This window comes from Rhopalosiphum padi, chromosome 4 (genome assembly GCF_020882245.1).
Source record: "Rhopalosiphum padi isolate XX-2018 chromosome 4, ASM2088224v1, whole genome shotgun sequence".
Lineage (NCBI taxonomy): Eukaryota > Metazoa > Arthropoda > Insecta > Hemiptera > Aphididae > Rhopalosiphum > Rhopalosiphum padi.
Window position 1 is genome coordinate 22144442 of NC_083600.1, and position 144179 is coordinate 22288620.

General features: G+C 27.8%; 16 protein-coding genes, 2 long non-coding RNA genes and 1 pseudogene across 24 annotated transcripts; 13 read left to right on the plus strand and 6 right to left on the minus strand.

Moving 5' to 3' along the window:
• The first annotated feature begins 669 nt into the window (after positions 1 to 669).
• LOC132930079 (retinol dehydrogenase 12-like) lies at positions 670 to 6166 on the plus strand. 2 transcript variants are annotated; one of them, XM_060995743.1, is made up of 7 exons: positions 670 to 929; positions 1000 to 1135; positions 4667 to 4867; positions 4930 to 5088; positions 5317 to 5436; positions 5522 to 5729; positions 5811 to 6166. In XM_060995743.1, exons 2-7 carry the CDS (start codon positions 1024 to 1026, stop codon positions 5959 to 5961), a joined length of 951 nt encoding a protein of 316 aa, XP_060851726.1. In that variant the 5' UTR covers positions 670 to 929; positions 1000 to 1023; the 3' UTR covers positions 5962 to 6166. The 2 variants fall into 2 exon arrangements, with proteins under 2 accessions (XP_060851726.1, XP_060851727.1); XM_060995744.1 differs by lacking the exons at positions 670 to 929; positions 1000 to 1135 and adding an exon at positions 2582 to 3149.
• Positions 6167 to 8702: 2536 nt separating this feature from the next.
• On the plus strand, positions 8703 to 13759 carry LOC132930191 (retinol dehydrogenase 12-like). Its single transcript, XM_060995915.1, has 7 exons — positions 8703 to 9187; positions 9520 to 9652; positions 11957 to 12157; positions 12253 to 12411; positions 12948 to 13067; positions 13148 to 13355; positions 13480 to 13759. Exons 2-7 carry the CDS (start codon positions 9541 to 9543, stop codon positions 13631 to 13633), a joined length of 954 nt encoding a protein of 317 aa, XP_060851898.1. The 5' UTR covers positions 8703 to 9187; positions 9520 to 9540; the 3' UTR covers positions 13634 to 13759.
• Positions 13760 to 20269: 6510 nt separating this feature from the next.
• On the plus strand, positions 20270 to 24489 carry LOC132928665 (retinol dehydrogenase 12-like). 4 transcript variants are annotated; one of them, XM_060993482.1, is made up of 6 exons: positions 20270 to 20384; positions 20444 to 20589; positions 22793 to 22993; positions 23347 to 23505; positions 23567 to 23686; positions 23998 to 24489. In XM_060993482.1, the coding sequence occupies exons 2-6, from the start codon at positions 20478 to 20480 to the stop codon at positions 24423 to 24425; spliced, it is 1020 nt and encodes a 339-aa protein (XP_060849465.1). In that variant the 5' UTR covers positions 20270 to 20384; positions 20444 to 20477; the 3' UTR covers positions 24426 to 24489. The 4 variants fall into 4 exon arrangements, with proteins under 4 accessions (XP_060849465.1, XP_060849466.1, XP_060849464.1 ...); XM_060993483.1 differs by having other exon boundaries at positions 20285 to 20369; XM_060993485.1 differs by having other exon boundaries at positions 20327 to 20589; positions 23998 to 24205; positions 24272 to 24489.
• A 132-nt stretch (positions 24490 to 24621) lies between these two features.
• Positions 24622 to 25752, plus strand: LOC132928666 (V-type proton ATPase subunit E-like). The gene is made up of 3 exons (XM_060993486.1): positions 24622 to 25144; positions 25209 to 25377; positions 25444 to 25752. The coding sequence occupies exons 1-3, from the start codon at positions 24978 to 24980 to the stop codon at positions 25750 to 25752; spliced, it is 645 nt and encodes a 214-aa protein (XP_060849469.1). The 5' UTR covers positions 24622 to 24977.
• LOC132928663 (palmitoyltransferase ZDHHC20-A-like) lies at positions 25753 to 32134 on the minus strand. Of its 3 annotated transcripts, none has more exons than XM_060993477.1 (9): positions 31565 to 32134; positions 31327 to 31448; positions 31119 to 31242; positions 30789 to 31042; positions 28969 to 29098; positions 28019 to 28145; positions 26126 to 26220; positions 25995 to 26040; positions 25753 to 25925 (listed from the first exon to the last, which is right to left on the minus strand). In XM_060993477.1, exons 1-9 carry the CDS (start codon positions 31692 to 31694, stop codon positions 25862 to 25864), a joined length of 1092 nt encoding a protein of 363 aa, XP_060849460.1. In that variant the 5' UTR covers positions 31695 to 32134; the 3' UTR covers positions 25753 to 25861. The 3 variants fall into 3 exon arrangements, with proteins under 3 accessions (XP_060849460.1, XP_060849462.1, XP_060849463.1); XM_060993479.1 differs by having other exon boundaries at positions 30789 to 31027; positions 31565 to 32132; XM_060993480.1 differs by lacking the exons at positions 25753 to 25925; positions 25995 to 26040; positions 26126 to 26220 and adding an exon at positions 26439 to 26858 and having other exon boundaries at positions 31565 to 32130.
• A 1600-nt stretch (positions 32135 to 33734) lies between these two features.
• LOC132930420 (uncharacterized) lies at positions 33735 to 37338 on the plus strand. Its single transcript, XR_009662227.1, has 7 exons — positions 33735 to 34147; positions 34292 to 34447; positions 34545 to 34818; positions 34884 to 34988; positions 35064 to 35199; positions 35760 to 36281; positions 37088 to 37338. It is a non-coding gene; the product is annotated as an uncharacterized LOC132930420 (long non-coding RNA).
• Positions 37339 to 37869: 531 nt separating this feature from the next.
• On the plus strand, positions 37870 to 40766 carry LOC132930837 (uncharacterized). The gene is made up of 4 exons (XM_060996909.1): positions 37870 to 38102; positions 38166 to 38544; positions 39604 to 39842; positions 40248 to 40766. The coding sequence occupies exons 2-4, from the start codon at positions 38418 to 38420 to the stop codon at positions 40710 to 40712; spliced, it is 831 nt and encodes a 276-aa protein (XP_060852892.1). The 5' UTR covers positions 37870 to 38102; positions 38166 to 38417; the 3' UTR covers positions 40713 to 40766.
• Positions 40767 to 50419: 9653 nt separating this feature from the next.
• LOC132928820 (luciferin 4-monooxygenase-like) lies at positions 50420 to 52603 on the plus strand (annotated as a pseudogene).
• Positions 52604 to 55032: 2429 nt separating this feature from the next.
• On the minus strand, positions 55033 to 57196 carry LOC132930543 (cleavage stimulation factor subunit 1). The gene is made up of 9 exons (XM_060996474.1): positions 56914 to 57196; positions 56646 to 56845; positions 56421 to 56575; positions 56136 to 56366; positions 55913 to 56073; positions 55684 to 55834; positions 55517 to 55610; positions 55329 to 55460; positions 55033 to 55261 (listed from the first exon to the last, which is right to left on the minus strand). Exons 1-9 carry the CDS (start codon positions 56988 to 56990, stop codon positions 55146 to 55148), a joined length of 1317 nt encoding a protein of 438 aa, XP_060852457.1. The 5' UTR covers positions 56991 to 57196; the 3' UTR covers positions 55033 to 55145.
• Positions 57197 to 60101: 2905 nt separating this feature from the next.
• On the minus strand, positions 60102 to 63023 carry LOC132929007 (uncharacterized). Its single transcript, XR_009662078.1, has 3 exons — positions 62591 to 63023; positions 60851 to 60928; positions 60102 to 60595 (listed from the first exon to the last, which is right to left on the minus strand). It is a non-coding gene; the product is annotated as an uncharacterized LOC132929007 (long non-coding RNA).
• On the minus strand, positions 61277 to 62591 carry LOC132929004 (inhibitor of growth protein 1-like). The gene has a single exon (XM_060994019.1). It carries the CDS (start codon positions 62485 to 62487, stop codon positions 61501 to 61503), a length of 987 nt encoding a protein of 328 aa, XP_060850002.1. The 5' UTR covers positions 62488 to 62591; the 3' UTR covers positions 61277 to 61500.
• Positions 63024 to 63218: 195 nt separating the features above from the next.
• LOC132929005 (protein YIPF3-like) lies at positions 63219 to 64314 on the plus strand. The gene has a single exon (XM_060994020.1). It carries the CDS (start codon positions 63616 to 63618, stop codon positions 64237 to 64239), a length of 624 nt encoding a protein of 207 aa, XP_060850003.1. The 5' UTR covers positions 63219 to 63615; the 3' UTR covers positions 64240 to 64314.
• On the minus strand, positions 64189 to 71596 carry LOC132928822 (uncharacterized). Its single transcript, XM_060993726.1, has 14 exons — positions 71331 to 71596; positions 70914 to 70983; positions 70465 to 70753; positions 70289 to 70340; positions 69992 to 70171; positions 69672 to 69839; positions 68614 to 68784; positions 67894 to 68153; positions 67464 to 67667; positions 67231 to 67359; positions 66840 to 67148; positions 65260 to 65389; positions 65021 to 65168; positions 64189 to 64570 (listed from the first exon to the last, which is right to left on the minus strand). The coding sequence occupies exons 1-14, from the start codon at positions 71380 to 71382 to the stop codon at positions 64312 to 64314; spliced, it is 2421 nt and encodes an 806-aa protein (XP_060849709.1). The 5' UTR covers positions 71383 to 71596; the 3' UTR covers positions 64189 to 64311.
• Positions 71597 to 72420: 824 nt separating this feature from the next.
• LOC132928593 (tRNA pseudouridine(38/39) synthase) lies at positions 72421 to 75515 on the plus strand. The gene is made up of 8 exons (XM_060993380.1): positions 72421 to 72685; positions 72771 to 72868; positions 73496 to 73697; positions 73818 to 74012; positions 74094 to 74398; positions 74461 to 74604; positions 74757 to 74890; positions 75393 to 75515. The coding sequence occupies exons 1-8, from the start codon at positions 72623 to 72625 to the stop codon at positions 75461 to 75463; spliced, it is 1212 nt and encodes a 403-aa protein (XP_060849363.1). The 5' UTR covers positions 72421 to 72622; the 3' UTR covers positions 75464 to 75515.
• LOC132928591 (lethal(2)neighbour of Tid protein) lies at positions 74702 to 76990 on the minus strand. Its single transcript, XM_060993379.1, has one exon. It carries the CDS (start codon positions 76784 to 76786, stop codon positions 75509 to 75511), a length of 1278 nt encoding a protein of 425 aa, XP_060849362.1. The 5' UTR covers positions 76787 to 76990; the 3' UTR covers positions 74702 to 75508.
• Positions 76991 to 78758: 1768 nt separating this feature from the next.
• LOC132928590 (fatty acyl-CoA reductase wat-like) lies at positions 78759 to 90472 on the plus strand. The gene is made up of 8 exons (XM_060993378.1): positions 78759 to 79303; positions 80732 to 80980; positions 83943 to 84070; positions 84551 to 84660; positions 85702 to 85891; positions 86017 to 86277; positions 89865 to 90122; positions 90197 to 90472. The coding sequence occupies exons 1-8, from the start codon at positions 79115 to 79117 to the stop codon at positions 90282 to 90284; spliced, it is 1473 nt and encodes a 490-aa protein (XP_060849361.1). The 5' UTR covers positions 78759 to 79114; the 3' UTR covers positions 90285 to 90472.
• Positions 90473 to 104136: 13664 nt separating this feature from the next.
• Positions 104137 to 108373, plus strand: LOC132928588 (fatty acyl-CoA reductase wat-like). The gene is made up of 8 exons (XM_060993376.1): positions 104137 to 104504; positions 105107 to 105355; positions 106068 to 106195; positions 106277 to 106386; positions 106716 to 106905; positions 106979 to 107242; positions 107599 to 107856; positions 107950 to 108373. Exons 1-8 carry the CDS (start codon positions 104316 to 104318, stop codon positions 108035 to 108037), a joined length of 1476 nt encoding a protein of 491 aa, XP_060849359.1. The 5' UTR covers positions 104137 to 104315; the 3' UTR covers positions 108038 to 108373.
• An 11289-nt stretch (positions 108374 to 119662) lies between these two features.
• Positions 119663 to 124259, plus strand: LOC132928589 (fatty acyl-CoA reductase wat-like). Its single transcript, XM_060993377.1, has 8 exons — positions 119663 to 119987; positions 121264 to 121512; positions 121708 to 121835; positions 121917 to 122026; positions 122120 to 122309; positions 122383 to 122646; positions 123638 to 123895; positions 123969 to 124259. Exons 1-8 carry the CDS (start codon positions 119799 to 119801, stop codon positions 124054 to 124056), a joined length of 1476 nt encoding a protein of 491 aa, XP_060849360.1. The 5' UTR covers positions 119663 to 119798; the 3' UTR covers positions 124057 to 124259.
• Positions 124260 to 132961: 8702 nt separating this feature from the next.
• Positions 132962 to 143015, plus strand: LOC132929450 (fatty acyl-CoA reductase wat-like). The gene is made up of 9 exons (XM_060994808.1): positions 132962 to 133385; positions 134768 to 135027; positions 139057 to 139305; positions 139673 to 139800; positions 139874 to 139983; positions 141784 to 141973; positions 142035 to 142295; positions 142487 to 142744; positions 142805 to 143015. The coding sequence occupies exons 2-9, from the start codon at positions 134812 to 134814 to the stop codon at positions 142884 to 142886; spliced, it is 1494 nt and encodes a 497-aa protein (XP_060850791.1). The 5' UTR covers positions 132962 to 133385; positions 134768 to 134811; the 3' UTR covers positions 142887 to 143015.
• Positions 143016 to 144179: the final 1164 nt, after the last annotated feature.

Below are 144179 nucleotides of genomic sequence, written 5' to 3' on the forward strand. Positions count from 1 at the left end.
GTGTATAGGAAATTGGTTCCCAAAATAGGACTCCATCGCAGTCGACGCCGACGTGGCACATCCGCGGCGCCGTGTTGTACAGGTGGGGTGCTTTTTCTTCGCACGATTCGCACCGGAAAATCGTCTGTCGAGCGTGTACAACGGCGGTACAATAATATCCTACGACTATGCAGAGGGAGGTACGTCGTAGTGGACTTAACTGCACCTGTAGACGTTATTCCGCTACCGTCTTATGAGCGCGCGGATCAGTGATCACAGTGCGTATCGACATTATTGTACAGCGAAGGAAATGGTCGGTCGGTACACACCATATAATATTATGATATGCAGTTGCTTCGTTGACCGTAAAAAACTTGGGTACTTATATTTGACCTGTAATTATTATTATGATACCTCTCGCCGGTGGTGCTGCTGCAGTGATATAGTTATGTCATAGTCATTATTATTTCATTATTACTACAATAATAATATGATAAATGTATATATTTTTTGAGAAATCAAAACAATCGCAGATGCACCATGCACGCGGTATAATGATGGCGCAGTAACATGATAAAAAGACGACACACCTATCCGCCGGGTCTGGGGGGGCACCGGATAACCTTGGCGGAGGCGTCGTCGTCGTCGTGGACGATACACTTTGATGCACCTGGCCGAACTCGCGCACGCACTCGCCGCGATTGACGGGGCCCGGCCGACGTGAACGCGCGTAGAACGATCGCCGCGGTTATCCGCGGTAAGAGTAGTCGCCGGCAGTGTTGCTATAGTCAGGTACCCGATAGGAATAGATCGACGAACTCGGCGTCGTCACATATTATATCGTGTGGGTTCAACCTCCGGTGTTCGATCATAAGATTATAAATAATATATAAAACATATTATTGCCGTCTTTCGCCAGCTGCACTGCATTCGAACGCGCGTCGCACACAGTAAATATCATTATAATTTTTTATATTCTATCATATCATAACAATTTTATTATAATATATACATCGTCAGTCATCACACTTGCGCTCAGTCGAAATGTTCAGCGGTAAATGCACGAGTGCGGCCAGATTGGACGGCAAGACCGCCATCGTCACCGGTTCGAACACGGGAATCGGCAAAGTCACGGCCAAAGAATTCTACAGAATCGGTATGAATAATTGTTATTATATGTTGTGCCGATAATAGTCGTCAGACGCTATCGCATTATCATTTTATAGGTACAGTAAACTGCGATGCCTTCTCCGCCACCAGTTGCCCCTCCAGTACTCTTTACCGCAATCGTTCTCAGATATCGACATATTTCGCCAATCGCAATTCGAATTACGTCGAGTCTGATGTGTTATTTTACTGTACATAGTATCATTTACAGCGACACCCCACGTGATTACTGGTGATTGCTGCAAATTCGTTACGCGATTTTTTTTTCCTTCTACCGTTCGTCTACCGTTTTGTCAAATCGACCGCACGCCGAAATGATATGACCGTGTGGTGTGCGCTCGATTTATCATGATACAATATTGATTTTTCGAGGGTGGTTTTATAGGGAATATAAAATAATATTCGTTATATGATATAGACACGTCACTAACAACACAAATATAATATTCGCTACCGAAATAAAATCGCATACGAGCCCTCGGGGACCACCGGACGTTTGCGTCTCGCTGTACTGTATTCTCCCCCATATAATATACACGCGCGAGCGACGTCACCACAAGCACACGATTCTCGGACGAGATAACATTATGTTATACGATCGAATATTCTATTTGACGACTTATTCATGCGCGTTGTGTGTAATTAATTTCAAATCTAATGTTACACCATAACGAAACGAATAAACGATAAAAGTCTTCCGACGATTTATTGCTCGTTTAAAACGCACCGTCAAAATGTAATAATACGTTAACAATACTCATTTAAATAATGTATAATAATAAAGGTAGATAATATCGGGGATTTTCACCTGTATTTAAATTTAATAATGCAGGTACATAATATTAATACATTTTAGGTAATATTTACACTGGAATTTGGAAATTATACGTAATAGTCGTAAGGTATTACAGTATAAATATATAATAGTGTAATACATCGTTTAAAAGCGCATATATAGATGGACGGAAGAGGTTCCTCAATCCTCCTCTATTTCTCTGAAATATTATGAATGTACTATTGTAAATCATTACAATTCTTTTAAATTTAAATTTAATTCAAATACAGCAACAACAGTTATAGGTATCTACAAAACGTAATTATTTTATTATAATATTATTACATTATATAATGTCGGACAGTAATAAAAACGATATGGTATTTCTGATAAATTCGGTAAATTGTTTATCGCAATGACTGAAATAAGAGAAATAATTATAAAAACTACAATATTCGAGACAAAAATTACATAAATATTCGTTACTTTTTTCTAATATTAATATGGTAGACATGGTTATAAATAATAATTGATTTTTAAAGTTTTAATTTAATTTTTATTTATATTGATGAATGTTTATATTAGGTAACTTATAATCGGAATTTCTTATTTCTTATTATTATTTTTTACATGTATGAAATATATTTACTTAAATGAAGTGTCCCCTAGCTGCACTGTACCGACTTTTTTAAATGGTTGCGGTTGAAACTTTTTCTCTTTACGTTGTAAAGAAATAAGAAATATGTACTATAGATATTAAAATTAGATATGAATACTATAATTCGTATTTGATATATTACATATCATGTTCATAATTTATTAAATATTTCCCCCCTAATAAAATACTTTGGATCAGTTGGATCTGCGTTTGACATAGTTGCACGTTCAAGACTTTTACAACTCAATTCGTACTAAACACAATAACGCATTTTCTAGTCTATTGTTGTATTCGTAAAGATATATCCCACTATAAGTCATATCGCCATTGTCAAAACAGTATTATAAATTATTATAGGACTCTTATAGCACAGTTATATCTATACATTTTAATATGCATATCGTGGTATAAGTAAACCACATTAAATATTTATAACGTACAATATCGATTTTTGTCTATAAAATATGTACTGACCATATTATCAACCCTGGAAGTTATATAACATATAATAATATGTTGTTAGGTCCAAATCCGACGAAGACGATTAAAATAACACAATGCCCTTACATCGTACGTATTACACTTACACCTATAATAAGTTTTATAATATAAGTTTTAATAGGTATTTCATGTCATAAACGAATTAAATTCGTATTACACAATTTATTGGCATGGCTTAAGCCGTAAACTAATGTGCAACTTGTAAAAAGGATCAAAATTATATTTTACATATCTATGCTATACAATTATTTTGTTTAAAAGTTACAACTGAAACATACGAGTTACGAGTACACATACATTTTACAATCATCCATTGTATAATTTTTTATTCTTTATTATGCTTTAATAAATTAAGTGTTTAATTAGATAAGTTAATAATTAAAAGTTGAATTTATGAGGGTTTTCAAATGGTATGACTTTTTCAATTTCTGTCATTAAGAAATAGCAATAAGACAAGTAGATGTGAGTACTGAGTTAAACTTTTGAATATTTCTTAGTTTTCATAAATAATCAACATCAATACATAATAATAATAATGTAGGTAAGTAAGTATTGAAAATGAATATATTATATATATATTACAAAAGCTACACAATGGGTTATTGTTTTATGCAAGGTTTATAATTAAATAATTATTTATGTACAATAATATTATATTATAATACCTATAATATTAATATTCCTATAATTTTAGAAATTCAGATATTTTTTTTTTAGTTTTATCTAGATTCTAGACCAAGGCTTTGTAGAACACATATTATTATATAACATATTTTTTATTATATAATATATATTATTCATAAATACATAATAATTGTACTATAATAACGGATATCCTGGTTTCCGCAATAATCGGGGTGTACGCGGTGTGTAATGCACATTCAATAGTTCACCGCATCATATTCGATAAGAGAAGCTGTTTGTTATAGCGAAGACGAGCCTAATTTACAATTATATAGATACACTTATCTGTTAAATATATAACTATACATCACATATGTATGTTTATGTATATATTTAATAATTAATTGATAACGACTAGTTCAGTAAAATGTAGTAAGTATTATAATATAAATTATAATACAACACAAATCAAAATACCGTTTAACTTGCGATAAACTATATAATAACAGTTTATTTTTAATGTTCATGAATTTAATGATTTTAGATTTTAATTGTTACATGTTCTTAACTGCAAAATTTTCCCATGATAAAAGGTACTAGGTTAGGTTGGATCAAAATTAAGACAAAGATTTACATAAAATATATCAAATAATCAATTATAATTTATAAACTACAATGTACATAACAGCATTTATGTTATACTTTATTATTAGGATATAATATTAAACAGTAATACTTTACATAGGTATTATAAATTAAACAAGTTCAGCCATACCAATATATAACAATTAAAACATATAATATCATAATATTATAAATTTACAATCAACCTATATCATATATGAAAATATACTATGAGTACTGTATCCGAATAGAAGTCTATCAAAAGAACAATTTACTTTATTCTTTAATATATATATTTTTTTTAATTATTAAATTGATAAATGCAAAATTTATTTCAGGTGCTAAGGTTATTGTGGCGTGCCGGGATGTTAAAAAAGCGGAACAAGCTGTTACGGAGATTGTGGCCGATGTAAAAGGTGATAATCTAGGACAGCTGGTCGTAGAGGAATTGGATTTGGCATCTTTCGCTTCGATTAAACGCTGTGCAAAAAATATTTTGCAAAAAGAAAAAAATATTCATCTCTTAGTGAACAATGCTGGTCAGTGTGTATGTGTGTGAGATTAGATTTATAAGGGCCCAATGTAACATACGATATTGTAGGGGTAATGGCGTGCCCTAAGGGTAAAACCCAAGATGGTTTTGAAACACAATTTGGCGTGAATCACTTGGGACACTTTCTATTCACATCACTACTATTACCAAGAATCCGAAATTCAACGCCAGCTCGCATCGTTAACGTTTCATCAATGGCTCACACAAGTTAGTTTCAACAACAAATAAAAATATTGATATTGATATAGATACTAGGTGATTATTTTAGTATTGAATGCTTATTATATCGAAAAAAAATTGTTTAAAACATACTTTTCGAGATGATGAGTGTTCATTGTTAAATGAAATACTTTGTACGTATATATATAATATAACTTATATAAGTAATATAATGCATAAATTATCTAAATTATTAATATGTTTTTCTTTATATAGGAGGTGTGATTAATTTTGAGGACATAAATTACGATGCAAATTACTCATCCTTGGTGTCTTACAGTCAAAGTAAACTTGCCAATGTGCTATTTTCAAAAGAACTGTCTAAACGGCTCGAAGGTAAAATACGTACAAATTTATTTGGTTAATTTTGTGGGCAAACAGTAGACGTAATAATAATAATACTGACACTTATTACATATAGGTACCGGAGTACATGTGTATAGTCTACATCCTGGCATCGTACAAACCGAATTAGGTAGGACGATCGACCAAGTGTATTTTCCTGGAATGCGATTCCTGGCCCGTTTGTTTCTCTATCCGTGGTTAAAGAGCCCAGAACAAGGAGCTCAGACTACTTTACATTGTTCGATAGACGAAAAAGCTGGAGAAGAAAATGGTCTCTACTACAGGTTTGATATTTTTATGATGCCCGGATTTGTATAATACTTATCATTGAATTTAAAAATAATACATATACTGTTACATTTTAGCGATTGTAAGGTAAAAGAACCATCAGCTTTAGCCAAAGACCCAGAATTGGCCAAAAAACTTTGGGATAAAAGTATTGAGATGGTGGGCTTAAAGGATTACGACATGTTCAACTGCGAAGACACGTTGCCTGAACCCTTAAAAGACATCTGAACAAATATTTCTAATTTTTAATAATTTATATTTTATTTTTTTATCTATACTTATAAGTTTATATATATATATACGAGCATACATTTGCATTTTTATAATATATTAATTTTTTAACTACAAAGTTTAGTTTAACTGTTTTTATCACACATCTCAATTTTTAAATTCAAAATTGATTGATTAGTATAATATATTGGTTTTACAATGATGTGTATGTTTATTTTTATTTCATTGTGTCAGTCATTAGGCATACATTATTAGATCTGCAGTATAAATACTTCAATCTTTAACTTTTAAGTAATTTAAAAATTAATTATTAGCTTTTTATTGTATGAACCTATTCACACATTGTAATTTATAAGTTTGTAGCAATTAACAGCTAGTGATATTTTATAAAATAATATTGTAATGTATAATGTGATTTATTTTGCAAAAATTAGTTCAACCTACTGTGTCACTATAATAGAAAAATTAATTATTAATCTATATAAATATAGAATAGAATAAACAGTTTAAAAATATAAACAATATAATAGCAATATAAAAAGCATGTTTATGAGCTTGTCAATAATAAGAATATAATATAGGTAATAGAAACTTTATATACTGAGTAATCTACTGATCTTGTTCGTTTAATTTCTTTAAACTTATTTATTGGAACATATTAACATTTTTTTGTAATTTTTCTTAAGTATTCAAAAAATTGCCTATACTTAACCCCTTTAAATAAATATTAAACTAAGAAATCTATCAGCCCATACGTTAAGGAAGAGCATACCTGTAGATTAGGTTTTATGTATTATACGGAAGTGTATTTCACTATAACTCAGTGGTTTTCAACCTTTTTGGGTCCACGGCTCCTTTTGATTTTGGAATCAAATATACGGCTCCCATACGAATAATAATAATAATAAAAACATATTGTTTACAATTTTATTATTAGTTTATACTACGGACGCGGCTCCTTTAATAATAACCAACGACGCCCCTAGGAGCCGCGACGCACAGGTTGAAAACTACTGAGTTATAGTATAACTCATTTTTACAATTTTTGACAGTACGCATCTAATCATTCAAACATCTTTATGTTTTTTGAAAAAAAATATTATACAATAAGGTACCTGTACAAGACTTATTAAGATTAAGAAGTACTCTTTCAAATAATCATTGTCTATACTCTATTATAATAATAAGACTATTATAGAAAAAGAAATATTCATTAGAAATACAATAGTTTAATTAAAAGAATCCTAAATTAACAAATTCGAATTTATAAAAAAATTCAAAAAAGTTTTTACCTGTACCATAATATGACACGACATTAAAAAATAAAACACAATTTTTAAATTTCCTATATTAATGATGCTACAAAGTACAAATCGTAAAAAAAGTGTGTAAAATTAAGTCACTTATAACTCATACAGTCATGCTTATGTAAAGACGGGACGACAAATTTTGTTTAGAATGATATCGAACTATAATACTATATATTATAAAATTTTATATTTTTATTTACTACCTATGCACTTGAAAAAAAACCTGAGCCGCAATATTGGTATGTACGATAAAAAAATCTTGGTTGTATTTAGCATGAAAGTATGAACTAAACCCAAAAATGGGACACACAGATATTGTGGAATTCTGATCTCTGAGCACAACCGAGCCATATATTTTAACATAAAACGATCTAAGAGACAAAAATACGTCACGTAAGCTTCAATGTATTTTAAGAAATATAGGTAAGCAATTCAATAATTATTAAACAATGAATATATTATGCAACGGAAGTATTTAAATGTATCAACTATAAATATTATAATATAATGTAAAATAAGTCCTATATTATGTTGTTATTACGTTTTTCTCATCATGGTATTTTTAAACAACAATAACCAGTATCCGATGTTTATGTATTATATAATAATATTATATTATATTATGTAAACATTGTAAACGATAAAATGTACGTACTGACGTATCTATTTTATACATACAATTTATTAATTAAAATCCATTTATAGATGTAGATACACGTCTTTAAATATTATAGTCATTAATTTCGCAAGAAATCAAAATCCATACTTGTCTTAATCTACACTAAAAAACCTTCCTTTATTATTTGTTTGTCGAATGAAAACCACTACCATTATGAATTATTGTTATCTCACACGACAGATAGTACTCGGTAGATATAAATAGATTAGGTCAGGTCATTATCGGTGAACTCGTGAGGTAGGAATTCATAGACATTAGCATTATACGCTCATTATACGTAAATCATTTCAGCTTTTTTTGTGTTCAGAGTGAAGACATACACAGAACCCGAATGGACAGTACAAACTACCAATGGTATAGCGTAGATATTGCGTATTATTGTATCGTTATGGAATTCGATCGACGCGGAAACGCTGCAGCGACAACTGTCCAGCAGTGTCCGCGTATGCCGCCTATCGTAAAAATAAATATTAAATAATAAGGATACCGTGTTCGCGAGGTCGTACACGTGTGACGAAATATTAATAAAAAAAAAAAATAATAATATTCTGGCAGTGACGCGACAATACAACAGACTGTATAATAAAAACTCGGGGCGAGGTATGAGAACGAATTCGTAAAAAGAAAATACCGGTCCGTGCGGAGAACCGAACCGACGAAACTATGCGGCTTCCTGCACGGACGGAGCGGCGCGCACGCACTCGAACGCGCGACGCCGACGCGGCGATCTGCGAGAGTAATACATTATAATTTATAATATATTATTATCACATATAATAATATTAATTCATATTCATATTGGTGTATCGCGTATAATAAATACATCGTTGTTACTATTTTACTGTGTGTCAATAGTGATTCGGAACGATAATAACCGACGTGTATCCGCAGCGGCACGGTGCCCGCCGGTCAAGTCGTGTTGGTATACCTCACAGTGTTATACCTGTAACCTGCTTTCTGCATCGTAGTAGTGTCGTACTCGGTAGTAGTAGTTCTAATAAACTGTAACTGAGGCCGCTGACTATATATCAGTTTATTAGCCGAGTAGACGGCGTACCTGCTACACGGCCGCGACTACGAACTACTGCTGCTGCTGCTGTTGCCGTCGAGTGTCGAGACCGTTATCCGGGGACACCTATTATATTATAATAGCTAGCAGAGCTATACGTCCTGCATCGACGGTCGTCGTCAACAGTCGTGCGCTCACACACCGCAACGTTATTACTACTATTAGGTAGGTAATAATAATAATAATAATATAATATATATATTATTAAATCGTACATGCTTTGTGCTTATATTTAAATAATCGCGTAGAAAACCGCATACTACTGTATACACACATATATATACGTATTAAATATCTTGTACAGACTACAGAGTATAACATATCGAAATAATGTGATGATTTTATTCTAAAATCGCATTTAAACGAGTCATATTTATGATACACTCTGTACACACATACACACATACATATACATAATTTAGAACGTATATGACTTATAACAATCATAGTCATACAGTATGTTTTGATGTTTATTAAAATATAATATCTACGTATAGATACACCGTGACTTGGACATAATGTTCAGCAGTAAATGCAAGAGCAAGGCCAGACTGGACGGCAAGACGGCCATTGTCACCGGTTCGAACACGGGCATCGGCAAAGTAACTGCAGGAGAATTTTATAGACTAGGTGAGCACACTTATAACGTTATAACACTATGGATACACTTACGTGATAAATATATATAGCTACATGCAGGTGGCCGGTACTCATTATGGTCACAAAATAGCGTTTCAAATTTTAGGGGGAGGGTAGAACGCTTTCGGTCGGAAACATCCGCATTATCCATATAATATGCGCATTAGCTATCGATGGATGATGTAATAACTATCGAAAGAATAACACATAAAATATGTCCATTGATTTTTTTACAATCATGCGTATAATAGTATGGTTTTTTTTATAATACTTGGGGGCTATGTTCATTTTCTGTTGTTAACTTGAATAAATAATAAAAATATATCCTTTTGAGATGTGGTCAGGGTCATAAAAATGTTATTTTACTAGAAATAAATTTAAATGTATACAAGCTCTAGGTACCAGTTGTATTATGTTACTCGAAATATTCTATTCAAATCTATAAACAAAAAAGCGGGAAAATACGTAAATGCTCTGTTTTAGAGTAGGTGTTGGATGTACCTCAACATTGAGTAAATCACTGTAATGGATGAGTTAAATTTCAATTAAAATGATAAATAATTGTAGGTATTTGACGAAAACGATTCTGAGCAGTTAGTCGCCTTATAATACGTATGTCAACAAAATTAATCATGATTTCTACGAATTCCATTAGAATTTTAAACTAAAACCCTTACACAATATTAATGTGATATTATTATTTTTCATTTAATTAATGTAATGAAAACTTATGTGGAATCTTATACTAAATTTTCAAATGTATTTACTTACAAACTAGAATGTTATTATATATAAGCTTAATAAAAACTAAAAAAAAAATAAAATGTCTATAAATAGCTGAAAAAGAATTAAAATATTTATAAAATTGCATTAAACATTGAAAATGTATTCATAAATATTTTTTGGAAATTTTAAATCCCTATTATTCATTTTTAAGCTATAACAACAAATCAAAATCAATTTTGTAAAAATGCTTTTGAATTATAATCCCTTAAAGTACAAAATAAATCAAATCAATTACCACCTCTCTTTAATTTTATGATTAGAACAATTTTTTCTAGAAAAAGTATCTTCGCGCAAAAAGAAACATATTAGACTTTCATCATTAAAATTCAATACATTTATCGTTTCTATCAGAATCGAATTATTATACTGTGAAGTAATTAATATAATAATATAGTTTATTATTTAAATTAACCATAAAAGTAGCTAAAATAACTTTAACAGTAATAAACTGTGTAATATAAACATTTACCACTTCATAGAAGTTTTTTTCCACGACTCATGTCCATAGTTGTCAAATATTGGAATGTGAACATTATCCGGATAATGTTTGGTTTTTTTTTATTGTCGATAAAGCATTTTCCTTCGACCAAAAAGCTTAACGATTCCGTACAAGAACATTTTTTGAAATCAAAAAATGTAAAAAAAAGTTAAAAGTACAATTTTTTTATACAAATTTTAAGTTTAAATTTGGATTAAATTATTCATTTAAACATTTTAAACGATTAAACGAAAAATAACAGTTTTAATTATTTTGTTATAGTTCATAAATATTATTCGTGGAGACTTGAAACTTTTATGTTAATACACTATTATTATGTTATATACACAATACACATAATAACATGTTTAAATGTTTTCCACCTTCTAGGTACATTATTAATAGTTAAATAAACTACTTTTAATAGCAAATATAAATATATATATATATCATAAAATTACTTAGTATAGTATAAGCTAACAGAACGTCTTCACTCAGAATTGTAAATAAATAAATTAAATTAATTCAAATTTAATGTACAAATGACAGACTGCTGTGACTTACTAAATTACAAAGTACACCAATACATACTATAAAATACAGCGTTAATTTGCCGATTTTTAATATTCAATAATGTATACTTAAAGCCGTTAAAGGTAAACCAAAAAATATGCTGTACATATTAAACGATTTAATTTTTTTCTATGTAATAAAAAAATGACTTATGATAGAAAAATCATATAATTTATTAATATACATTAATACATTATACATATACACAAAGGACAAAAATCAACTAAGAATCACATTAATGGGTAAAATTGTAGATACTTACAACCATAATATTAAAATTAAAAGTTGTATATAATATGACAATAATTCAAGATAAAATAAAAATAGATGTTTATACCCTCCCTACATTATTTGCAAACACAATAAACAAAATTGAAAATATTAAAAAATTATGATTATATAAAGTTTAATTTATAAGTAAATATTATATTATAAAATATTTAAAATGATGGTTTTAGGTGCAAAGGTCATATTGGCGTGCCGGGACGTTAAAAAAGCGGAACAGGCCGTGACGGAAATTGTAGCTGAAGTACAGGGCGACGGTCTCGGGCAACTGATCATAGAGGAATTGGATTTGGCATCATTCGCTTCAATTAAACGCTGTACGAAAAGTATTTTACAAAAAGAAAAACAAATTCACCTGCTAGTGAACAATGCCGGTCAGTTCGATGCACGATACGTGTTTGAGAGTTTTATACTTTTATATATAAGTTGTAGGACTTACGATGAAATGTAACTTAAACAAATATTATAGGCGTCATGACGTGCCCTAAGGGTAAAACCGAAGATGGTTTCGAACTTCAGTTTGGCATTAATCATTTGGGACACTTACTATTCACATTGCTTCTGTTACCAAGAATCCGAAGTTCAGCACCAGCTCGCATTGTAATCGTGTCGTCTCTGGCACATGTATGTAAGTACAATTGAAGTAGATAAAATATCGCATAATAATCTTAACAAATTCATAGGATATGACTTACGAGAATTTTAAGGGCAGGGGTGTCAAATGTCAATGTGTCTATCTTTATATTGTTTTAATTGAGTTAACATTTTAAAAAATCAAAAAAATTCACATAACCACATTCTTATCAATGTTTTAAACATTTATTTTTCTTTTTAACATACTTATATATTGGTTATTGCTGTGCAATGAAAAATAATACTTATATAAAACATGCAAACGATAGCAATAATCAAACTTATAAATAGTTCAACGAAAAATCAAAAATTGTGTTCAGCTTAAATGAATGCCGCTTTAAAAAATAACATATTTTTGTTTCCCAGATGCGACGGGTTAGCATCCATTATCTTCAAGAATATTTTCCAAAGTAGAATTCAAATTTAAATTCATAACAAAATAATTGCAATATCTCATGTTATAAAATATAATAATATATTCGTAAAAACGTGCAAAAAAATTCTCTAAAAAAACTAATTTTTTTTTCTCAGTCGGTTCAATTAACTTCAAGGACATCAACCACGACTCAAATTATTCACCCGCTACTGCTTACAGCCAAAGTAAACTGGCTAACGTGTTGTTTTCGAAAGAACTGTCGCGAAAACTTGAAGGTAATTATATATAAAACTTATTATATAGCATGTACGAATACAATGTACGTGATGTGACGATAATAAATAAATTTATTCAGGGACCGGAGTTCATGTGTACAGCTTGCATCCCGGTATTGTACGCACCGAATTGACCAGAACACTCGACCAAGTATACTTTCCGGGTATGTGGTTCTTGGGTCGTATCTTCCTCTATCCGTGGGTCAAGAATCCGAAGCAAGGAGCTCAGACCACTTTATACTGTTCGATAGACGAAAAATCTGGAGCAGAGACCGGACTATATTACAGGTATTTAATAGAATTTATTAGTTATTACTTATTACTAAGTACTGAATTATAGTGGCGTTTAAATCTCTGTATTTATATAATCGACATTTATAAATATAAACTACCTAATATGTGTGTTTTGTAGCGATTGTAAGGTAAAAGAACCGTCAGCGTCAGCCAGAGACCCGGAGTTAGCTAAGAAACTTTGGGAAACTAGTATAGAATTGGTCGGCTTAAAGGATTATGACATGTTCAACTGCAGTGGAGACACGCTCCCCGAACCTTTAAAAGACGTTTGAACGGAAAATTCTGCTCGTTTTTTATTAATAATATAAATGGTTTTGTTTTATTATTTTTTTTTTTTTTAAACATAATTTTTAATCTTTTTTTATTTTTATAATAAAGGAACTTTTTTCTATATCGAACATATTATAATTATATTTTATATTACTTCAATAACAGATGGAGTTATATTTGTAAACAAGTTTATAATATATAGCTTACAACAGGGGTCATCAAGTAATTTCTATTGAAATCCGGAAAATTAAAATAATAATTAAATAAGGTACGGACAATAAAATATTTTTGTCAAAACTTTATAATAAATAAATTACACAATCAAATTGATATATTTTGACGGTCCTGGTGCTTTCCACTAGTTTTCGACCGTTGGTTTACAATACAGTTATCCTTATTTGTTTTGACAGATACTTCAACTATCAAGGGACTTGCTTTCCCTGTCACCGCAATCGTTTATTTTGAAAACAAAACAATTTTAACATGTATGCCTCGAAGCAGTCGAAGCACATATCTGGCCTTCGGTCCATAGATAATATAATTATTTTACAATAAACAAACAATTAGTCATCGTCGTTGTATTCTTCGTTCATTCTTCTAAGTAGTTATTTATTTAGTTATTGGTATCTGTATGAATATTAAACATAAATACGTTCATCACGCGAACCAGCCTGGCGGCCTAATAGAATTAATTTACCACTTGCATATATTTCTTACAAACATATGGTTTACCGAAATTAATAATTATTGTAAAAGTATTAAAATAACCTATTCGATGCGTTGACCCCCGCTTGTCCAGTTTGTTTTTTTTGTTTTCTCAGTGATGTTACTCAAAACCACAGTGCTGCAACTACTAAAATTTATAATAATTATACTAACTGACAACTTAACATTTTTTTAGTAGGTGGGTCTAACACCAGCATTTTTCCTCATAACATGAAATATAGATCGGCGCCACTGCTAGTTGTATCACTCAGGCTACTCAGCCAGTCAGACCTCGGAGATAACTAAAACCGAAATGGAAAATCCTCCTACGGCGGATAGTACTAAGTAACTTATCTATAACCTAGTTCTTTTCAAATAGAAATAAACGAAAATAGTATGTGGTTATGATTTTAATATTATCAATATCGGATAAACCATTCTAATCTAACTGTTGCTGTTTCAATTTACTATCCAAACCTTCCTTGAATCGTTAATTTTGATTGAGTATTGTTTTAGTAAATAAACACTTTATCTCTTCGATAATATAATTTAGCTTTTATTCAATTTAACATTGATAAAGAATAGCTTTATTAGCCTGAATAACAAAACATAATACAATACAGAAAATTATAATTATCATTTTAACTCACGAAATTTCTATATAAGTACGCCCAAAATTAATTGTAAATACCTAATAATTTTGTGCTAGAGTTTAGACTCTCCTAGTACGATGAGGACATGTGAAACATGTGAGTTCACATTAATGAATATTGATACATACATATCAAATCCTCGGAGAGACGCGTTTTATTGAACCAAAAGAGAGACTATCAAATATTATACGTAACTATAAAAATACTTGTTTGGTCGAGATGTAGTTGTATTACACAACATTATACGAACGATTTGATTAGACCTATCTATTGGGAGTTGGGATCATGGCTTTTTCAATTTTAAAAACAATTTAAGCTGCTCCTATGCGAATAATGATAATAATAAAATTAACAAATTTAAATTATCTACTGCCGACGCGGCTATCTTGAATAATAACCAGCGAGACTGGATTGAGCGATGAAATAAAAAAATGTTGGATTGTCGTTAATATTTGGCTTACCTCCTGAACTATAGTGACCGTTGATCATCAATCGCCTTCAAGTTTCTTTTATACTGACAGTGACCTCTTCTAAAGAACAAATTTGAAAAATAGAAGTTTGTATCTCCACCTTCTGCGGAATAATTCTTGAATAGAAAGAGAAATCTCAATAATTTCAAAATATGATAATTTAAAATTTAAAATAGATAGATTTTGAATAACTGCATTTTTGTAAAAATAAAAGGGGGGATAAGCATACTTGGAAAATCATTCTGTATATTGGATTCGATATTTAAATAAAATATATAGGTACCTACCTATAATTTTTCAATTAGATTTTTTTTGTTCAGTTGTTATAATTGTTTTAAATAAGTCTTTAAAGAAGTCGACAGGCTATACTCTGGCTACCCTGTATACGCATGGTTATATGTTGGCATGAATGAACGAATTATTTTTATTGAAATTATTCTATTTATATATAATCTATAATTATGGAGTGGTTCAGTGGTAGCAATACGTGTGGTCTCAAACATCTCGGTCACTTTTCGAAATCCGGAATAACACAGCAATAGTATAGTATATTCACAGAATAAATCATATTTATTCTATGTAATAATAGTATCGTTTCTAATTCGCTATCCAAGGGTTATCAGTTATTACTTATTACAAACAAAATTATATGTTTCCATTCGGGTTTAAAACCTACAGGTAATGGACAGCGGTAACATATTATGAAAATATGCGAAGTTCCTAGTAGAATATTATACATTTATAAATAAACACTCGTTAAAGTATATTATTTAATATTATATTTTATGTTCATCTACATAATAGAAAATATATTTTATTCAAACTAGTTAGTTTTATTTAAAGGCATTTCTATTATACCAAATGTCCAAATGACATAATAATTATTACCATTTTCAAAAAATGTATTAGGTTAGGATTTAGTCACCTGTGCAGCGTTCCCGCAACCCTGTAAATACTTACCTAATACATTTTTTGAAAATGGTAATAATAATAATAGGAGACATGCACCTGATCTTGAACTTCGAGCCACTAATCGGCCCGGATGCAGCACATGCGTCCTAAAGCCCGTCGTACCGCTTTCCACGCCGCCGAAAATCTTCGACGACGTGGAGGGGTGACGAGTGGTTGCATGGTTGCATCCTGGCCGATTAGTGGCTCACTGGCCAGCCACCCGACTAATTCTCCATGACTATTTTTTACTTCCTTAGCCATCACAACATTCTTTATTATCGGCTCCACCTCAACGCCGCCAGCAAGTGTACCTTTGAGTTTGAGCGACTCATCATCATCCATTTTCTCCGGTATTACAGTGTGCTTCTCTATCGCTTCCACTTCGCTTCCACCAACCAATTCATTTTCACGTAACTCCTTGTCTATTTTGACTGGTATAAAATGTTGTAATTCTATCTCCACGACCTCTGTATCGATTGCCGCTGCCACTTTAACATCGCCAGTGTTAACCGCTAGTGATTTATCATCGGTCGACAAAGATTTTACTATTTCTGGTTCTAGCACGGACGGTGTTATTTCCTGCTCTTTGCTTGTATCGGCCAAGTAATCTTCGGGCGAAGATTTTTTCAATTCGATCTCCACGACGTCTGCATCGATTGCCGTTGCCGCTTTAGCATCGTCATCTAGTGGTTTATCATCGGTCGACAAAGATTTTACTATTTCTGGTACTAGCGCGGACGGTGTTATTTCCTGCTCTTTGCTTGTATCGGCCAAGTAATCTTCGGGCGAAGATTTTTTCAATTCGATCTCCGCGACGTCTGCATCGACTGCCGCTGCCGTTTTAGCATCGTCACATAGTGATTTATCATCGGTTGACAAAGATTCCACTATCTCTGGTATACCATCAGACATTTCTATATCCTCCTCTTTACTTGTACCAATCAAGTCATCTTCGGGTGATTCCATCTGCTCAATTTCCGTAGATATTGCATTGTAGTCGTCAATAACTTGGGAACGATCTCCACTAGACACTAACGGTCGCAAGAGTAGATCGTTATGTATCGCTCGTACGTTTTCATTATTGAATGACCTTAGTTCTTCAATAAACTGTTCTATATTTCTTGACATGGTTACACTAATAAATATTTTGTCGTATGTAGAGACGAAATGTGTATTATGTCCGGAGAATTTACTGTTAATGAGCCTTTAAAATATTTTACGATAGGTAACAAAAAAATTGAAAATCTCCCAGACGACAGATTGTTTATTACTAGCCAGCAACCATATGTCCGTTATTTTTCCAAAGACCATTATTATATTGTAAAAATGTTTATTATTTAATATTACCCACTTAAGTATAGGTACTATAATATTTTAACGAGAATTTTGATTTCTGTACTATACCCATTTTATACTTATAGGTGAATCTTATTTTAAATATAATATATTTTTTTCGATTTAACTCTAATATGTGACATATTTTTCCGACAAACAAAGTTTTTTTCCAATTATTTTATATTTAATACAATAGCGATTAACGATCAAGTAAAGATATTATTATTTATTTTCAATATTATATTATTTTTTAATTTAATATAATTTAAATAATGTATTTCTAATACATATATTATATTACGACTCTTCTGGTTTAAAGTATTGGCATTGAATTAATTAATTTTGTTTTAGCCGTCAACTTTTCTAAAAATTAAAATTATTGAAATAATAATGTTTAGTTTAGCATTAATTTAATTTTAGTTATAAATTATTTTTTTTCTCAAATTATGTAGGTAGGTATAACTTGTTATTAAAAAAGTTTTAACTTTTTAAAATAATTATTAGACTTTTAATTGCTTCAACTTGTATACTTTTAAATGTCTTGTTTACATTTATGTATTTATCAGAATAAAATTACACGCCAAGAACTGAACCGCATGCAAAGAACCGAAAAACCTTTAAAATTAAAATTGGTATTTTTAGATATAAAAGTCTTATGACTCTTAACAGGTTCTTATTGATTTTAATAGATTAAATAAAACAGATTAATTTTATTAATTACTTTTAGTAATCTCAAGCTGAGTTTACACTTAGGCCCACCAAGCCTAGGTTTAGTTCCATGGCTGCATACGAACTTAGTCCCAGTATAACCTTTTATGACGAATTGAGTCCCGGGTTGTTTAAGGGTATATACCAATTGAGTCCAGTGAAATTTTAGGTATAATACTAATTGAGTCCATGTTTTAATACTAACTGAGTCCCATCAAACTAAAAAAAAAAAACATTTTCCTTCCCATTTTTATAGACTTAGGACTATCTGTAGCAAAAAATTCTACAGGTATGGTTAAAAATGTTTTTTTTTTTTTTTTTTTTTAATATTTTTTAATATAAATATATAATAATGTAGGGGTATAATACAGTATGAATAATTAATTGTGTGTAATTTAATAAATATAGATAATGATAAAATAATCCTCGGACTCAATTCGTATACTATTAGTTTCCTAACCCCGGATTCAATTAGTATATATCTCGTTAGTACCCAGGACTCAATTAGTATATAATTTTTTTTCCCTTCAGGTATAGGGACTCAATTGGTATACAGCGGTAAAAACACACATCTGAGTGCTATTAAACTTTATTAATCTACCAACCTATAGCTAATTTTTGATTTAAAAGTATATATAAAATGTTATTTTTTGATATTAAGTCAGTTCACTCTGATATTAAGAGGATATACCTAAAAATTGTTTAAACCATTTAACGTGAAAAAGGACTTGGAAAAAAATCAAATAAATAAAAAGTTCGCCATAGACTATATTTTCTTTTATTACTTAATAGCTATTTCGAGTGATTCTCATTCACTCACGATTTTTCAACATTATAATCTCGTGATAATTACGCATAATAACCCATTGAACGTACATATACCCGGTTTTTCAGGGGTATGATATAGGCAATTTTAATGATATAGATAAATATAAAATCTTACGGGTTGCGCGGACAATCACTAAACATTTAATGAATAAATAGTGAGCTAATGGATCCTCAAACATGATTCAGTAGCCGATGATTGGATCATTAAATTCTATTGGGCTATTAAATTAATCAATTCTTCGTGCAACCCGGCATAAATTTATTGAAATACTAGTTCAAAGTAACTTACAATTTATTATACATTAGTCTCATGTCAGTACCATTGTTAGTTGTTGCGTGATTATTAAATGATAATTAAATTATTTATGGGTGTGTAATTGCCGTTCTTTTAAAGCTAACCACACAAAATTGGTACTTCCGGACGCAAATTCACATTATTGTTCGTTCTTAAGACGGATCACGGACACATCCACGGGTGTGACATCGTGTTGTATGCATAGAGAATAGACCTTATTTTAGAAATTTAGAAGGTCTATGCCATCTATGGTCGTATGTAATCAAACGTCGTTCATGATGCGGCCCACAGAGTTTTTATTAAACAATTAATTCATCCAAATGGCATTTTTTATATCCGTAAGGCCGTAACTATTATACTCTCTTGTTGGCGTATCGTCAGGCGTGGTGGCTTAAAGTTCATGTATTTTTTCATTTTGGACAAAAAAAAACAAAATTTTTGTTTAAAAATGTGTTGTGACTAAATATATTTATAAAACTATAAGTCTATAAAAACTGTTTTACATAATATAATATTTTAATTTAGTTGTAAAATATTTGATATTTACTCTTTTTAGTATTGGTTGTACCTACAGAGTATAGGTAGGTCCTGGGTATACTATAATAATGTATTATATTTGATTAAATATAAGCGATGACAGATGTGACTTATATCGCTATTATCTTTAAATTTGTCGGCTTTATTACTATCACTACTATTGAGTCAGCTGTTGACTAATTCGACGAAGGGCACGCGTAGACGCGTAGTTTAATATAGTTATGCAGTGTTCTTACAGATGTTTACGCACCTACACGTGCGTGTAAAATAAGTATAATATATTTACGATTTAACTGTTTATAATATTGTTATTATCTAATTCTATACTAGATAGTTTATTGTCAATCGCGGTCACGACGTAAAAATGTTTAGCGGCAAATGTACCAGCTCAGTCAGGCTGGACGGCAAGACCACCATCATTACAGGTGCAAACACAGGCATCGGCAAAGTCACAGCCAAGCAGTTTTACACACTCGGTGAGTTTTTTTATAATTTATTCTTACCTATAACTTATAAGATAATAATATTATACTAGTACCCATATATTATGAAAAGGTAGCGCAGCTTAGATACATGTTGTAGGTTAGTTTTAAACTAGTAAAGCAAAAGCTGACAAAAATTTTCATAAAGCCATGCAAATTGTAGTGGAACGCGAATACATCAATTATACCATTACTATTAGATATTAGGTAATACTTTCAGAATACCTTTTTAAATGTTTAACAGTTACTGAATCGTCGTGTAATATAATTTAATGCTCATTGGGTTAGATAAGGTAAAAACTAAAAAGTACATAGGAGCGTGTAGCGAATAGGTGCGATTAACAAAATCAGTTGAGTTTCACTAGCGAGTTAAAAACAAACAACAGCAATTTTACAATTTTAAATTTTAAAATCGTATTTTCATTGATGATTTACTTTAACTAGTTCAACCTTTAACCTATAACAATATCAAATTATTCATTCTACTTGTAAATGCATGTACTCTGCTACACCTTTAAGCTGTGCTCTTAAAACACTACCCTTAACTCTTAGTTATTAGTTTTGAACTAAAACATTTAGACGCATTTCATAAGTTTCTAAAATATAACTTGGAATATTGTATTTACATTAGTTCAACCGGTCAACGACCCGATTCGTGTAGTAGGTATAGGAATTTCCCTAAATTATTAATTAACTACTCAGATTCTACTCCAGCTTAATGACTGAGTAGAATTCTACTCTAAAATACCTATAACAAGACAGATCCAAAACGATAATATTGGGGGAGATGGCTTCACTTGAATATACACGTGACACATACATTATACCTTATATATTATATATATACTTTTTGGAACCCGTAAAAATGTTTCAATTTTAACTTATAACATGATCCCTGGAAACAAATTGGATCTAATCGATATTTCGTGAGGTCAAAAGAAAAAAATAACCCATACTATTTAAAATAACCAGGAAGACAAAAAAAGTAGGAGAAAACCAAAATATTTATGATTTTATTTTTTAATTAAAAATTAATAATTTTAGACTTGAAATTTTTACCATATATTTAATATTTATATTATAATTTTCTTGACAAATAATATTATTTTCAACATACTTTATGCAGTTACCTATATACTCTATAGACATTTCAAATTTTTTATCGTTTTTCAATTTATTTATTTCATTTTTGTTATAGACTATAAACTATTAATACAACTCGTAAAATATAAATCAGAAATATTTTCTTGTACAATGGTTTATTATTGAATTCAAATTGAAGTTTTAATAAACCGAGTAGCATATTGTATATTAGTAATAATCTAAAATTGTTTAAAGTTAAATAGAAGCATTTAGGTACGGTATGAAATAGAAGAAACAAAATATTTTATATTAAATGATATCCGAATTAATTCCCATACCTATTCAGCATCGTCATTTTAATTCATTTTTACTGTAATTGTTTTATGAAATTAATTTCTGAGTTTATTTTTGTTTATATTATATTAAAATTAAATTAAAATGCACAAAAAAAAAAACAAGTCCTAGATAAATGTGACTAATAGTTATAATAAATGATAAACAACATTTACATTGATATTAAATATTCTAAATAGATTAATTACAAATACGTCTATAGGTAATATAATATTTTGAGTATAAGTATTAACATTTTTACAAAACTTATACCTAATTTGTATTTGTGTGTTGATTACAATAGTTTAAAATTGTATGTTCTAACCAATTTTTTATAAGGCCAAATTATAAATTATAATATTTAAGTAATAATTTATTGTAATTGAGAAACAATACAGTCATACCCTGCGAAACAATCCGAGACTTAATTTGGAATTACGCCGTACAGAACAAATAGAACAATGATATAAACATAATAAACAGCTATAACGCGAATAAATCGAACAATAGTATAATAAATTATAATATACATTATAAATAATTAAAATACATATTTTTTCATAAAAGCATATAAGTACCTAGACACTGTAAGATCAACAAATCTTAATAACAAATAATACAATATAATCAGATATAGTTTATAATCGCGAAGGTAGGTTAGTTTTATTAAAATCCGATAACACATTTTTTTTCCATCGCGAATGTCGAATGATTTGAATGTAATTAATACAAGTTTCGAATGAATTACTTATTATATCTATCACTATATACAAAATTGCAGGTGCAAAGGTCATATTGGCATGCCGGAACGTCGGAAAAGCAGAACAGGCCATATCGGATATCATGGCTGAAGTAAAAGACGGCGGCCTCGGACAACTGGTTGTGGAGGAATTGGATTTAGCGTCTTTCGTGTCGATCAAACGTTGCGCAAAAAGAATTTTACAAAATGAAAAACAAATTCACGTGCTGGTGAACAACGCCGGTCAGTACCTAGTACACGCCTATTCAAATCTGCTTATTGTGCAATTACGGGATTAGCAATGTCGTTCATATACACTCCTATCAGTATAAACATTGTTAATAAATTTCATAATTTCATTATTATTTATTTTTATTAATTTTATTTACATATGCCAATAATGAAACCTAAATTATCCTAAATATGGCGATTTTTATTTAAAATAACCTTTTTAAGGAGGAATACGTAGTGGAATTAGCCAATTGTACAGCTTGTCTCTATATGGCGTACAAGAGTAGTTAGAGTACCTACTTAGCCTAATAACAAGTAATAAGTGATACTTAGTTACCTATACAGATATTATTTTCCTATTGCAGGCGTAATGACTTGTCCTAAAGGAAAAACTCAAGACGGTTTCGAAACTCAATTTGGCGTAAATCACTTGGGACACTTTCTATTCACGTCTCTCCTTTTGCCAAGAATCCGAAACTCGACACCCGCCCGCATCATTAACGTGTCGTCAATGGCGCATGCGAGTCAGTTTAAAAATCGAGTTCGTTTGTACAAAAAAGACGCTCAACATTTTTTTATTTTAAGGAGGTTCAATCAATTTTGAAGACATCAACTCCGATAAAAATTACTCGGCTATTGCGGCTTACAGTCAAAGTAAACTAGCTAATGTGCTTTTCTCGAAAGAACTGGCGCGTAAACTTGAAGGTACGTACAACACTACAACGCATACATAATACATATAAACATTCGTAGAATCTAACACTGACAAAGTGAGAACAATATTTAAGATTACAAGATACACATATAAAATGTCGATTCTTTTAAAATCATTTCTCGGTAATTATATGCGTTCGTAAAATATATTTTTTATATAGAGCGTGAAAAAATTTTTTTTTCAAATTTATATATTTTATATATGAAAATTATGATTATAAATAATTTTAAGAACACATTAATTTACCGTTAAAAAGACTGTATACAATTATTATCATGTGCCTATAACATATGTTATTAAGGGACCAGAGTTCACGTATATAGTCTACATCCAGGAATCGTGAACACCGAATTGGCCAGAACAGTAGATCAAGTGTACTTCCCAGGTACGTGGCTGTTGGGTCGAGTTATTCTCTTTCCATGGGTAAAGACTCCAGAACAAGGAGCTCAGACCACTCTGCACTGTTCAATAGACGAAAAAGCCGGGGAGGAAACTGGACTTTATTACAGGCATGCTGTTTTTAGAACTATGTATTTTTTTTTAAATATTTATTTCTACAAAACTGTGTGTTTTAGCGATTGCAAGGTAAAAGAACCATCGGCATCAGCGAAAGACCCGGAGCTAGCGAAAAAACTTTGGGTAAAAAGCATGGAAATGGTCGGCTTAAATGATTACGACATGTTCAACTGCAGCGAAAACACGCTCCCCGAACCATTGAAAAATGTTTGAATTGTGAACGCTAACGTGTATTTTTTAAATTGTTATTTTTTTAATATAATATTTTTCATTCCTATTGCCGTGGTTTTACATTAGTATAATTATTGTATAACAACTGAGTGTTGACTGACGAAAGTATTTATCGCAGTTTTTGTAGTCAAAAATACTTTAATATCGATAAACCGAATTTTTGTTAATAATTATTACTGTTTTATAATATTAAAATATGAACGAGTTACAGAAAAACCAACAAGTGAGCCCGATTATTTCTAAAACTGTTTTTATTTGGTGACGACTTTTGTGTTCATGCTATAGTAACAGTCGTTTTTGAAATGTCTAAAAATAATTTTTTTAATGAGGTTATTTATTTTTTACTTGTATGTCTAACATATTTGTGTGGCGAAAAAATAATGCATAGGTATACCCACAGTTATATGTTTTGATTTATCTAGTGACTCGTGAGACATAATTGCCTGAGATGAACTAGTTACAAATGCCTACTGCTGTGATTGTGGATCATGCGCGTATGGCATAATTTATTTAGTATTATTTTAGTTGGATAAGATGGTCAAGTTTATGGAACATGAAGCAAATGAAATTGAACAAAATATTGACACTCAATCAGAGGATGAATATAATAATAAAAAAAACGAAATTATACTCAAAGGAAAAATGGAGATTAATCAATTGTACAACAAAAAGACAAAACTTATGAAAAGAACAACAGCGACGTAAGTATTAAAAAGTGTAAAGGTATTTTTGCGAATAAAAAATTCTTTTTGGTTTGCATCATAGAATGATAACCACCCTAATGACCAATGCCAAGTTAGAAATATTGAATATTAGAGATAAATTCATTAAATGTGTATTAGCCGACGTAAACAAAGAACTGTTAAAATTGCGTGATCGTAAATCTTATTACACGGAAATTCTCAAAAAGTTAATACTTCAAGCAATGTATCAAGTAGTACTGTTATAATGGTAGATCATTTAACAACAAATGAACAGTTTTACTTCTGTATATTTCAAGGTTTTAGAGCAAAAAATAAGCTTAATTCTGATATCAGAAGATGTAGAATGCGTGAACTCAATGATTCCTGAATTGAAACAAATATATTTGGCCAACACAGGAACAAACGTTGAAATAAACATTGATAATAGTATCAAGTTACCAACTAAAGAAATAGGAGGCGTAATGGTCACTGCCAAAGGTCGAAGGCTACTTGTTGAAAACACGCTGGTAGTGAGATTGCTCTATCTCACCCAACAAGCTATACCAATAATATGCACTGGACTGTTTGGACCAAATCCCACTAGAACTTACTTAAGAGATAAATAATTACAAAATAAGAACTTAATTTATTATTCAATATTTATGATTAAAAGTAGGACATGATATCACAGAAATAAGATTTTTTAAGTTCTAACTTATGTTAGTGTAAGTCATACTAAATTTGAATAAGATCTTGATATTTAGGGGCGTTTGTATCTGTTGAGTTCATGTTATCATCACTGAAACATTTATAAAATTTAGTAAAAGTAAAATTATAATAACTCCAATTAATTTTGAATCTAATTCACCTTATTAAGATTGATGTAAACAACGACGTATCATAATGTTCAAAATCTAGAAAAAAAAATATTGTGTTCGATAGTCAATGAGACTCTTATAAATCTAATGAAATTCAATCAACTATAATATATTAATATACCAATTGATGTTTTCTGGTCGTTCACATCTGAGAATAACAGACTTTGAGCTTCAGGTACAGTTTTATTGATTGGAAATGACACACCCTCACCAAGGCTGTAGGAGAATCATTAGTATTAATACATGCAGTTAGATGACATACAAAGATTGAATTACCATGTTAATAAGCTGTGGACAATTTTAATACTATCAAAAATATTAAATATCAATAATACTAATATTTATGGTTTAAACAAAAGATTTTACCTAATTATTATAATAAAATAAAAACAACGCTCTTTTAATATATTTTGTTAGATAAAAAAAACTCATGATATTATTTTATACTGTATTATTTGTACAGGTTCAAAATTATTTAGAGTAAACAAACATTACCAAAAATATACAAAATGTCAAAAATATAAAATTGCTCACCTTATTAAACAAATTAAAATATAATATATCTTAATAGATTAACATCAATATAATTAAAAGTAATAATATATCTATATGAATATTGCATTTTTTAGTTAAGATTAAATAAACAATAAGAGAGAACACAACACAATACTGATTTGAGCCTTATGTGCACATGTTTTTTTTTATATTGTGCATAGAATAAGTACTAATCGTGTCTTGGTATAAAAAAAATTATCTAAACGGTAAATGGTGTCCTGGATTTGTTTGATGATTGCCTAACACTATCATTAGACTTCAGGTCGCTCGCCAATGGATAAATTACACCATCCCCCAAACTAAAACAGAAAAATTAAAATCAGGCAATGCATTACGAATATCAAGATGTATTCCCGGGAATATATTTATACTACTCATATGGAAAATTGGTAAGATAACGTTAAGAATGGCTGTTAAAATAAAATTTTACTACAACCAAAATGATTGATCCATAATATAGCAAATAATTTAAAATACACATTTAAAAATAAATAAATATATAGACTGATCAAAATATAGCCTTTCTATACGTTTTCAAAACCATATCATAATAATTAAATGCACTTTACCAACTCATAAAAACATAGTTTAATACTATAAATAATATTTTGCTTTAGAACAATTAAATAAGTAGTAATTACCAAAAAAACCATTGTTACAGTAAATTTATAGCAAAAAATCAAAATGGAATTCAGAGAAATAATTAAACAACTAAGGGGCCTTCTAAGGAATATTTTATAATCAACTTCTTATGCATTCTGCCAATTTAGCAATATCATGTTAGTTGTAAGTATACGGATTTAATAAATGTACTAAGACTATTTAATCTATTTAACATATATGGATGCACATATTATTAACAATTATTATAACCATAAAAAAAAAAACAAATGTTTCGTTTTTCACTTGAATGGACGATTCAAATTTTAATAGTACCCAATATATATTAAATAATTAATTAATATTGTGTGACTTAAAATTTCTTAGCTTTTACATAAAAATTCAATTTTCGAAATCTCCAAATTTTTTACAATTATAATTTCCTAATATTATTCTGTTATTTATATATATATTATCATGTACCTATAACAATAACTATCAATATTTTGAAATAAACTTATTAATCATAAATCATTTTTCTTAAACTTGTGAACAATTCTATTAAACTATAGTAAAAATCAACAATAATTTCAAGTTGGAATCACTAAATAATTACCTCTACAAGCATGATAAATAAAATATATTAAAAAATAAATAATATAATGTTTGTTAGCTCAACTTTTTAAATTTTAAGTATACCGCAGTTATAAGTAAAAATGTATCATTAAGAAATTTTAGAATGTGATGAATATGTTTTATACGAAATAAATGAGAATAATATTTATTTGTTTATCAATGACTAACACGTTTCCATAATTGGTAAGTGCATTTAAAATTTGAATACCCTTTTTTTACTTACCGAGTGTCTATAGGAAAAGGCCACAAAAGAATTTCTTTACCAAACACTTCTTGTATATTTCTGCAGCATCCCAAGTTGAATCCATTTTTATCACTACCTTCCAAAAATTTAGGAGGACGGAAAGACTCTAAGAAAATGAAAATAAAAATGAATACTTGACATATTTAATACATATAGAATTAATAAAACATATTTAATGTAACAGTTAAATTGGAGAAGCTGGAACTATGAACAGGGTCAATTGTATATTTAAAATATGAATTAAATAAAATCTTGAAACATATTCAGTATATAACCAAATATTTATTATGTTAAAAATAAATCAAATTTATAAATAATTATTTACTAATAATAATAATGTTAAGCCTAATACAGCTATTCCATTTTTTTTGTCTTATAACAATTATGTATCTTGTATACAATAAATTTCTGTAAAATAATTTCCAAGTTTTAAAAATGATCACTTAACATTTAATAAAACAATAGTGAGCTAAAGGTCCCTTAAATATGATTTAAAGGCTTGTAATAGGTTTATTAAATTTTTATGAACCACTTTTCACTAAATTAATATATTTTTAATGTAACTTCTTAGCATAAGAACACTTGAGCAGTTTACATAATGGTAAAAAATTACTATTAACAAAAGTAAAAAAAAAAAAAAATACAAATTATTCTACTTTGACCATAGCAATAAACAGAATATTCATAAGTGATTATTATTTATTTTATTTTATATTTATTACTTATGGAATATGGTAGGTTAGGTTTTTGGAACACATTTCCATATTTGGGACATGGCTTTGTTGCTAAGAACCCAGGTGGTCACCCATCCAAGAGCTAGCAATGTCAGTTAGTATTTGACTGCAGTACTATTTATACACTTTGGTTAAACACCAAATCCCAAAAAATGATTAATATTTATTATAAGACTGTAATATTATTTTAATTACCTAATGTTGTTCTGTTTTTTGAAACCAGGTAGATATGATATGCAAGCAATGAGAATAAGCTTAATGAAAACATTGAAGCAATAAAAAACAAGAATATTATATGAATTTTATATGATCCTTCTTGAATTCTCTGTAAGCAAAGACAATAATTATTGTTATTAATTTACAATCACAAAGATTAAAAATACATTCTTAAATTTTTTCATATAACTGCATGCATTATACGAGGTGATTCTTTTATAATGAATCACTCATTATTTCAAAAAGTATTCATGTTTTTGAAAACATTTTTTTACATAGTTTCAAGTTGTTAAAAAATCAACGTTTTTATTAAAAAATTATATTTTAAATATTTTTTATCCATATATTTTTTTAAAGTTTTTACTTTTTTGAATAACAACAGTTTTAATTTCATATTCCAAAGCAGAATAATTTTTTGAGTATTTTGATACAAAAAACCGAATTTAGGGCGAGTAGTTTATGAGTTTACATATTTAAAGTTTAGACAAGCAAAGTAGTGGACAAACATTTTACGGGCTAACCCCGTACCACTCCACTTCGCACATCTAAACTTTTAATACTTATAACTAGGGCTGGGATTTCGATGCACTTTGCATTGTTATTCAAAGCTTACTGTGCAATGCTCGTCTTGTCACAAATTTGATTTATGTACATTAGAATGAGAATAAGAAAGTTTATTTTGCATTTTTTAGTTTTTAGGTCATTTTCTTAATTTTTTAGGGCATTTTAGAGTTTTTGGAGCATTTTTTGAGTTTTGGAAACCAAGTGTATGAATATGAAATTTTATTTTAAGATTTTAATATTTTTACACTAACATGGTTTTTAAATAAATATAACAGATTATAAGTAGGTACTCGTAATTTGTATTATATTATCGGACAAGTGTTGAGTAACCACTACCCGCATTTCCAGTTAAATAATCTTAAATCGGTAAAATCTAATTCCGATGATTGCATTTTTTTTAGGGCATTTATAGGACATTATTTAGAGTTTTTAGGTCATAAAAGCATTTTTTTAGGACATTTTTCGGAAGTTTTTAGGGCATTAAAATCCCAGCCCTACTTATAACTCATAAACTACTCGCCCTAAATTCGATTTGTATAAATCAAAAAACCGTTGACTTTTTAACAACTTGAAACAATGTAAAAAAATATTTTCAAAAACATGAATACTTTTTGAAATAATGAGTGGTTCATGATAAAAGAATCACCCTGTATTTAATATAAATAATAATAAACACATAAATATATGTAGAAAAAAAAAATCTATAACACTATCAAAAGTTATTTATTGTTACTTAAGCAACTTTAACATTTAAAACAGCCTACTGTACACTCATCAGTTCTATGATGTTATAAGGCTATTCATCAAATTAATATTTTGATGAATACTCATTTTTTTAACTTAAACGTTTATACTACATCAATTAACAATTAAAATTAAAATTTAAGTATTGAATAATATCGCTATTTAAAGTTAAATAATAAATAATTTTTATGAAAAAATGTAATTTCTTGATTGGTAAAATAAAAAAATATATTAAAGAAACAAAGGTCAATATTTATTTAATGATTAATAACATTTTACTGAACACTAAACAGTTTTTTATTATTGTTAATAATTTAAATATATTATTTATGATTTTTGTAACCAAGTGTAAATTTTACCCTCAATAAATTACAATTATAAATTTTTAAAATAATTTAAGTATTTTATTTTCTAATAAAGCTGAATGGTGTTAGTTCATAAATAATAATCAACAATTTTAAGACTAATATAATAAGGTATTAAAATATTACCATATCTGTAGTAATATCCCAGAATTTGATAACATATTCAACTGTTGTAGCTGCCACATAAATGCACATTAAAAGACCATAGGCCAAAAATAATATAAAATACTTGTAGTTAGAATATGAGACGCAATTATTCACCCACGGACAATGGTGATCCATCTTTAACACACATTTACGACACACACTGCAATGGTGTGATCTGTCTGGCTTGACTATTTTACATTTATCACAGAACCGAATATCTGAAAAAAAATGTTCTACAATCCTTAAGTTATACATAGTCTACAATAAAATTAATGGGCAAATTGACAAGATAAAAATCAATTGTATTACCATTGGTATTTGTGAAAGTCATGATAGGCAAGTTCTCCGCAAAATCACGTAAAATAGCGCTTTGCCTACTCAAGTCTATAGGATTTTTATTGAACTCTTCAAATACTTCTTCTGGTAGTCTGAACTATTATAAAATAAATACCGTGCGTTAGTAAACAATGAAACGATCACTATTAAATATTAATAATAATAAATCATCTGTCAATACATTTGGTGGTGCGCCGCTCGGCTCTGTGAAAATCGTTTTGAAGTACGACCATAGGAACAACACTAGTATGATGTGGTACACCAGAAGATATGGTACCGATAGTTCGACAGACGTGACCCGACCTGAAGATCAAGAGGGACAGAGAATACACATTAAAATAGATTATTTGTAGCACTAAATGGTGTGTATGCATTATTATTATTATTAATGTAATTTCTGTCCAAACGACAAGACTTACTGAGGCACAGATGATAGACGTACGCATAATACGACCATGCGAGTATACACAAAATGAATATCACCGGGATGCTCTTGACTGTGTGGACGCAAACGGAGCAGCAAAATCTTTTCGATGACGGTGCCTCCATTGTTGATTACGGTGGGTCGTAAGCACCATTTATTTACGATTTCCGCGGCGAGAGCACGGGGCGGTTGCTAAACTATTCTATACTATCAGCTATCGACCAGCATTGTTCGACAACGACGGTACGTGACTACAAATTGTTATATACTATATCAAACGACTATAACAATCGCATTGCCTCAAATCAACGCAATAATAATCAGTCAATAGGCGCAAGGCGCACGCCGTAAACCGAGTGTGAATGGTGTGACTAAATTATAAAAAAATTAATAAAACGAAAAAACGTAAGTAAAAAGAGGGTGTCAAGTTCTCCGAGTTCTCAGTACTCGAGCGAGGACAGCGAGCGTTTAGTGCAATATAGACTATAGTGCGTTTATTGTTTATTATCTTTATGTGGGTGAACGAATGTGTGAGGCAGTCTGGGCAGACGGGCAGCGACCAGTAAGCTGTAACTTTGCGAGCTGCAAGACATGTAGCGATTGTGTTATCTTAAATGCGTAAAACCAGTGTTACCAAAACTCGTTGTTCTATGATGTGATAGTCCACAAATTGCTACGCGATCGCCAATTTCTGTTGGACCGATTTAAATTCACCACCAAATGACCAAATTAATTTCATATTGAATTAAGCCGCCGTATGAGTATTGTCTTATTCTGTGGTATGAGATTATGCCGATTATGGCCGTTATAATATAAATGTATAATTCCAATACGGAGTACAGACTCGTTTTGATCGGTTATTAACAAATTACAAATTTGTTTTAGTTTAGTTGTGAAAATGTAAGCCTAAAGCCTTACTTATTAGCAATTTAATCCCCACATAAAATTTGACTGAATTATTAATTAATTGTATTTTTGCGCCTAAATCCAGGCACTGCTTACTAATAATTACCCTAAATTATTGACGTCTTATATTATTTATTACCTAGTTATTCGGAAAGTAGGTTGAACCCCGGTATACCTACTTAATAATATTGTCACGCATTCGCGCTTAAACTATAAAAAAATAGATACCTACACAGAATAAATTAAATGAATATTAAATGTGAATAGATACTACCTGTACGGCACAGATAATACGACTATATAATATGTAATATATTTTGGTACATAGCTATTTAATGTATGTTACAATAGGTATACAGTGAATTCCGCTTAATGTGGGCACGTTGGGACCAGTCCTGTTTGCTCACATTAAGCGGTTGCCCATAAAAACCGAAATTGATTAAAAAAAAAAAAAATATGATATCCAAAAAAAGTTAACTTAATCTCTTTCTGCATGAATTTTTATTTTTTTCCGATCAAAATGTACTTATTGTAAAAAAAACACCAGGTCGATGGGAAAAATATTTAAAAAAATATTCAAGTGAAACTACCCCTAAAAGTTGATCAAGGGTTAATTTAGGCACAAAATTAGTTTATAATACATTTCAATAAATATTATGCTTAAAAATCTTTACTTATTTTTAAAATATTCCGGACAAAAAATACTACAAGATAGTATTTTTTTTACCTAAGATCGGTAATATCATTAGTATCAAATTAATATTGTTGTAGGTGGGTAGTTTTTTTACTTTGCACAACAATAATATTTTCAGTCGTTTATTTTTCACCTGAAGTTCACAATTTTACCGCGACATTAAAATTGTTCGCCTTTTTTTGTCGAATCTGGCCGCGTATATGCAGTAACGTTATAACTTTATTTTCAAGAATAGAAACTATGAAAAACTAATTTGTGCCGTTTTTGTACAATATGAAGAAAAGGGTTTAAGGTTTAAATGGTTATGCTCTTTATTACTTTCGATAAACACAATCTCATAGATATGAAGAAACACGATTGAATTAGTCGCGCGTTTTTAAATACATAAATATATATTCTGACACTATGATAAAATAAAAATTTCCCTCATAAACCGAATCGAGTACCCATATTACGTGGTTTTTTTTAATCTTGTTAATATACATTTATATTGGGACCAGACCATTTTTCCCATATTAAGCGGATGCCCATCATATTAACTGTTGCCCACATTAGACGGAATCCACTGTATTTTTATAGCATACTGAATACACATATAATGATTTGCTGATATACAAATAAAGCGAGACTGCAGGCGAGACTGCGAGAGCCTAGTGGTATACGTCCTGGAGTGACTGTATAATATGCATAATTTATTGCTTTATAAAATGTCTTAATTAATAACAACTATTGTATTTACTTAGAATAGTTTCATATATTTTTATTGAAAAGTATAAAAATCATAATGAATACATATTCAGTTGTGGAATTTATTGATGACTGTACAATTGAAGCTGTACCAACCAATTGGATAAAAAATGGTATGTGTGCATGGCCTACTACAAAAAAAAATTCTACTCTTAGAAAGCTGATAGAAAGAAAGTCTTCCAAATGACATAGAGTATAATCAATACAAAATTAAAGTATTAAAAACAACTAGTAAGTGATGAAAGTGGTATTTCTCAATTTATTCATTTAAAATAAAGTTAATATTTTGACTTTTATATTAAATTTATTTGCTACTCAATGTATTGACATACCTAAAAATATTACACATTTATTGACATACTTTTATATGAATAGATTCAATAATAAAAGCAAGAGAAATGACTAAAGAAGGACTTACAAAAACTGATATATCATCTGCTGAAGATTATGATTTAAAACATAAACGTAAATGCAAATAAAAGACAATACTTCCAATTACTATGGAATCATTATTATGTCCTACTTATTCAGGTATTGCATAGCTGTATAGTAAATACTAAATATATATTTATATATAAGTTAAATAATAGGTGGGTAGTAAATGTTTAATGTGATTTGTAATGCTTAGTGTCTGAAGATGAATCCAATGACAATTGTAATGATGATATTGTTACTACATTTCAAGTCACTGAGCCACGATTAAATGGTTGGTCACCTTCTCCGAAAAAATTAAAAATTAAGTTTAATAAAAACAAATTTAATGTATTTAAACTAAACATGAAACATAACAATAACAATTACTTTTCAGGTTTTCAAACTACAGACTAGTAAAAATAAATATTTTTATTCAAAACCCTCAGTTTCCAGACAACTTTCATATGCTAGCACTGACAAGAAAAAAAGTATGAATTACTTATTATTGTAAAATACTTGGTTAATTTAAAATGAATATTATTTTATACTTTAGAAATTATGTCAAAACCTTTAACAAATGATAAAACAGATATTGATGATAATATATCATTTGGAAGTGACGATTCCATAACAGCTCTACCATCTGAATCATAGTCAGGTAAATCTAGTCAATTTGTTTTTCTATAATTTTTACTTAAAGTGTCTATAAAAATTAATTGTTTTTATATACTAGAAGAAATTCAGAAAAATGTAACCAACCAGATGAATATAATATCATCAAATATCAATATAAAAACAAAAACTGCCGCAAGCATCCTGCATCACACGTGATGGATACACCATAACAACAACCACATTATCTACTTAAGGTTAAACAAATTGTCTTAATAATAGGCATATATCAAATAAATTACTAACTAAAATAAGAATAACTTGTGGATAAATAATTAAAATTAGTTTATATTAAGTTGTATTCATTTTTTCTATTGGTGTCATTCAATCAAATAGTCTTATTATAAAATAAAGTCCCTATATTTACTGCTTTAATATCATATCAATGATAACAAGCTGGGTTGTTCCGTAGCTCCTTGAATTTGTGTGTTTTATTATGGTGGTTTTAGATTATTTTAAGAAAGACATGTGTTTTGTGAGATGGCAATAATTAAATATACAAAATTTGACTTTGAAGAAAAATACCATATATTTGCACATTTCTTAGCATTTTTGTTGCATTTTAGTATGTTTATAACTGTAATATTATTGGTCTATGTCCTGTTTAAATAACTTTTTGGGTATTTATTGATATTCCCATAATATTATGATAAACAAAATAAAACTACAAAACTAATCTATTAACTATTGAATGCTAATTGCTTCATAAACATATTTTAAATATCTTTATAATAAAGTCTGGTTTCTTACTATACAGATCGTGATTTTCAAAAAGAGGTGCTGTATAGATTGGCTTATTTAAAACATGAACTTAAAAGACTTGTCAATAATCAAATGGACATTGCACAAAGAATTGAATCAATTGAAACACGTCTTGAAGTTAATAGCATTTCAAATACAAGTAGCAACTGTAATAATACATCATCATTAAATGAAATAAGTAATTGCATTTTACCATTGGATAACACAACAGAACGATTATTATAGTTTTTTACTATATTTACAATAGTCAATAACCGTGCGTTGTCTGTATATCTATTATATTATTAATATTTACGCGTTCTCGTCTTGCGAACTATCGGGACACCATTGGATGTAATCTAGTATATTATTATATCATCGACCCTCGTGCGACATGCGTACCTAAGCAATAATAGTATAGTTAATGTATAATATAGTATAGGTACTTATCGTTTTTTAATTACACTGCAAATATACAAATATAATATGGAAGATTCTCCGCAATCAAGGAATAATATAAACACCAACTAAAAATAAGGTATGTGTATAATATTTATTTTATTAGCTATAATATAATGTCTTAGGACATAACTGGTTTTAGTTTTTTAATATGTCCAGATATAATAATATTTATAGGTACCTATCATAATAATTAATTATGGGAGAAGTCTAATGTAGGTTTATAATAATATATACATAATATATTATATATGAACGAAGCATTAGGACCAGGCATCGAAAACATGTTAGCTTTCATAAGATAGACCGACCTATGTAATACAATTTAAACCTTATTCCGTTAACGCGCAATAACTATATAATATTAATTATTAGTTAGTAATTAGTAGAAATTCCACATAATTTACACCATATTAATTAAATAATTTTAGTTCTAGAAACCATTATGTAAAAAATTAATAACCTTTGCTGTTGATGTTTTTAATAAGTTCAATAAAAAAAAAAATATATATATATAATTTACGGGGTGATTCTTTTATTATGAACCACTCATTATTTCAAAAAGTATTCATGTTTTTGAAAACATTTTTTTACATAGTTTCAAGTTGTTAAAAAAATCAACGGTTTTATTAAAAAATTATATTTTTTAAACTTTAAATACTTATAACTCATAAACTACTTGGTCTAAATTCGATTTTTATGTATCAAAATACTCAGAAAATTATTCTGCTATGGAATATGAAATTAAAACTATGTTGTCATTCTAAAAAGTAAAAAACTTAAAAAAAATCAAGGATAAAAAATATTTAAAAATAAACTTATAATAAATTTATATATTTATTAATATTTATATCAATTATATCATATTTTGTTTGTTATGTATAGACTTGGGTTATTGGTTATTGGATATTTTACAAATGAAGATGAAAATACAGTTGACTCCATTCAAAATCATAATCATTATACAAATAACGATTATTCAGTAGTACCATCGATATGGTTGACTTATAATGACGGTAATTATGTGTGCAAATGGCTGACGAAAAAGTCAACAAATATTTCAAACCTTGTTAAAATGTACAAAGACTTAACCAAAGATTTCAGCTACCATTTGTTTTACCTTGCAAGCAATATTTTTTATGGCAAGTATATTATATATAATAGTAGTATAATTTAACTTTATTTCACACATATGCATATGCATACAAATTATAACAATGTAAGCCTATTGTAAGGGGTAGGTATATAGCAACAGTGAGACATCATAAATTATTTTCAAAATTTTAATATTTTAATTTAAATACAACTGTATTAAGCTTTTTTTTAACTAGGTAAAATATTAATTTAAATATGTAGGCATTAAAATATATATAAAAAAAAATATAGAAAACTTTTAAGTTTTATAATTTATGTCATTCTCAACAATCTTTAGATTCAGATAATTATATTATATAGTAAAATACTATTGTCTTACTGTTTACTTTCATACAACTTTTTTGAAAATATATTCTTATCCCTTGTGCATTAAACATTATAATAATCATATTATTTATAATATGTATAACATACACTATAATATATTACATACAAAAAAATGATAAGGTACTACATGATTTATATACCTACCATATTGTTTTACTGTGCCTTTGTCAATCACTGTGGCCATCTTTCCCCAACTAAATGTTTATTTTTGTTAATAATAGATTCTTTTGGAGATGCAACAAATAAATTGCAACATATTTTAAACTCGTCAGATTCCGAATCAAACAATGTTGACCGTTTAGGTCGTGGAAAGAGAAAGAAAATTAGTTCAAGTTCTGTAAGATCATTATTTGAAACTGCAGGTGTTGATGCAAATGAATCATCAGATGATGATAGCCTCGCAGTCGGTTATACTATTGTAAGTATTGTTATTATTTATGTAAGTAGTATTTTATTATATTAATTTGCTTTTTATTCATAGGAAAACATTGGAACTCAGGAAATGAAAAAAACACCATCCAGATCATTAACAACTAATGGACATCATTACACTTCAAATAATTCTTCCATCGTAGATAACAACCTGCCTATTTTATGAGTCTTATTTAATGTTAATTGACTTTTAATTGAAATACCTACGTATTCATAATTTATTTTCTAGGGTATTGACGAAAATCTATTCAAACGTCCCTATGATTCAAGTTCTAGTAATTGTGTTACTACGTATGTTAATATGGATAATAATAATTTAACAGTTATAACAGTTACTCCTGCTATTTTGCCTGTATTAAATACTGTTAGTGACAAATCTAACCAAGAAAAAAACGCTCTTATGATCATTCTAATCTTAATTGTAGTAGGTAATTATAATAGTATGGATAATAATAATTTAACATCAACTGTTTTTTTCTGATTTAAATCCTAGAACTGCAACAGACCAAGTTAACTACTTTCAATTAAGCACATTATGGTTACCATTATAAGATTTATTACAGATGAAAAATATTTAAACTTTTTATTGATATTGTAATAATATGACTTCATATAATATTTTAGCTTAGTTCATATAAAATACTGATTTTGTAATTTTAAAATCCAATTTCATAGATAATTTAAGACCTCTATTTTCTATTAGATCACATTTGATGGCTAACCAAATGATGGGTGATAGACTATGGAATAAATTGAATAATTTGGAAATGGAAATAAAAAATTTAAAATCACTAGCAACATATCAATCTGCAGCTATATTTTCAAATGATAGTAATGAGGATCAAGAGTTTATGAAACAGTTTCCTATTTCTAGTGAACAAACATTAGAATTCTGTGAGAATATTCTTAAAACTGATGAAGGAGTTAAAGACAAATTGGTATAGTGTAATACTGTTGTTCAACTTTATTTCTTATAATCATATCTAAATAGTTGTTTCTGTATATCATTAAATTTTTGGTTATTTTAATAATAGTGAAATTTATTTCGTTCCATTTGTGGAGTTGATTATAAAAGTCATTCTAGGAGAATTTTTACCAAACTGTTTACAAATGAATTTGCTATACATTTGTAGTTGGGCTGGTAGAGGTTTTTGGAAAAATGTTACTTGTGTAAAAATTAAAGGAAGACAAATTATATCCATCATGCAAGGTATATTTTAAAATTAAATATTATTATATTATTAATGATATTATTCATTAAACAAATAAAACTTTAATTTAGATGTTATAAAAAGTACTCAAAAATGTACTGACACAGAATTTGAAATTTGTCTTCAAACATGGTTCAAATCTGCGAATTTTAGATTTAGCCGAGAGTAATTATTATTATCTCCTTTGTATATAAATATTATAGTGGTAATTATAATATAATAAAAATTATTAACTATTAACACTAAGACATTAAAAAGTAAAAATACAATTTTTAGTGTTACAGAATCAACCACTTATCAAAAGACAAAAGAACATAGGATTAATTTCTAACCGTCAGTTTCATAGGCGTGTTGAAACTGAAAAAAGACATTTTCAGTTTTTACATTTATCTATGATTGTAAAAAATAAAGAAACTAAATGTTCAAAGGACCTCCCTTTGATGGAAAAAGATAATTCCAATAACATAATTGAAACAATAATTTCAGAAAATAATATTATTTCCAGTACTATGGCTGTAAGTAAACAATGTATAATTTTATAAATATATTTTTATTTTAACTATCATCAAATGGGCCAACTTGGGGTGCTTTTGAAATTAAATTGTAAATAACTAAGATTAATTAATCTAGATGTATTTTCAATGCAACATTTTTTTTAGTGAAGTTTGGTTCTTTAATTTTTTTGCATTTTAATCATATAAGTTATTACTTCTATGTTTTTTATTTATTTTTCTGCTTGCCCTGCCTCACGTTGTACTGAATATCGACAATAATTTTTTTACATTAATTAATTTATAAGAGACCGTTATGGAGGTAAAACTATAGGATAATATTTTTGCCCCAAGTTAGCCCGTTTGATGTTACTACATATGATTTAAATACAAATAATACGCGTTTATTTCAAAAATATTTTATTTTAGGAATCGTTAACTGCTAAAAATGCTTTAAAAATTGTGACTACTGATCATTGTGCATCACCAATTAAGACAAGCACAACATCTGTATTTTCCATTGAACAAATTGAAAAAAACATTTGTGACTGGAAAATTGTTCATGGTGTAACCAGAAATTGTGCAAATGATATATTGAAAATTTTTAAAAATGCTAGAATTAATATCACCCAGGATATCAGAAACATACTTAATACACCAAAATATCACCAAATCACAGAGATAGAAAATGGTACTTATTTAAACTTAGGTATTTTATTTATAATTAAACCCCACTTAGAAAACATTCTTCAGTTATTACCTTGTAATACAACTCTTAAACTGAGTTTTAATATTGATGGGATTCCATTAGCTAAAAGTTCCAAAACACAATTTTGGCCAATTTTACTATCAATTTTAAATGTTCCAATACTTTTAAATACTATTTCCCTGTAGGTATATTTCATAGTTTCAGTGGGAAACCAAAAGATTTAAATCAGTTTTAAAAACCTTTTAAAGATGAATTAAAAATACTATTAATAAATGGCATAATTATTGAAGGTAAACAAATTAACTTTAATTTATGTCAAATAGTGTGCGATGCACCCGCAAAAAGCTTTTTGTTAAATGTTAAAAATTTAAATGGTTATTATGGTTGCAATTCGTGTGAGGTCAAAGACAAATCATCAGACTCTAAAATGTGTTTTTTAAGTACCAACGCTGCTTTACGAACCAATGAATCATTTAGAAACAAAACTAATGTGGAATACCATAAGGATGATTCTGATTCTCCTATTGTACAACTCCCAATAAATATTACTGATGTTGTTGCTTTAGATTCAATGCACTGTGTTTTCTTAGGTGTTATGAAACATTTACTAGAGTTCTGGATGAAAGGTAGAATAGGCGACAGGTCAATGCGTATTTTAGAAGAAAATAAAATTTATTTAAACAAAAAGTTAATTAAATTAAGAACTGTTGTACCCACAGAGTTTGCAAGATTACCTAGAACATTAGACGATCTTCCTCATTTTAAAGCTACAGAATATAGAGAAATTTTATTATATACAGGCGTGATTTTTCTTAAAGGTTCTATAAAAAATTGCCATTATAATCACTTTTTACTATTGTCTGTTTCTATTCGTATTCTGTCATCTGATAAATGTATTTCTTTGAATTCGATTGCTTATAATTTGCTTATTAAATTTGTTAACAAGTTTGCTCTGTTATATGGACCTGAATATTCCAATTACAATGTTCACAGTTTAATACATTTTCCATATTTTGTAAGGATATATGGTCCTTTACATACTTTTAGTGCTTTTAAGTATGAAAATTACTTGCAGCAATTAAAAAAGTTTATGAAATGTGGCAGATTCCCACCATCTGAAGTTTATAAAATCGTATAATGGAATCTAGAATAATTATCCCGGAAAAATACAAAAACATTGGTACTCAAAGCTTTGTTATTAAAACATATAAAATTGACGAAAAACTTTCAAATTTTAAATTAATTTACTATAAACAAATAGTTTTAAATGATTCTAATTATGTACTTAGTCCTAACACATCAAAAGATAAATATATTATTTTGGAAAATAATGATATTGTTGTTATTCAATCAATTCATCGAATTTATTTTAATAACATATTTAAATTAACTGTTACAAAGTTTTTTAATGTAAAAAGCTTATTTACACAACCAATAATGTCAAATATTGTGGGAATTTATTTAATTGACCATTCATTAAAATCAGAGCCATTTGATATTATACTAAACAACTTAAAATACAAATGTTTTTTTGTAAAATTGTGTGATAATCAGGGTATTGTTATTCAATTGTGTCATTAACTTAAAATTGTTTTTTTTTTTTTTTGCTATTTTTAAATTGTTTAAAACCAATATTTGTGTAGTACCTAGGCACCTAGCTTTATGTTGTATGATTTATGGATATTCAATATAATCATAATAATACAGGATATACCTAGCTATATATATATATATATTATTATGTACGTACAGATATAAATGTACAATATTTTTATCTATTATCAACTGTTTGATATAATTATATTAACATAAAATATACTATTTCTTAATTATTATACTATGTAAATAATATTGCATTATTATATCATTATAATATATACTGTATAATTTTTATAGGTATATCAATAAGTATAACCTAAATATATTATTATTTTTCTTTTGGTTTTTTGGTGTAACATGTGTTTATATCCGAGCTGTGTTTTTTTTTCATCAATTTATCATTTTAATAACATTAATAGTTCAGAAATAGTAATACTGCTATATATTAAATGAAAATAAAAACATTTTATAAAATATATTTTAATATGTGTTATTTTATTGTTATATAATACCTACCTATTTATTTGTATTAGTTTTTAACTGTCTTATGTACCTATAATCTATATTATATATAGGCTATATATACTTAATAATATATATATATTACTAATATATAGTTATTGAAGGTTTTTATTATTAAAAATTAGATCATATAATATGTATATGTATACTTGGCTACACATAATATTATATTATATGAATATGAGAAACCAAAAAGGATATAATAGAAAACTCAAATATAATCAAATGTGTAGGTTGTAATATATCAGTGGCACCAAAGTGTTTAAAGATAGTATAAATATACATAATGTCTTAAGACATTGCAAATTCTTAGCCTCATCCCATCACCCCCCTTTTTAAAATTTAACAATCAGATGAAATCAAAGCACCTACATATAATGCGATTTTTAATATTTTAACGTAAATTCTGGATCCATAACTGGATCCCTCGCAGTACCATATGGTGCCCCCCTCTAAAAAATATACTATAGTTTCTTAGCTGCTATGACATTATAATAATGTCATAGATAAATAATTAAGTCAGCCGCGGCGCTACTGTAGGTATTAATATTAATTACTTATTCATGAAACGTTCCTGAAACTGTTAAAATAATGATTATGCAATGATACCAAATTTGAATAAATATGCATCACACCATAACGTTGGTACTCGTTGGCTAGTAATAAAAACATCGCTATACCCGTCATCTGGGAAATGTTCGAAATTCTCGGCGCTGATCACGGACGAAATATATTTTGAGTTAACTTGCGTTTCAATAGTCCTAGACGTTTAAAATCATTTTTTCTCTACATAAAGTCACATTTTAATATTATACACAAAATGGCTCTTTACACAGTACTCTGCTTTTTAAAATTCGACTTAATTAATAACGGCTTTGGCATTATCCATGAAGACGATATATCTATTCAATTGGTACGTGTTATAATTATTATTCAAAGAGTGATGCTACTACGCATGCAGAACAACAGCTGCAGTAGATCCGACGCACACACGTCGTCCGAAGATATCATTATTGTAGAAGTCTTACAAATTGGCATCAGACGGCGGCGGAGACTTTTTGGCACGAGGTTAGTGACGATGTATTGTTTTGAACTAGGAACACGGACGTCAGCGGCGCCGGACCTGTGGAAATTGTGCGTTTCCCAGGATCCGGCGGCGCGTTACTCCGGCTGCTACCGCGGTTGACAGACCCTGCCGATTACGGGACACGCCAGTGGCGAGGGGGAGAGCATAAGATCATAAGACATCATCTGTTACACTTCAGATGCCGGTCGTTTAAAGTAAAATTTACTTTATAAATATTATCAATTTAATAATTTTAAAAATAATAATTGTAATAATATAATAATAATTCGTCATTTATTGTAAAAAAAAATATACAAATAAGGCATTCTATATAATATTTAACAATTTTAAGTATTTTATAAACGTAGATTGATAACTTATAATATTCCTAGTGTAGGAACTTACACATGTACCTTTTTTTATCGTGTAGGAACTTACACAAGTACCTGTCTTTCGTCGTGTAGGAACTAACATAGATACCTGTCTTCCGCCGTGTAGGAACTAACATACGTACCTTTTTTTTTCGTGTAGGAACTTACACATCACATATGTAGGAATTAACGTATGTAATTGTCTACCTGTTACTCTCGTGTAGGAACTTACGATTCCCCGATTTTTCAGCATTAGGTTAAGATATGTGGTAATTTAAAATGTTTTTAACTAATAAATTGATTTATAGTTAGATGATGTAATCCAGGGCTGTAGATGTATAATATTTCTGGAATTAAATTTAAAGATACTTTAAATACTGTTCATACTATAATTTATACATTGTAAATAGATAATACGGTATTTCTTAAAAATTGTATAAATATTTCATTGGGTTTCCATATCCATATCTTATTATTCGTAAGACTATTCTAATTGTAATTATTCCATTATATGCACAACCCCAAATCCAGTATATTTATTACCCTGATAAAAATATAAAATTAGCACCTTTTGTCTATCGCAGTGGTTTTCAACCTTTTTTGGATCGAGACCCCTCCGTTTTTATTTTTTTGTAATGCGACCCCCTTAAAAAAAAGTTGTTTTATTCATCAACATTTGATTTAATATTACTGATAAAATATTTATATGGTATAGAATTTTGATTAATTTACACTTGCTATATGACAAATGATTGTTTAGAATAGAATATTGGTTTAATCTTTAAATATTAACGGTTGCTAATAGCTCAGGCAAATTATATAATCGATTTTTGTTTATTTCAGCCGTATACTATATGGAACGTTTATAAAAAAAATTAAAAAAAAGCATAATTTATTCGGAAACATAGAATTAATTTTTATTCTCATTCCAGAATAATATATATATATATATGCGTCTTATTCCGTACTCGATACAATACTATAATAGGTATTACTTTTAATCTGTTAATCATCATATCTGAAATATTACACGCATTGACAGTAATATTTCCGAAACAATTTACTTGAATCTTCGATTTATTTATTTTATTTTATCGGCCTTCGTCACTTTTTGACAATTTTGCCGTAAAAAACTGATTTTACGTATTTTTAAGAGTGAACATGTGAAGGTTGCTTGCGATGCCTCTAAAAACGGTTTAGCTTGCATATGAAACCGTCGGCCTTTCGTTTTATATCAATATTTTGTAATTTTTTATTTTCCGTAAAAATAAAATAAAATTTAAAAAAGTTTATTTTACATGACGTGTAGAACATATAAAATCATAATAGTTCGTATATTTTATGGAATAATTAAATTTTTATTATATTGATTAGAACATTAATTATTTATTATAATTACATATAATATAACTTAATTACTTAACCTATACAATATTATAAAATTATATTATATTAAATTCGAAATTTTTGTTATTTAAATACAATGTTTTACATTCCTATTACTGTTTGAAGTTTTTTTTGGAACTATTATAGTAATACATAATTACATCGTATTTAAAATCAGGTTTTAATGATTTACTGATTAATTAAAACATACTGGTGTATTGTATATATAGATTCTGTATATTTGTAAATAATAACTAATTGTTTTTTCAATAATTTTTTGGGGAATAGAATGCTTACTTCACATCTTATTTTGTATATAAAATTGTATGATTCGCTAATCACTTATTCACCTCATAATTTACTATAAGTTACATAGATGATTCATAAATATCATTTTCTAAGGCTTTTCCTAATCGCATTTTGAGATTAAATACATCGTTTTACACTCTTTATTACAATGTATAAGTCTGTCCATGGACCCATTATATCACTACTCTATACTATATAAAATAAATATACTAACATAAATAATATGATTTAAATACCTACTAAATGTATGTAGGTATTAAATTAAAAAAATGCAAGAGCAAGGTAATATATTTGTCTACATTGTAATTGATTGAAATTATTTTAGCTTAAAACCATGTCTTTCCCTCTACATTCTCTTGTATCTATGGTTTGGTATTAAATAATGTCCGTTTAAAATAATATTTGTATCCACCAAAACGTCTCATATAAATAAATGTAATATATTTGGTTCCTCGTTCATGATGATTTTGATATAATAATCCTATATACTTTTACGTAACCATGGAATATAACAATTGATTTTTGTACATTTTATATATTATTTTTGTTCGAATAATATAACTATTGATATTCGTTAAAAATAAAAACTCGCAGTCTTATAGATCTCATTATGATGACGCTTATCAAAAAATTCGCTAATAATTTGATAATCGGCAAAACATCACAAGGTTATAAAGAATCTGTGATTTTTGATGATGCAGTACGTATTATTCATATTTTGCAAACATTTAACATGACATTATTATATTACATAAAAATTGGATAAGTTTGCTGTTTTATATTATAGTTCTATCATATTATGTATATAAATATAACTACATTCAAACGTTGAAATTTAATAATATCATTTAGATTATTGATTTGACTACTAAAGTATCGATGTTGAGGATACACGACGAGGAATTAGTTTGCGAAAAATATTGCTCTTTTGAAGCAATTTTTCATTTAGAACACGAAGTATGTATTATTAGTAATAAATATTGTACAGTATTAAATATTTAAATTATTAAAATATTGATTACTTCATCGCGTTTTGAAGGATGATATGGAAATAGAATATGAAGTTAGTGATTTCACCGAAGCACACACAAATCATCTTTTTCAAGTGCATATAAAACATCTATAATAATATCATGATACACATTCATTTTTTATAATTTTTTATTATTAATATAGGTGAAACGTAAAATTGGACAACTCGTTTCCAAAGACGAATCATTATATAAAAAACATAAAAAGAATATTAAGCATTATGATTAAGGGCCGGATTTTTATGAAAATGTATTTTCTTCTACATTTGATGTATAATAATTCTGATTAAATATCTTGACGTTTGGTTAAACGTAGATTCTACTGTTAATTTTTTTTTTTTGCATATTTTTGCATATTTGCATCAAAATGCATAATAATTGCATATTTCGAGGTAATTACATAAAATGTGCATATTTAATAAATACTTAATAAAATATTTTAAATTTTACTCAAAGTTTGATATATACGAGTACTTGCCGATTTTTCCCGATTACCGACGTTCCTGACAAATATAATTCGACCGAATAAAACAAAATGTAGAAAATAAATTGAGTGAAGGAGGACGCGTCCTATACGAGCAATATTTTACGAGCAATATTTTTCACAAACTGGTTCCTCGTCGTGTATTTTCAATATCGATATTTTAGTAGTTAAATCAACTTACACTTGTACCTGTTCTTTACTGTGTAGGAACTTACATATGTACATTTTTTTTTTGTGTAGGAATTAACGTATTTAATTGTCTACCTGTTACTCTCGTGTAGGAACTTACGATTCCCCATCGTCACTGCAGCACTCAAAATTCTGCTGACCATTCGTCGTGAGTTTCCGTAATCCCATATCACTTGTTATTTGATTTATTTGTATTTTTTTTCTTTTACAATATATCTTGGTGAGATGTCTCCTACGTCCTACACCGACATTGTATTTTTTACGATCTCAAAATACCTTTTGCGATTTGGCTCTGCTTCTTTATCGGTCGCCGTATTATTTTTAAGCGTTCCCGATTGCGTTCGACCGTTCGTCAGCCTTCGCTCGCGTTGCGACGCGTTAACGTCGTACACCACCAGACCGTTTTTATATTGACGTGCGTCCGAGTGTGCCACCACTTCGCGGCAACCTACTCGGTGTTAACCGCTTCAGTACGTTTTTAATATTTTTATCTTTGTTGTCCGACTTTTTCGCCGGTTTTTCCATCGCCGCACGCCAACTTCTCTGCCGCTTGTACGCGCAATGTGACGATTCGTCTCCATCAATCAGTCGGTCGTATTATTCCGTAACGATTAATTATCGAGCTGTCGTAAATGAGTAACGATATCGTTCGGCTGTCCGCCATGCACAGGGGTCGTATATATACGAGCGTGCGACACCCGTGAACTCATCAAACGACGGGGTGCCGGAGAACGTATACTCTGGTGATTTGTCGCCAAACTCCGTAGTGCCTCCTCATTTTCGCACTCCCGATCATGCATCGCCGCAGTCACCATATTCGAAGGTTACACCTGAGAACCACAATTTTACATATGTCGTCGGTTCACCAACAGTGACATTGTACCTATATCTTTGTGTAATTCCACGCTGTTTACGTTAACGCTGCCAAGATGGTAATCTGTTACACTTCAGATGCCGGCCGTTGCTATATGAATCACCATAATATATACGTATAACTGATTACAATGTTATACAAAATAGTTAATATGATACCGCGGCGTTTTATATAGGTAATTTAGCAGCACCTCTGTAGTGAGCACATACAATATTATTATTATTATTATTATTATTATTATTATTTATAGTAATATACTAATTATTGTTTATACACTATATACACGATTTTTATTGCTTAATATAAACATATCTTGTTATTTACATTTTATTTGACAATCTATAGTAGAATAATAATTAAAAGTAAACAATACATTATTTCAAATTTAATTGGTGTTTGGATGAAGTATAAACTAGATGTGTATATGTTACTGCCCCCCCCCCCCCGATACCACCGCCACAAACACACAACCTAATTACTGATACTTTAAAAATATGAAAACACAATAATTTAAATTGTTTTCAACTATATACTTTTATAATTTTATCAATAGGTAATGTAATTGCCAACATTTAATGTTTAAAAATTAAACTTTAATTAATTATTATAAGTTATAACAATAAACAATTGCTATGAATTGTCAATATAGTGTTAATAATTTATAATATGCCTAGTAATCATAACAAACATTTAAAAATAAACAAATAAACAGTATTTATTGTGTTATACATCGAGAATAAAATATGGTTCGTTATAGTTTATAACTATTACATACTATTTTTAACTCAGCAACTCACAAAACATTTTGGAATATAAAGCAGAACATACGAGACTAATACTTAAAAATATACCACGATAAAAAGTGTAAGTATTGTGTTTTAAGCTTTTATACGGCCTCTGAAAAGCAAAATAATCCCCGATACAATACATTTGGATCCATGTATATTTTATTTATAGCCCATAAGTAGGTATGCGACATAGGACTATCGAAGATAAAACTGTTCCTGTAGTATAGAATATATTTGTAATGTTTCTTGTAACCATATTGAACCTAAATTCCTCAAGTGTTTCTTACAAAAATACATAGTTTTAAATTTTTAATATTTTATTATAAATTATAATATTATGATAAAAATTATGCATACATACAAGACGGGGGTCAGCGATAAGTAACTTGAAGTTAGTAAAGATATAAAAGGCTGATTTTTAAAATTTTAAAATTTAGCGTGCCACACACGGAAGACGGCCTAGATTTTTATGCTCAAAGCTAGCTAAGTAAAAAAAAGTTCAATAAAAAGTATTAACATTTATTTATTAATATTTACAGCTTGTTTAAATGTGAGATTTAAAGACGTGTAGTTAAAGATGATAATCCAGCAGAATCGACTTCTATTTCTAAAGTTGAAACTCCTAATAAATATCTTAGGGTTTCATCTGTTGGGTGATTATTTTTCCTTTAATTGTATACCCTTCGTTGTAGAAAATGCAAATTTACATAGTATGTAAGTAGTTTGAAACATGAATAACATTTTTAGTTTAAAATCTCATAGAAATTCATACTTTTCAACAGGTAATTATTGGCATTTTCGTCAACAACTTATCATTATTTAGCGGACATTTTTGAAACGCAAAAAAATACGAAAATAATAAACATCAGTAGTAATAAGCGCTACTGGCCATCAGGAAACGAAAGACACGACTAAGCTAATAAAATATATATAAAAGTACCTATTATTCACGTTAGTTATGATTCTATGAATAATATATATTTACACGTTTAATAAATTAGCTGCTATTCAAAACTATAGATAAGAACTAATATCTATATTTCACGAATAACGCAATAAAATAAAATACGAATATATTTTCTTTTGTTTTTTTAATATTTATTATTTAAAATCGTTGTAGCATGCATGAGGCACCGTCGGACTTTCTTTCTATATCAAAAAAATCGGGAAAATCCAAATATTAACCACCTAAGTACTGTAAAAACCACTTTTTTGAAAAATACTCTTCTGCAAGTTTTCGCGGTGAAGGATTTATTTTTCAACTCTGAAACTTTACACGAATCGTACGCATAACAATGAAGGTCTTTTTGGTGTAAGATATTTTATATTGTACGATGCTTACGCGTCTCATACAGTTCTTTACATACATTTATAACATAATATTATATACCTATTATTATGTATTTTAGTATTTATATGTTTATCAAATCCATGTATACAGATCGATTGTTCTTGAACCGGTAAAGAGTACGGTTATCCAAAATTGAAAAAAGACATTTTAACAATGGCTACTGCATTTAAAAAACATGATCTTGGACACGGAGACGTCGTGATGATTACAGACAATGGCTCATACGAAGCGCAAGTAGTTCTGTTAGCTGGGATTTTGATCGGAGCAACTATAGCTGCGTTGGATCACACTTTAAGAAAAAGTAATAATAATGATTTGAATTCGTACAATATTATAGCTTGATTTGTTTCGTTTTATTTATCATTAACGATGTTATATAGGTGTCTTGATAGCGCTAATTGACGAGTCCAAACCAAGCGTATTGTTTTGTAATACGTGTAGTATAAGTACAATAACAGATGTTTTAAATAATATTACACATCAACCGATATTGAAGATTTCTACTATGGTTCGTGACGGCTTTACTACCTATTCGGGTATCGTTGTTGCGGCAGAGGAAATTTTGTTTGTCCGTCCGATAAAATCAAAAAATCCAATTTGCCCATGTGCTATTATATATTCGAGTGGTACTACAGGAACCCCGAAAGGAATTTATTTGTCGGACGACGCTATAAAATCAGCTTTAATATCGTCCAAACAGTGAGTACTTAAATTAAATAACTCGGTCGATCAGTGCATCAGTGTATAAAAAATATTGTTAAAATGTAACGCGGTTAGATGATTTATCATGATTATATCATTGCATTGAATGTTTTAAGGTCATTAATGGAAGAACCTATTGAAAACAAATTTATGATGGCTTCTGCTATATGTTGGCACACGGGAATTTTATTAATGATGCTCGGTATTCATTTTGGCAAACCAAGACTATTTTTTTCGACAACACCGACCAGTGAACAAATACTTAGTTCAATAGACAAATTTAAAGTAAACAATAAAATAAACACTATAATATTTTTTCTTACTAAACTATAAATATTATATGACTGCTTATATTTTTTAAGTTACAATATATTTTATATTTAAAATTAGGTATTTAGGTTATAGATAACGCTAAATCAAATACATACTATTACTATATACACAAGACTAAACGCACATAATATAATAGAGCGTTATAGAATGTATCATATTATACGATATGATTTAGCTAATTTTATGTGATATAGCCAACATTTTTGATGACTGGTGTAGCTGCAATCAATGAAATGATGTCCTGTCAAATGGCAAATGGCCACAAGTATAATATCCAGAGTTTAACGACATGCAGAGTTAGTGGGTCTCCGATGCGAGCTGATTTCCGATCAAACAAGGGTACGGTGCATCTGAACAGGGTATTATAGCGGTTTGGTAGATGAATTCGGGTATAGGTACCGTCAGAGACGGATCTGTCGGGAGACCAGCAGCTGGTATAAAAATCAAAGTTAGTCGAATAAAAAAGTGTTTGTCTAGGTTTTTACTTAATAATTATATTTTAAACATCATTTTTAGATCGTTAGCTTGGAAACTGGCGAATGCGTTGGCCCCAATACTGAAGGCGAAATTCATATTAAATCGGTATCCAACATGAATTTACATGACGGGATATGTCAACGACATGAAAAAAACGATTTGTTCGTACGACGAGGACGGTTGGTTCAAGAGCGGTGATGTTGGATACTATATGGACGATTGCTCAGTGGCGTCATTTTAGTTTTTGTTTGACTAGGGCAACTACTCACTGATTTTCGGACTCAAAATTTTTTCCACGCAGATTCACATAGGATAGTGCCATAGTAGGTGGAGAGGGGGTAAATGTTCAGGTATATGAACGTCACACACAGGATTTTTAAGTATTAAATATAAACAATTTTGTCAAATATTTATTAGAATTAGAAAGTCAAATAGAATAATTGAGTAATGTGTAAATAAATAATAAATAGGTAATAGATACCTTTTAATACTGATTTACAAGTAGTTGACAGTATTTATAGTAACATAATGTAAATACTAAACATCTCGATTGATAATAAAATAAACTTCTTTTAAAGAAGTTCTTTAAAAAATACGTCAAAAAAATTAACAATAAAACTTTATTTATAAAATATCAATATTCAATATTATGATTTATGACAATGGCCTTTGTAGTTAAAAATAAGACTTCTTATAATTTTTAAATGTTTTTATTAAATTACATCTTTTTTTTATCAAATCAAAACATGTTTATTTTGTAAACTGAACCAAGCCAATTTGTAATTTTAATTAAATCATCAATTAATTTGATTAAAAGTTTGTAAAAACAATAAAAATATTGTTATTTCAATAAATTAATGTTTGTTAAAAATTGATAAATGCATTTTGTTGTTTTAACTAGTGATAATTCGTTGAGTGCAAGGACCAGAGGATACGATGAGATATTCAATTTAGAATTTCGATCGAAAAACCGTGTAATATTCTTAACATCATGTTATTACATATATACTTACATAATAATATATATTATATAAATGTGCATAGATCGCTCCGGTCGACGTAGAAACTGTTTTATTAAGTCATCCTGCCGTGCTCGATGCCATATAGTATACACAATAATTAAAAGAAAATAGGTACCTAGTTCTGTACGAGTATACGAACTGTAGGTATTAAATAGATAGGTATACTGTATATTGTACAATATATAGTATAAGTATTTCATACTTTATTTTCATATTTTATAAAAGTAAAAATTGTTTTAGTGGAGTCATTACTAAGCAGTTCTCAAAATTAATAACAATTATTGTCAATCTTTTTATAAAAAATGTTATTACTTAAAAATTGTAGTATTCATAAATGTCTCAAAATGAGCTAAAATGTCCTGAATAATGTTAAATTGTATCATGTCCAAAAATATTAACATTTTGTGAAAAGATTAGTGATCTCTTGTATCCACTAAAATGTTTTTTTTTTTGGCTTGGTTAAGTACTGGTTTACTTTTAACTCTTCTCCTCCTATATTACCTACTAACTAGCTCCTGTTTTTGACCCAAACCACTCTCAAATTTGAATATTGAAGTATTTTTACTACTCAAAAAAGTGATGACGGACACGTAAAAACTAAAAAAGAACATCATTGTAAAATCAATACACTCGTTGTTTTGCTCAGATTCTAAATTAAAAAAAAAACCAACATTGTATATAGCAATGCCATCTAGCGACGAAAGTTTACAACCTGTGATATAAAGTAAGGCTTCGATATTTATTATATTAATTTTTATTTATTTATTTATTTTATTATTTTTGTTTATTTATATACACCTTAATGTGTTTTTCTTAATGCCTATATCAAATTACGGAGTGATCTTTCATAAATTTTTTTTTTTAGACCAATAGATAGCTAAAGCTATAAAAATATATATTATGAATTTATAAATTCCAATTCAAAGAACAAAACTATTGGTTAGTTGAAACAAAAATTATAGTTTTTGCTCTTTGAACAATTTTTTTTACTAAATTGATATCATATTACAATACAAATATGTATTATCATTGAAAATAAATACTTATATACTTAAGTATTTATAATCAATGGTATTATATATTATTATAATAATAAATGTATAAGTATGTAAATATCTAACCTATAATAATATATACAATTAATATTAAGTAAGGATATTATTATTATTATTATTATTATTAAGGAATATATATGGGGCTTAGTCACTTAAGATTTAACATAATTTACATAATAATTATTTACGATATTTGAATTATTAGGTAATTTATGAGCATTTTTAAATGTAAATATTTTACATACTCACAACTCACTTAAAAATTAAAATACCATAAAAAGCCAGTAAGAGAACACAGACAATCTTCTTACCTTTGAGTTTGATTATAGGTCATTTCACTCTAATATTTAAGCTAATCACACAAAATTGATCCTACTAATCAAAAATTTGCCATGTTATACATTTGTAAGATAAAGACAATACATGTGAGTGTGACGTCTTCTTAACATATGTTGTATAGACACAACATTTAACTGACATTGTTTAATAGTAGATAGACCATACTTTGTTTAATAAAATAGTTATTTAGTGACAAAAAAATAAATATATTCATTATTGCTCTGTTCGTATTTAAATATTACAGTTAATTGATCTATTATCAAATTAAAACTCAAGGGAATGAAAATTAACTATGGTTTATCATGAAGATTTTACGATATTTTATTTCTAAGCAAGTTATAAGTATGTAAAATATTAAAATTTAAAATTCTTACAACTCAACTAAAAATTTAAATATTATAAAAAATCTATGAGAAAGCATAGAAAATGTTCTTACTTTTAAATTTGATATTAGGTTAATTCAATCTATTATTAGAGTTTACTACACAAAATTGATGCAACACATAATATGGTTGTAATGTCTTCTGACAATTAATTTTACTAAAAAATTATGTTTGTTTTAATAATAATGAATAGAACATTTTTTTAATTAAAACTTTTCATCTCAATTAGTAAAATAGTTATATATTCCATAGTATTCGTTATTTTTACCAATGTACATTAAGTTTTTTCAAAATTATATAAATAAATAGTTTTTAAATAAAAACAAAAATATTCAATTTATGCTCCAATCAAGTGTTTTCTATACCAAAATCGGGCTCTAAAATCATCTGAACAAGTCAAAAACGCTGCTGAATTTGGTGAATGCACTATTGAACGAATAGGCCCATTATGACCTATAATATAATACACAATAAAATCATTATAATAAAATAAATGCATTTTAAGAAATGAATTAGGTACCTAGTGATAAAAGTTGTTGCCGAGAAGCATTTCGTGCATTCCATGCACACAAAGATGTAGTGGCTTCATCTGGAAACATGACATACTCTTCAGTATGATTAAACAATGCTTGTGTACGATGTTCTTGTTTGCCTATTCAAAAACATAGATTATTTATACAATTTTGAACAAAACAAATATTAATTTACCAGTGGTTCCAGCTCCAGTATATGCAATCAGACATCTACTAGTGGACAATTCCCAAAGTTTTACTAAAGAATCTTTACCTGATGATAAGATGTACTACAAATGAGATAAAAAGAAAATGATTTAATATAATATTTATAAAAATTAAACTAAAAACGTTGTCACCCACCTTTCCATTTCTTGAAAATGTCACAGAACATACTTGACTACCATCGTGTGCTTTTTCGAATGTGTTAACACATTTATTAGATACAGCATCCCACAACTTAATTGATCCATCTCGACTAGAAGACACAAAGTATCTGGCGCTTGGTTCATACCTAATACATCATAATAAACAATAATACATTTACAAATAATTGAATAGGCATTACACATAAGATCATTTTTTTGTATACTTTATTGATGTAACAGGGCCAGTATGTTGATGGCTAGGAAGTGAACAAACATAACATTGAACTGTATTTATATCATAAAGCCTTATGATAGGGCTGTTGGTGCCCATTACTATGAAGTCTCCAATGGGATGAAAACTTATACATGTTATAGGTTCGACATCCTGTAATGTAGTTGTGTGTAGTTAAAAAAATTTGTAAAATATAAAATTTGATTACGCCGTACGTTTATTGTCTTAAAGGCTTTCTTCACAGATGTTTTAGAATAATCAAAAAGTTTAACATGACAATCTCGAGAGCCTGAAGCCAAAATTGGCTTGTTTGGGTGGAACTCCAAGCATGTCACTTCTTCCAAATGATCATATAAGGTTCGAATTACTGGATGTCCCTGTCCTTCTTGGTTATCAGTACTACCAATATCATGTGCTTTAGCTAGCATTCTTTCAACATCTAAAATCTATAAATATTATTTTAATTAATCATTTAATGTAATGTTGTAAATTATAATTACTTTGATAGATGCATCACTGCTTCCTGTAGCAATTAACTGTCCGTCAGGACTGAAAGCACCAGCCCTACAGGCCCCTTTATGGGATGTTACATATACAGTTTCATAAAGTGATGGTTCGGGAGCAGTACAACTAACATTAGTCTCAAATTCCAAATCTAATAAGATTTAAATAAAGAAATAAATATACAAATTGATGTTTTATATAAATAATGAAGTATAATATACCAATGCCTGGTCCAATTAACATTTGTTGAATTGGATTTAAGTTTAATGCTTGTTCAGATTCTTTTTGTCTATCAGTTTCGTGTTGTAAACCTTTTGTCACTACACTCATGAGTCGATCTGATGGAGAACAAGGTGGATCAACGTTAACCTGGGCAGCTAAGCTGGATGCAATTGTGGAATGGCCATCATAAAATAGTTGACTAAACAAATCAAAATCAGTATAAATCTAAATAGTATGGATTAATATTAAATAAGATTAATATTTTACCTTATTATGAGTCTATATAAATGATCTCTATTCTTAATGCACATTTCAGGTTTTGCATTATTTACTTCACTCCTCATCTTAAATACTAATTTGCACTCAATCTCATACAAAAATAATTAATAGGGATAGGGAAGTAACTCAAAAAAATTAAATTATTATTTAAGTTTTTTTTAAATCATACTATTTAAAAAGAAATTTAGTAACATAAATCCAATATTAATATATTATAAATTATTAATATATTATTATTTATCTATATTTTTTAGTTAATTATGTTCAATGTAGGAACGGATAAAGTTTGAAATATGATAACACTATCAGTTTTGTACACGGACATCAAAAACTGAAAACACGAGTAAAAATTTAAAATACGTCAGTAACTTCATTCATTTGTCAAAGCCCAAAGGACCTACACTACCTACACGCTGCTATAGAATAAACGAAATATTTAAAAATTGATGACACTGCTCAGTGTTCAGTGCTCACTAGTCAGTAGTCAGTTCAGTTAGTCAATACAGTCTACAGTGTACACGGTTTCACGTGATGTTGTTATACGTTACCTGTATTTTTACTTTAAAACATGAAGAATTAGATTTTATTTATTTTATTTTAATTTTTTTAATTAAGAACTCTTCTTATTAATTCTTAAAAACAAGCCGTACATTTATTCTCTTTTTTATGAGTACATTCTTACAGGAATAATATTCGCAGCCTTATTGAATGATTCGATAATTTTTTTCTTTAAGGCGCTTTGAACTGATTTTCAAAATTTATATTTCTAAATCTAAACAAACATTACGATTTTAAAGATCAACTTTTACAAGTTTTTATTTTTAACGAGCAGAGCAGTGCTCTTTAGTTATATTTAATTTCTGAAAATATTACATAGCCTATATAAATTATGTATGTACCTACTTAAATATAAGTTAGGTATAACTTTTTAATGTTCCAACAAATACCAATTGAGGTTAAAGCAAATCACTCTAGCATTATGAAATTAATATTAAAATTATACATTATTTCTCTCTAAAATATGTAGACTAATTGTTTAGCAAAATGTCTTAAGAACTTTTATTTTCTATTTTATAGTGAAATAGTTAAACAATAATGTTAAGTACCTACGTTTAGTATACTACCTAAGCACCTACACCTACCGTAAAATGCCATCTGCCATCTACCAAATAACCTATTCTATGTGATTCTACCCGCTAATTTAATACAATTTATTAAATTAATAAACTCTATAAAATTTGTATTTCTAACGATCATCATTGTCTAGTATTTTAAAATTATATATTATTGCAATACGTTATACTGTTATAGTCATCATACTATGTTGTTTTCAGTGGCGGCTTTAAAAGGGTCCAGGCTTCCCCAAAATCCAAAAAAAAAAAAACAAGTGAATTTCTATTTTATTAACTTGTCTACTATTTTGTTTTAATAACTAATGTGGGTTATACTGATTTTTTAAGCATATGAATAAATTTATCATGAAATATTAAAAAAAAAATGTATGATTTTTATAGCCCCCTCAAAATCGAACCCTCTAGCCGCCCCTGATTGTTTTTGTCATCGACATAGACTTAATAGTAAGATTACAATAAAAAAAAATAGTTATACTGACTACTAATAATTATGTAGGTATTATAATTTATAGCTAGTATATTGACATATTGTATATTTATATTACCTACTTACATTAGTAGGCATTTAGTACTGTCGTACTGAGTGACCATTAATGTTGTTTTTGTTTACTTTTACTATTTACTATACGTGTTGATGTACTTAGTTTAGTAGGTACACTATATTTTCCATTTATATTGCTTTATTTTCGTTCACAATTGTTTATTTGTTTTCAGTTATTCTCCTAAATTTTATACAAATAAATACATTTCAGGTTTTTAGTCTTTATTTGATGTATGTAGTAGCATTAGCATAAACTAGCTTCGTATTGAATATATTTTTAATTATTTTTGTGTTAATGATTTAATGAACGAAATACGCCACACGTGCAGTACTTTTCAATTATAATATAGCCTATATTATATAGGTAGTAATTACAATATTTTTTTATATATATTATAATAAAATTTAAAAAAAAAAAATTAGTACTTGGTTCTTTTTTAAGTAAATAACTCCAGTTAATAAATATATATACAATACCACATTGATTTCAGTGTAAACCAAATTGGTACCTATATAAATAATATACTGCGCCTAGCATGTGTAATAATTGCATAACTTAACACGTTAAGAAGACGTCTCACCCGTATATTGTGTTGTCTCCGTCTTACACACGTAAGAAATAGTAAATTTTCGTTCATCAGTTTCAATAGTGTATTAGTGTGCTTTTAGTTTTAATATTAGAGTGAATTGACCTATTATCAAACTTTTAGGTGAAAACATTAACTGTGGTCTCTTGTTGGTATTTTACGATATTTTAATTTTTAAGTGAATTATGAACATTTTAAAATATTTAATAATTTCACTCATAATTCACCTAAAAATTAAAATATCGTAAAAAGCCAACGAGAGAACAGCTAATGTTTTTACCTAAAAGTTTGATAATAGGTCAATTAATTCGCTCTAATACTAAAACTAAAAGCACACTATTGAAACTAGTGAACAAAAATTTACTATGTCGTATTTATGTAAGACGGAGACAACACATGCGGGAGAGACGTCCCCTTAAGGGTTAATAACTAGTCACAGGTACTTTCCAATAAGACACTGAAATAAATGTATACGATTTAACGATTATGACAGCTGACAGGTATGTCATTTTTTCTGTTTTTCCTTTTCGTAGATAGCCATTTTATAGCATTTTATATTATATCAGTCACCAGTACCGTTTTCAAGTTAAGCCACTGAGATATACAAGGCGGAGTCTAGGCCACTAAAACCTATCTTTTATTTAAATTTACGTCCAAGATTTTAAATAATTTTTTTTTCTTATAAAATGTACTAGAATTTATATATTATATAGTTACATAATAAATTTTGTTTATCCACACTATAAGGATGCAAAATTAATTTTTTTTTCATATGTATAAACATAGTATTAAAAAAATTCTCACTATTCAAATTGTATTGTTAAGTCCAATTAGTTTGGATGAATGAGAACCTACTGTACCTACTTTATTATTATAAAGTCTTTAATATTATAATATATATAATGGCTATAAAAAAATAATCTGTTGTAATTTTATTAATAAACCAAAATTACAATCTTAGTTTTTATTTATAAAAAATTATTTTTTTATATTTATATTTTCATAACTCAATAGTTTTTTTTCATTTAACATAAAATGTCAAGTGCAACAACATTTAACTCTATAAACTTAAATATAATACTTAAATATTTAAATAAATAAAAATTATTCTTACAATATTTAGTGATATTACTATTTTTATACAAATTCAGAAACTAATCTCAATACATTTTACATTTATAATGCATGTATGGCGATCAATTGAATATTGTCTTATTATTATGTTTCTATAAAATTGTCAACAAATGTTAAAAAAAAAAATAAGCAAACTATACAGTTTTTATTTGGAACTAGTACTATTCATTGTCGTACCAGTTTTTTCGTGTCGACTTTTGTATTTGGCAATCTCACGACAAACTTTTCTGACGATTGACGGAGAATAACCTAAGTCTAATAGTTCTAACATTGCACTGTAAACAAAACCATTAAAAAACATTAAAATGTAGATAATTGCGATTTCATGAGTATTATATAGTAGCATATTTGAAGGGAAGACAGGATCCATCAGTGTTCCTTATCACATTTCAATTTTAGTATTAATAAGACTGGATAATGAATAAATGCTTAGTTACAACCAAAATATGAAGATAAACATGCATTTTGCAGAACATCCTCCATAAGTAAAAAATAATATAACAGTTAATAACTAATAAATCAGTACTAACCTTGCAACATTAGGTGACATTTTGACACCAACCGATTGGGCCAGCTCAACAAAATCCAATATGGAACTGCACTCTGTTCTAATAAGAAGAAGTTAAAAAGGAGGGAGTTAAAAATTAGACAATTTGTACTAGTGACAACAATAAAAGGTAGTAGCAATGAGTAGTAAAAAAAAAAATATTTTTATATAATATAATAACAAAACATTTGAAGCATTTATAACATGTCATTTTAATAGAAAATAAAATTGATATACATTTTATATACTTAAATAGTTCAAATTGTGTTATAATAGTCCAGGTTATATCATAATAAAATAAAAAAATTATAATATTTATAAAATACAAAAAGTATGATAGTAGTCTATAGTATAGAATTAATAAAGATGATATTATATGTTATTAAATAATATAAAATTATCTACCTAGGTCTAAATTGAAATTTGCATGCATTCAATGTTTAAATAATAATTAGTTAAAATAGTAAAATCCATAATTTTACCTTTAATTCATCTAATAATATATACATAAACTTTAATTTAGCTTGAATGAATAAATTGTAAAATAAATATTAGAAAATATATTGTTTAATTAGATAATAGTAAACATCAAGTTAAATTAAGTAAATTTTTGTTTATGTTAAAAACAAAATCTTAAGCTTTATCCTCTTTTTCTTTATTGTATCGTTCAAGTTCCTTGAGAAACTGTGCTTTAGGCTTCATAATATTTGGACGATCTCCACGACACTTAGGACAAAACCATTTGCCTTTTGGTTTTGTTGATAATGAAACACATGAAAAATGAAACCATTCTATTGGACATAAATCATTATCGCAACATATCATTTCTCCATATGAAATCTGATCACAAAGACAATAGGTTGGTTCATCTGGATCAACAGCTATCTCATCATCATCATCCAATGACGGCGAATTATCCTTTTGTTGTTTCTTATATTTTCCCTTCTTTTTGGTTTTTGTTTCTGTTTTTTGAGCTACTTTCTTCAACGTTACTTGAGATTGTACTTGCGCTGTTGCTGTGGCTCTTGGTAAAGGTGTGTTGGAATGTTGTAAGACTGATAATGCCACTACGTCATCAGAAATTTCTTTGTAATCTGGCTCATCAGCTCTGTTACGTCGCGGCCGTTTTGCAAGTTTTGCATCATTATTAGATTCATTACTATCGTTATCAGTGTTGCGTTTTTTCAGCTCTTTAGAAACAGTACTAGTACTAGTGCTAGGTAAACATCGTTCTTTGGAACAATTACCACTCTCTAGTTTTTCTTTGATATTAGGCTTGGGAGCATCAGGTTCTTTAGCAGAAGTCAAATATTTCCTACCATTTTCTAAACGTCTGACTTTATCATCCACTAAATCAGATATATGTTGAACTGTTTGCACCTTTTTATCCCCTATATTTAAACCAGTTACTAATAACTTTGTCAATTTTTCAGAATTTAATGTAGACATAGAACCATCAAAATTGTCCGTTAATTCTTTGATCTTTGACAACATTTCTTGGTACTCCAAGTCACATTCACGCATCTGCGTTACATGCCGCTGTACGTCTAAAGGCAAGTTTTGTGTACAGTCAATATAATCATTGTAATATTCCAAAGCTCTATTCGTTCGATTCGTCATTTTATCGAAAAATATTCAACCCAAGCACAGATTTTACACAATATATTCACTATCTGGATAGTTTTATAAAAAAACAGAAAATAATGATTTAAATCAAACTTACTTCTCAAGAACCATAATGTCGAGCAGTTAGTCGTATCTTCGTAAACTGTGAATAAATTCAAAATCACACACGTACTGCGACTTAATAATGGCAATAGTATTGTTTGACAGATTATTTTCAACGGTCACCTAATAATATTAACCATTAGATGCGAGTGGGACACTAATCACTGACGAATAAATACTAACTATTAAGTAGTTACAAAACAATAAACAATGACATATTATGTTAACTACAGTCTACAAGTCACAACAGTCACAACAATTAGTACAACATGGCTGGCTATTGGTTTTTACTTTTTACCTTATGATATCAAAAAAAAACAAAAATACAATACATAAGGCATGAGTGCATCATGTAGAGAAGATATTATATTCGTGATTACAAGCAGTAGGTTGCTGATAGTTTGCTGGTGATCAGCAGCTGCCGTGGTCCCGTAACGAGTTATCTTTTGCTGTTGGTACTCTGTAATTGTGTCGTAGTAATGATGGTCAGCTCACAGCTGGAGACGTGTGTATAAGCACGGATATATACTAGACAAGCGAATAGAAGCGACACTCTGCGACACTCAATAATATAACTACATCATGAAAAAGGTTGGCAACGCTGGCTCGACATATGAGATTAGAGTCGAAAATCCGACGTTCTTATTTTTCTCTATTGCCATCAATTGTGAAATTAAAAATGTTTTTAAAGTTATTAGTTAAGTTTCAAATTCAAACATTTTAGTACTTACTCATGAATGAAAATGGTGTTTAGAATTCTTCAATATTTCATGAACCACCAGAAATTGGTTGATAAATTAGCGGAATCTAATTTTATGAGAAGTATTGCACGGTTCGTTGTTCATAAGGCAATTCGTGCGAAATCATTGACAGAAGATATGAAGTCTGAACAATTAGAAAAAACTCTGAAAAACATCGCCGAAAAGCTAAAGGACACCAAGAATAAGCTTGACGGTAAACAGTGAATGCGCTCATTGTAGATTATTGAATTCCTACTTACCTATTATATTTAGTTGTACAATGAAAGACCATTCGATAATATTTTTGGGGTCGGAGCCTACAAAAGAAAAGGATTTCGTAACGCGCGCCCTATCTTATTTCACAATGCCCGCAGATGATCTGCCGAAAAGGATATTGCTATCGTTTACACCGCCACTACACTCTAGATTTGTGTATGTGGACTTCTTGGGACCGTGTTTGGCGTTCATACTTTTGGCCACAATACTCGGCTATGGACATGCATACAAAACACCATCAGCCATTTATCACAGATCGCCCACCGAAGTCTTGGCCATATATTGTCTATCGATGCCAGCAATTTGTTATGTATTAACCCGTTTAGGGAAGTCTAGTATATCTTTTTTGCAAATATTGTCGTTATTAGGGTACGGTCTTTATGGTTATGTATTTACGCTTGTTATTAGTTTTATATCAGATGAAACGAATAATGTAATATTTTATTTGTCCTTGATACTGTTTACCGGCACTAGTGTTTTTAGAACATGTCTTATTATATTGTTAACTATTAAATTACCTGCAATCAGGCTGTTAGTTTGCAGTATAATTGCTATTTTACAAACACTGTTTGTGGTGTTTTTGTATTTTACATTTGTTCATTCAAGCTTTGCGTTTCGCAAACACTAGATATCTCAAGCTGTACATAGCTAATTGTTAATTAGGCCTAAATATTGAATAAATTAATGTGCACATTTAAAGTCATTTTATTTTGTTTTTTATCATAAATATAAGAAAAAATATTGTTATGAATGCAATTAATCTCCCAAGTATTAAAAATGTTTTCATTACATTATTAACAGTGTCAAAATAATTCTTCAATGTTGTAGCACCATTAACACAAATTATCTTTTGCATTTTCTTTGATATACATAAGTAAAAGTAATCATCATGCATAGACTTTGAAAATATTGTGATTTGAGATACATGTTTGTTTGTTATAATAACACAATTGTGAGATCTGTAATTTTAATTTAAATGTTAAAAATGTATTGCTTCTAAAAAAAATTGTTTTATAATATGCTATCAATTATTACAATTATTAGTAGAATGGAAACTTAGGTACATACAGTATACACTTACAAAGGTTCATATTTGTATATTAAGTAATTAAGTTCCTATGTAACAAGATAAATTTGTTTTCAAATTAAATGTAAAGGTAAAGTCTATATAATAATAAATAATAAATCTTTCCAGAAGTGAGTCAGAATTAAAACGATAGTACCTACTAACTATCTATATTAAATACAATTTTTTTTAAACTTATTAAATATACACATTGTATAAAATAGCTGTTACAAAAGCAAACTAGTGTCAATACTTTTTAATATATTATGGATTTTATTTCAGAATGGTTAATGTCCCTGGTACTATAAATAATAGATTAATAGTAGATTTAATTTATATTTACATATTACAGTCAATTTGATGTAAACCCAGCTGATTAGACTTTAACCACACAATGTCTAAATCTTCATTCAAAAGTTCATCAATGAAAATACAGTTTAATTCAACAACATCATTTTCAATTGTCATTGTTACTTCATTATACGACATATCTGATTAAAATATTATTTTACAATTGAAGTATAGTAGAAATATAGAAAATAGAATGTATTATAATGAAACATACAAATTCTATAAATATACCTGATAAGTTCCGTGACAAGGCATTGTATTCATTTTTGGAACTAATTATAAAGTCACTAGGATTTAAAATATCATCATTCACTTTTAAATATCCAATGATTCCTTGGAGTTGTGTCGAATTTTGATTTTCCTAAATAAATATTAAATTACAGAAATATAAATTATTAACATAGTAATATATAGTTAACTAATTGATATATTGTAGGTATAAGGTACAATTATTATGCATGGTGTGTTTTTGGATATGCCACCAACTCTGAAACTTCGCTGAAAAATTTGGCATCTCAGCCATCAATTCGTAGGTAATATTGTATTAATGTATATTATACATACAGAGTGTAAAGTGTAACAGGACTATTTAACTAATATAGTAACATTTGTAATGGAAGTTGTCAAATAGTCTTGATAAACCTTATATATAAGCAGTTAGAATATATTATAAATAACTAGTACTAAATAAAAAATAACTATTAACTACAACTAGACATTTATCATTGATCTCTATTCTATTTATAATTAATCCTAGTAAACATAGCACGTATAATCTATGTGTATAATAACATTAATAAGCCATAAGGATAACTTTTATGGATATTGTATACATACGTAGTTATTATTCATATAATAATGGTATAATAATAATAGGTTGATTTTACGTTGACGATAGGTATAAACTTATTTGTACGTTTTTTCTACGTGGATTGTGGAAGATACGTCGATTATTAATTCGTCAAAATTACGTCGTTGTTTAGCCATTTAGGTAAGAATACACATATTTTGCGTTCACACTTTCACGTACCTACGTATATTCTATATTCATATTCGTATATTTTTCGTTACCTATACAACTACGATACAAAGTTTATTCAACTTGGATGATATGTTGATTATTAATTTGTCAAACTTAAGATGTTAAGTTGACGTAATTAGATACGTCGATATGACAATGTTATGGATATACATATAATGAAATACAAATATTCTAATATTCTATGATTATGGTAATTGGTAAGTAAACTCATTATTTAATACTTATATAAGTTTACGAATTCGGATCAGACCACACTGCGTTACATTTTCGCTGAATGCGCTTGAAAAACTGTGTCTGTATAATACTATTACGATATAAGATATAATATTATATTTATAATTGTAAATTGCAATTTACATAAATAATAATATATAACATTCTGCAGAATCATGATACAATTTATGTGAACATAATTATCATAACTATGATATATAGGTATATCATTAGAATCCCATATTACTCTATTCGACTATTCCTATAGTCATGGACGTAGGTAGGAAATATTTTCGGAGAGGGTTTTTGTCTAAATCTGTATTAATATTATAAAATTATGAATAATTTATTTGTATGTATTAAATAATACAATTGTTTTATTTAATTTCGGGGGTGTTTGAACACCCAAACCCCTACACCCATGTCTAGTACTAGGTAAATATTAGTTTGTATTTTTAACTATTATGAAAATATTGGACTAGGTTTATCTTCTCCCCACAAAAATTGTTCCGCCATTGACTTGTTTCTATTATATTTAATTTTAATTTTTACTGACCTGAAAGTTACCAATATACAAATGATTTTCGCACAGTTCAATAAGCACGTCGTCGGGCATTATCAATGAACGCTTTTTGTCATTTACACTCAAACACCAACTATTATCATGTTGTTCGATTTCCAGGTGAATCCATGACGAATCAATATATTCATACTTTATTGACACTTCGTTAAAGTATTCATCTAATTTTATCTTAAGTTTGATTACGTCGTTATTAATTTCTACTGACATGTAGTCCGTCGTAGTGCTTCGAATTGAAATCAAATTTCCGTGGGTTAAAATTTTAAATCTCAAGTACAATTCCAACTGAAATATAATACAATATTATGTACAATATGCTAAATAGCTAAACACTTGATGACAGAACATTTTATTTTTTTTTGCAAACCTTCCAATTATTACTCGGCTGCGGGCAAGGGATCTTAATCGTGTTTAATAAATTTGAGTACAATTGCTCTTCTGATAGTTCGAAGACTGTATTAAAAGTCGTATAAGGTAAATACATGGTATCTGAAAACTAAATTTGGAGACGTATTACGTTTAATAGTATACCCAACGTGGCCAATGTCCAGGACATATAGAGCCTATAGAGAAATGTGTTGAGGTGATAAATTTATGTACTTTGTCGTTTATGGATAATGCATAAGGAATAAAGTTTACATCAAACTTTTTTATGTAACCTTCGAAATCTTCTCCGATGATCGTCACTTGATCCAGATTCACAGTAAAAATCATACATTTTACAAATTTTGAAGTTTGGTGGTTATTTAATTGTAGTACTACTCTGTTTTCGGTGATTGAAAAGGAAACTTCATTCCATCCAAACTATAGGTAAAAATTACACTTAAACAATTTAATTCATTTATCACGCATCATATTTATTATAGTTTATATTATAAATAATTATGATTATAAAAGCAGTATGACAGATGAATGGTCGATAGAGATTTGCACTGAAGCATGTGAACGTGGCCAATTATAATTTAACACATATATTATTATAATTTCGCAGGTTCTTCATATAGAATTATATTGGTTTAATTTTTCTCACGTTTACTGTGGAAGGACTTTGTAATGTAATATTGCATCCCTCTAAGTTGACCGTTAAAATTAAATGAAAATCGATCAAATTCAATTGAATACTATTGCAATAACCATCACAATCGTCGTTGTCAAACCGTCGAAGTATGGTACCGGACATGTCGAAAGGATAAAACTGTACAACGACGTGTAGCAGAGTCATACTTATTTCCATAGCAGCGTATTTAATGTAAGACTGTTTATCAAATGTGGCCACCATAATTGGGGGTCCTATCGTTTAAAATGTATAACTTTATATAAGTATAGGTATAGAAGTAAGAAGTTATAGACTATATAATTATTAATAATTATAAATAACAGTTAACACGAAACATATATTAAAAAAATCAATTATTTTACTTAATTACATATATATAAATATATATATATATAATGAGTATATCCAGGGCCTAATTAACCAATAGGCTGAGTAGGCTACAGCCTAGGGCGCCAATCGGCCAATGTTAAATTGGGGGCGCCACAAAATATTTTTTTAATTATACTAGGGTGCCAAATTAATCCTAGCCTACTGGCGACCAACTCCTTAATTAGGCCCTGAGTATATCATAACATATATACAATATACATTATTATAGTATATATACACTGCAGCCTGCAGTTTTTCATTATAGCGTTTGTGATAGATAATTCTATAAATTATTACATAATAATTATTAATTATGTTTCATACCTTTGCAGGGTTCAACGTAACATATATTAGTTTGTACAGTTTCTCCCACGCAATGTCGTCCAGAGTCTTCAGGTTCCGGTCGGCTACAACTCCGTAACCTATATCGAATTCCTCCATCGCATGTAGTCGAGCAAGGGCTCCATTTTTGCCATTCAGACCAGCCTCCATCGACTGTTACAATGAACGTGTTGAAACAAAATAATAATACATTAATATTAGTTGTGTAATAGTAATACATTTTTTGTTTCTAAATCGGCATGGGCTGGAATCTATAGGTTTAATAAATAATAATTAATAAGTTCGGTTAGTTGTTTCCGAACTAATTGCTACAGAAAAAAATTGGTTAAATAGCCAACAGGCTTATAAATTATAGTAGGTACCCACTGTAGTATCTACATAAAATATTAAGTATACTTTTCTGAAGTTAAAATCGTATTCTGAATTATAAACCCAATATGGTACGATTGGTACGGTGCATAATATATAGGTACGTATATATTTTATATATTACATATTATGATTTATGAATAATAATTAATAAATACCTATAGGTAAATTATATTTATTACATCTTTTATAAAAGATATTTTAAAATTTATTTTGGCTGTAAAAGTAAAACATTGGCATTCATTTTATAACCGGAACACCGATTAAATATAAGTTGTAAATACAATTATTTTTTTTGTCTAAAGCTAGATTTTGACCATTATGATGCCTATTTATTATTATATTTCAGATTTTATCTCATAAGCTGAAATGTAACCAAATATCAACGGAATTATCGGAAAAATATATGTCACATGATAATGTAAGCTAAATCAGAACATTTAGAACCCAGCTGAACATTGAATTAAACTTAAACTGAAATGAATTCTAAATGACCAAAAATGTTATAGGTATATTTTGAATTATTGGCTCTTGCAGCAGTATATTTTCGAAACGAAAGGTTCCATTCCTTTCAGTTGCAGGTCTAAATCAAAATTATCAGATAGGTACCTAATCTATATTATATGCCCTATCTTTAAAGTTTAAACCTATATGTGCATGTTACATGTTACCTCCAGGCGCATAGCATTGGCCGATTTCTGTATGCGGTCCTGAACACGACATGTAGAAACTGTTATTATTGTTGTTAAAGGACCGACAAAAACGTTTCCGAATGATTATGCCATTGCCTTTCTGAACGCTACATTCTGACCATTTCATCCACTTACACCAAGTTCCATCTATTGGATACAATTTAATATTAAATATAATATATAAACAGATTATTTAAAGCCGTAGAGAAATATCTTGGAAAACATATTTTTATTGTTACATTATTTTATTTCTTAAAATGTATTATATTTAAAGTTAGGGTGAGTAATTATTTTCGTACTCGTTTTAGCTGTACACGATTTCCCAAAACAATTTTTAAATTCTATGTAGTTTCCGGAACAGTTAAGTGACGTTCTTGAAGGATTAGGATGATCACAACATCGTAATCGGTACTGCATTCCAGAACCACACGTCGCGGTACACTTCGACCAAGAACTCCATTTACTCCAGCCACCCTTGACTTAACGACACAGTAAAAATAATAATAATAATAATAATATGTTAATTAAGTACCCATTCAATGGTATAAATGGATAGCAATAATTATTATGTTTCTGCCATTCACTTAATCGCTTACCGGGACAGCCCAAGTTGTATATAACACATAACAATGCGTTCCATAATCGATCCTACAAAAAATAACTTAAAATAAAACAATATTATTGATTGATTACCATAGTTGGTATATTGTTAAGGAGTTTCAACTTTTTTATCGTCGGCTTGTGATGATTTAAAAATAAAATTTAAACTAACAGTGTTACTCGTAAACGCGTTTTTCAAGGCGTAATAATTACAATAGCCCGAGAAACACGTATCCAAAACAATCTGATTTGTGTTTCTCGCTCTTTGCAGAATGTAATTTAACTCTCGTGTTCTGAGTTCATTTCCTTCAATGGCCTTAGTGTAATTCTTTATTGTACATCCTAAAACGTGGCAAGTTTTCCACTCATGATTAAACTCGCAAAGAACATCGTTTGACGTAGTACTGTGGTATCGAGACATGTAGCCAGTTTCACCACACGAGCCCTTACAATCGGTCCATCTGAAATAATAAGAATAATGGTAAAAGGTAAAATTTAAGATGTCAATAAAAATGTTTGGTAGATATCTGAATAGTCATCATAGTGAAAAAATATAGTTCCATAGACACTTTGGTAAATTACGTGTAGCTTTATATAATTATATACATTGTCTGTATTTACTTGTTCCAATTAGGGTCTGAATTTGTCAAGTTGTATTTTGTGTATTCCTTAGCTTGAACATGTGGTTTTCCTAAATTATATAATACAGAATCATAATGCATTGTAACTTATAAATTTGTAATTAACATAGGTATATTGTATATTTTTATTGCCACTATTATTTTATATTTTATATGATTCTACCTCCTACCCCTAAGCCTTGTCGCCTCGATCAGTTGAGTTACACAAAATAAAATTAAAGTCTATCTTTATATACTTATAAGTTATAATAAATACCTAAACTTAAAATTATTAATATAATATTAGATATAGTAGTATAATAATACTGTATAAAATGATTTTGTTTTATTATTTATTGCGGCAGTCGGCAGAATTCATTTTTAATATTATAATAATAATTATTATGCTCTCACTTACTATCTATAACGTATGCAATCATTAGTATGACACAAATCGAAGTCCAAAACATTTTTGATGTTGTAATACTTTCTTAAATATGTATTGCATTATTTACTGTCAGGCCAACAAAATTAAAATAACACAACTAACAACACAGATTACATAGATCTACCATGGCTGCGGTAAACATCAAATAGACCGTAAATCACAATAATCAATAATATAATGTATTTTTATTATTTTTTCTTGCTTGAATGATAAGTTGGTAATCATATAAAATAATTATGTTATATCCTACGTTTGTGGTAATGAATAATTAGTATTATTTTAATATTTATGTAGCAATATTATATTATGTAGTTATGTGTATATAATTTTATATTATATTTTCAATTTATTAGTAGAACTCTTGTAATATTATGTCGTTTTTTCAATAATATAATTATTAAATTAAAATTATTTTATTGATAAGTGTGTGACTTTGGGAGACACTGAGCTTTTAAAATTTGAATAAATGCTATTAAAATTAACAATTCAATGATTGAATAAATAAATAATAATAAAATATTTATTGTAAATTCGTTAGTTAAAACCTGAATCTGAAAAATCTTGAGTTAAAGAGAATGTAATAATACTGCAGACCTGCAGTAGTTACTAGTTAGTAGTGAATATATATACATCATTAGAAATATTATTGTGAGAAAAATTAAAAAAGTGTTTATGAAATGAATGTTTCTGTGAAACGTTACAGTAAACAGTAAATGCAGTATCAAAAATATTCAAATTTTGAAATTATCTTTTAATATTTTTTAATGATTAATTAGATGCTATAATTATTCAAACAATTCATGTTGTTTATTTTAATATTTTTATTTTTTGGTTAAGACTAAGAAAAAATGTACTAATTACTTAGGAAAATGCCAATAGATAATGGATACTAACAAAAAATATGAAATATATAGCTGATTTCTAAATAGAACCCCTTATAAGAAATTCATAAGCAACTACTTAAACAGAATTCCGATTATCACCTTATCAATAAATGATAAGTACAACATGCATTCACAGAAGTTATTTACTACAATTGAGATAATCATTAATCAGTAATTCAAAAAATGAAAATATAAAATTAGTTTTAAATGTTATATTGTTGATATATTACATTGTTATATGTTATAATATTAATGTATTAATTAAAATACTTATTTTTATTTTTACTAGTGTATTATTTTTAAATTGTTATTAGAGTTAGTCAGATTTATAATCTTATCATATCTTTTAAAAGTAAAGCATCAGAAAAATTATGTAAAATGTCACTTGAGGTAGATTCCGACAATTATGATCCTGAAAATCTTAGTCACCTAACTAAAGAGGTAATTTACTTTAACAATACATTTTTCGGTACTTAGTACTTACATCTTTAAGTCTAACAATTAAAACTTGTAATTTTAATTGCAGGAACTCATTAGTATAATTTTAAACCTCAAAGAGCAGAATGTTAAGCGCAAGAAGCTGACTAGAAAAATGAAACCTAAAAGAACTATTGATTTCTCAAAGTAATGAAATATTTTATACACATTATTTTATGTTTAAGAAATTTACCGTTTTATGAATAAATCATTTTTTCAAACGTATAATAATCATAATTTATTTATTACTTAAGACAAACATAGTACAAGGGAGATTAACTTAAATTATATAAGCACATGTTTATATTGGAATTAGTTATGTATAATTAATCAAATTATTTTATTTATTAAAAAAATTAATAATATACATTTTTTCCATAGAATTTTAACCAGTAGTGTTTTGAATGTAGGTAGGTATTTTAGAAGTTCATAGGTTTAGATATTAAAATGTGTTAAAAATGCTGTGAGTAAGATCATCTAGTGTATTTAAATTGTAAATTCATTTTTAATCAGTTACAAGAAAATTTAAGAGCTACAATTAATATTCCTGCACAGTTAGTAAAAAAATATTTATATACCCAATGCAATTTTTGATTTAATAAAAAATAGCTTAAAAATATTTTAATTATTATAATTTAAAGAAGAATATTAATGTAGGTATTTTTAAGAAATATTGTTACTTACATACAATAACAATTAAGGGTTTTAATATGATATAATTTTTCTTCTTATTAAATATTAATTATCTAATTCATTTGTATTTTTTGTTTATAGGTATCATAAAAGGCATGTGGTCTTTAAACTATTATACTTAGGATGGGACTATCATGGATTTGCTACTCAAGAAGATTCTGAAAAGACTATTGAACATGAATTATTTCGTGCACTCACCACATGTTGTTTAATAGAAAGTCGTCAAACCTCAAATTACCATCGTTGTGGAAGAACTGATAAAGGTGTTAGTTCTTTTAGTCAGGTAAAATATACATGCGTAATATCTAAAGTCAATTTACATTAGATATATCAATAAATTATTAAGTACTATTGTTCTATTATAGAATTTCTTTACTTATAACATAACCATTTTATTTTACAGGCGATTTCTTTGACTGTAAGAAGTAGTGGTGATGATAGTAACGAATTACCCTATTGTAAAATGCTCAATAGATTATTACCGAAAGATATAAGGATAGTTGCCTGGAGTCCAGTTAAAGAAGATTTCAGTGCCCGGTTTGATTGTGGGTCTAGAACATATAAATATTGGTTTCCACGAGGTGATCTTGATGTGGATGTTTGTACTTTTGTTGATAAATTTGTTAATTTTGATATTTTAGTAGTAAAAAAACTAATGATTTTTTAAAATTTTATTTAGTTGATGAATCAAGCTCTACAACATGTAGTTGGAACACATGATTTTCGTAACCTTTGTAAAATGGATGTTGCAAATGGTGTAGTACAATTTTATAGAAGGATCACAAGGGCTGATATTAAAATATGTTCTGAAAATAATCAATTTTTGACAAATAGAGGTTATGACATGTGTGAACTCACCATTGTGGGTAAAGCATTTCTTTGGCACCAAATTCGATGTATAATATCAGTACTCATATTAGTTGGATGTGGTAAAGAAAATGAAAATATATTTAAAGACTTATTGAACATTGAGAATTGTCCAAGGTATTTAGTTTGAGCAATTCTTTTTTTTTAAATACAGAATGTTAATGCTTAAATTTTTTCAGGAAACCTCAGTATTGTTTAGCCAGTGACTTACCATTAAATTTATTTGATTGCCAATTTGAAAATGTCAATTGGATTATTGAAGATGAGTCTATATCGGAAGTCATTACTAGTCTACAATGTTCATGGGCCACACAAATGATCAAGTATTTTTTTTTAAATTTAACATCTCTTAAACGTTATCTATGTTAATTCTTAATTAAATCATTTTTGGTCCATGATAGCTATAATTAATACAACAAATACTAAATAATATATTTATTTTGAAATCAAATTTGTTTATTAAAATAACTTACAGAGCTACAATGTTGGGAGAAATGTTAAAAAACACTGAAACCTTAGCAGAAAACAAAGTTAACAATCAAAGCAATTGGTTAATACAAGGTGTCAAATCTAAAATTTATCAACCACTTCTGAAGAGACCAGCTAGTGGTAATAAACTAATATATTATATTATATAATATTAATAAGATGTTAAAAAATAACATTCACTTCCACGATCTAATCCAAAAACTATTTTTAAATACTAATTCAATAAATTAAATATATTTTTCCTCAATATTTTGCTCTTAACATTATCAGTCAATTTTTATTAAGTACACTCAGTCATTGGCTGTGTACAGGAACTGTTTTATTTTATTAAAATCTTGATTATGGTTTACAATTAATATAAACAAATAAGTATATTGAGTAGTAATTGTTTAAATTAAGTTTAAAGTCACTATAACATTTAAGTGCCTATTATGTATGATAGTAAAAATGAAAGAATATAATAATATATAATTAATAATTATTAATTATATGATATGTTTGGTGTGAAATGAATTAAAAATGTGTGTTATTATAAAAATGTATCTAGATATAATAATGTACATTTATTTTATTGATAACATAACTACTAAATATAAATGAAAATATTTTTTTTCTTTTTCAGCGAGTTTAGAAAATCGGATTCAATATTACACAAAAAAAGGGAAGCTTAAATTAGAATGCAAAAAAAAATAAAATTTTTGGTTTACATTTGTAATATTACAATATAATATAATTTCACTACCTATTTTTTTTTATAGATCCATATCTATATCTGTACCTATGTAATCCATACAGAATAATACAATGGCAAACATGTAGTAGAGCACTACTAAATGCTGTTGCAGGAAATGTATTCCAACATATTTCTATGAGGCCTAGTACAATTAGCCTAAATTTATTTCCATAAGGTGTTGACCATAATAAAAATGGCAACGTATGGTAGTACCATACATAAAATTGATAGTGTAATGAGCGGCTGAACATTATTCCGATAAAATTGGCTGAAAACATGGGCAACAAAAATAAATTTGCGCTGATATCCATGTTGATGTTGATTTTCTTTTTCTTCAGCTGAGGTTTTAAGTCGTGTTCGATTTGTTTCATTTTGGCATAGGAGTTCAAATATTTTATCCAAGTTGCGGTGAAACACAACAAAACTGTGAGGTGTATGGCCAGTAATAGTGTGTGAAAATATCCACTCACAAAAATGTTAGGTGGGACAAATTTCCAATTCACTGACCATGTATACATAAAGACTCTGGATAAGTCGAATGCACCCTGTATATAGTTTATAGGATTATTGATTAAAAACGGCAAACCCAATAGTAACTGTACTAAAGCGCAATATGTTATGTGTTTAATTGTTCCTCGGATACCAAATTTTGTGATATACGCTATTAATAGTACTGGGGAATAGAGCAGGATGTTCATTTTGATGGAAACGGCCAAACTGTAGACTATGCTGCCAATCGCCCATTTATTCTTTAGAAACATGTAAATGGACAGGTAGAGCAGTATTACGGCAATTGGATCATTGAACAATCGCAACACATATATAGAATGGATACGATACGAAGAAAAGCATTGTAGCAACATAACAAACGGTGGCACTTTTTTACTACGTTCATGTATTTTGAACACCAAGTATATGTTAATCAAATACAGTAACATGAATATATATTGGCCGACTCTGATGTTCTTACCAAACGTGGTCAAGTAATACAGCACGGAGAAAACATACACAAACCCGGCTGGATACACCAAAGGTCCAGTATCTCCTTTCAGTTTTCCATAATCAAATGTACCATTTACCACGACACCTTCTACTTCTTGCATGTACGCCTTCCAGTCGATTTCTGTGTACTTGACCGTTTGTATGATATACAAGTTTAGCACAAGTTCGATGGCAATCACAATCCATTTGATCGACGACGTGTACGAAGGATCGAACAAGTAAGACTTTATGTTTTCTAGCGACCCGTGAGTTTTTACAGTTTTTATACATTTTTTCCACATATTAATACAATTATTAGTTTTAAATTTATATTTGTATAAAATACACTAATAGTGCAATAAATGAAATTAGAATAATACGAATAAGTAATAACTATTATATTATAATCATGATGTTACCGCACACATAAAAATCGTTATCATAGAGTATAGACTGAGTAGCTGGCAAAAGCTGCAGCAGTAAAGTTAGCGTAAGTGAAACATGTTCTCACGTGTCAACTAAAATATGGCTGATAAGCCTTATCATTGTTGTTGATATCATACCCGGCTTTGCGCCTTAGATCATATTATTTTAAAAATATATTAAACACCATATACACTTGACATCTATATAGTATAATGTTGGGTACTCACCACTCGGTACTCTTGTAATGTATTGATTAAAAAGCAGAAAAAAGATACATCAACATAATTATCATCTTTACGTATTCCATGTGTTGTCATGTGTCTTCTATTTTTAGCATAGGTACCTACGTTTTCGAATGGAATAATATAGCGTTTGTGTGCTCATGGCCGTATTTAGAATTTTTGCGCCCCTGGGAATATAATTTACATTTACTAGGTTGTTCTATTTAGGGTTGCCAAATCAAAAGCTCAATTTACAGGATTAAAAAAATGCGCATATTATAGTGCTTATATATTTATGCAGTTGATTGTTCGCATCTAAATATTTTTCAGCCATTGTGTTTTGTGCATACTATGTACATTGTACCACAGACTATATATGATACTATTTTCATATAGTCTGTGATTGTACTGTTGTATAAACGACTGCTGTTTTTTCAATTTTTGTGGAAGTGGAATAAAATAATGAAAATTTTAATGAATAAAATATTTTCAAAAGTTTAATTACATTTTACAACACTACTGTTTATAAATTATAATGTAGTCTGCGCTTGGTCAAATCCTCAATATTATATTAGTAAAAACTAAAAAGCCGTAAACGGTTATGGTGCAATTATAAATAATTAGGTACCGATTAAATTACCAATAGGCAATAGCCAATAGTACATACAATGCGCACAATATGCGTTATAATACTTGCATGTCATATACTCATATGAATAAAAATACAATCATGGTCACATAATATTATTATAATATTATATAATTAACCTGTTAGTCTGTAGTTAATATTATTTTAAAAATGAATAATAAATAAATTCATAAATTGTACAATTAGAAAGATAAAATAAATTAAAAAATCTATGATTAAATTAAATTAGATTATATATATTGGTATTCACGCTTGAGTCAGCGTATTTTAATTTTAATATTTATGTACTTGTATAAATATAGCAACATGAACGCAATTTTAGGGGGGTTTGGGGGGCTAAGCCCCCTCTAATCAATCATAGCCCCCCCAAAATGATTTTATATATCTCTTTCCACCTTTATATATCTCAGGGAGCATACACACAGTACATATACCTATGCAAATTATAATAGCCCCCAAATTTAAAACTCAAATTGCGCCTATGTAATAGCAATAAACGAACTATTAATTTTTTGCTTTATTTTCACTTTTACTTACCAATGCCTGTGTCATAAATGATAAACCTTATACGGAATGTCGGATCTAAGACATTTGATTCCCGGGGCCAATAAAAATGCAGCGCTTTTGTATAGTTATAGCTACCAGGTGTCAATATAAAACAAAATGTTCAGGAAAAAAAAATTAAAATATAATATACTCACATTTTTTTTCATTTACATTTGTTTATTTTTATATTAAAAATATTTTTTATTGAAATCATTGTTTTCATATATTATATTAGGTATGTATTATACATATATAGTGTATAATATTTCAATATTTTAATTAAATATCATTAAAATAATATAAAAACTTATAGGTTATTCGGTTATATACTTATATAGGTATACTTATACGTATATAGGTATATGGTAGTACGGTACACACTAAGTTGTCTTGGTTGAAATGTCTATTTATAATTTATATACTAGGTGTCTAGGTATATAAATGTAGTATTATATTATTGTAGTCATCGATTAGTATTTAGTAGGTATTGGCGTATAGCTGATCTATTGATGAGCTTATTGTTACGCACTTCCCATTAAATACTGCCTCATTTGATTCATTGTTATTAAACTAACCCATTATAATAATATAGGCCTTGAACATTCGTTCATAACTATTATACCTATAGCTAAGCATATATAATATCTTAAAAGTGATTATCTACTAATTAAATTTTATAGACTGTTTATTTGGTGGTAATAAATTCTAATGCAAACAAATTTTGTTTTCATTCGTATATCTTTAAGCACTACAAAGTCTATCGTTGGCGTTTTATTCAAAAATTAATAATGGAAGCTTGTATACCTGAAACATTTAGAAGTGGGACAGTCTTAGTGACCGGAGGTACAGGGTTTCTCGGGAAGATCCTCGTTGAAAAAATACTCAGATCTTGCCCTATAAAAAAAATTGCAATCTTAGTGAGAAATAAAAAAGGAATTGATGCTAATCAGAGGTTAGCAGATATCTATAAACAAGCTGTAAGTAATTTATTTTTTTAAATTTTATACCATAATTTACATTTTTAGTAACGTAGTTAAACACCATTAATTAATTTCTGATATACATCATATTACCTATCTGTATATATTTGTTAGTTAACAGTTGTCTTATATACTGTATCAGAATCATAGGGTAAATACCTATTGAAGTACCTATACCTATAGTTTTTAGATTTTTGTTGAAAATATATTTATAGGTGCTATAAACTTCACAGAAATCAAGCATATATATAATATATGTTTTAATAAACCTTCACCATAAACAAATGAATAAAGACAAAAATACTCAGTATACCTTAATATCCCCAAAAAATAGAACAGATGAATAATAGAAAATATTGAGTTTTTATTTTTTGATAAATTTTTTAATCGATTGATTGATGTCTCTAATACCTATTATTGAAGGGTCTAAGTTTCGTGTATATCTACAAGAGCCACAAGATTAATTTCAAATTAAGTGAGTAAATGATCTAATACAGAAATCGATGTCTCTTCCATCTTACATTAAATAAAAACAAAATTCAGAATATATCATAATAATAACATATTATTATTCATTAGTCTAACTTAAGTTACTATATTACCTTGCTATTTTATTATTATGTTAAATTCTTTTCTTATTATTTTTTAATTTTTAATTTTTTATTATTCTCTCTATTTACCATCTATATAAAATGTCTAATTTTTACTTTACAATTTATATCATATTATGTGATATTTTATTATCAAAATGGCGTTTGGTCATTGATTTATACAAACGAATAAATACATAAACTAATAAAATAATATACTTTATGTATCTACTCAATTGTTATTATAATGAATTTAATAATTACGATATGTTTTTAATCAAAAAGGAGCCAATAAGTATCTGTATAAATTTATACAAAAAGTAAAAATCAATCGGTGCATGTTTAACATTTTTAAATATTGTAAAAAAAAATCTATAGTTAATTTAGTTTCTTAAAGTTTTATTTGTTAATACATGTATTACTATAATATATTATGTTAAACTTAAATGTATCTGCCGTGTAGGAAATCTAAATAATAACAAAAATTATAGTTTACAACTTTTAAATCTTATATTTTTAATGAAGGCACTTACGACAGCTGCAATTATTTAAAAGATCATTAGTGAATAATTGTCATAATTTATTATCATATTATATACATATATATTCATTAATATATTATTAATTGTCAGTTAATTATTGTGCAATGGTTAATCATTTCTTTATTCGAGTATTAATTTTCTAAATTTAGAGCTATCAACTATAATTGCTAATTCGATTTAATGTAGTAGTGTTAAAAACTATTATAATGTACAATTATTTAAATTATATATAGTATATTATACAGTGTATGTATTTTATTATGAGTTCATAATTGAAATATTTTTTTTCTAAGGTATTTGATCGACTCAGAAGTGAAAAACCAGATTTTACGGACTTTATCAAAATCATTGAGGGTAATCTAGAAGATTCATCAATGGGTTTGGTGACAGCTAATCGCGATTGGATAGTTGAAAATGTTAACTTTGTTTTTCATTGTGCGGCTACAATTAAATTTAACGAAACTCTCGAATCAGCATCAAAAATAAACATACTAGGAACTGAAAAACTTCTGTCTTTAGCAACGCAAATGAAGAACCTTAAGGTAATATAATAATAAATATTGATAAGTTGTCTATTGATATTAATTCAAAACTTAAATTATGTTGCATTTTATTAATTAGATTATTTGGTAGATAATAGCATGAATATTTATTTCAAGTCTTTAAAACTGAAGAAATATCAAAGTTTTATTAATCTTAATTTTACATTATAAAATATTTTTTTAATTTTAAAAACATATCTCATGTTATGATTTTTTGTATTGTGGATATTAAATAATGTTAGCTCACTTTTGGTGAATTTTAACGTTTTTAATATAAAACATATAAAACTTCGTAAATTAAAAATTAAGAAGCAACAACACAGAATTTTGGAATTTAAAATTCTGGGTCTTAATATTTCGGAATGTAGAACATTGGATTATAACAATTTTCTAAGTAAATTTTATATCCTAGATTTGTATGGACCGAGTTTTACGTTTCAGCATTTTATGTTCTGGAGTATTATAATTTCTGGATTTTTATCATTTTGTACAATTTTTGCTTACCAACTCGATGCGAGGGACAAACGGCTAAACGGGTGTAAATTTGACCGCTGCCGAAGAGAACTGATACTTGAGATATATTGTGTATTGATAATTGATTGTATATTACATATATGAACGTGATATTATATTAATCAAATTAATATTTTATATAATTTAAAATTAATTTACTATAGTTTTAGATGTAAAAACACTCAAATCAAATAATAAAATTATATATTTAAGTTTTTGTTTTTTTAAGTATATATTTTGTATTTTTAGTGATAATATTGATTATAATTACTAGTAAATACTAGTGATACATAACTGCATATTTTAACTCATAAGCCATATTATGTTCAGATTCAGAAAACAATGCTACGTTTCTAATTTGTTTACTATACTCTATAATAATTAATAATGGTGTACTATATTCGTGTATTAAATGTGAACGTATAATTTTCGGTGTTTCCGAATTGCGTTCGAATATCATTATTTAGTATGAATTGCGTGCCGCGGTTTTTTTTAAATTTATCAATTTTTAGTGCATATTTTTGTTATAAGGCTAAAAAAATTATAAATGAACAAATAATAAATTTTGTGTTAATACATTAAAATAATATAAACAATTGTTAAACAACTTTTCAAAACTTTTCAGAGTATAATAGATTAAAAAAATTATAAATATACAAATAGTGTGTAAACTGGCAAATTTTTGTATGACAAAATTTCTACGAACTCCAAACGAATTATAACTTGATCATTATACTGACGCATAATTTCATGAATATAATTTTCTTTTTCCACTGTCACCCGTCGTTTTTGTGTTTGATTTGAGCTACGAATTTTGATGTAAACGTCAGTTTGTACATTTTTTAAAACTTCTAAAAATTGAAAAATATTTGGATACGAAGAGTAGAACATACTATTGAGTTTCGAATGAAACGATTCACAAGCATTAGTAGTACGCATTAAACTGTTAGAAAACTCCGCCCATATTGATGGTAGAAATTTACTGCTTTGTAAAATGTAATTTTTTTCAAAAAAGTCACAAAAAGCATTTAATTGCTGATTATTTGGTTTTATAGTCATGAGATCTTCAAAAAAATATTCTTGAACTTCCTCAGGTTTTAAAAAGGAGGATCCAAAGCATACTTTAAAAAATTTTCCAATTTCTGATTTCTTTTCAAGTTCTTACTTGGGCCAAGTGATAGGATTTTTCTCCACATAGCTCAAGTGAAAGCGACAGCCTTAACGAACTACTTCGGGAAAAATCTCTGAAATTGCCAAGTGAATAGCTTGTTCGAAATCAGCTTAAATTATACGTGGTGTAAAAGTCAAATTTAATTCACCAATTTTATCTAACAAATCAGAAAATGCATCTCTATATATTTTTGTAGTTTTGCCTGTTAATAAAAAAAATACTATAATTTGAATTTTTAGCTCCATGGATAATAAATAATTGATAAAATGGTTTAGGACAACTTTTAAACGTACCATTACCTAATATATAAAATGGCACATTCAGTTAAATATTTCAAATTAGTTTGTGTTGAAAAAGCTATTATATTTTTTCTGAATTATTAATTAACAAAAATAATTCATCTCGATCTGTTTTGATTTCACCTAAATTTGTTAGAGCCAAATGTAGTTCATCTAAATTTGTAGGCAACTTTGGAATCATACTTGAACGTGCATAATGAATATTTTTTCTTTTACGCATCGTGTCTGTAGTAGTTAGACTACTTATATCTCCTTCGCGTAATTCTCGGTGTAAAATCTTACATGGCTTTTCAAACGGATCCTCTAAAGCTTTATGTTTTAATTTATTACTTACTTTTTGTCGAGTTAAAATATTGACATCGTCTTTTGGTGGTCGTGATTATACACACTAAAAATAATTTCGCTATTTTCAGTTAATTTAAAAAATGATTTACACATACGTTTTGTGCATGCCCATCTTTGAATATTATTATTTAAATATTTGTTAAAATAAAATTTATAGCCATCAATTAAATATAGTTTTTTATTTTTTTCGCTAAACAACACTAATTTCCATTTTTTTTTTGTCGTTAGATTTTGTGGGTCTGATTGCTAACTATTAACTGATTGTCGAAAATTACAAATTGTATATATATTGTTACATAGTACATACTTATCAAATTATGATCATTTATAATCGTTATTCACTAATCTAATCTGATTCCTCGGAGAAAATCCATATTACTATCGAACTAAATATTACTATATTAAATTTACTACAGTATAAACTCAAATGATCGGCGAAAACCGGTCGTCTATTCAAACTTGTACGCGTGCAATTCGAATCTGTCACGAAAAATACGTGCATGCAATTCGAACCTGTTCCGAAAAATACGCGCACGCGATTCGGTTGTCAACCAACATCGCTTTTTTTTTGGCACGCAATCAGATGCAGCCATTATTTTAATAATATTTATGACATATGAATGTAATTTTATAGGGGTTTGTGCATGTGTCGACCGCTTATTCGCATTGTCCCAGGGGTGAAATCAAAGAAAAATACTATCCTGTTCCAATTACGACCAAGGTGCTAAAAAATATGTTTAGTCTCAATAATTCTACACCAAGGTAAAAAATTTTTTATACAAATAAAGATAATATTTACAAATAATTATAGTTTTTTTTCTGGGATAACGTTTTTTTGTAAGAGGAAAACTACACTAAAAATTTAGTTTATAATGCATTTGCTTTATTGTATTTAAAATTATAATAAAAATATTTTTGAAGTTATTAGTACAGTTATAGCAGTATTAATATACTTATTGTAGTATGAATATAAAATCATTCAAATGTATTAAAAATGCATAGCCTTGCTGATGGTGGTTTACCTATTATATTATGTTGTTAAAATCCGAAAATCATTTTTCATACATTTTTTGTTGTTGTGAAATTTACTTTTTTATGAAAGAAATAAGGACCATACAGAATATAACGATATTTGTTTATTTATTAAAAATGTATGTGCAAAGTGTATCTATCTAATCTATTTTTCTATATGTGCTAACAAAGAACTTATTTAAAACATTAACTTATATATGTGATTTTTAGAATTTTAGAAGATTGGCCCAATACGTATTGTTTTACAAAAGCAATTGCAGAAAATTTGGTGTTAATAAATGGTATTCATTTACCGATTTCAGTATTTCGTCCATCAATTAGTAAGTTCATTATATTTATTTTATTCGTTTAGTTTAAAATCATATACTTAAAACAACAAATAGGCTGAATTTGTTACACTATATATTTTGCACCTTTGTATGGGGGATGGGGATAGTCTTATATACTATGTATTGGTTTTATTTAACATCCTTATAAATTATTTTATACATATTATTTATTTTTTTAATTGGACATAGTAATGATTTTCTATATTAAAATATTTGGAGTCATAATGATGTTATTTCACCTCTTATACAAAAATTGTATGATTCAACATATCTGTTGAAGAGTTAGTGGCAGTAAAACATTAATACATTTCTTGATTATTATGATAGTATTATGTATATAATAAATATATATATATATCCAATGCTCGAATTGGGAAAAATTAAGTAGAGGAGCTCAATCCAACGATTTAAAAACTGCGTTCCAAGTGTACAATTACTTAACATAGACCCACGGGAGCCGCCGCCTTCAACACGCCTCCCTTACCAACCTACTCATATTTTAAATACCACTTTTCAGCTACACAGATAATTAAATTCCAATCATAATACATTTTGATAGAAATACCTACGTCCCATATGTTACAGTAGAAAATAAACAAATAATAATAATCAACATACATAATTTATTCAATATACTAAAAGATAACAAAGTTAATAAGTATATCTTTTTTATATTTAAAAATCGTAAAATTCGTTATATAATTGACGTAAATTGAAATTCTTATTTTAATAACAATTATTTTGGACATAAGTTTATGTCGTCCGTTCCAGTGAAAAAATAATAACGAAAAAAAAATAGCACAGAAGCTCGCTTTTTTCCTGCACCCCCCATTTCGAGTACTGTATATATCGTTATAGAGATACAAAATATAATACAAATAGTGTATATTAAGTTAGTTCCTTTATTTTTTTAGGAAGGTAATTTTTAGAATTTATTAAAACGACTTTTCTTTAAAATAAATAAAAAAATAATTAAACTTCTTATGAATGAAATACAATAAAATATTATTATATGCTCATCATTTTTTTTAGTCGGATGTACAAAATCGGAACCTGATCCCGGTTGGTTGGAAAATATGAACGGACCGTCTGCCATAGTCGCCGGTGTTATGACTGGATTCTTAAGGACCATTCCGATTGTCAAAAACAAAGTTACGGACATAGTACCGGCGGATTACACCGTAAACGCATTAATTAGTGTCATGTGGGACACGGTGAATAGGTATATATTATTGTAATGCGTATTCGCTGTATTCAAATGCTCATAATCATACGGCCGTGTGTAAAACTATAAATTCGTAACGCCATTGTAAATGTTTGATACTGATGATAATTTTCAAATTTTAGATATCAAAATACAAATCTGATAAATCAGGAACCAAAAATATATAATTACGTTTCTAGTGTCGAGAGTCCTTTGCTATGGGGCAGATATATAGAAGAAATGAATGGTCATTATCATGAAGCTCCGCCTCTACAGTCAATATGGTATATGTTTTGTATTTTTTATTCCAATTTATGGGTTGGAAAAATGTTGAGATTCCTATTCCACCGGATACCAGCTACGTTGATTGATTTTTTGCTAATCGTATGCGGTAAAAGTCCTAAGTAAGTGTTGTAAACTAATAATAATATTATAGATATTAGATTTTATTTTGTACCAAATAACACCATGTTGTCTGATGCTATTTTGGGTAGAGATCTTCTGTCCAAACCTGGATTTAAAATTGAGTTTGTGAACGATAAAGTTAATATTATTAACACGTTGAGTGCCTTGTAAATTTAGTGCGCATTGCCCGAGTAACCGCGCCTAATCGGTCCTGCAATGACATCGGTCGTCTGCGTGTTGACGTCGTTCTCCAGTGCAATGTGGTGGTTTTTTCGCTACTTATATACTTGTTATTATTATTTAGTATCTGAATGATTAATATCCAATAATAAAATGTACAAATATCTTATACCTGTAGTAATGAATAATAGATTTACGAATAATACGAAATAATATTATTATAGAGGTTCTTTTATTATTTTCGTAATAGTACTTATAGTAGCCCCATTGTAATAGTTAAAAAAAATCAGGAGATTAAAGATTGTGTATAGACTATAGAACTTAATAAAATAACAGTTAGAGATAATTTCCCGACACCCCTGATAGACGATCAGTTTAACAGGTTACGCGAAAAGAAAATATTCACTTAATTAGATTAAAAGAATGGATTTCATCATGTCCGTATGTGTGAAAAATCCATCCGTATACGTCTTTCGTAACACTATTAGGGCAATAGAATACGTAAAAATGCCGTTTGGGTCAACTAACTCACCGAGAGTATTTAGTCGGTTTATTCAATTTGTTTTTCATGAGTTAATCCGCCGAGGTGACCTATTAGTATATTTAGATGATATGATGATGGCAACTCAAAATTATATCGAACATTACGCAATATTAAAAGAAGTTTTCCGCTTGGCGGCGAAACACAATTTACAATTCCGATTAGATAAATGTTGTTTTGGTTTCAAAGAGGTCGAGTACTCGGGTATTTGGTAAATGAAAATGGCGTACGTCCCAGTTTAAAGCATGTCGAAACAATGCTTACCTATCCTGTCCCGAAAAACCAAAAACAGGTTTTACAATTTTTAGGACTGTCTAGCTATTTTCGTCGTTTTATTTCAAATTTTCAACGGTTGCTAACCACTAAACCAGTTTATGATCTGGTAAAAAAAAATACACATTTTATGTTCGGAAATAACGAACAAAACGTTTTTAAATTTTTTTGTACGACGCTAACCGAGTCACTGGTGTTAGCTATATATTCACCCGACGCAGATACGGAGTTACATTGTGATGCGAGCTCGTCAGGATTCGACGCAATATTATTACAGAAACAGAAAGATAATGTATTAAAGCCCATATTCTATTTTAGTCAACGCACGTCTCCAAGCGAGTCCAAATTTCATAGTTTCGAATTAGAATGCCTTGCCGTAGTATACGCTATTAAACGTTTCCATGTTTATTTAGCCGATATAACATTTAAGGTCATGACCGATTGCGATAGTTTATTGCGATAGACTCACTTTAAGTAAGCAGGAAATAAACCCGCAAAATTCTAGATGGGCGCTATTTTTACAGAATTATGATTTTAATATATTTCATCGCCCGAAAAAAAATATGCAACATGTAGATGCATTTAGTAGGTGTCATGCTATTTTGATTCTAGAGTCTAATACGTTTGAACAGGTGCTCGCCCTTAGACAAAATACAGATGATGACATTATTAAAATTCGGGACAAATTATTAATGAAAAATAGTAAATTATTCGAGTTACGTAATGGGTTGGTATATCGGAAGGAAAATAAAAATGTTAGATTTTATGTACCAAAGTGTATACGGAATCGAACGTTATACGAACGTGTCACGATGATATGGCACATGTATAGGATTGTTAAAAGTTATCGAGAACATTTCGCGTATATATTGGTTTCCAGATATGAAAACAAAAGTACGCAACTATATTAATAACTGTTTAAAATGCATTGAATTCACGGTTCCTAGTGGGAAAAAAGATGGTTTCCTCAACAGTATTCCTAAAGGAAATAAACCTTTTCTGACGATACACATAGATCACCTAGGTCCCCTGAAAAAACCGGAAAATAAAAATAAATGTATTTTTGTCGTGATCGACGCTTTTACAAAATTTGTTAAATTATACCCCTGTCGTAGTACGAAAACAGAAGAGGTCGTAAGGCACTTGCGTAATTATTTTCAAACTTATTCTAAACCGCGACAAATTATTAGTGATCGTGGTACGAACGTCTTTTACATCGGTAGCATTTAAACAATTTTTGGAGGACGCGTCTATAGGTTTAACGTTAGTCGCTGCAGGAACATCTAGGGCTAACGGTCAAGTTGAAATTGTTAATAAGTCTGTGGTACCCATGTTGGCTAAATTGTCTGAGTCTACGAATAAGTGGGACCGAGTGCTGAACAAAGTGGAATTTGCAATAAATAATACGGTACATAGGTCGACCGATCAAAGCCCGAGCGTATTATTATTTGGAATTAACCAAAGTGGCATGGTAAACGATGAGATACGGCTAATGTCAGAAAAAGAAATAAATACGAGTGCTGTAAACCTAGACGAAGTGAGAACAATAGCCGCCGAACGTATAGATAAGGCACAAGAGGTTAACGCAGCTCAGTACAATTCAAAACAAAGACGCCGAAAATTTATAAAATTGATGATTATGTAATGATCCACTAACGTAGACGTGACTGTAGGACATAACAAGAAATTAATTCCCAAGTTCCGAGGTCCATACGTAGTACGTGTAGTTTTAGATCATGACAGATACGTTATTGGTGATATAGATGGGTTTCAGGTAACACAACGCCCGTTTGAAACTATTGTCGGTCCCGATAAAATGAAAATGTGGATTAAGGTCTAATTTTTTTTCTCTTTGTCTATTTTATAAGAAAAAAAAATAATATAATATACATACTTAATTGTTGTTACATAAAGGATGCACAGGTAACACGTTTTCTTTCACCGTTTCAACTATTATTATTATTTTATTTTGTATTATATTTTATTTTATTGTATTAATATTTTATATTAAATTACTTATATGTTTTATTGGATATTGTCATAATTACTACAAATCTTGTTCAAGACGAACAAAATGTCAGGATTTGCCGAACTGTAGTGATTTCGAATATTATTATTATTATTATGTTTTTTTTATTATTCTGTATTATTGCCGTGGTCTGTACGACGCACGGCGACTTTTTATATAATTCGATATTTTTATTATTTTATTTTGTGAACGTTGTCGGCGTGCGTCGGCCGACGATTCGGATCGACCACGACGAGAAATAACAATAGAGATCGATTAATAATTATATATTTTTAGTATGTCTTATGTCTATCAGTAGTCTATCTGCAGTCTGCACCCATTCGCCGAGTTGGGCCGGGCACGCAGAATGATTTTAAATATAGATTATTATTATTTTTATTTTATTGTTTAATTCTTTTAAACATTCTGACAATAAATGAAGGTGACCACTCTCCCATCAGTATTATATAAGGCAATTTAATATAGAAATTACAATTTTAAAAGAAATCGGAATATGAGCTTAATTAAAAAAAATAATTTAACAATTATTAATAATTTAAACGTATTTTTATGTCTTTTTATAGAATGTTGAAAATGTATGTAAAAACGGAATGCATGATAGATTTACTTTATGAGTTTACTACGAGACAGTGGAAATTCGATAATAGTAACACCAGAGAACTGTGGTCATTATTAAGTCAAGACGACCGTAACACATTTTGGTACAGCTTGGAAGAATTTGATTGGGCGTCCTATGTAAAAATGTATTTCTATGGTATCAGAAAACACGTGTTACATGAAGAATTGAGTAACGTGGCTAGAGCTACAGTAAAAAATCGAAAGTATGATATTTTGCTTGAATTCAATTTTTCTTCAATCATGATATATTTATTCGTTTTTTATGTATTGTTTTTAGATTATTTTGGTTGCATCAGTTATGTATTTATGTAATTATTTATGTTATTTTTCAAGTATGTTGGATGTTGGTATCGTATTCATATTGATTGACAAAATGTGTTGGTACAGAATATTTCAGTGGTTATAATATTATGTTGTCAATTTTAATAAATAAAATTCAATTTATTATTTATATGTACTAGTTATTGAGTATAATATTAATATATTCAATATGTCTATTAGATATTTAATTGTTCGATCCATATGGACTATAATATGGCTATATAATTGATAATAATACCTCATTTAATTAAATAAATCTGTTATAATAACGTCTAATGGACCAGGAACAATTGACGAAATTTGAAAAAAAGATATTTCTGAATAAAAAAATAAGAAAAAAGTTTAATATAATAATATTAAAATATATATATATGTATATCACAAAATGTGGACTTTTAATTAAGTATATATTATTAAAAAGTAAAGTGTATTTTCATTACATAATGTATAAAAACTTCTATTATCGTTGTTTGAAAGTTGTTTTTTTTTATACAAATTGTTTTAAACATTTGTTTCTACTTTTTCAGTTAGTTTTTATTTTATATGTCAAAATAAGGCAAAATATATATTGTTCTTTTGCCATTAATTTTTGATAATATTCTCTGTTGTCATTATAGATAAACTACAAATTCATCTAAATTTACCAACAAAAAAAACGTCATTAGTCATTATATTCACATGATCATTATTGTAAGAAGTAAGAACGTCATTACACATAATAACCGAAAAATATTATATTATAATATAAAACATGTCATTATAAATGGTTTTTACTACCAAATTTTTTACGATCTAATGATAGATTAACAAAATGATTATATGTTGTCGACATGTTTTAGAAAACAACTTGGCTCATAAGAGTTTTTCAATTCGAATAATATGATTTGGACTAAAATTCTTAATTACATCGTATCATTGGGGTACAATAATTGTACAAATATTCTTTAATAACTTATAATATACATACGTGTATAGTGTATATTCAAATAAATAACGGAAATATTAAAACGTTTGGTGTATCGGATGTTTCTATTTGTGATTATTATTTGTCGCAATCCGATAAATTAAAACATGTAGGTATATACTATATTATTTTATTATGTAGGTAGTAGGTACTTGCGACATACCGTGTGCGCCGTCCGTGCGGGTCCGAGGCCAGCGAATGAGCATATAATTAAAATAATTTAAGCAGATTTATGTATCATGATGTAGTGACGTATGCAGAAATATCAGCTTTTATTATTGTAAATATTAATTATAATAACAAGAGATGTTGCGTACCTATTCACGAAATCACGAAGGTACTACATCTCAATATTATAATAGTGTAATCGATCGATGGCTTTTGATCTCAAATATAATACTTATATATTATTACTAAGACAAATAGATATTATAAATTTTCAGTATTTAAATGTATTTAATTTTATCTATTTAAATTTAAAACGTCATCGTACAATTTCGTATAACGCAATAGTACGAAATCTTAATTTTGTACAATTTGTGCGATAACGGAAACCACAACTGAAATACTATCATCAATATTTTTGGCTTTTAATTTTGAATAAAAACGCGTCGAAGTAAAATTTAAACTATTGGATGTAGTCTAAGGTTTTCGTAAAAATTTCCTATATAGGTACAGTGGTACAGAACTCTATAAAAGTCATGGTTTGTAATTTGAAGTTCAAATAATAGCGTTGTGCAATATCGTGCGATAGTAATAAATAACGATATAATAATGTTATGTCAGTGTTTAGCTTAAATCGTGATGAGCCACAACGTACGACACACCAAGTTTTTGGCCTTTCATATAAGTGCAAAACGATATCATAATCAGGAATAACTTAGACGTCGGTAGGTTAGCACTCACGACGCTGTAAAATCGTCAACACATACTCCAACGACAAATTATATATGTTAATTTTTTTTCGGGCGAAATCGGATTAGGTGTATACAGCTAGTTATAAAGTCGATAAAGCAATGCGATAGGTTTTGATGAGCAATTATTATGGTCAGTTAAAGCAGGATACGCATCATGGAAAGATTGAATGTATCTATATTCTGTTGTAAAATTACGTTACATATTATAATATACGGACGAAAAACGTATAAATGCAACAATAAAGTAATAATATACTACTATGCTAGGTCTGATTATTTTGTAATTTCAATTTTTATAGCCAAGTGTTAAAAATTGAATGCAAGGTCCTCCATTTACAAATTAAAAAATATCAAAAATACATAGTCACGATATATTTTTTACAATCATTTCAATGTTTTAGTTTTTACAAAATTCATCGAAATTATGAACATTTGCAAATTGCTTTGCTGTTGAAAATGTATAAAATGTACAATTTTTATAGAAAAATTCTCCATGGATAGTAAGTTCATACTGAAATCAAAAAATCTATATTTATAGACATTTTAAATTAAAATTTGATCAAAATTACACATTTAAACTATGGATGAGCATAATTTTGTTAAAATTCAAAAAAACATTATTTGCAGAAACTTATAAATTTATTATTTTATTTTATACACACAATAAAATGTTTAAAATCAGTAAAATCCCGTTACAACGAACTCTAGGGGACCAAATTATTTTTAACGAAAATTCGAATAAGCTTTTTATAAGCCCTGCTTTTCGGCAGGGGACTTCTATGACTTTCGTTATAACGGGATTTTTCGTTGTATTGGTATTCGTTGTAACGGGAATTTACTGTACTACGTTTTCGAAAAAAATTAATTCTACCTTCTGTATTACTGTACTAGTAATAGTAAAATAAATTACATTATAATAATTAATTTAAAAGAACATATTATATATTACATGGAAAAAAACTTAGTGATATAGGTTGACAGACCATTTCCGCTCAGAATCGTTACAATGATTGAATAATATATTATCTAAACAAATACCTTAATGATAAATATATTGAATTCAAATTTATCACACCCATCGCAGTGACCCATTCGACACCTAATGTACAGCAGAGCGGTGCAGCTCACTTACCATATTTTTTTATATAGGATTAAATTATGCTATATGTCACGTAATGTAATAGCTCTTGTACTAATTTAACCTAGAAAGATCATTTATGTAAAAGGGTCGGGATAAGTTGAAGTCGCTTATGAAATCTCGCGTTTATTAAAGAAGTGTGCTTCTTTATCAAGAGTTTTTGTATTAAAATCGTGTTGAGTTACAAGTTGTACAGCCTTGTAAGTTGTAGGTTTATAAGGGATCATTGCCTCATTGGAGAGTTTTCAGTGCTTTATTTTGAAACGCTGGGTTTTTATTTTGCATTAGATTTTTAAACCATGACTCAAAGCTGTACTTCATGCGTCAAAATTAGCTTATTGCTTATCGCTTATGCCGCTTATGGAAAGTTTCATAAATTAAGCAAAAAAAAAAACTAAATAATTATTAAACATAATTTTTTTTACAGACATTTCAACTTAAAATTCGAACAAAAAAAGATACCTATCTACTTTAAATTCGAATTTAAACTACTAAGTTAAATTAAAATGTCAAGTTGGTCCACACGGACCGTCCTTACCATTGCCACAGCCAGTCCATGTCAGTTTTTAGTTTACTGCAGGTCAGTCCCTATTTTTGCGCAGTAACAAATGACAAATAATAAAAAATAAGTTTTATATTTATTAGTTACAACCTTTAAAAGATGTTTGTCTAGGTATGCAAAAAAAGAAACGGTTAAGTGTGTATAGTAGACAAATTTACAAAAAATAGGGACTGCAGTTCAGATCAGAGTAAAGTGGTCTAATCACAGTTTTGTTAACTTTGTGAGTATGCGAATCAAAATTTTATTGTCAGTATTGTATCTCGTTCTGAAATTTTTTTTTGAGATTGGTATACTACATTTATACATTTACATTTACATTTACTAATTAATTAGGTAGTATATTTTTTAGAAATAATATAAACAAATTAAATCTCTTAGCTGTATATATAAAACATATGACTATATTATATTAATTTATATATTTTTTTGTGTGGTTATAGATAAAAAGTACGACAAATCCCACGAACATGACCAAATTACGCCACTGTTTCTTGTGTCACACTAATATCTATTGTTATTCCAGTCCAGTTTGCTCACTTTAGCCAGGTGATTTATTTGTTGGCCTTGTGAATCATTATTTTTGTAGGGGTTTTGTGAAGCGTGGTTGTGAATTATACGACAAAAAATATTATCACACAGGTCGTACCCTAGCTGTTGTTTTATCGTTATACCTATGCTTTTTTATTATACGATAACGTTTTTGGCGAACAGCCTACCCGTGTAGTGCTTGTCAAAGTAAACGTTGACAGGTCGTTAATTAATATCATTGTATACACTTATTGAGTTATCAATATTATTATAATTATTATTATTTTGGTATCAATCGCTGAACAGATTTTCATAGTAATCATTTATTTAGTTAGTCAACTAATAATATTACGTCGCCTTGGCAGACACTACTGCGCACTAGGCTATCAATAGAACGTCGTTTCTCCACGAATTGTGTCTGTGTAACATGGTAAATGTAACCGCAGTTTATTTAGACAATAGTTCAAAGAAAAATTTACATATTATTGAATTTATAGAATTAACATGAGTATTTGACCATGACTGGCAAATCTATAGAAAACTTTAATAAAGTGGGAGTCGGAAGTTCGAAGGACAATTTAAAAAAGTGGGGTGTCCTGCAGGAAGATACAAAATATGACTGCGGGGACAAACAAACAATGCGTCACCTATTGAAATGCTCAAACTGTCCTATAATATGTACTGCTACAGATCTTATAATAGTGACAAAAAATGGAGCCAAAGTGACCAAATGGTAAGTACTGAGAACAGTGGGAACAGGGAAATGGGTTATTACTTTATTAGTTTATTACCCATTAGTCAAAAAATTAACATTGTATGGCATTATATAATATCTAGTCCTTCTTAATAAACAAATGACTTGTAATTTATTCATAAATTATTTATTATATATTTTTATTTTACCTTACTCTGTTACCTTGTGATAATATCGAATTTATACTTTGAAACATAATTATATCTATTGACTATCATGTTATTATCAGTGGTCAAAATGGCTCAAAATAAGTGAAGGGATGACTAACAATTTAGATTTCTTCATTTCAATGTTATGATTTCATCATAACATTCTTCACACTTTATTGTTTAATATATTTTGTTTTTATAAATTTAGCAATTGATCGACTCATACGTCATGATATACCATACTCATTCACTTATCAGTTATTAACTAAACATTGTTAGAAATTAAGTTTAAATATTTTAGCATAAAGCTATGTCCCTACTAATTATCAAATTTCGTTATTGTTCTGTGATATTTTATTTTATTTTTATTTGTAAAAACCTATATTTCTACATTTTAAACGGCAATCAGCTTAAGTTAGAATTTATTAATTAATTATATTACATTATTGACTCTAAACAAGGCTATAGATAAATAAATAATATGCTTGCGAAGCGGTCTATACAACACAATAAACCGAGCTGAAATGTTATAAAACAATTATTTTCACCGTAAAATTAAAAAAGTTCTCTTAGATAAAAATATAATCCCAGTACAATACTATAATTTAAATTTTAAATGAAATAATTTTAAAAATATAAAAAGGTTAATAATATGTACTTTATTTAAAAAACAAATATTAGATCTTAGGAGAGATGTGTTATTCTAGACAAAATAATAAGAGGCATGAAAAATGTAAGTTTAAAAAAGTAGAGGAAGTCATCCTTCCGTACCCCCCCCCCCCACTTCAAGCACATAACTTATTATGTTAATGTTTATGTCTTTATGACTACTAAACTTATATAGTTATAAGTCATAATGCGGTTGTTTGTAACGTGACCATAATTTTTTTTACTTAAAGCGGGACACCTTTAAATTTTAATAGGAAAATCATAATATTTTTTGTATAAAATGACATTAGAAATATACAAAGTAAAAAACAGTGCATTTTTATTAGAAAAAAACATTAATTTTTATATAAAAATGACAAAACAAAAACACAGACAAATATTATAATAGATTAAATTATTCAACTGGTTATTTTTATTTTTTAGATCCGCAAATCCGAAACAATGACTTCAATTAGGTACTTATTTTTGTATAATTGTTATCAATGGACTATAGACTTTGGCCTATGAGGGTTCACAGGTATAATAAAAATGTATTCGTATGTCAGAGTACAGTATACTTACCAACATAATGTTTTCGGTTGTGACTTTTTTTCAAAGCAGCACATTTTTGGGTTCTTTGGGGACAGCTGGTCACAAACTCGAAAGCGGGACGTATGGTCACGTTAGTCGTTTGACACAAATAAATAAAGTAACTATATGGTCTATACGTTACGCTACGTAACATACTGACATAGGTATAACCTATCGTGTGTCTGATCACTAAAAAGTTTCAACATAATATCTTGTTTACATCACACGCAGATGAGTCGTTAAACCGAATAGTTTCGAGTTCGGCTCTCAAGTTCAAGAGCATAATATTTGTTTGTTGTGACGCGCGAATAACACATGCGGCTAGTTTGTAGTTATAGTTTGCTACTTTATCCATTTATAATTTTACACTTAACCCGATTAGGAGACGAGTCTTTAAAGTTCTTAGCATTTGGACCGAATTTGTATAGCCTCTGGATAGAACCATTAATAAATGAATAGTTATAGTAGTTGGGTATAATCACATAAATGAAACTCGACCACTTGATGTGCAATAATAACAAAACGTTGGCCGTCCTACGATGTACACCGGTGACCAGTGCGTCAGACGGTTATTATCAAGGTTAATCGAAAAAAATTATATGCATATATATAATAGATAAATACGCCCGGAGCCCGTAACTCGTAAGTACGTTGGATATTATTATTATTATTTATATTCCGCGTACTGTTCATATAGTATGAGTTAAGCCGGAAATTCATGAATAATAATATGTGCAGCGGAATCTGCAGATTCGCAATACGTAAATACGTCCATACTCCATAGTCATAGCTCATACGGTATAGCATAGCAGTATTATGCTATTATATCGACTGTTTAATAACACGTTTTGTTATTTTGGTATTTAGCCGGTAAAGGGTCAAGGGTCAAGGGTAATGCCTCTGGGAAATGTTTGTGTTAACGAAAAAATATTGAAATCTTACGAATTTATACGATATTATTTATAGATTTTACAAATATATTTCCGAAATAATAACCATGCAATAAACGTTTTAGGTCCTGAGAGAAGCGTTAGTTTTATAACCCGTCATTTACATCTTGGCCATTTGCTGACGTCATAAACTACCAACGCAGTTGGCATTATTTTACATTATAAGATAGTAATCATAACGGTTGCCGGTAGACGATGGCCAAGATGAACTGGATGGGTTATACGAAGATAATATTATATTAATATATTTTTTATTTTTCCAGGTAGACAATTTGATGGTTAATTAATAATTGTAATCAAAAGTCTTTAATATGTCATTTTTTTGATCTTATCCCGTTTGCATTATAACGCATAAGAAAAATATGCTCCAATTTACGACACGTTGTTTTTCATAAAATATTTTGTTTTTTTTTTTAGATTTTTAGCAAAGCGATGAATTTAGGATTTTTTACAATGGTGTGTGTGTGTTTTTTACAGGTGTATTTTTATTTTATTATTTTTTTATGACGTTTGGAGCATTCAAATATTTCAATCTTCAACTCGAAGGGTGATTTCAGATAGAAAATTGGATTTAGTTACACTTCTGCGTGTTTAATTTTTTTAAACTATTTTTATAAAAAACCTAACAGTATGTCGGTATTGACTTATATGGTTATAACTTAAAAGTAAAGTAACATAACAATGAGGTATGATAATATTTTAAACACGATGTTCTTATAAAAAATAATGTCGACATACTCAGGGATGGACTGGATGTTGGATGTGATTAAAAGGTATTACTTATTAAGATTCCTAAGATTGAGCCTATTAATATTATATTTTAGATGATTTATCTTTTTTGTCGATGGTTATAATAAGTCAACTCTTTTTCACGTGTTTATCGTTTATCACTTGATACAATTAAATGAATAAGAATAATATAGTCTATTAATAATACCAACTTAATTTAAACATGAAATTACAAAATTAATAATCAGCTCAGCTTTATAGAATTTTTTATAAATACGTAAAGTTTCCCATCGGTCATTATTACTCATTACATTACGCAGCGAGCTATTTGTTATTACTTTATTACTAAGGCTTAAGCATGTGTTTGAATAGTATAATTTTATTTTGTCTAGTTTGATTTTAATAGAAATTAAATAAATGAATACACACCTTTAATAGAGAATAAATTATTAACAAGGGTAAATTATTTATTAATTATTAATATGTTATTTATAAATACTGTTATAAATGTCCAAAATACTACTCTGCTCATAATATTCAATTTTTAGAAGTCTTTGAATATGGCAACATTATTGTTGGCTACTGAAGCTAAATAATTTGTAATTAAATATATTCTTTTGATCGGATTCTTTCCATTCTTCTACGCGTAGTAATCGGTCTAAAAATGTATTTTATCTGAACACAATAGTAAATAATTATCCGAGTAATATACTGAAATAAAATTTATAATATTGTGGAAACCATTCACTACTATTAAAAATTGATTTGTTCATCTCATTAATTTAAAACTTATTGTAACCATACTTTATATTATTCAATATTCATAGCTAGTTGTATTTATTATATAATTTGTATTTTATTATTTATCATATTTTTGTTTATGAACGATTGTTTTTATAATATTGTTTCTGCAGTAAATAGGATTAGACAGCTCAAAACTTAAATAAATAAATTAATAATAGTAATATTAATAAATTATAAAATATCCTTAATAATTGAAGCTGGCGCGTGTCTTCGATTATTCGTATTAGGGGTCGTGGTTTTTCATGGTTATTAGAGTACACACTACATGTGTATTGTGTACACGTACTATCTACTAATATATTAAGATCCGTGTTAACCGTTGCGGCGTTGCCCATGTATTTATTATCCGTGAAGTAAATACCTGATACCCGTGTAATCAATATATATATATATATATATATATATATATATATATATAAATATATATATATATAAATAGGTAATTATTTAAAAATGTCATATATTTTATTATTTAGAGAAGTGATACCTAAAAAGTTATGATTTTGTGAGTGTTATGACTTATGACTTAGATAGTTAGATACAAAATACAAATTATGCCATCCATTAATATTTTACGTTATCGTTATTTCTAATATTATATCATAAACGATTATTTTCCTAAAGTTATTTCATCGTCAATTTCACAATCTTGATAGCCTGTAAGCCTATAAAAATATATTGTCAATTTTAAGACTCTTCTTTTTTACTGTGTGTATGTGACGTTTCGTATTCACTGTTGTAAGCAACGCATTTTAGTTTCGTTATTTTGGTTTGAAAGATAAGTTATCGATCAAAAATTTGGGTGTGGCAATATTATGGTAAACATCAAGGTGATATAGGTCTTTTTATGGTTTATGTGATGATAGTGTTCAAATAAAGAGTTTAGAGTTTAGTTGTGCTGGCGGGTAAATAGGACCATTTGGGAGACATTTAAAAGTAATAGGTACATAATGTCGAAAGAACTACTCAAAAATCAAAGGCATGTGTTTGAAATTCGAATTATTTTGAATCCAAAGTTGAAAATTGCATGTAAATGGTAAATACTAATAATATTTATTTATTAAAATAATGTACACATTATGAATTTCGTATACGAAATAATGCACTTTCGAATTAAAATATAATGCATATACATTATGGCGACAATGCTCAAAAACAGATCACCTTAATTAGGTACACTCGACATTTACAATTCAGTAGAGAGATTTTCAGACTTTCCTGGTTTTTGTTATAATTTAAAATATATTAATTGATTTGAAATCACTTTCATTTATTTATACAATAACTATATATTCGTTGGATTGCATTTTGAAAAATATTTGTATGGGGTGGGTTAGGTACCTATTTACTATTTATAAATTAATTAAAATATTGAAATTGTTTTCCTGTTATTCTTGTATAAGTTAGTATTGTATAAGTTGTATAAGTGATATAAGTTATGAGATTTTCAACAGAGTTCGTTTCACAATCGTCATTTTTGCTGACTGTATTTTTAAATTTAAAAATACACGTTTAGTTACATCCTGAAAATGTATGTATAATAAAATAAAATTAATAAATAGTGCCGTTTGCTTTTACACGCGGTTAGGTTAGACGTAAACATGGTTTTTTATGCGAAATTTGAGTAAACTGATAATTTTATTTACTATTATATAATTGCAGGCATCTGAAGTATCATAAAAAAATATACGTGAAAAAATATTAAGCTGAGATAATAATCAAAGATAAAACATTAAAGATATTAAGTTGAGATAATAACGTAGAAAATTCCGTTCAAATTACGAAATATTAGGAAGTTTTTGCACAACTTGCTTTAAAAAACGTGTTAACCAATAACCATATAACTAGTTAGATGAAAAGCAGCAGTTTTGCATTATCTGTAGTCTAAAAATGTCGTTCGTAGTTTATAACCCTCGTCCCAGTCGTCCCTATACTGGTTCTTTTTTAGATTCTGAGCGCTATATAACACATGTCTTACCGTTCATACGAGTACTTATTTTTGTTTTATTTTATATTTAAGTAATCGTTATTAACTCAGTAAATTATCAAAGTCGCGTCTTCGACTACTGCAAACTCGTGATTGTGGTAGATTTTTGATTTACAGTTTGTTTATTTCTGGTACGATATTGTTTAGACTCTAGACATATCACACATAAATGTCAATAATATTGTCATCATAATATTTGAATTTTTTCAACGTTTTTACGGTCAGTGCTACTTCACCGCTACAAATATTATGTATAATTATAATTTAATTTTAATTCAATACTCAATAGGATTTTGTTTAAAAAATATACCTACTATTTATAATATTTATGAATATTCGTAAATAAAATAGTAATGTAGATTAAAAAGCTTTAAAATTTGTATTTAATATACGATTTAATATAAGTTATATATTTTTTGCTATAAACAAATTCTCATTTAAATCTAAGGTAATCCAGTTGAAATAATTTGTTTTACTATACTTAAGTGGTACTGCAATTATACTTACTGGTTACTTGTATAATAGTTAATTTTGAAACTAACTATAAATAGATTTAAAATCATATAATTATTATGTACCAATAAAATAATTTATATGTACAGGCTGTACAGTATAGCCATACATAATTCAATAGTAAAGAAATGTAATCAAATATTAAGAGTACTTTACTATTTTATTAATAAAAGTAATTAATTTTATACATAGCTAATGTATGGTGCTTTCTTAATTCTAAATGTATCGAGCTGCTAGTAATATCAAAATAAATAAATAAATTTATCATTAAATTCTAATTTGATACATCCATTTTAGTGCCTAACTCTGCACTGGTAAGGTACATACTACATAATACACTCGAGACATATACAATATATGAGTGACTTATATATTCCCTGATTTTAGTCTTCGATGTTAGCTATTTTAATTTCTAAGACAAGAAATATGTTATTCTAACCGTACAAAGTTAGTTTGTTATAATTTTTGTTTGTAATATTTTGTTGTGTTATTTTACTCGGAGATCAGTTGCGGTCAAATTGTGAGTTTTTTTTGGCCTTTTTCCAAATATTTATAATAATCATATTTTAAATATAAGTAAAATAATATATGAAATGTATAACATTTTGTTCTAATTTTAGATTCTGAGGAAGGCGATGAATGCTATATCGATTTTGCAATGATTGTGTATCTTTCATCATCTTTGGGGACAGTAAAAATGGTATGATTTTTAGATTTTTAGTGAAATGGATAGTTTTTAGTAGAAAATCCCCAGAATTTTTTTTTATCAATAAACCCCCCCCCCCCAAAAAAAAAAAATTAAGGAAAAATGGAAATTTTTTTACAAATCAAATTTTTGACAAAATCGATTTTGTTTTAATTTGTATAACTCGAATATTTGAAGTTTTCACTAAATGTTTATATTATCATTGTAATAATATGATATAACCTTTTAACTTTTTTTGAGTACATATTTATAGGCATGATACGTTTTCAATTTCTTTTAGTTTTTTTCTATAAAGGTCGATAAAAAATTATTCGCTAAATCAACATTTTCGAAAATGTAATCAAGAACCTACATAAGTTGTTCTTATTTCTGTATAAGAATATTTAAAATACAAAAACTATTTTTTTTTTATATGCATTTGAATTAAGATTTTTGACAAATTTAATCAAATAGCAAGAAATCACGATAAATTTTGTAGTTAGAAATTCATACAAACTTTTCTTTTATATCTAAATTTTGATAACTGAATATAAGATTTCTCATAAGTAGTTTATACTAGAGGTTCCTATTACACGTGCAATAAATAGTAATAAGTATAAATAGTACCTATAATACTGAACCATAAAATTTAAAAAAATATATAGGTATCGGCAATTATTTATTATAGAAATTTTAAGTCATTATTTGAACGAAATTAATTATTTAATAATACATAATAATGTAAATTATTTTGTTATAATTTAAAAACATTATTCATGAAAATTAAAAATGTTTACGAATTTTTCTAAAGTAAATGATATTTTTGATTTATTTTAAGATGTTATTTATTTATACTATAAAATCTACTTTTACGGTTTTACGGTATTTTTACAGAAAAATGTTATTTAATTACTAATAATATAATAAATATACAATATTTCTTGAAAAATTCATATCAATCAACTGTAATAGTAAATTGGTAAAAGTAAAATATATTACTACAGGAAAAAAAATATATTATGATAATATACTTATATTGTTATTACTTAGTCACATAGGCTAATAGACTTCCGTTCAGAATCGTTTTTTGTGTTCAATTATATATCATAATTTAATTTAAATTTAACAAAGCCATATAATAGTGATCCACTTGACACCTAATATATAGCAGAGCGGTACCCATTTGCCAACCTTTTTTTTCTTCTACAAACATAAATAATCAACTATTTTAAATTTCCACAGGATATGTCTACATGACTTACCTATTATATTTTTATACACTGTATCACTGTGTATAGTTTATTATTATCTAGACCTAGACTCATAATATGTAGGAATTAGGCTATTATTATTATTTAGTTATTCGTACAAAATATTCGGTAATTATCTAGAGTCGTCTCAATAGCTTGGCTACCATAGTTGTCCATCGTGAGGTTATAAAATCCATAACCGCAAATAAAATACTGGACGAACTAGCAAAAAAAATAAATAAATAAATATAAAAATAGATTTAATAACATCTTAAAAAATATTGTTATTAATACATTTATAAAAGTTCGTATTTACTATTATTTAAAAATAAATTTTAGTTATAACTATAAATTATTTCTTAATGATATATAGTGTATTAAAAAATAAGCCATATCCCTTTTTTCTTCCTATAACAAAATGTTTTGACCGCACTGTCAGAGATTATAATATATTCCTAATATATATATACACATACATTTTGCATACTTCATAGTTATTTTAAATGTATTTGTTTGCGTTCCCTTGGTTGTGGTCGTTGCGGTAGAATGTTGTTCCGGAGGTGTATCATACAATAATACGTTAATACAAATGTATACGTTATAACAGAAAAGAATTGAATTACCCATAGGGAATCCCGTCCAGACAGACCTACTGCCCCCACCTCTTCAAAATTTCAATTGCAATTCCACTGATCACTGCAGATATTCCGCAGCGCTATCGTCCAATAAAAGGATAATTGCACCGTCTGAAGAATATTCGAGTTAGTGTATGGCGAACTATGATTAAATAATTATACACGCAAATCGATTTATTTCCCGAGTACACAGATAATCTAGGCGTTTCATATAGTCTTCTTGGACTCACAATTTATTATTTATTGTGTGTAAAGAAAATACTGCTAGGCAATGGAGTCGAGTGTAGCGGGATCGTTCAAAAACGGGGTAGTTTTGGTCACTGGAAGTACGGGGTTTTTGGGGAAAATGCTCACAGAAAAATTATTGAGATGTTGTCCGGTAAATAGAATTGCAATTTTAGTTAGAAGCAAGAAAGGGTTTAGCGCCAGTCAACGGGTCGCGGACATATACAAACAATCTGTAAGTATATACTGTAATATTTTATTTATTCAAACGTTTTTGAAAACATAATTTACACTTATAGGGAAACTTTACTATCTAATTGTTAAATTGATACATAAATATATAAAATTTCGTGTCTAAAAGATTGAAGCGATATGAGTGACAAATTTGGTCTATGTAACATTGTTTATATATTTTATTTAATAAAATAAATGAAACGATTACTGCATTTTATGCATTATTATTTGTCTTTTAGAATAGGTATATATAATTATTATAAGCATTTATTATTGTATTGATACGATGACGTGTATGACGACAATAATAAATATAATTTAATTTTATAATAATTGAAGAGGTACGACTAATGACTATACAAGCGCTAAACTTGGTCCATTTATTATTTTGTTAATGTTACATTTATAAAAAAAAAAATAACTATTATTATCTTAATAGATAATTATTTGTCTAATATAAGATATAATACATCATAAACACTAGGTATATTGTAATATCATAATGAGTAAGTGTACGATAACACATATTATTAGCGTTATGGTTAAATTATAATACATACATTTGACTACCTACCTGTTGAAAAATATTTAATTATTTCTCAGCTATTTGATCGACTTCGTAGTGAAAAACCAGATTTTATAGAGTCAATCAAAATCATTGATGGACATTTAGAAGAATCGTCGATGGGATTATCATCGTCGGATCGAGAGTGGTTGATAGAGAATGTGAACTTTGTTTTTCATTGCGCGGCTACGATTAAATTCAACGAACCTCTTGAATTAGCGTCGAAAATAAACATCCAAGGCACTGAAAATGTAATGGCATTAGCATCACGAATGAAGAATCTCAAGGTAATAACTAATAAGTAATAACTATAATTTTCCCATAAATAATTTGCAAGCTTCTGTTGCAATCTGTGTTCTTTGACGATGATATTATAACGTTCGTATTAGCATTGATTATAAATAATAGTATTTTTAATCAATGGTAATAAGTACGTCATCGTTACTCTATGATAAGGTGAAAAATAAATCGAAAAACAAAATTATAGTTGGACATTATTCGTTATGAGTAGAGCATGGATTTTTATGTAAATACAAAAGTATCAAAATATGCCATATAATACTCATTCAAAATCGTGAAAATATGCAAAAAAAATTTTTTTTAGAATTAATTACGGTAAAAAAATGCATAATTTTTATTTTATTATATAAACGTATAATAATCAAAAAGGTGTATAAATCTTAAAAAAAATCAAAAAAATGATCACAAACAATTTTATTTAGTATAAGTTTTATTTTATTTATAAATAATTATTACATGATAAATATTTTTTTAAATAATAATTTACTTAATATATTTTTACATAAGATTAAGCCGATTTTGGTACATCTGTTCTGTAGATAATTATAACAGTTGTTTAATAGGTGAAATACATATGTATTACTTTGTGGGTATTATACTGGACGAGTATCATAATTTCTTTTTTATTTCTGTATAATATTATTATACAATAAGTGGCACCTAAAATACTGAATTACAAAATGCATATAAATTGTATAGGGTTTTGTGCACGTGTCAACAGCTTATTCGCACTGCCCCAGGAATGAAATCAAAGAAGAATTCTATCGTGTTCCAATCTCGGCCAAAGAGCTAAAAAATATTTTTGTTGATGAGGAATCATGTTCCAAGTAAAATATATATTTGTTGTTAAATTGATAGTTTTCTATTATTTTGATTAATTATTTAATGACGCAAAATGTAAATAATAGAATTCTGGAAGATTGGCCAAACACGTACACTTTTACAAAAGCCGTCGCAGAAAATATGATTCTAACAAACGGAAATCACTTGCCGCTATCAATATTTCGCCCATCAATCAGTAAGAATAATAAATTCATAAGCATTAAACATATTTTCATGATTCAGGAAAAATACAATATAATAAATTGTTTTTTTTTTTTTTTTTTTTTTATTTTTTATATAGCTTTTAGTATGTAACTATAATAGCTCAACAATTATTAAGTAAAACAAGTAATAGCTATGACAAAATAATAAATTGTTATCGTATTTTTTTTCTCATTTATACTTTTAACAATATTTAAATGGAGATAATATGGATGATTTTGAATAAATATATTAAATTGGTTTTAAAAAATATAAATAATAAAAAAACGTGAATTTTATCAATTTAAAATTATATTATTTTAGTCGGGTGTACTAAGGCTGAACCGGAACCTGGGTGGTTAGAAAACATGAACGGACCGACAGGTCTGGTTACCGGGGTCATGGTTGGATTTTTGAGGACAGTACCAAACATTGGGAGCAATGTAACAGATATTATCCCTGCCGATTACACCGTCAACGCGTTGATTAGCGTCATGTGGGATACAGTTAACAGGTACGTAATGACGTAAACGATTTTCTCCGCGCGATGGGAACACGTTTTAATTATAACTTCGATAATTTTTCAGACATAAACAGTTAAATGGTGTACTGCCCGAGGCGCCGAAAATATATAATTACGTTTCTTGCGTCGAAAGCCCTTTGACGTGGGGTAGGTATATCAAAGAAATGCATGATCAATATTTTAAAGCTCCGCCTTTGCAAGCAATGTGGTACGGTTTTTATATTTTCTATACGAATTTAATTGTCGGAAGTATTTTGAGATTTTTCTTACACCGAATACCGGGCGCTTTTATGGATTTGATATTGATTTTGACCGGTAAATCTCCCAAGTAAGTAATAAAGTAATTTAATTATTTTGTTATAAGATCTAAGACTCCTGATAAGTTTGTTTATGTGGAATAATTAATATATAAAATAAATTAGCATTTTAAGTTAAGTTTAGTCGGTTTGTATGTGAATATATTCTGAAATTAAACTTTGTAACTATTCGTACATTTCATTTCACTGCGAAGCAAGTTTTCTAATATTTCATAAGTTGTATATTGTGTTATAATATGTTTTTTGGGAGTTATGTATAATTTACGGTACAGATTATATTGTGTTTTATAAAAAAATAAATGTAATAAGAAAAGATTTAAGTTTCTAAAAGTGATTAATAAGTATAAAATATTTGTTTTTAATTTAGAATGTTGAGAATGTATGCGAAAACCGAAAGTATGATTGATTTGCTTTATAATTTTTCTACAAAACAGTGGAAATTTGAAAATCAAAATTCAAGAGAACTATGGTCGTCGCTAAGTAAAGATGACCGCGAAATGTTCCGATTTAGCTTAGAGAAATTTGATTGGAAACCTTATATAAAAAGCTATTATTACGGGATAAGGAGACATGTACTGCACGAAGATCTGAGCAACATAGAAAAGGCAACGTCAAAAAATCGACAGTATGATATTATGATTGATAGCTTTTTCTCTCTGACTTTTTAATTATGGCTTTTATATGATATAACGCATTTATATTGGTATAATTGTTTCAGGTTATTATGGCTACATCGGTTGTTTGTGGCACTTATTATATTTGCCGTATTGCAATTGTGTTGGACGCTTATAAAAATTGTATTTTGATGACTAATTATTGACAATGTTCGAACGATGGATCTACATTTTATTTAAATCAATTATATGACGTACCTAGGATTCCTAAAAAAATTTATATTTTTGTCTATTTTCAGCTGTTTGCAGCTATTGTGTTATAACTTATAATATATTATAGTTTTACGATTTAAATCAAGGAAAATCAGATTGTATATTATAACTTAAATATAAGCAATGGCATTGGACTTATATTGTTGAAATTTAACAATTTCTCAAATTATTTTTATAAGAGACAATTTTTACTTTTAGTTTGATAAAAATGTAATATTTAAGATTTTATAAATAAAATATCAAATTAAATTGGTTTTAATGTTATTTCATATTTTACCTAATGTTTTAAAATAAAGTCACTTATGATATACATTATTGTAATCAGTATGTTATGTGTAGCTTAGATTTTAAATTTAACCATAGAACATGATTTTACCCGTTTTCTAATGACATTTTTGTTTGATATCTAATTTCATCAAAATAATTAAAACTTCAAGCTTTTATAAGAAAAATTGTGATGATACAATAATTATTTAAATTAATGTACCTAAGAAAGATTATATATGTTTTACATTCTCAAGATTTTTAAGCGAGTTAAATTACTTTCAACAAGACTTAAAAAATTTCAAAATTTCAAATGACCGTTATTACAATTTTCTGGTGTTGATGAACATTTAGAACAAAATGTAATTTAAAAAAAAAATGACTAAGTAATTTTCAAATCAGTTTCATGACAAATTCGAATATGTTTTTATAGAAGTAAAATTTAATTACTAGGATAATCGGTATTGAATTCCCTTGTTCGGCGAAATTATAATTGTACGCCTTAATATTTAGACTATGCAGCTACAATTGCACTTTGTATTGCATTGAATCGATTCCGTAAGTGAACACAGAGTTATTATACAAATAAGTATTGTAGGATTCATGGTTTGTAGTTGAAACAACAGCCGATACATGCAGACAGTTTAATGGTATGACAAAAGAAATTGGAAGGTAACTCAGAAGGCGTGGGGATAGAAAATATAGGTAGTAAATATAAATTAGACATATTGTATTTATATATTTTAGACATAATGCGTTTATTTCAACAACCAAAATTATAATTAAAATAACAGAGGGAAATGAATTAAAGTTTGGCTGTACATCAAAATTCGAGTATACCTCGTCAATAAGTAAGTCACCGCAACGCACCCATTTGCTAAACTTGAACTCGATTTCATACGAAGAACGATTCTTAGCGGATACCGGTCTGTCATTGACGAAACAACAGGTTTGACTAGTCAGACCATGGCCTAACCTAATGCCGACAGGTTATTGGTCTCAGAAATGATACAGATGAGATACATAATAATATGTTGTAATAAATTAAAAAAGACAATTGTAAAAAAACTAAAATACCGTTTTTATAATTATTTTTCCGAAATGTAGAAATTATTTATATACAGGATGTATAATATTAGCTTGTTTTAACTGGGTTTTTAAATTTATTTTATTAAAATCAACAAATTAAAATTATGTGTACGTATTTTTATTTCTATTTAATTTATTTGTCTATATTTATTTAGTTCAATATAAAGTACTATGTTCGATTGCGGAGGGATAAATAAGTGTTAGCTTTTAAAAGGGCCAAATGTAAACTCCTACACGAATAACCTTTTTACCTGAATCATCATAAAATATAAACTCCTACACTAATATCTTTTAAAATTTTTCCCTGAAAATCAAAGATATTGTAATCTCCTACATAGAAATTTTTATCTAGTTTAGTCTAATGAATCTTTTGCGTCTTTCACCGTTTTGTGCAGTAAAGTTAGTCACAGACAGACAAAAATAATCTCTAAATATCAATTCATACTTAAGCAAAAAAATTAATATATATGAGGAGAAATTTCACGTTTTGAGTTTATCTCTAAAGTATGCCTTAAAAATAGACGTAAATGATTATGACTAAATACTGTTTTATTGAATTTTTTATTATTTTGTTTCAAAAAAAATTTTATTTTAAGCTTAAATGATTTTGACTATTGTTTTATTATATTTTTCAAACAATTTTATATATATATATATATTACACTGAACTATATAATGATAGTCCCCAGCCAATTATAAAGGCTGCTCAGTTTAAAAAAACTTAAATTTACTAACAGTCAAATTCGAATTCTAAACATTTTTGTCTTATCCATTAGCGTAAACAGACATTTTTAGACGCTTCAACCTAATAACTAGTGGTTACTTCTACTTTATTCTAGCTGATGCAACAAATCAGTTTGTATAGGTAATAGGAATATAAAAAAATAAAACATTGAATAGCTAATAAATTTTTTTTTAAATTTTTATTGTATAAACCTATTGCTTTGTGCAAATATTTTAATAATCGTATCGGTATGGTTTGATTACGTTACGTTCTGGGGGGGGGGGGGTTAAGCCCCTCAATTATCCCCTAATAACCGCCTATGCACTCAGCAGTTCACGTTAGGTTAGGTTAGGTTAACCTAATCTAGCTATTCGTTAACTTTAATGTTAGAGTGACTTATTATTCGCGAGAACATAAAATATTTGTTGTTTTCGTTTATTTCATACTACGGGGAACGTGTACCTGTAAATACTTGTTCATGTTTATCACGTTATGTATCATACACCGTCTGGATCAGAGAAACAATTTAAAAATATAAAATTCTATGACGTATGATGGCGTTGGACTTCTTTCAAGGTTAACAAGTGGTATACGTCATTGCAAAAAGTAAATTAACATATAATGAATAACTTCTGTTGGACGTGCGCAAAGAACGGTTATCCTCAATATAAAATAATATATGTATGATTCTGACGTCATGCGCCAGCCAAATAGAACGAGTGGCTGTAAAACGGATTTGTTGTTCAAAACAAAGACAGCCATTGGAAATGCAGAACCATTTATTTAATACGTCTTCTACTTTCTGACCAACATGATCGTTACGTCTGATCTTCAGTTTGAGCGTAAGAACACTAAGAACCTATCCCCTCAATAACAACCTGTTTGGAAATACCGAGTCCACCGTGTAACGTCTGGTTTATGCCTTTTTACAAGCAATAATCGGTGTGTTTTTACGCTCCTATAACCTTACTACAGTATGGTCTATAGGTAGCTAAGCCAAGGAAGACATATTTATATTTTATATAAAACTATACCATACGGTATATTCGATAAATTTTTGAATATACGATTTCAAGAACCTTACGTACATTTGGGGGAAAGAAATAGCGTAATTTTTTAAATTTGTATTTTATAAAATTAGAATCGAGTTGATTTATTTAAAAATTTAAGCAAATAGGTATTGTCAAAGAAAATACTGTCTACAAGAATTTCATTTTCTGGAATTATTTTTTACATTATAGTTTTTGATTGAACAAATTGTTATTGTTAATACTGAATAGTTATGTACAATTTAGATTTTAAATTTCGAGTATTTTTCGCCTTACTAGCTGACGCCTACGACAACCAAAAATGTACATGGTAAAATTTTCCAAAACCAAAAATGTCCATGGTAAAATTGTCCAAAATAAACTAAGTAAAAGACCTCGTTAAAAATATTTACAACATTGATTATAATAATATTTAAAAAAAAAATAAACAATTATTTCATTATTGCGGTAGTCAGGTATGAAAAGCGTATTTATACAACATTGATTATAATATTTAAAAAAATAATTAATAATTCTTTCGTTATTGAATATAAAAATAAATAAAAAAATTGATTATAAAAATGTCCAAAAAAAACCCAGGTAATTATTGCCTAATTAAAATGTATGAATGTCAACGATATACATTTTAAAAAGTTTTCTATACTTCTTTCTTTATTATTATACTCTTCGCAAATTTTTTTAAATTTTTCTTGCATATTAATATACATTTTTTTTTGCCGGAGGTTGTCCTATATCTCTTTGCCCAATTTTAACTAAATTTTACCATGGACATTCTTGGTTTCGGACATTTTCACCTCGGACATTATTGGTTTCGGACATTTTTGTATAATACCGACGCCTACAACCACGTCGTATTTTCACTAGCTATCCAGTACGTATGTTAGAATAAATATAGAATTTTGTTCAAATGAGCAGAAAATGTAAACACGCCTTTTGTATTTAAGCATATTGTCAGTGGCTGTGCTAACAAAGCGTTATAATTTATTTCGAGATATTAATGTGCGTACTTTTAAAAATCACATAATTACTAATTATTTATTTATTTAATAGTTATTTATTTATTTTATTTATCACCATTCATCACATTATTATATTAAACCTGTTGAGTGTTATCCATTTACGCCTTGAAGGTGAGAGTCTGCATCCACACTTGCAAATCACAACGCGTTGTTCGGATTTCCCTAGTGAATATTATAATAATAAAATATTAGTCAATTTACAGTTAAATACTAGATCCATTGTTTGCGATCGCTTAGTACAGCTATAAAAACAGCTGATACACCTGGATAGTTCGATGCTGTATTAGAAAAAAATATTGTAATGGAAACCCGAAGGTCGTTTGACTAGACACTAGAATACGACATAGATGTAAGTTCACGTGCACGCCGATGGCTGGCGTAAAAATAGAAACGATAATAAAACACATTAGTTCAATTTGTATTTATAAAGTTGAATGATATTTTCTTAAAAGAAACTAAATTCACAAATTTGAGAAAAACAGTTTTATTGTGAATTATTACGTTGTTTGGTATTGAAAAGTCCTTTCGTTAAATAATTTTGGTATGCACGAAAATATTTTGAAATATTAATAAAATTATGTTAGAACTGTTAGAAGGCAAAGGTAAACGGATTATACACATTTCTATAGGATAATATAGATAGAATAAAGAACATAATATCAAATTTTGTTAAATATTTAAAAAAAAATTAAAATTAAAATTTTTAAATTTTATCAACATTATTTTCTCCCCAGTATTAACTAGTCAAAATTAAAAAATGTTCAATAATTATTAAGAGCGTCAGGAAAAACCCTAAAAAAGTAACGGAAAAACGGAAATTTTTACGCATAACCAGTTTTTGACAAAATCGAATTTTTTTATTTTGCTGTAACTCAAAAACGAATCATTGTAAATACTTTAAATTTTCACCAAATGTTTATATTAGCGTTATCTATTTAGGATTAAATTTGAAATGCAGATAAAAAAAATTTGGCAATCCAAAAAAATCATTAAAATTGAATAAAAAGTGTATTGTAAGTTGTACTTATTGCTATATAAAAAAAAAAATCAAAAATCGTTCGTCACAATTTTTGCTTATAAGCATTTAAAGTTCAAATGCAGTTTACGAAATATGTGAAAATCGCAAAAATTTTTAATAAGTTATTAAATTATTTATTTATAGAATATAATAATAAAAAATAAAAATATTATTAACAAGTGTAATATTTTTTTAAAATTACAAAATATTAGAATGTATTAAAAAGGTCCTATGCCACTAATAATGTTTAATTATTTATAGAAAAAAAATTTATTTTTAAATGTGATATTATTTAATCGAAATTATGATGAATGGTATTTGAGTGTAAATTGATTAATAGAAAACCCGTGTTTTGTTTCTACTGAATACTGCAGAAAAGTTATAAAATATATAATTAGGTTCCTTTAAACAAACAACCATCACAAAATAAAAAATAAAAAACAATAAAAACCGATAAACAATTTACAGATTATATTGTTAATTGACATTTTATAACAATTTGTACCTAATTACTTTCTACACTAAATACTAATACAATGTTATCGGAATATAAGTAAGCACCTAATATTATTTTCATTCTTTTTAAGTAAGAAAATCTATTGTTCTATACCTTAAAGAATGTTTTGGAGGTATTTCCTACGTTATGGCATGTGATCTGTATTGACCGCGATGACATAGTTCATATTATATTTATCCTTGATATTGTTTTCTGGCTCGTGAAAAAAGACCCGGGAAAACTGTCGCGACTGCGGTGTCGGTAAATTACATCAGGCCGCGATTTATAATGACCGCCATCACCGCTGTGTTATAAAATTATCGTTTTCGAGAAGAATTGTATACTTGTAAAATATTCATTGACGAGAATAATGATTATTAAATTGTTGTTTGCTATGTATGTAATTTACCAGAGTGAGATTACGTATTATTAAATTCATCGTGTATTTGAGACGGTTTATATTTCATTTTGAAGGGCATTTATTATTCTGCAGTAGATATTATTAATTTTGTATTTCATATATAAACAAAACTATGTATCTCGGTTTTTGTATTCTATGTTGAATTTCGTGAGACTAAGTGCTGTTAGGTAAACAATGAGCAATTCATAAATTGTTTATGATATTTGATTTTGATTGTAGATAATAGAAAAAAATAATAAACACCGTTGTAAAACCAATATATTTCTCAATTCTTTTAAAGTTTAAAAATGTTTAAATATTTTATAATCGACAACAATAGTTACCTATAATAATATTTATTATCCGGAAACCCGATGATCACTAGACACTAATATTTTATTTATCTAACTATTCTAACTCCTCAAAATACAAGTACCTACCTATCTGGTCGCGAAGATCTGTGTTATGTGCATGCTTGATGCGATATGATAAACACACGTCTAAGTGTACCCGTTTTATCTAATTTTATATGTTATTAGTTATTATTAGGCATTCTGATGTTTTTGTTTTGTGGTACTTACATTTCAATATCAGGTCTGGTAGCAAGGTCAGGGTCACACTAAGGGGAGGTACAGTAGAAAATTACTGATTCGTTGTTACTTACAAAGTTATAATGATGGACAAAGATTAAAAAAGGACCGGAAATAAAACTGTTATTCATAGTCTGTGGTAATAATCGAAGGTCGTTGTTTTAATAAAAATTACGTTTTAGCTAGTTTATGATAAAATAATAACATACATTATTGTTAAAATGACCATCGACCGTTTTAGTGAAGTAAATAAAATGTACGATTGTGTAGACTGGCGGCCTATAACTCTGTTAACTGCAGCAATGATAACAATTATTGTAATAACACAAATACTTTTATTTTATTATAAATAAATATTATAACAAAAAACTTGAAGTGTTTATAATATATAAAAAAAAATGTAAGTCGGATAACAAAAATATACCATCAAAACTTTGTATAATACTTTTCGAGATTGACGTAAACATCGTAAACATGTATATAATATAATATAATATACAGTTGTACTATTCTTGTGGGGCGTTTCCAATAATGTTTACAATTGATATATTTGCAGAATGATTGTAGAACAGGTTAGGTTTCTGCATGAACACCTAATGAGGCGCTTTGTATATAATACTCAAACTCTTACAGTAAAGCATTTTATGAGATTGTACCTATAAAGAAATTTGCAAATTTTCGTGATTTTTATGAACACAGTAAAAAGTCGAATTTTTAAACGATTATTAAGAACATTGTGAAATGTACTTTCGATATTTTTTATTATCTTTAAGAATAAATTATGAGGAATGTTATATTTAATTTTCAAGTTTTTTGACGTACAAACAAATAAGCATAACACTGTGAAAATGTTTTGAAAATTATGTCATGTCTAAAAAAAGCAAATATAAATTTTACAATGAATTCAGATTTCTGCAGTAATTCATTTTTAATTTGTTGATAGCAACAAAAAAAAAAACCAGTATAACTATTGTTATTCTCGAAAACATGTTTTTCCTAAAGAATAAATTGGGATGATAATGATTAGTTAATCTGTCTGTGGTACAGGTGTACGACTATATGCATTAAAAACATTTACTGGTTGTTACCAATGTACCTACTTATATTTATAATTGTTCATTGTTAATAAATTTAAATTTTAAGAATGTAATTATTATTGTTTTTAAGTAAATATAGGTAGTACACGTACTGTAGATTTTAATTAATTGATGTACTAATGTTTTAATTCAGGTTTTAATCGTGTATAATACTATGCCACTGTTTGCGTACGGTCTGTTATATAGTAGATAATTATTACGCGCGTAGACACGATAACAATAGGAAGGGAAGGGTTTCCTCTATTAAAATCATTGAAACTCTTTCGTTCTGTGTGTGTTATGTATCGACTTAGCAAAATGTGAAAAAGTTGTTCCTTAATTAGTTTTTTTTTTTTTTTACAATTTTAATGGTGGCATAATTTAACGCGGTGTTAAAACCAAATCATAAATTTATATTATAATAATACTTAATAAAAAAAAACAACTAACTTTATTTTATCAAAATATAATTAAACAGTAATTCTATTATATTAATGCATCTAGATAAGATTTGCTTATGCGTTACCTATATATATATGTGCGTATAATTGTATGATAATTTAAGAACAATATTTTTCTGACACAAAATCTATCTGTCTTTTTTTCTCTTGTACTTGGTACATATAGGTACTATATATACATACCAACCAGTGACCGATTGTGTCGTGTCCAAAACAATAAAATATAAAACAATAAAGCATTGCTTTATCGAGTGTATCTCGTCATAGAGTAGGCCAATGCGTTTATGAGTGTGTTCAATTTGGATTTATAATGATAGATCGTTGTATACGACGAAAAGCGGCGATATTTGATTAGATATTATACAGTCCAAAAATATATATTTTTTTATTTTAAACAATTTTAATATTATGATATGTATAATAATATGATTACTGCGTTATCGTATCGAATTTTCGTTTTTATTTATTGAAATATCTAATCTTAAAATAATAACATAATTTTGTATTATCATCAATATACATAATATAATTGAATATGCATTAAAAAACTGTAATAATGAACGGACGGGCCTGTATAAATGTTATATTCTAATATGCTTGTTACACGCGACAATATATTATATACATAGTGCAGGAACTTAAATTATAATGTTGTTAAAGTTAAATTTAAAATTTTTTTTTTTATTTTGATAATATTTAATGTTGATCAATGAGAAAATAAGTCTATTATCAATCCTACCACGGTTACGTCGCTTAACTCGCTGTTTCCTTATTGCAGACAAAGTAATAAAAACCACGTGAGTTGCGGACGAAACCTAAAAAGGTAACATACGAATTGCGCGGACACAAATATACCATATTAATTGCAAACAAATTTCCAACTATTATTTTTTACATAACAATTGTAGAAGTTGGACAATATGTCAACATTAGTGTTTGATATCGACGATTGACATCACTGGACTGATTACTTATCAGCATTAAGATTGTGCCGATGCTTTTGAAATGGCTATTATAAATATTTTTAAATCAGTCTAACGACAACCTTACAACAATAACCTCTGTTACAAATTACAATATGTACAGTAAAAAACTTGGAGAGTTATGCGTGATTGACGGTTTTAAGTTTTGTTTTCATCGTATAATGCGCGATGAAAATCAACGGCGGGTGTGCACCAAAAAACCGTATAATGTATATTTAAATTTTGATACACACGGTGTTCGAATAGAAAAATATAATCTTGAACATAACCACGCGGTAATCGAAGAACGATTAATTGTACGGCAGAAGGTAAGCAATATTGTCAGGCGCAAAATGGTAGAGCAGTTATGTGTACGTTCCCGAAAAATGATATACTTTCTGAGATTTCACCAGATGATTTGATTATATTAGACACAGAGGATATACATTTAATCCAAAAAATATGCACACTGCTCGTAGGAGTAAGTACCTATCCAATATTACCCTAAAACACTTTTAAAATTGTACGCGATGGTACCCGATGTAGTAGAGGGTAGCTGAAAAATGAATTATTGATATTAACACTAATAAAAGTGTTGTGTGTTTTACTACGTTAAAATAAAAAATTTTCAAAAATGTATTTTTTCAAGCTGTCCATCTCAATTTACTTAATTATTCGTGGTTTATGGAGTAAAAAATAGTACTTACGTAGCATTATTTTTTTGTTTGTTAGAGGGAAAATCTGTTAACGATTATTTTACAGCATTTGAGTTTTTAAAACAACGTTCACCAATACTATCAACAACTAATCATATTGATTTTGAACAATCTATCCACTCAGCTGTTAATCTATAGCGTAGCTAATGAGTAAAATAAAATGCTGTGTCGGTTTCATCTCAGACAAGCTTGGTACAGAAAAATGCAGTCATTAGGTTTACCTAAAGTATATATATATATATATACTTATATAGTATATACATATATAGTACTGAGAATGAAAAGGGAGACTTTTTAAAAACATTTTTCGGCCTATCATTTTTGTCATTTAAAGAGATGGACGACTACTGTCTACTTTACAGTTAACATTATCGCATTATTTATATACGCTGCCGCCTGAGTGTACCTACAGCTATAGGTACATGATTTTACAGATTATATTCATATTATATAAAATATATAGATTCTGCAATGTTTCCTCCAGTAATATAGGCAGATTTTCTTCTTAGATTTCACGAACCACAAATGCTTGTAAAGTTTTCATGCTAAACTTAATGATATGTGATATGTTTTATACTTCTATTTTAATATACATCAATTGATTGGAGCCTTAAATAAAGTTCAGATTAGTAGTTATACGAAAATGAATTGTACTGCTATGCGAAATTTAAAACGAGCAAAAAGAACTGTCAAAAAGGTGGCATTTATCAACAAAAACATATTGCAATAGTTCAGTAGTTAAATTATTGAATTGTTATTTATACAGGCTATTTCAAAAAAAATTTGCCACAAAATCTATAATATTTATAAAAAAAACCATTTACAATCTATGATGAAAATAAATATTTTATAAAAAAAACATTTTAAGAATAACGATTGCTCATTTGCAAGACACAAATATTTTTTACTAATTTTTTTGGTATGTGTGCGAAGGAAAATATTTATATCCACAATTAGTGTTATGATAACGAAACTCGTCTCCGTAATTATTATGATATAAATTATAATATTGACTTGAATAATTCGATCGTAACTTGTATACAGCCCCCTGTACTCAAATTATAGAAATTCTGGTTTATTAATTTGTTTTCTTTATGGGATTTACAATCAAGTGGGAAATGGCGTGGGTGCTAACTGTGTTATTTATTAAACATTGATATGTATTTACCACATTGTCGTATATTGTCCATTGAGTATTATTGTCGTCTGTTCTATAAAAATTCTTTAAATATATGTATTTATTTTAACACAAATTGAAATCCACGAAGTTACTAAATTTACTACGTTATGATTTTATGACGAGATAATTGTCTGGCGTTGTAGCGAGTGAAGAAAGACGAGTGTGCATATGTGTTACATATTATTTACAACCGTCAACCAGGTGTTGACTGTAGTGGGGTTTTTAGTTTTTTACCATTTAGTTAGAAATTGCACAATCAATATGATTTTACTTTTATTATGAATTATCAAATAACTTCTTGCTAATTTTTTCTCGGGTTGCCTTGATTATTAAATTATATATATAAATTTGACGTGAATGCATGTGTTTTAAAGGGGAGGGGAGATCTATGAAAAATATGCGTCTGACTAAGTTGAAATAGTAGCTAAAAGTGGGCAGTCTTTCCCCGCTCAAACAAATTTGTTTCTATTATTATTTGCAGTTTTGCTTTAAATAAATGTAATCATTAAGGGTTCAACAGTTTATATGGTTTACAGTGCGGTGGACGTACAGTGTTAACGTTCTCAATAGTCAATTGTTACTTCTGTACATTAGAACTTAAATCCTAGTCTTGATGCGTTAAATCTAAAATTAAAAATGGAAACAAGCGTAGCAGAATCATTCAGAAATGGGATAGTTTTAATCACGGGAAGTACTGGATTTTTGGGAAAAATTCTCACTGAAAAGTTACTCCGATCTTGTCCAGTCAAAAACGTCGTAGTGCTTGTCAGAAGTAAAAAAGAACTGAATGCTAGTGAGAGGGTTGCAAAAATATACAAACAAGCAGTAAGTCCAATATTGTTGTTATAGGTATCTCAAGTGCAGTTTTGATGATTTTATTTAAATTAACGTTGTAAATACAAATTTTAAATCTAAATTAATTACGTGTTTATACAACTCGCTTAAAAAAAATATCTATCTTTATAGCTATTATTAACTTAAACATAATTATTGGAACTCATAAAATTTATACAAAGTATTTAATTTAAATAAACAATTGTTGATTATTGTCAGTTAGTAATATTTAATTAAAAAATAATATTTATATACAAGATACAGTGAATAACAAGTGTCTAAGTATCATTTTTAATTTTAAACATTAGTAAATATTCAAAAGATAACTTATTGTACATAGGAATGAACATGATAATTTATATGAGAAACGTTGACTATAAATGTCACGTCTTAAAATACAAAACAAAACATTTTTATTAACATTGAAATGTATTAATGTAAAATTTAGCTTATCATAAAATACTCATTTTTAAAGTATTGAGATATTTAATTTATAATTAGAATATGTGTATATAATATATATTATAATATGATTTGATTATTAGTACATTCAAATGTCTAGTATTGATACGTAATAAACTATCTATGCTAAAAAGACGGTAAAATTGAAAGTTCCAATTTATTAGTTTTAGATAGCAATTAAAAAACCAGACAGTATTATTATATATATTTTTTTGAATTGATAATTATTTAACATTGATATGGAAACTTACAGAAAAATTTAAATCTACTTCAGAAATTAAATTGTATTCATAGGCTGAATAATTTTGATCAATATTTATTCATTTTTTTTTTTTTTGATTGGATTGGTTAGAAATTATAGCCCTGTTTTGATATAGCATGATAAGATATTATTCATAGGTATCTCTTGTTTAGAAATATGTATATAAATGATAAGTCGTGTTTACTAAACTTTTTATCCAAATTTGAGAAACAGTCTTGCTGTGTATATAGGTTCTTGGCATATTTTCTGTTTTATTATACATTTTTCATGACCATTATAATCCAATACATATTTGGGGGAGCAATTAAAATATTTATGAGGGCTCAAACTCCGCAAGCCACCACTTATTTGAACATAAAACTATCTTTTAATTATTAGTTTTTAGATTATTTCATAAAATAATTAAAATATATTTTGATGAACACGCGTATTATTTAAAATAGGTTTGTAAAATAATGAATAATAAGTTAGGTAAATGTACACAGAAATAATAATAATAATTCGTATTTATATTTGAAATTAAAACATTATTAATTTTTTCAGTTATTTGATCGAATTCGTCATGAAAAACCAGATTTTACGAAATCTATTAAAATAATTGAAGGAAATTTAGAGGAACCATCATTGGGATTATCGTTAAATGATCTTGAGTGGATGATAGAAAATGTTAATTTTGTTTTTCATTGTGCAGCAACGATTAAATTCAACGAACCTCTTGATTTGGCCTCAAAAATAAATATCCAAGGTACCGAAAATTTGTTGACACTAGCGTCAAAAATGAAAAATCTTAAGGTAATTACGATATATTAATATTTGTATATTACATAATATGTAATAAAACACTGTAGAAACAATCAACAACAAAATTGTCTATAGCCGTCATACAAGCCGAATGCTTTATTTTTTTAATACGGAAACGCGTTTGTGTAGATATTAAAAAATGATTACTGAAATATTTGGTAATATAAGAACGATTTGACTTCACAGGGTTTCGTGCACGTGTCGACTGCTTATTCGCACTGTCCGAGGAATGAAATCAAAGAAGAATACTATAACGTTCCGGTCACGGCGACGGAGTTGAAAAATATGTTGGTTGACAACGTACCAACTTCTAGGTAAATATTATATTATACACATTTCGATTGATGAATCATTTCTCACGCTGTTTATAAAAATAATAATCACGTGAACGATAGCATTATAGAGGATTGGCCGAATACGTACACTTTTACGAAAGCAGTCACGGAAAACGTAATATTAACAAATGAAAATTGCTTGCCCGTATCAATATTTCGTCCTTCGATCAGTAAGAATAGAGATTTAGTAGTTTTATAATAATTTAAATAGTGAGTTGTTGAAAAACGAGAATTATATCGACGCGTACCTACTACTGTTATAGTCGGATGTACGAAATCGGAACCGGAACCTGGGTGGTTGGAAAACATGAACGGGCCGACAGGCCTGATTGCCGGGGTCATGGTTGGATTTTTACGGACGGCACCAAACATCGGGAACAATATAACAGATATTATCCCTGCCGATTACACCGTCAACGCGTTGATTAGCGTCATGTGGGATACAGTCAACAGGTACGTAATGACGTAAACGATTTTCTTCGCGCGACGGGCACACGCTTTAATTATAATTTCGATGATTTTTCAGACACAAACAGTCGAATGGCGTACCTCTCGAGGCACCGAAAATATATAATTACGTTTCTTGCATCGAAAGCCCTTTGACGTGGGGTAGGTATATCAAAGAAATGCACGATCAGTTTTATGCAGCTCCGCCTTTGCAAGCGATGTGGTACGGTTTTTATATTGCATATACGAATTTCATAGTTGGAAGCATTTTGAGATTTTTCTTACACCGAATACCAGCCACATTTATGGATTTGATGTTGATTATGTCCGGTAAATCTCCTAAGTGAGTGTTTGTATTTTTTATCGCTTATAATATGTATAAATATGAGATATATATTTGTACCAGATTACCTTTTTTTTATAATAGGTTTAATAATAATAATAATAATAATATCTCAATAGGAACGATTTTATATTGTTTTTGTTCGCATAGTTATGTTATTTATTCGAACTAACTAATTATAATGTTTATAATTGCGAGTTAAATGCTACAATTGAACAAATCTATGATAAGCAAATATTTTTCAGAGTTAAGAATTCAAAGTTGTCTTATTTAAGTACTCATAAAAAATTGTCTATGTTTTTTTTATGGTTTACAATGTTGCAATGAATGTACTGTTTTTAAATTTAAACTTGTATTAAGAAATTGTGTAGTAGTTTAGTATGTGTCGTTATAGGAGTCATTCCGTATGATTTATTCTAAAATTTATCAGTTATTACCTATATATTGCATTTTTACATTTTATATTCAGGGTAGTTTGCATAGATCAATTTCAAGCATTGTTACTTATGCAAGATTTAAACTTTCAAGTCTAAATATATATTATTTTTAATTCCATTTATATAATATTACGAGTTCACATAAATAAAGTCATTAACATAATCTAGGTAGTATTTAGTAACACAAATAAAATTAATTATTAAATTAAAGCTAAAATAAATCAATAAATTATGTATACACGAAAAAAAATATCAATATAAATATTTGACGTATTAGGTGTATGATAAACATTCAATTTTGTTAAATTTTAATTTTAAGTATGTATCACCTATATATATTTGAAATTTCTTGTACAGGTTCTTTATTTTCAATTAATTATATTGTATTTAACATTTTCTGTGGTACGAACTACGGTGTGTTGGATTTAGGATCTTAATTTTGTAGTAATATTAAAAACTATAAAAGAATAATATTATGAGTTCGCCTTCTTTTATAATATTGTTTTCGAAAATAATTTATAGTACATTTATTTTATTATATTAATTTTATACAGAATGTTGAGAATGTATTCAAAATCAGAAAATATGATCGATTTACTCCACGAGTTTTCTATAAGACAATGGCTATTTGATAATAGAAATACTAGAGAATTGTGGTCGTCGCTAAGTGAAGACGACCAAAATACGTTCCGGTTCAGTTTAAAAACATTTGACTGGAGTTCGTATATAGAAAGCTATTATCGCGGTATTAGGAAACACATACTTCATGAAGATCTAAGCAACGTTGATAGGGCGTTATCAAAACATAAAAAGTACGTCTTACCAAATACTATAATTTAATTTATTAGTTGTTTACGTTTATTTATTTGGTTTTTATGTTTTTAGGTTATTGAGGCTGCATCAGTTCTGTGTTGTTCTAATTATGTATCTAGTATTCCATTTGTGTTGGATGTTTATAAAATATTTGTTTTGAATGAGTTATCACTATTACATATTTGTTTAATATTGTACGTACCTTAAATGTATATTATAAGCAAATAAATTATTTTTTATGAAACCTAAGTAGTAGATATGTCAAGTTACTATTGTGGGTATTGTATTTTATAATTTTGATAAATATGAAAATATTTGTATATAAACTGTGTATCAAGCATTTAAATTTGTGTAATACCTTCATGTTCGTTTGTTTTTTTAGTATATTTAAGTTTTGATTAGAAACACAATTATCTAATCTCTTAATCCATATTTTCCCAAACAATTAGTTGTTATTGGATAATATTGCCTTGGAAAAAGTATTCCAGAAATATGCTAATAATTGCTGTTTATACACGACAATAGTAAGACATTTTTTAAATCGTTTGTCTAATTTCAAATCGATTGATTTTAAACGAAACCGCTGAAACACTACATTTTACAGAAGGTGTCACGCATGAAATTAAAAAAAAAACTATTATAATAAATACGATGGTTTAATTAATTTAACTGTTTCGATTATAAAGCGTCTCACGTTTTAAATTCAAAACTTCTTTAACTTCCAAAACACAATTAAAACTAATTTGATATTATTAGATAGATGAATATGTTTTTATAATGAGTATTGTACGACTTTTGTTATTCAGGAAACTCGATTTCCGCATTAATTTAATTGTGTACTACATGTTGCTGTTGCAATTATATTATAATATGTAGGTACCTACAAACGTATTATTATACAATTGTTGGTTATTCCACATTTTTCACTGAGGTTTATAATTTTGATATTTAACTGTAATTATTAATTACACTGTATTATACATACCATTATATTTATGAGGGGGGCAGAACCATCATCGAGACTAAACAGGATTATTTTAATACAAAATCGTTAACCAACAAATAATAATATAATAATAAAGTAAGTAAAAACTGTTTTTTATTAATTGTGTCGATAGATACGTCTTATTCTTATCATTCAGTGTAATTACTGTTTTTTTGCGTATTAATAGTCAATAATTTAACCCTTGTAATAGTCGTAACACATAATTATGAGGCGGGTGGTATCTTTCTGGGTATCGTTCGGCATACGCCCTAGCAGCTAATATTGAAAAAATAAAATTCCACTATAAAAATAGTCAACATTGTAGTCGTATTATGGCAGTCAACTAAACAAAAATTATCCCATACTCGAGATATCTGCCCGGACGACGTACGATTAATTAATTTATATTAACATTTATTTGGCACTTATTTTATTATTTCCAGTGGTTATAAGTGAACATTTTGTTAAGTTCGAAAATTTTTGACTTCGTTGACTTGGTCAGTTTTCTTAAAAAAAAAAAAATAATTTATCCGAATATGTAGAAAAAAATAGCGTTTCCATTTAAAAAAATTTAATTTATACAGCGCATAAGCACATCAAAAGTGTTGAAAATCATAAATAAATGTGTATTTAAGTATCCTTTAGGCCCTCTAAAATACTCACTTGAATACAAGGTCATCCAGTTGAGATATTTAGTGGTACCTTAAATCGTGAACATAAAATACAATGTAGAAAACTTTTTTGTTTTCAAAAATATTTTTCCTAATAAAAATAAAAAATTTTGTTGACAGAAAAACTAGAACGGCTATTTGAAAAACTAGAGGAACTTAGATTTTCCAAGTGAAATATAGTATAAATAGTTTTTATTGTTATTATTATTATTTATTACTTCGATTATTGTTGTTGTAATAAATAATAATAATAAAAAAAAATAGTATGCATAAACATACTTGGCTTCACCGATAATGTGTCCAGTGTCCACCCATCTACCTGAAACGGTTCTCTACAATAGTACAAAACTAAAAATTTGTTTGGGCAGCAAATCGGTTCCGCTTTATTACAGCCGCAGGTGTTAAGTGGGTTACTGTAATGGCTGTGTTTAATTTTGATTAAATAATTTATTTTTGTATACAAAAAAACCGGTGGAGAACGATTCCGCAAATTTTGCGGAATCGTGTTGATTTTAATAGCCACTGATATACATACACGACTCCGCAAATTTAATATATATATACACGATTCCGCATAATTTTAAATGCAACGTTGCCATTCCGAAAACAAAATCTATATTATTGTAAGGGCCGAGCCACACTTGAGTGATTTGGCGCGCGGTACGCATACCACGGTGGCACCCGGTACGCGCGTTAAAACGACGCGTGGTACTCGGGCGATACACGCGGGTTTTCACAGTGCGTTAAAATCGCTCTAGTGTACTCGTATAATGAAATAACGATATAACGAAAACGTCGATAGAACCATTGATTATAGAATATTATTCTATTAGTCTATTCTATAATCAATGATAGAACGTATAAAAATGTCGTTATTTCCGTTGTTAAAATAAGTTTTTTTGGCCAAAGTTACGAATTAAACGTATATGAGTTTGTTTCAGCTATATTATTATGCGATAAGATAATGTTCATGTCATCGACGTTTATAAAATTAGATTATAATATGTATAAGAAATTTGGACTACATTTATGACAGAGTAAGCACTATAATCGATTATAAAAAAAAATATGTTATTATATACATAATAAAAAAGAATACATTTTAATTAATTAATAAATAACATTTAAACTGTGCTTTTGAAAATTAAACAATTATATTGACAAAGACTGTTCTTTTCCACCACTAATTTGGGCTGAAGAACCATCAAAAAATCCAAGGTAGGTTCTATAATTATTATTTAAATTGTATAATTTTTTTATAATTTTTATAATATTATTATAATGTTATCACAGAACAACAATAAATGCAGCCGAAAGTTTTCATCGAACATACAATGGCCAATTTTATTACTCACATCCACCCATTTATTCAGTGCTGACAGTCTTATTAGAAACACAAACCGAAACAGATGTAAAAATATATTCAATTATTTCTAATAACGAAAAAAAGAAAATGACTCTTAGAGAAACAGAATGCATTGAAACTATTATTAGGGCATATGATAAGTATAAATCTTGTAAATCCCAAGATCATTTATTATATTATTTATCACTAACTGGCCATACTTATCAAGGTAAATCGTTATAATTAATATTGCATATATTTTCAAAATTATTATACTTATTATTATTTTTAACTTACATATTAAAATTTTTATTTACATACATCATATATTTTATATATTATTATAACTTTTTTTGACTATATTGATTGCCAAAAAAAAATTACAATTTATATAATAAGAGTAATTAATTGTATATTTGTATGGCAACGTTGCTGTTAATATTATGCGGAATCGTGTATATATATACTAAATTTGCGGAGTCGTGTATGTATATCAGTGGCTATTAAAATCAACACGATTCCGCAAAATTTGCGGAATCGTTTTATAGCCAAAAAAACAGTTCTGTGTGGAGGTGTGTCAGCCTACATCTTTAGCATGTATAGATACATTTTTTGATAAACGAATAGTCGCTATAGTAGTATAGTTTGACTAGATTGATTTATTATTTTTTTTACAACTAAAAAAAACAATACAAACTTGAAATTTCACTTAACGTTTACATTTTAATATTTTTTTATACCGTGTAATTTTCAAAATAGTTTGATTCTTTTTGACCTATTTAAAGACATTTTTAATCTTTAATGTTGTCGCGGTTGTTATCGCAACGACCGTGACTGCTTATCTAAGTTCGCGAGGGCGCGACCCGCGACCGGTCCAGTCGTGGGGTCAGAAAGGCAGTCTTCTAAGATCCACGGTCGCCGGACGTATTCCTGTGATTAATTGTTATAATATAATATTGTAAGATACAAAATATACGTTATATTGAAACGCGACGTGAGTTTTGTTTATTCCAGCCTGATACCTGCAATGTTTCATAGTTTTTTTTAAAATACAGATGAGAAATTTATAGATAGGTATAACGTATAAATGTATAATGCTTGAAAATGTATAGTTAAAATATTTTTTTATAAGCTTTTAAAGTTCAATTGTTTACAATGTAGCCGATATACAATATTCACTGGTATAATAACTATTTCTTCTCAATGATTTAACAAAAATAGTTATGAAGATTTTACGAGTATATATATACGTACATGTTTAATTTTCTTGAGCTGATTTGATATTTTTATTGAGAAAAATTTATATTTAAATTAAAATCCCATATGAGTTGTTTTTATATCGGTAAACAAATAGTAAAAATACATAGGCAATTTTTTTTTTTATGTATTTGAAGTTAGAATGTTAATGAAATTAATTATTTAATGATAAATAATTAATTATAAACATTATTTATGGAAACTAAAACTTTTATGAATTTTTCTATACATAATGATATTTTTGATTTATTTTAAGATATTATTTATTTACGAGTATACCATAAAATCTATTTTTATTGTTTTACGGTATTCACAGAAAGATGCTATTAAATGTTGAGTTATATATGTTGATTCAATAATTCAATAAAGTATAAATAATAAATATTATATTTTATTATAATAATTAAATATTAATAGCTATAACGAAAAAAAACATATTATGTTAATATACTTATTACCAGGGCTCGGGACTTATAGCACTTAAAATGATTAAAATAAACGCTTAAAAACATCATTATAAGCACTCAAATTAGCATTTAAAAAACTTAAATTTGAGCACAAATATTTAATAATAAAAAAAAGCTTTCTCTTTACATGATAAAGTAGATACTAGACATAATTTTTAACTGTGCTAAAAATAATATAATAATTAAAGATAACAAAAAATATTGAAACAAAATGATTAAGAACAATTTTTAACTAAAAAATAAAAATAAAATAAATCTTTATAATAATAAAAAAAAATCAAACTTCACTTTCGAGACATTTTGCCTTATTGTTTATAGATTTTCCAAGGGATTTTCTGAAAAAACCATAAAAAGTAGTAAAACTAGTCAAAAAAGCAAAAATAATCAGAAAAACTGGAAATAAGCTTTTTTTTAAAAAATCGTTGTAAAAGCAAAAAAAAACACTTCAAATTTTATAATTGAACGTACACTTACATAGCACTCTGCTACATTTTAATTCAATCCATAAAAATAAGCAAATGCTTAAGTCCCGAGCCTTGCTTATTACTTAGTGATATGGCTGACAGATCTCCACCCGGAATCGTTTTTCGTTTTATATACATTTGAAGTTCAAATTTTTAAGAACATATTTTAAGCCACAGGTATTTTGTAGTAAAACATGTATAAAATCATCATTTTTTTTAGTTATGGTTTAAAAAATGTAATAAATATTATTCCTTATAAGTAGTGTATACCGGAACAAAAAAATCTAAAATAAATACAAAAACAATTTGTACAAACTACACATATTAACGATGTATAACGATGTTAATTATTTTACTATAATTAAATAAATTATTCATGGCCTCGTGGGGGGGGCTTAGTTTTACGTACATTACGTATGATTTTTTTCTATATGCTTTGATATTATCTAAATATGTAGATTAATTTTAAGATATTATCTAATTATACGATGAGTCTATTCTCACTGTTTCACGGTATTTACAGTAAAGTATTATTAACTCAAAAGTTAATAATGATTACATAATATGGTATAAATAATAAATAGATATTATTAAAATAATTAAATACTAATGAAATAATAAATTTAATATTTTCGGAAAAAATTAAATTATCCTATATCGTAATATTAAAAGTAAAATAAATTACTTTTATAGCTATATCAAAAAACTCACCATTAAATATACTATGTGATCTAGCAGAATATACAGGTTGATTAACTGTCTCCATTCTGAATCGTTATTCCTATAGGTACAATTATATATCATAATTGCAGTGGCGGCGCCAGATATTTTTTATTGTGGTGGAGGGGGGGTGGTACTGGGCCAAATTTTTTTCTGTTGAGGCATTTATGTATGGTTATTCGATCCCTCATTAATTTGTTTATAACATATTTTCAGGAAATTATTACTAAAAATGTTTTGGATATAATATGTTATATTTCTAAATAAATAGTCAAAAAATATACCTACTATATTATTATCACAAATGTACTACGGTAAAACTTCGAATTCCCTCCGTTTTCTTTTATTTGTATGTAACAATACATAACTTTTTATTTTTTAATGTATGCGATTTTAGAAAGTGTGCAGTTAGTATTAATTTTATCGAGTATTTTTAAAGTATTTTAAATATAACAGTCAAACTTAAAATAAAATAACTTAAGTCTAAAAACTCTTTTAAGTAATTAATACTATTTTATATACCTATTAATAATGATTTACAATTTCTTTATTTAACATTAAATTATAGGGGGAGGGGCAATGGAAAGGCAAAATTTTGGGGCAAGACCTACTTACCCTTGTCCCCGTGTAGCGCCGCCTCTGCATAACTTAATTCAAATTTAAAACATTTATTATTACAGACTACAGTAACTTACTCGATATCTATTTACAGCGGTTCCCAATTGCCCATATTTTTAATTTTAGAAAATTAAGGTTTAAAACTTTAATACAAAGTTCCTCATTAGTTTTTCTTACCGAAAAATTAAATTTTAGAAATACGAGTACATATGCGCAATTATTATTTTTATAGACATTTTAATTTCTAATTTCGATGAAATAAGATATTAAGTAAGATATTGTGATCCTAGTTATTTCGTTGTGATTAAAACTATATCATTATGGTATTATGACTTACTGTGAAGAGTACACCTACTGCACAGTAGGGATAGTTCCTGGTTTATTTTCCATTAATTTCCCCACCTCTGATTACTATTATTAATATCTTCTAAGTACATAATTGGCCTAAGATTATTTGTATTATTTAATGATTCAAAAAAGTATGTATTACGAACGATGAACGTCCAAAATAATCGGTCTGTTCGGTGTCATTCTTCAGCGAAGGTCACTGTCACACTTATAGCGCCGGGCGAGTCTTATAACATACGATGAGTATGAACAGCCGACGTGGCAATAACGAGCGTGGAATTATTGTTATTATGATAATGGTTCGTTATCGCGGAAATGAATCTTCGTATCGTTCGATATAAATTATATAATATATTATATTTGACTTATTTAAAGGTATAGGTACTGGCATACTGCCACTGCGGTTTGTGCCACACGATTTTTAGAGTATTTATACTATTCTTGTGAGTTTTTCTTGTTTTGGCGTGCAGTGGAGTTGATTTTCTTTCTCTAGTTCGTGAGGATTTAGTTGTATATCATTAAAGTATCAGTTTTTTTTGTGTAGGTCCTACGACTTACATTGTAGGAAGAGTAGGGAGACTACATCGATCAACACGATATGTCGGTATCAATGGTACCATATTATTAAATATTACATAACAAGCACACGAAATACAACATAATGACGTATTGACGTCATTAGTTGTGTATTATTTCTTATAAACTATTATGATGTATTATATATAGCAACGAAATCCCGAGTCAAGACAGAATTCGCATAACTATACACGTCAACGGCCAACGCTGGTTAATTCAGAGTAATAACTAATAATAATTAGAGAAGTGTAATATACGTTATTATTAATAAGTAACAACCTTCATAGATATCGTGTAATAGGTGCGTTTGGTGACAAGTATACCACAGAATAGATTAAATACCAAGGGAAATATCGTTCAATTATTCTCTAAAGAAATAACTATAGGTATGTGTTTTAATATTCTTTTGTAGAACCATAATCTTTAATGTTGCGTCAATATTATGGATTTTTTTGTATTGGTGCCTATTTGTTTCGATGTGTTATTCGTATTATTATTTAAAAATCATTATTATTATCATTATTACACTTATTATTTTAATAGTAACTGCGAGACGTAAATAACTGTTATGTTCTTGTTTGTATATGTAATTTTTCGTAATATCACATAATGATTTACAACATCGTCATTGATATTCAACTTCCGTATTTATAAACTGATATGTGCGAAACACTCTTAAGATACTGAAAAAATTAAAGTGTTGTTGTATACACAACGGACACAGTAAATTACACTTAGACGCGTACCTATGTTACAAACGTCAATTATATCTCCAAAGGAGGGTCTGCGATTATGAAAATTCGCAAAGAATAATTTTTTAACGTTATATACCTACTTGTATGATAATCACAGAATTACATTTTATTCTGTGCTTATTAAATATGAATTCACACTATCTGTAGGTATATAGTCAAAGAACGTGACCTTGAATATATATATATATACACAATGCAGTAGAATGTTATTTTTAAATTTATTTGATTACTTGAGTTCTTAAGTCATTATCCGGTATAATGATGGGACAGTTATTACGTAATAATGCTTAATAACTAGTCAAACGGTATTTATGTACACTATACATTCGTATACAGTAATATAAAAATAATGCTTACCTCTATTTTTTATTTATAATTTATTTTTTCAAATTCTAGATTTTTGAATTCTTATGTAAACTTAAAGATCATACTTAGATTTTTTACGCCAGTTGTGAAGTGCTCCAAGTCTAAACAAGTTTATTTTTTCTAAATAAGAATCATAATTTTTCACTGTAGATTGATAAGCATAAAATTTTTTTTACTCAGAAAGAAATGACTCCCATTGACGGTTAGTCGTGATTCGTCACTCGTGTCGAATTGGCGACGGTCAACATTAAAACGCATGTCGCTCAAACATTTCATATATATCACTGGTGGTTTTAGGAGATTGAATTCAATAAATAAAATAAATTTAAGCATTGTGTTTTTTATAAAGAACCATTGTAAGAGAATGTCACAGAATTCCATTTATAAACTCAATTATCCAAACTAAGAATTTTTGATTTTAAAATATAAAACTATTAATAACTCATATATTTTGCAATAATTTTAATTATATATTATTCACTTAGGCCGACCGCACACCAAAAGAGCAAAACTGTGTTAGTCATCTTTAGTAATTTTTGTTTAAGTCAACTAAAAACAGTTTGACCGCACATCAAAAAAGCAAAACTGTGTTATCGTATTTAGTCACCAACATGTCTTCCGACGAAGAAGAAGTTATTGTCCCTATTTTGTGGTCTTTGTTGATAGATATCGAAAAGAATGAAAAACAAAAAAGAATGTGGGTTCATCCTTTAAATATAAAACGTACAACAAATAATTTAATTAAATGTTTTTTATGTGAATTACGTAATGACGAGCTAAAATTTAAAAATTTTACGAGAGTAAGTCCGGAAACATTTGATTACATTTTGAATATAATTTCTGAAGAAATTCAAAAAGCTGATACCAACTTCAGAAAGAGTATCAAACCGGGATGAACAATTATTAGTCACTTTGTGGTAAGTAAAATTTTATTTAATTAGTAACGAAGTCAAACTGTAGAGGGAAAATTTGTTTTAATACTTATGACTTATGTATTTACATAATAATAATAATAATTAATAATACTTATTTAACAAAATAAAAATATAATGCCATATTTTTTTTGTAGGTTAGTATAGGTATCAAGCCTTTATTTTAATGTAATAATCTAAATTATAATTTAGTACTTATGAAATACATTCAACTTTTTAATTTTTAAATTATTTTGAACATCACTTATAAATTATTTATATGTGTTCTTGATATGAGTTTGAACTTTTAGAAAAGAGAAACTGTGTAGTTTGATTTAATGGTTGAGGCTGAATAGTATGCTGTTCGGTTAGCACATGGTTTGAATATAATGGCAAAAAGTTACTTGTATACATTGATGTTCCTGAAGATGAAGTTTCTTGTTCGTCAAGTAGTTGATCCAGTGTACTTAAAATAGCGCTTTTAAATTTACGTTGATTTTTATTATTGAGCTTTTTAAAATCGGGTATTAAACTTTTTTTAAATAATAGTTCCGGTGGATCTTCAATTGGATTGACTTTTGGAGTAGTTTTTGATTTTAAATAACTGATCATGGGTTCTGCTATCATCTCACTTGCTAGAACTTTTTTATTGTTTTTTGGTTTCTTAAACTTGTGTAAACTTGAACTTTGTTCAAATGTAATTTTATTTGATGTTTACATTAAAAAAAACCATATAATATAATGTAATATGTGTACCAATTTTTAATAAATCAAATATTTTCTAACCAGTGGTGGTCAAATGATTTTGTTATGGGTTATGTGGCTGATTTTTGAATAATATGTACTATTTAATCATTAAAATATAATTTATGGTTATGCACTTATGCCTAATATACATTTTTTAAATTAAGGTAAATTAGTACTTTATTAATTATTTATAACAAGTGATGAGTCACTTAGTATTGAATATTCACAAGCATCGAGTGGGGTAATTCCCGCATATTCTGTATAAGAAACTAAATGTTATATAATAATAACAGCCTTGTTTCTGGAATGAGTCTAGAATCTAAATAATAGTAATATGTATACGCTCATAGGCGTTGTTTTGAGAAAGAATAAAACACAATTTAATACATTAACATTTTAGTACAATATACATAAATTTAATTGTTATAAATATTAAAGAAAAAAAGTCATGGGGGGATCTATACCCCTTACCCCCTCCCCCCTCCCACGGACCATGTATCATTAACATAAATGTTATTTACATTGACGAAAACGTACCACAAGAGATTACTCCTTCCAAAGGCAAGACATATGAAGTTTGTTGAAAGTATTACACGTATAACTATATAATACTTTAAACTTATTACTAGTTTTCATTTCAGTTCAAGATCAAATTCACCAGACTACACAGTGTAGAAGTTCGCGTATGCAGCGCAACATAACTATAACCAATATGGACACGAGTATAGCTGAAACTTTTAGGGATGGGACAGTTTTTGTAACCGGAGGTACAGGGTTTTTGGGGAAAATACTTACTGATAAATTACTTAGATCTTGTTCATTGAAAAAAATTGCAATTCTTGTGAGAAGTAAGAAAGGAGTCGATTCAATTCAAAGAGTTGCAGAAATTTACAATCAATCTGTAAGTTTATTTTTTTCTTGGTTGTCTAATCACACAATAAATAATTATGCTCTACAATATTGTGTTTATAATTACATGTATTTATTATTTTATTGTGTATTAGGTTAGTTTAGGTTAGATGAGGAAAATAATTCGTTCATGTCATTATCTAACGAAAACTACATTGATACGTATTAATTTAGATAATACAAACCACATAAATTGTTATTATTTGATAAATTAAGACACTATAGTGTTATAATGTTAGATTGCATAAACAATTACTTAAGATTTATTGATTAGAGTAAGCTCATATGATATATATACCTTTAAATATAATTTAGCGGTGCATAATTGGTCCATTAACTTTTATGCAGTTCATCATAAGTATTTAACTTAATTTAGTGATCATTAATACCAGTTATCGAATAACTAAAAAAAAGGCATCAAAAACAAAACTAATGATATTATTAATGAACTATTGTACCATGATTTTTACATTCTATTTAGGTACCAATTTTTATATTGTGACACGTACTAAAAATGATAAATAAATGCTCATAAAACTACACAATTAAAATCATTAATAATTCTAAACTTTTAATACAAAATAATTATATTGTTACTTTATTAATTCTACAACAAATTAGTGTATTTAAATAAAACAAAATCCTAATTTAAACTTAAAATTAAGGAAAATACATCTAAACATTTTTATTTTAAATTCAAGATTATACTGTTTGAAAACGTTTTACTAACAATACATAGTAAATAAAATTCTGCTTATAATTATAATTTTAAAATGTATTTATCTATTAAACGGATAATTATAAAACCATAAATTGTGTGTTTTACAAGACATAGACACATTATACAAATGAAAATATTCCTAAAACAACTTTTTTATCATTCAAAATTATAGATTCAAATGTAATGTAAATGGCAAATATTTTAGGTTCCGAGTGGAATGGTGAATGAATAAATTGATTGGTTGTATTTATTTTGTTTGACTCTGTATACACTTTTTGTAGCAATTAAAATGCTTAAATATTCAACGATATCTTTGCTTTAGAAAAGTTAATCTATTTGTTACTCGTAAGGAGAGGGTCAAATGTAAAACAATTAACATTTATTTTCTCAATAATAAAAAAAAAAATTAAAAAAGAGAAGACATTTTTACGGAATAAAAATAGATTTTGTTATTTTATCATAATTCAAAAATGTATAACCTTAAATAGTTCAAATTATTTTCTATATATATATTATATACGGTATAGTTTTTACTCTTTTTGATCTATTTATTGGTAAACATTTAAAATTTTTAATTGTTTTTTTTCTTTAAATTTGGATAAAAAATATATGGTCATATATATATCTATGTTTGCATGTGAAATAATATGATTATTTTTTTCACCTCTTTTTTCTATACTTACGAGATATTATATACTTTTGTAGAGCAGACGTAATTTAAATCTTTTTTGTTGTTGTTAAGATACGGCCTAGTTACGCTAAATTGGACGGTAAAAATTGGTGAAAAAATGTGTACATTGTATATTTAGTGTACACTGTACACGTAGCAAAAACATACGCATATCCATGTTAAAATATTTATTAATAGTTATTTATTAATAATCTTATTTAGAAATTATAATTTTTATTCTGCCCTTCAGAAATTCATAATATTTATCATTGAAAAAAAACTTTTAAAAATTTAATATAATAATAAATGTTGCATAATTATTTCATACTTTAATACATTATGTTCAATATTATAACATTTTTATTTTTTATTATTACATATTGTTATTAAATTAATAATTAAATAATTGTAAAAATATATATAATTGTATGATTATTTACTTTTAATAAATATAAGAAGCAAAAAGTATAGTTTACAAAATTGTAATAAATTTATATATTAAAAAAAATAACCGATAGGGTAGAGGGCTTTCATAAGATACACAAGTATACACTATACAATGGTCAATTTACACGGATAGATTGATAGTTTCGGTAATAATGACAGATTTCATTAAAAATAATAATCGTGTTGCAAAATATATTTCTTTTTATCTATCATTAAAAAATGATCATAATAACAGCTATAATATGGATATGATATGAATGGTTTTAAAATGTAATATTATGATACTATTAATACTCAATCACCTATTATCTTTAACTTATTATTATAAATAATTTCTAGATTGTACGTACAATAATAATGCATATTATATTTTTATCGATTAACATAGACCAATAGTATCTCCCTATACGTATATCTAATCATAAATATTTATTGGGGAATCATAATTTCCTACACAGGGGAAGACAAAGGTTAGGTTAGGAAGAGATAAACGAATATAAACTTTATTTTATATAATATAAGTTATCAAACTGATGATATTGTCATGAAAAAAATAAAAATATCATAAAACGCTTCATTTTCATACATTTTAATATAATATTCCAATAGAAATTATTGAAATTCTCAAACTATTTCAAATGAAGATAGATAAAAATAAAAACTGCGGATATCACACAAAAACGAAAAAACAAAAAAAGTACTCAACAAACAAAATTAACCAATACAATTATGTTAAACATTTATAAGTTTCCAAAATGAACCAGATAAAATATAATTTTATTTTTATTTTTTTATTTTATTAAAATGTATGACAGTATCATCAGATTGATAATTTATAAATTATTACAGTATCATATAAAATATAGTATTTTTATAACTATTGAGTAATAATATATGTAGTGTAGGAATTCATTATTCATTATTCAACTACATTATTCCTAATGTATTATTTTTACTTGCTAGGTCTCGTGTACGAACTTATTCGTCCCATTCATTTTATTATTCAAATAATTTTAGCTCGGCTAGATAAATAAATACATAACAATTTACAATATTTTTTCGAGTTCATAATGTATTATCGAATTACTCATGAAAATAAATTTAATAATGACTGTAAATTTAATTATAGTAGATAAATTGATGAAATTGCGAGAATACCATTAAATCAATATGCTTAATTTCATAAAAAAATATAAATTCTATGTAAAAAAGAAATTATGTAAATAACAAAAATATTGTTACGTTAATTCTAAATATTTTTAGAACAGGTAAACTATTAGTTAAGGTTTTTGAAGTATCTGTAGTATTTTAAAAATATGATAGGAATATTAGGTATATTATACAATTATTGATTATTAATAACAGCTAGAAATATTACATAAAATATAAAATAATATCATAATATTTATGCTAATATAAATCGTTTGTGAACAATTATAGTATTTAAACTTATTTATTTTTTAAAACCATAAAAATAAAAAATGATCTATTTTTTTCTCAGTTATTTTAGAAATGTTTAGAGGAAATGTTGTTTTATTAAAATGTTAATTCTATATGGTTGTTATCTATGTTAGTTACAATAATTCTTTCAAATTTACATAATTTTTTGTACATAGAATTTATATTTCTTTTCAAATTCAAATTTCAACAAGCTATAGTCTTAATGATATTCTGGTAATTTCATTGATTCACCTATTATAGTTGAATTTACAGTTATTATTAATTTTATTATCACAATAAAACAACATGTTTAATTTCATAAAGAATTATAAATTCTACATAAAACAAATTGATGTTGAATTAAAAAAAAAATTTTAGTAAAACATCCTAAATTTTTAAAAATATTTTACTTGGTAAATATTTTTTAATTAGTAATGCAGCAAGTTACTCAACAAAAGTTGCATATTACTCGTATATTATAAGGGTATAGTAATTATTATAATTATAATAGTTTGCTATTCTGATAGTAAGTTATTGTTGTTATCTATCTAAAGCAGCGTTTCTCAAACTTTTTATTCGTGGAACCCCTACTTTTTTTAGCTTTAGCTGTTTAGGTTATTAGTTCGATATTTTAAAGTAATTTTCTTGAAAATGTTGAAAAAATTACTTCAGCTTCACGGAATACAGTTTAAGAAACGCTGATCTAAAGTATAATAATAGTTATTGTTATGTGTGTTTTCAAGATGTTCGATTGTCTTCGAATTGAAAAGCCTGACTTCGTGACCAAGATAAAAATAATTGAAGGAGATTTGGAACAACCCTCACTAGGTTTATCGTCAGATAATCGTGAGTGGTTGATCGAAAATGTGAATTTCGTTTTTCACTGTGCCGCAACAATAAAATTCAATGAAACTCTTCATACAGCAACAAAAATAAATATACAGGGAACAGATAATATTTTAGACCTAGCAACGACGATGAGAAATCTTAAGGTAAATAATATGTAGTATCGTATAACGTTATAAGTTAACTTAAACTTTATAATTTGTTAATTTGTAAAAAATGTAATTGGTTGTAAGATTTTCTTCGCACGTGTCACAATATGTCAGGGTCGATACTTTGGAGACAGAAAGGCGTGAGTTGATTGAGTTGAATCAGTGTATCCTATTCTGACTAGAGTTCTGCAAGTGATACTTTATTCTGATTTTCCTGAAATGCTTCTTATTTCGTTTGTTTAATAATATGTCTCTAATTCTTCGATTGCTACTAAGTCTACATTTTTATTTTCAGGCATCCAGACATGGGACAGAACCCAACCCATACGAATAAATAATACCTAACTAATATTTATCGTTGCAGGGTTTTGTACACGTATCGACCGCTTATTCACATTGTCCGAGAAATGTAATTAAAGAAGAATTCTATCCTGCTCCGATCACGGCAAAGGAGTTAAAAAATATGTCCATTGACGAGATGTCACGTGCAAAGTAAATTTTTTTTATTATAAATAGGTCATCATATTTTTAGTTTTTGATTAACTTTCGTTTGTAAATAATATAGCATTTTAGAAAATTGGCCCAATACATACACATTTACTAAAGCAATCACAGAAAATATGATTTTGAACAATGACAACCAATTGCCGATTTCCATATTTCGTCCATCGATTAGTAAGTGTATTTGACAAGTATAATATTAGATTTTGATCAAATTGTTGAAATGATAAAATTATATATTTTGTTTTATTTGTGGATATATTTTAGTCGGTCACTGTAATACATAATGTTAACATATTATGTTAAATTTGAATTAAATGATATACCAATCATGGTATACAAAAAAAATGATTATGCGGGATGACGGTCTAACTTTTTATTACCAAATAATTAATAATAGTATTAAATGTCATTAAACAATGTTCTTCTTCTTATTTTTTTTTTTTTTTATAATTCTCGATTATTTTGAAAAGTATTAGGAATTTTTTATCTTAAAATTTTAAATCTGATCTAATTTTCAAACAAAAACTACTATTAAAATTTAAAATTAAATATTTTACCTGATATAAAAAGTTGTTTTAGACACAGAATAAAAAAAATATAAAAATAAACATACATCATTGTAAAATAAATTCAATCAACGTTACCTATCTACTAAATAAATATTTGTTAAATATTAGTATTATTATTAAAATAATTGTTTGGTAACCATAATTAAAAAAATATCAAACCCTTATCTCTCAGAATATACAATTATTGATACATAATTTAAGTTAAATCTGAGACATCTATTTCAGTAACCCAATCAATTGTGAGATATACTTGGCGTTTTATTTAGCAGAGCCGTTACCAACTAGCCCACCTATTTTTATTACTTCTATCCTTCTCATAATCTCATAGTTATAAACAAAATCATTTTCCTCACAACATTATAATAATAAAAGTTAAAAAACATATTTATTTTTTCATTATTCTCATTAATTATTATCTAAAAATATGAATATATCATAAAAATGTTAATTTGATAAATAAATCATAAAACATACATACTTATTGATTTATTTAACCTTATGGGGATATCCTAAGTGTGTCCCGTTTTTAATTTTTTCCTTTTTCATAGCCCAAGTTCGTCTGTAATCTTGTCGACAAATTATATTTCATAGCCCGAGTGCGTCCTAGGTCCACAGCTGTCAGCTACAGATAGTTATTTAAGATAAAATAATCGAATAACCCTTTTAAGATACAGGTTTGACGATCGAATATAGTAGTTCAAATGGAAATTTACCATTTATAGTATTGCGCTTAAAATTAATTTTTTATATATCAATTGAGTTATATACATTTTATTGTCGAAAGACCAAATGCGCTCAAAATATTTGAAATACCTAAAGAATACTTATTAATTAGTTTTAATTTTATAACAAAATGTATTCACTAATCGATTTTGTGAGTGTTAATGCTTAATATAAAATAGTATAAATAAATAAATAACACCAAGTTAGGTAATTTACTTGCGTAATCATAACTTTTCATAAAATTTCCTATACTGTTATTAAATATATTATAATCAGTTACTTTAACCAATTATTAATTGATCGAAAAATAGATTTTTAATTTACAAGCATTTTACTGTTTAGATTGTTTATGTTGATGTTGATGGAATTAGATCGAACAACTTTACTTTCATATCTGAAAGTAGGCAAATTTGTATACCATCGCAATTAGAAAACTTTGTTTTAGGCGCAATTGGGGCACCCATGTCCATATAATACTATAATCTTTGTGAAACATTGGAATTGGTGGGGAAATTGCATTTCATTTTAATTTCGATAATAATTGAGTTCCTCTAAATGAACTGGGACGAACTAGGGCTATGTCAAAAATATGACCTTTTTTCCTTGGGGCGAGCGCGGGTGATATTTAACAATCTCTTTTTTAACGATGACCAAATTTACTGAAAGAGAAACATTACAGTTGGATGCGTCAAGTTAGAACCTAATCCCGGTTGGTTGGATAATATTAATGGACCATCTGGTATAGTCACCGGAGTCATAGCTGGATTTTTAAGAACGATACAGCTTGATAAGAATAAAATCGCTGATATTATTCCAGTTGATTATACAGTGAACGCATTGATCAGTGTTATGTGGGATACAGTTAACAGGTATGTTCTTATCTTCCCCGTACAATTTACACAAAACATTAAAATTTGTTATCATTTTTAGACATCAACATTCAAATCAAACGAAAAAGGTCCCAAAAATATATAATTACGTTTCTAGTACTGAGAGCCCGTTGACATGGGGTAGATTTATTAAAAAAATGCACGGTCATTATTTTGAAGTTCCTCCGCTGCGATCGATGTGGTATATATTTTATATTTTCTATACCAATTTACTAATTGGCACAGTTCTGAGAATTTTACTACATAAGATACCGGCTGCATTAATGGATTTGTTATTAATTATATGTGGTAAACCTCCTAAGTAAGTTTTCAATAACAATTTTGTAATACATAATTTATTTATATATTTAACAATAGTAGGTAACTATTAAATTTTAAATACTAAAATTGTCTTTTTATAACGATGTGTGAGTATATTTTTACATTCTTTTGATTTGTTTTTACGATTAAAAAAAAAATTGTTTTTATTAATACATTTGTATATTTATTTAGAATGTTGAAAATGTATGCAAAAACAGAAAATATGATGGATCTGCTTAAAGTATTTACTACAAGACAGTGGTCATTTGACAACGAAAATACAAGAAAACTTTGGTTATCATTAAGTAAAGAAGATCGTAACATGTTTTGGTTTAGCTTGGAAGGATTCAACTGGAAAGCTTATATACAAATTTATTATTTTGGGATCAGGAAACACATACTTCACGAAGACCTGAGTAATACAGAGAAGGCTATATCGAAAAATAAAAAGTAAAGCATATATTATTAACTTTAGATTATTTATTTATTATTATTTATTTTTTTTTTTAGATTATTCTGGTTGCATAATTTGTGCATTGTTCTTATTATTTATCTCGTAATACAATTGTTGTATTGTATGTTTATAATGTAATGCATACCTATACACATATAAATCATGATTCTATAATACTTCTGCAGATTATTATCATAAAGCCAAACAGATGACATTTGAAAATTTGAAATGAATAAATGTTTAATACATCTTAATTTTATTTAGTTATTATATTTACATTAACCAATTATGTTAGTATGAATTATTCACTTGTAAATAGACTAATGTTATATTTACAATGTATTATATAATATATATTATGTACTATACAAATTTTAATTTATTGTCAATAGAAAATAAAACTATTTTACGTGATTAGTTCATTTACTTAAATTAAAATGATTATGATCCGAATTATTTTCTCATATTAGTTCTATACTTATTAGTCTTACATTGACTTAATTTAATACATTTTGTATCCTGATATCTTTACGTATTCATTTATTAATATATTTTTTAAGTGTATGGTATTTAATAGTTTAATGTAATTATGTATGTTATTATTTTTTAAGATTTTGCAAGTTAAAAAACAACTTAAAAAAAGTCTTTAATTGTTTACTTAACGTTTTATTTAATGATTTATTTAATGACTTAATAGAATATTTAAACTAACAACCAGATGAGCGAGAATTTTTTTTATGGATTATCATATGAAAAATAATGTACATGTCATCAACCCCACTCATTCAAAATTTTTTTTTTTTCAAGTCAACATTTAGAAATCACTTAGCAACAATTTGCAATTTATTTATATTTTAATTAATTTTAATTTTTATATTTTATTTTTGCATATTTATAATTGTAATTATAAAACTAAAGTTAGTAGCAATTTTTCTTAAGAGGTTTGAAGTTCCTGGGTTAAAGTAGGGGGGGAAACTTCACGCACATATGAATCTCAGGTCGAAAATCACATTGTTTGGGTACGGGGTGAGACTGGAGACATGCGCGAATTTCGAAAACGTATTTTGCGGACAAAATATTGGTTTGCAAATTTTGACGATTATCTTGCAAAACGTTGCTAATTGGTTGCTAAATGATGGTTCAAGAAAAATTTGAAAATGTGATTTCAATGATATGGGTTGGGCTGGAGACATGTGTCTCCAGCCCTACCCTAAGTTTTTTTATTTTTTTCGATTAAAAAATAGTCTTGTAAATTCTGAAAATATACTTGCAAATTGTTGCTAAATGACTGCTAAATTTTTACTTGAAAAAAATGTCAACATTTTGAATGGGTGGGGTTGGGGACATGTACGTTGAAAAATGGTATTATTATTTTTTTTAAATAAACTTATTTATAATTATAAGGAATTTTATATAGGTAATTTATTTACA

Coding starts and splice junctions, on each gene's coding strand:
- LOC132928665 (XM_060993482.1), top strand. CDS start 20,478: ATGTTTAGCGGCAAATGTACCAGCTCAGTCAGGCTGGACGGCAAGACC. Junction 20,590..22,792: donor CAAGCAGTTTTACACACTCG/GTGAGTTTTTTT, acceptor ACAAAATTGCAG/GTGCAAAGGTCATATTGGCA. Junction 22,994..23,346: donor CGTGCTGGTGAACAACGCCG/GTCAGTACCTAG, acceptor TTCCTATTGCAG/GCGTAATGACTTGTCCTAAA.
- LOC132928589 (XM_060993377.1), top strand. CDS start 119,799: ATGGAAACAAGCGTAGCAGAATCATTCAGAAATGGGATAGTTTTAATC. Junction 122,647..123,637: donor ATGTCCGGTAAATCTCCTAA/GTGAGTGTTTGT, acceptor AATTTTATACAG/AATGTTGAGAATGTATTCAA. Junction 123,896..123,968: donor GCGTTATCAAAACATAAAAA/GTACGTCTTACC, acceptor TTATGTTTTTAG/GTTATTGAGGCTGCATCAGT.
- LOC132928593 (XM_060993380.1), top strand. CDS start 72,623: ATGTCACTTGAGGTAGATTCCGACAATTATGATCCTGAAAATCTTAGT. Junction 74,013..74,093: donor GAGGTGATCTTGATGTGGAT/GTTTGTACTTTT, acceptor AATTTTATTTAG/TTGATGAATCAAGCTCTACA. Junction 74,891..75,392: donor TCTGAAGAGACCAGCTAGTG/GTAATAAACTAA, acceptor TTTCTTTTTCAG/CGAGTTTAGAAAATCGGATT.
- LOC132930079 (XM_060995743.1), top strand. CDS start 1,024: ATGTTCAGCGGTAAATGCACGAGTGCGGCCAGATTGGACGGCAAGACC. Junction 5,437..5,521: donor ACTGTCTAAACGGCTCGAAG/GTAAAATACGTA, acceptor TATTACATATAG/GTACCGGAGTACATGTGTAT. Junction 5,730..5,810: donor GAAAATGGTCTCTACTACAG/GTTTGATATTTT, acceptor GTTACATTTTAG/CGATTGTAAGGTAAAAGAAC.
- LOC132930837 (XM_060996909.1), top strand. CDS start 38,418: ATGGATAATAATAATTTAACAGTTATAACAGTTACTCCTGCTATTTTG. Junction 38,545..39,603: donor TCTAATCTTAATTGTAGTAG/GTAATTATAATA, acceptor TACAATTTTTAG/TGTTACAGAATCAACCACTT. Junction 39,843..40,247: donor TTATTTCCAGTACTATGGCT/GTAAGTAAACAA, acceptor ATTTTATTTTAG/GAATCGTTAACTGCTAAAAA.
- LOC132928663 (XM_060993477.1), bottom strand. CDS start 31,694: ATGGAGGCACCGTCATCGAAAAGATTTTGCTGCTCCGTTTGCGTCCAC. Junction 31,243..31,326: donor CGAGCGGCGCACCACCAAAT/GTATTGACAGAT, acceptor ATTTTATAATAG/TTCAGACTACCAGAAGAAGT. Junction 26,041..26,125: donor CGACCAGAAAACATCAATTG/GTATATTAATAT, acceptor TTTTTTTTCTAG/ATTTTGAACATTATGATACG.
- LOC132928666 (XM_060993486.1), top strand. CDS start 24,978: ATGGTCAAGTTTATGGAACATGAAGCAAATGAAATTGAACAAAATATT. Junction 25,145..25,208: donor ATGAAAAGAACAACAGCGAC/GTAAGTATTAAA, acceptor TTTGCATCATAG/AATGATAACCACCCTAATGA. Junction 25,378..25,443: donor TACTTCAAGCAATGTATCAA/GTAGTACTGTTA, acceptor GTATATTTCAAG/GTTTTAGAGCAAAAAATAAG.
- LOC132930191 (XM_060995915.1), top strand. CDS start 9,541: ATGTTCAGCAGTAAATGCAAGAGCAAGGCCAGACTGGACGGCAAGACG. Junction 9,653..11,956: donor AGGAGAATTTTATAGACTAG/GTGAGCACACTT, acceptor TGATGGTTTTAG/GTGCAAAGGTCATATTGGCG. Junction 13,068..13,147: donor ACTGTCGCGAAAACTTGAAG/GTAATTATATAT, acceptor AAATTTATTCAG/GGACCGGAGTTCATGTGTAC.
- LOC132928591 (XM_060993379.1), bottom strand. CDS start 76,786: ATGTGGAAAAAATGTATAAAAACTGTAAAAACTCACGGGTCGCTAGAA.
- LOC132929004 (XM_060994019.1), bottom strand. CDS start 62,487: ATGACGAATCGAACGAATAGAGCTTTGGAATATTACAATGATTATATT.
- LOC132930543 (XM_060996474.1), bottom strand. CDS start 56,990: ATGAGGAGTGAAGTAAATAATGCAAAACCTGAAATGTGCATTAAGAAT. Junction 55,835..55,912: donor GGCCCTGTTACATCAATAAA/GTATACAAAAAA, acceptor ATGATGTATTAG/GTATGAACCAAGCGCCAGAT. Junction 55,461..55,516: donor TACTGGAGCTGGAACCACTG/GTAAATTAATAT, acceptor GTTTTTGAATAG/GCAAACAAGAACATCGTACA.
- LOC132928822 (XM_060993726.1), bottom strand. CDS start 71,382: ATGTTTTGGACTTCGATTTGTGTCATACTAATGATTGCATACGTTATA. Junction 70,341..70,464: donor ACGCGTTTACGAGTAACACT/GTTAGTTTAAAT, acceptor TATTTTTTGTAG/GATCGATTATGGAACGCATT. Junction 67,360..67,463: donor CATTATCCATAAACGACAAA/GTACATAAATTT, acceptor CTCCAAATTTAG/TTTTCAGATACCATGTATTT.
- LOC132929450 (XM_060994808.1), top strand. CDS start 134,812: ATGCAGCGCAACATAACTATAACCAATATGGACACGAGTATAGCTGAA. Junction 135,028..139,056: donor CAGAAATTTACAATCAATCT/GTAAGTTTATTT, acceptor TGTGTTTTCAAG/ATGTTCGATTGTCTTCGAAT. Junction 139,984..141,783: donor CATATTTCGTCCATCGATTA/GTAAGTGTATTT, acceptor GAAACATTACAG/TTGGATGCGTCAAGTTAGAA.
- LOC132928588 (XM_060993376.1), top strand. CDS start 104,316: ATGGAGTCGAGTGTAGCGGGATCGTTCAAAAACGGGGTAGTTTTGGTC. Junction 104,505..105,106: donor CGGACATATACAAACAATCT/GTAAGTATATAC, acceptor ATTATTTCTCAG/CTATTTGATCGACTTCGTAG. Junction 107,857..107,949: donor GCAACGTCAAAAAATCGACA/GTATGATATTAT, acceptor TAATTGTTTCAG/GTTATTATGGCTACATCGGT.
- LOC132929005 (XM_060994020.1), top strand. CDS start 63,616: ATGAAAGACCATTCGATAATATTTTTGGGGTCGGAGCCTACAAAAGAA.
- LOC132928590 (XM_060993378.1), top strand. CDS start 79,115: ATGGAAGCTTGTATACCTGAAACATTTAGAAGTGGGACAGTCTTAGTG. Junction 79,304..80,731: donor CAGATATCTATAAACAAGCT/GTAAGTAATTTA, acceptor TTTTTTTCTAAG/GTATTTGATCGACTCAGAAG. Junction 84,071..84,550: donor CTCAATAATTCTACACCAAG/GTAAAAAATTTT, acceptor TGTGATTTTTAG/AATTTTAGAAGATTGGCCCA.